Here is a 119,620-nt window from a genome sequence, read left to right as displayed (position 1 = left end):
TTTCTGTACAGACCTCCCTTCCAAGCCTTCACCTCCTATGACACGGGCCTCTCCTCCGTGGACATGACCTCTCTGCACGGTCAGTATCGGGGACACCCCCTCTGCTTCTCTCAGGTCCCTGAGTACAGCTGCGCACTGTGCCCCAGAATATCAGTGGGTAGTGAGTGGAGCTGAATTCCTGTCAAGTGACACTGGCCAGTCACAGATGTTTACAGCAGTTTTATTCATAACTACCAAAATTTAGAAGCAACCAAGATGTCCTTTAGTGAGTGAGTGGGTAAATGGTAACTCCAGACAATGAAATATTAGCACTAAAAAGAATAAACTATCAATCCCTGCAAAGATAGGGAGTAACTTTAATGCACATTACTAAGTGAAAGAAGCCAATCTAAAAAGGCTCCATGTGGTATGATTCCAACTACATGACACTCTGGAAAATGAAAAACTATGGAGACAGCAGAAAAGTCAGTGGTTGCCAGGGGCTTTATGGGGAACATGGGATATTTAGGGCATTAATATTTAGGGATATTATTCTCTTTGATAATATAATGGTGGATACCTGCCATTATACATTTCTCAGAACCAATAGGATATGCAAGACAAAGAGTGAAACAATGTAAACTATGGACTTCAGCTAATAATAAGGTATCATTATTGGCTCATCAATTATAACAAATGTATCACTAATTCAAGATATTTGTAACAGAGGAAACTATGTTGGGAAAGTGCAATGTGAGGAGTCCCTGTACTTCCCACTGAATTTTTCTGTACGACTAAAACTATTCTAAAAGAAAGCCTGTTAATTAAAAGACACTGGTGAAGATAAAACAGAATACTAAAAATTATTAAATTAACCCAAAGAAGGCAAGAAAGGGAAACAGAAGAATGACAACACTGAAAAAATGAATCAAGTATAAATGGGAGCTTGAAATTCAACACTGTAAATAATTACATTAAATGTAAATGAACTAAATATTCCAATTAAATGGCAGAGATTGTCAGACTGGATAAAAAAGCTGGACCCAAGTTGTGATTTTACAAGGGCCATACTTTAAATGAAGACACAGTAGGTTGAAATTAAAAGGATTAGTGTTACATGACTAAATATAAAAAAGTTGGAATGACAGTATTATCAGAGAAAAAAGTCTTCAAGACAAGTATTACTGGATAAAAAGAGCGATATTGCTTAATAATATAAAGCGACAATATCATGATTATCAATGTTTATGTTTCTAATAAGAGTTTTAAAATACATGAAGCAAAAAGTAACAGATCTTAAAAACACATAAATCCATGTGGATGGCAATTTTAGCAATCCTCTCTCAGGAACGGACAGAATAGGCAGACAAATCAGCAAGGGTACAGGTGTGACAACACCTGCCTTGATGCCGACAACTGCCTTAACCGAATGGTAGAGCTGGAAATATTTCAAGCTGACTGATAACAAAAATGCAGCACACGAAAATTTGTAAGTGCAGTGAAAACAAAACTTACAGGAACATGTATAGCTTTAAATATTTATACTAGAAAGGAAAAAAGACTTCAAATGATTCTAAGGTACGATTTTAAGAAGCTAGGAAAAAACCCCAAACAACAGAGCAAGTGCTGTTCACAACCACACCAAGTATTTGGGGGCCAGCAAGCAATGTGGGAACACTTTGAGTGCTAACAGGATAGTGTGTCACTTACATGCAGGCCTTTCATTATGTGTTAATTGCATTTTAGGAAACAGTTTGTAGGCTTGGAAATGGTACAGAATGCATTCTCATAGTTTTCTATTTAAAATAATGGGAAATAGATCCCCAGTTAGTGTTTTAGCATGAAACAATGCGTTTTTAGAATGGATTATTGATGTTAAGTGGGTGATAGCCTATAACTAGAAAAACAATTTTAGAGAGTGATAAAAACTTAAACACTTCTAAGTTAAATATTAAATATTTGTATGTTAAGAAACACTCTCCCACCAAAAAGACAAGAAATAAAAAAGGTATTGACAAGGATGTGCAGAGAGAGAAAATACTTGTGTTGTTGGTGGGAATGTAAATTGGTACAACCACTATGGAAAACAGTATGGTTTTCTTAAAAATCTAGAACCACCATCTGATCCAACAGTTCTACTTCTAGGTATTTATCTGAAGGAAACAAAAACACTAATTCAAAGACATATGCACTTCAAGTTCACTGCAGCATTATTCACAATAGCCGGGACACGGAAAGAACTTGAGTGCCTAAAAAAGTCAGCCATAAAAAAGGAAGCCCTGCTATTCGTAAAAACACGGACAAACCTGGAGGGCATCATGCTAAGTGAAATAAGGCAGAAAAAGACAAATCACTGCTGAAACAAAATCAACAACAAAAAATCGAGCTCATAGGTACAGAAAATAGACTGGGGATTGCTAGAGTCAGGGGTTGGGGGGTATGTGAAGTTTATCAAAAGTTATAAATTTTCGGTTATAAAATAATGTACAGCATGGTGACTATGGTCAACAATGCTGTTATATAAAAGTTGCTGAGAGCTTAAAAGTTCTCATAAGAAAAAAAGTAACTGTGATGATGGAATGTTAACTGGATTTGTTGTGATTATTTTGAAATATGTACAAATATCGAATCCTCATGTTGTATACCTGAAACTAATATATGTCAATTATATCTCAATAAAAAGAGAAAAAAATCCCTTTCCCCTAGAAACCTTTGGAATGGAGGGAAAAGCATTAGCTGCCTAGAAGCCAATGAAAGGGAAAGACAACAACCCAGGAAGAAAGAACGAACACACCAGTCAAGCAGGTCATGTACGGGGGGCGGGGGGTGGGTGGGAATGAATTTGGTTTAGATTATCTGCAGCCGCAGGTAACCGCAGAGTGATGCCTGCAGGTCCCGAGGGAGACACGGCTGCACAGGACCCCACACCAGACACTACCCAGATGCATACATTTACAAAGTCCACATCCATGAATCTTTTTTGCAAAAATTACTAGATCATAAAATCCATCCTGAAAATGGAGGAGAGAAAATAAGAATAAGCAGCGGGGAAGGGATTGGGCGTGAGGCATTAGTCACTTTTTACACAATCAAAACTCATTAGTTGTGTAAACTGCGGAACAAAATGTTACTTAATCATGATAATTCTTGAAGAAAATTTGGTAAGTGCGGGGGGGCAAGGAAGAATGTGTGATTTTATGTCATGTTTTACAGTAAGGAGTCCATAGACTACAATGGGAAGTAGTAAAGTTTAAAAAAAATCAGCAATACTCCAGCCTCAACATTTTAATATTTTTCTTAATTTTATAGGAATATTTTATGAACTAGTATTCCTTGTAATGGAAAATACTTGGCCACAGTGCAGCACTTTTTTTGGTTTGACTCCTTTTTTACTGTTGTCTCCAGGAAAAGCGCCTTTGCCATGGAACATCATTTTCACTTTAAAGAATAACAAACCAGTTGTTTGGGTTTGGGTCTGTGGCAGGCATTTCTTTGAAAGTAAAGTGAGACTGTCAGTCAGTTCAAGAAGAAAACACCCAGTATATTTTTTAAAAATAGCTTTTATTTTGAAATAGTTCAAATCTCACAAGAAGTTGCAAAAATAGTAGTGAGTGTTTCATGTACTGTTCACCCAACTTACCCCAGTGATAATCTTACATTGCGACGGTACTTGTCAAAACCAGGCAAATAATATCGGTACAATTCTGTCAACTCGGGTGAAGACATTAATAGGGTTTCAGGCATTTATTTTTTCTTCACATACCCTTTAGAAGCTATCAATTGTCTAGTTTTAGTACAGTATCAAAAAAGAATATCCACCATGATCAGAAAAAGGATATTAAAATACTCTGTTTTTCAACTACATATCTGTGTGACTAGTTCAACCAAACACACGTATAGCAACAGACTGAATGCAGGATCCAATCTTCTTGAATTAAACCAAAGATTAAAGAGATTTGCAAAAATGTAAAACAATTCCATTCTTGCTAAATATTTTTAGAAATCAATTGCTTTTCCTAATAACGTTGTAACATGCAATGGACTTGTATCTTTATTTCTAAATGACTAATATTTTTGAAATGTCTTAGTTTTAATTTCAAATGCCATAAATGCTGACAGACGTAACCCACATAAACCACATCTTCTTGGGACCCTCAGTGGTCTCCAGGGTGGTAAGGGGTCTGAGCTCTGCAAGGTAAATTCTGGCAGCAGACGGCCCCTCCCACAGCCCCTGGGCTCTCTGAAGTTCACACACATGACAGATCTGGAATCTTTTTATTCTAGTTAAACACGTATTTGGGTCATATCATAACTTACCCAGAGGAAATTAAAAGTTCAGAAGTTTCTAGGGTGATTGTCAACAGGGGAATATGACTCAAACTGAGTATTTTATTATTAAGTCACTTGCTATTTAATCTAAATTCAAGTAAAGAAACTTAAGCTATTCATTAACCTTATAGAATTCACATCTTTTTAAAAGAATGATCTTGCATTTAAACAGACTTTTTCATTACTCAAATCCATTTATAACATATTTTAAAAATATATTATTTTTTCAGTTTCTTAATAGTTTAGGTAAGAGTCTGTGTTGGTTTGATCCATGGCTGTGAAGAATACACAGAGAGCAGCTGTGATAAGTAGATGCATTCCCTCATAGAGAAGTTTCGGAGAAAACACACTCCATATAAATAAATGGTAACGCAGGGATGTCACCAAAACGATGTATGCAGAAACCGGAAAAGAACAGATCAGCGCATAACAGAAGCCAGCACGACTCAGTGCCGAACTGTTAATGAGAAGGGAACTGTATTAGCATATGCCACTTCCGTATCATGTAAGCCACAAGCTGTAAGTGACACTTTTATTTTGAAAACGACTATGCTGTCTTATTCATGCTTCCCCACCCCTCCCACATCTGGACCCGGTCAGCCTGGCAGGTAGGCCTGCATTTCCTGATGGCACTCAGGCCTGAGGGGACAACAGGCTGTAGGCGGGCACTCTCCGTCTCTCCAGTGCTACCACATCAGCAAACAGTTTCGAAAAATGCACCCCCAAATTCTGTGTAGTCATTTATAAAGTATATGCATCTACTGCTGCTCTAAAACATCACACATATTATAAAATGTACACAATGAAAGTAAGATCACACCAGCTGAGGTACAAGTTCTGGGCTCTTTGGGCTGTGCAGTGTCTGGCTCGTAGGGTCTGGGCTGGAGACACTGGCCCAAGAGTGTTTGCAAAGCAAATTAAGTGAAGAAAAGAGCCTTCCTGAAATAGGAGCAACTCCTCAAAGCTCATGAATGTCCTCTCTTTGTTGTCAAATCATATATCCAATCGTAACATAAATCTAACCTATTCTTTAAGGCAACTTCTTGACACTGTGGTTTTCTCAAAACAACCAGTTCCACCCTCTGGGCATCTTCCCCCTCGCTCACCCCAAGAACCCTTGCGGGTCGAGCTTCCTGGGCTCTGAGGCCACCCCTCAGACACTGACGATCTCCAGTGATGTGGCGTCTGTGTTCCGGCCACACCGCCCATCACCGCTGCCCACTGCTCCTCTGCCATGCATGCAGCCATCTTAAGATACTGACTGTGCATGTACTCATGTCCATGGCCACACGTAGGACGTGGACCTGGGGTCACTGGAGTTCCAGGCAGGAAGCAAGCACACCCACTGGAGTGAGGGGTGTGCCCAGGGAAGTCTTAGGGTGCCACGCTCATGCTGGAAGGGGTCTGGATGTGAACAGCAAGTGGTGTGGAGCTTAGCGTCGGGGCAGCAAGGCTCAGGGTGGAGCAGTGACTGTACGTGAGCGTGCATGGTGTACTTGCACACATGTGCTCTATGAGGGGCTCTGTTAGCCAGCCACCATTACCTGGGGCCACTCTAAAATGCTGACGTTGACTGCTGTCCAGCAGAGGGCCAGCAACAAAGCGTGCACCTGTGGAGGACACCCTTGTCCTCAGGAAGCCTAGAGCCAGCTGGGGAAATGAGATCCTCACACTGGAGATTCCCAAGGCAACCAAGGCAACCGAGAGAGCAGAGCGCAGGCTGGGTGCTACGTGGGGCCAGGTCTCCAGAGCAGGAAGCCTGCTCTCCACGGCTGGGCCCTTCACTGGGCTTTCCTGTGCTAAGGTCCGGCTTGACAGTCTCGCCAAGCTCACACCAGGCTCCCCTTCGCCCCTTACGTAAATGCAGAGTGAGATGGTGGGCTGTGGACATGAACTTGGGGACAGAAGCCGAGGGGGAGTGGACCTGGGGTGGTACCAGGGAAGGAAGCTAAAAAATGGGGAGTGCTGCTGGCTAGCCCTGGGCGTTTCTCCATGGTGCCAACAGTTGCCATAGTGAGGGTTGCATTTTTAAAGGGGGCAGAGAATTGGGGGTCCAGAGGGGCACAAGGACAGGAAGGGTCAACCTCCCCCTGGTGACACTGCAGGAGGACGGGATCCACAGCAGGACGTTCAGCAGAAATAGCGCCCCCTTGGGGCTCCCCTGATCGGCTGTGGTGGAGCCCAGAGTGGAGAGGGAAGGCCGTGCCCATGGGTCACAGGTGCAGCTGGGAGCAGCGAGTTGTAGCCGAGGGGCGGTGTGCAGGGAGCCCTGACAGAAGCCGCATGGCCTCTCCGCATGCAGTTCCCATGTGGGACCCCTCACCAACGCCCCAGGTGACAGGTGGGAAAGATGGACTCATCTGGGAGGTTCAGAACCAGGCAGCCCACACACCACTCGGGCTGCACTCTGCCAGGCTGGGCCCAGGTCCTGCAGCTGCTGTGGTGCAGAGACCATGACACCCCCTTTCCGAGGGGGGCAATGCACAAACACAAGTAAGTCTGGGGTGTGAGGAGGTGAGAAGGCTGAGAAAACTAGTGGGGACGGGAGTGTGAGGGGGAGGAGGGTGGGAGAGGGGCCTTCAGGGCTGGCCAGAGGGGCGCGGCCCCGCAGAGCTCGAGGGGCTCCTCAGCAGCAGGGTCCCACACAGACCTGAGCTTGCTCCCACCTCTGGCCAAGTGCCGCGGGCTATTCCCTCTCACGTAGGAAAAGAAAACCCGTGAGGACGGCATGGGCCCCCGGGGTCTGGATGGCCTGCCCTGGAACAAGGTACACTGCTCTTCCAAACCATCAACGTGCACCACGTTTTGTCCTGGAAGACAGAGGAGGAGCTTCACCTGCTGGTTTCTGAACTCAGGAACGTCACCAGGTGGCTGGCCCACAGCACAGGCCCCGTATATGTAGCAAATGCCGTCAGGAACATGGCTGGAATCTCCATGTAGGTGTCCAGGCCCACAAAGCCTGCTGAGATGTCCACTGTGGCGATATTATTGGAGTTTCCCTGGAACACAGGGAGAAACAGCCCTGACACAGCCAGTCTCGCATGGCCACCAGCAACTGCGAGAAACCACATCTGGCCATGGTCAAGGTGCCACGGGCACACAGGAGCCCCAGCCCCTGCCCCCTCCTGGCGCTGGGGCTGACCCTGGACAGGCTCCCTCGCCCTGCCTGCCTCACTCCTCGGAGGGGAGGAGCAAGTGAGGTATCTTTCACCTTGGAGAAGCTACACAAACCCCTACCTGCTGATGCACAGTGGCAGGTTCCAAACTCCCCCGATCAATGCATTTCAGACACTGGCCTCCCGCCTCAGGGACCCTGTCCAAGGGCTGCACACAGCCATGGGAGGCCAAGTGGCCAAGGGACATGCACTGGAAGCCGAAGGCGGTCTTCCACACGGCCCAGTCAATGGGTGGCTGCTGGGAGGACTCTGCCGCTTGGTGTCAGACCCAAGGTCTCGTTGGTTACCGCCCCAGACTGGCAGGTGACTCATGGCCACACAGCTTGTCCCTTGTCCTGCACCAGGGGTGGGGCCTTTGATCCATGAAGGGTCTCCTGAGACTCAGCCCCTCTCGCCACTTCAGTCTTTATTGATCTGGTGACCTTCCCCCAACTCGGGCCATGAACAAAAGTCCACTGCTGCCTAGCCCAGGCCCTTGCCCAGCACTGTTTCTCTGATGGCCCTGGACATGGCTCTGGCTGGGCGTTCACGGCTCCACAGGTGACGTCACAGCCTCCGACCTCCCAGGGACACGTGCACTGCTGTCCTTCCTCTGCTCCCACGGCCACCCTGACTGCAACTCACGGGGCGCTTGCCCTCATGCCCTCTGCCCACGGCTGCAGGGGCTCTCCCCGCTATGAGATTCCTGTTTAGAAGCCCCTCTCTGGTGACTGAGGATGACCCAGAGCCGCGGGAGCAGCAAGACGGGAAGGACACGCACTCCAGTGAGGGGCGGTGTGTGAGGATGGAAAACCGGTCTGACGCCTGGGAGGTCACGGCAGCTCAGACACGGGCCACCTGCCCTGGGGCCTCACTTGCATCAGCTCATTTCATCCTCAGGGTCTTGACATGGTGCTGCCTGGACCCTCAGTGTACAGGTGGGAAACAGAGGCAGAGACCCAGGGACCAAGAGGGCCAGCTGGTGCTAGCTGGGCACCAAGTTCCTGACCTCAGACCATCAGGGAGCTGCCATGATGAGGGAAGAAGGGGTAGGAAATCTGCCAGGGAGAGAAGCAGAGAGGCAACCAGAGGGGAGGCCGCAGGGGGCAAGGGGATGCGGGGGTGGGGGAGATGCCGTAGGGGGATGGGAGACCTGCTCTGCCCCCGCTAGGTGCTGCCTTTGCTCGTGATGGTCCCCTAGTGCGTATAACAGTGCCCACTGCAGGAACACCAGGCTGGGGACATGTGTGGTCTGACTGCCCTCATGTGGGGGCATAACTGGCTCTGTCAGTCTTTCTAACACCAAGGCCTCAGTGCAGGGCCCAGTGGCCTGCCCAGCAGCTGCCCTCTCTGTTCAGCTCGGCAGGAGCCTTCTGGACCTCACCGGCAGGGTCTGCCATGCTGTCAGTCTACAAACACCAGGTCACATCCAGGGACTGGCGACTGGGTGGGTGCTGCCAGGATCGCTCCCACGCAGAGCTATGGCTGTCCACGTGTCTCTGGGCAGCAGTGTCTCCACTCATCAGATGTGCTCCTCTCACGTGCAGCCTGAGGAGGCTGGAGATGGGAGAGGGATGTGGCAACTTTCCATGGTGACATGCTCCCATTCCCCAGCAAGCCACCATCGTCAGAGACCGAGTGACACTGTTAGGCCTCCGTGGGAGGCAAGCACCAGGCACGGGCCTGTGCACGACTTCCAGGTAAGGGGGAACAGACGCACGTGGGCCGTTTGGAAGTTTCTGAGGTGCTCTAGAGAACTCAGGTAGTCCTGTGGCTGTCCCTCGGACATGCCAGAGAAGGGCCTCCGCGGGCGCGCCGATTCACATGAGGCAAGGGTGAATCTCACACCGCAGACTGCCCATCCCTCCCGCCTCTCCGGGCCTCAAGGAGCCATGTTTACACGAGTTCCTCATTTTCTTCCCGTCCCCAGCTGGCGCCCGGGAATCCCTGGGCAACCCTGCTTCCACAGCGCCTTCACAGTTTTCCTGACGGGTATGAAACAGCTGAGGCCTCCGGCATACAGACGCTCGATCCCAGCAGGACACACGGAAAATGGAGACGTCACGAGGCCCTCTGAGGTCAGCTGTGCAGGCTCGGCGGACCGGTGCTCCCTTCCCCAGGCCGGGTGCCATCTCAGTGCGGCCCCCAGTCACCCGGCACCTTCTGTGATAGGCAGTGCCTCCTTGTCTGGCTCAGACTCCAGGACCCAGCTCTGCCTTCTCTGCTGGGTCCTGGTGAATCTGGCAGGTGCCAAGTGCTTACTACACCACAGGCCAGCTCCTGTTTCTCATGCCAATTTAATCCTTACAACTGAGGAAGAGGTGAACTGTTTATGACTCCATTTTACAGATGAGGAAACGGAGGCATGGCAGGGACCTTCCAGAGACCACCTAGCTTGGAGAAGCCAGATGCCAGCGTTGGGATGAAACCCCCTGCAGTTCTGCCGGGGCTGCCACTCTGGAAGCCACATAAGTGTACACACGGGATCCTATTGGGCACGGTGACAGCTGGAAGAAAGGAGGGCTGGAGGGTCAGGGGGCACGCACAGGGCTGGTCCTGGCCAATCCACAGCCCCCCATGACTCAAAGGTTTCTAGAACTTGACTCCCCAGCCCTCCTGGGCTTTAGGGAACAGGGAGAAAAGCACTGTGACCGTGAGCTGCTCTGTGGGAAAGGCTGGGCACAGCAGGAGCCAGGAGAGAGGCGGCACTGGGAAAGAAGCCCCAGACTGCACAGTTGGGACACAGAACCAGACAGATCGCTGGGACCTGAATGGAGGAAGAGGGAGGAGCCAGTGCTCTTGGAGGAAATACCTCACTGTCAAGATGGGAAAGCACGAGTGAGGCATTCAGTAGCTTGCGCAAAGTTCCTTAGCCAGGGAGTGCAGGGGCCAGAGGGGAATGCCAGCAAGCTGTGTCCCACCCTCGCCAGCAAGCTGTGTCCCACCCTCGCAAGTACCAGCCGGCAGCGACCAGGTTGAGGGCAGGGTTATCTGACCTGGGGTGGCAACACTGGGGTGGAGCCGGACCCTCTGCCCACCTGCCTAGGGGCTGTTCCAGGTATGCAAGTATATAATGAGGCCTGTCCTGGCGGGGGCTTGGAGGCAAGTCCCTCCAGCACTGGGGAGCAGGCAAGATAATGACCCAGCCCCAAGGGGTTAATAGCCAAGTGGGGACAGCCGTCTGTGCCCGGTGCTAAGAGCCAGGGGACGGACAGCGGTTCTTGTCCTCACCAGGTGGAATGGGAAGGTGTGCTTCCCGAGCTGCCTGTGGTGGGCAGATGCAGCACAGCTTCAAGCTCTCAGGGGTCCATGCCAAGGATGCCTGACTTAAGTGACTAATTGCATCTGATTTCATTGCGAGCTTCAGGCATGATTCACCACGCCATACTGCAAGCTCTTTCACTGAGCAAACACAACTTCCCAATTTACAGTCAAATTTTCTCAAAGAAAGACTAAGCGATAAATGACAAATAAAAAGTTAATACAGTCTTCTACACATGATGATAATGAAAACCTACCTGAAAATAAAAGAATGCTTGACCGAACCAGTAATGCATCACAGTGACCTCAGCCGCACCGTGCCGCAGGGGCTTCCAGATGAACTTCGTCATCGTGGTCTGGATCAAGAGGCTACACACTAAGACCGGAAGATTATGTGGCCTAAACAGCAGAGCGGCCAGAAGCACTAATCCACTGTGTACCTCCCAGGAACCCACAGTCTTGGCTGTGAAGCCTGCAGTGATGGCCTGGGATTTAAGCAAGTCCTTGGTGCCCAGGAACAGAATGCCAAGGACAAAAGCATGGACGAGACGAGCCTCAGTGACGCCCCTGGGAAAGCAGAAGAAGTTTAATTAGCATCATCTAGAAAAATTCAAATACATATTTTCCCAAGAAGACCATGTGTCTGCTTAGCTGACTAAACAAGCCACAGCACCTGCCTCGTAGCCCTGTGGACGTGGGCGTCTGCCTCTACCCAGCAGCCCCGCAAAGCTCCTGTGATATAATGGGTTACAATAAATACTTATTTGGTCATTCATACGACCAAATATATATTTCCCAGGTATATCTGGTCTTCATCACAGTTCCTGAAAACACTAGTCTTAAAGGTGAAATGGGTATTGTGTCACACTAGTGAGACTTTTGGACCCCCACCCAAGGGCAGGGGCTGGAAGCTGGATCAGACAATGGCAATACTTTAGTCAATCATGACTCTGCAATGACGCCCTCACGAAAACCCATGGGAAGAGCTTTCTGCTCACTCTCTGCTCGGCCTGCTCTGCTCGGTTGGATCCTGCTTCTTGGTCGGAGAGGGCTTCTACGCCTGGGGAACCAGAGCTCCCCCACGTGCCACCCGGGCCCCAGGCTCCATGAGGACAGAGACCCCTTCATCTGGGACCTTGCCCTGTCTCTCTTCATCTGGCTGTTAACGCGTATCCTTTATTCAACTGGTAAACGTAACGTGTTTTCCTGAGCTCTGTGAGCGGCTCTAGCAAATTAATCAAACCTAAGGAGGAGGTCGCGGGAACCTCCAATCTGTAGCCAGTAGGTCAGAAGCACAGGGAACTGCCTGGGGCTTGCGACTGGCAACTGGAGTCGGGGGTAGAGGGCAGTCCTGTAGGACGGAGCCCTTAGCCTGGGAATCTGGTGTTGTCTCCGGGCAGATAGCATCGGAATTGAGTTCTTGGACACCCTGCTGGGTGTTCAAGAATTGCTTGGTGTAAATATGTGTCGGGGAGACCCCCTCCCACATACTTACATACAATGGAATTGGGTCTGGGTACCCGAATGGAGTTACACTACTGTCACTGCTGTGTATGATGCTGTTACTGTTACACAGACATGCGGGGAGGAAATACATCATTGCATGTGGTGGCAGAGGTATGAGAGCTCCCTGCCCAGCAGCTCTGTGTGCACCTCATCGATGCAGCTGGATTGCAGGAAACCTTGCCCCTTTGCCTGAAGGATCACTTGGGTGCAAGACAGGAGCCATGACTTGTAGTATGTCTGAAAAGCTGTCCATCTGCTTTGCAGTTAATCTGAAACAAGCGCAGCCAAGCTCTGCCAGGAACTCCCATAAGTGCACAGATGTGAACATGCTAAGAACCAAGCAGATTTAAATACTTGCATACTCCCACACATGCAATGGTGCAGTCCATGCTGTGGGGTCTGGGGAAAGGCAGGGCCACGTTAGTCTTGGGCTCTGCCATTCACTAGCTCAGTTCTTGGGGAAGTTAATTAAGACTTCTGATGCTCAGCTTCGTTATTTGTAAAATGAGAAAAAATGGTACCTACACCTCATAAGGCTGTCCTGGGAATTAAACAAGAGAATGCACATAAAGTGTTTGGCACACAGGAAATAAGTACTATTATGAGTTATTTAAGTCCTTCATTTGCTGTCATCTGTAAAGTATGCAATTTATGACAAACCAAAGAATTTATGAAAACATATATTCTGAAAACATTTTAAATAAATTTCATAAATCAAATCTCTAGAAAAGCTGATCATTTAAAGTAATGCTAAGTAAATAAAGTTTTAAGTGAAATAATCACCATAATAATGTATGTTTTGAAAAGCTTCATTTTCCTGTCTCAGATTTTCTCAGGAAGGTTTGTAACTTTTAACAAAATTCATTCTTTTTAGTATGATCAGTGTAACTCAAACAGTCAGAGCAATGTGTGCTGTGTGCCTGACAGCGTGGGAAGGCCAACGACTGGCTCGAAGTCTGCCACAGGACCAGGAACTTGCCAAGGAGCCAGGGTCGGGTGTAACCCCGACCCACAGGCCAAGACGCGTCTTGACTGAGAGCTGGTGGTGGGCCCACAGGACTAAGGAGGAGAAGTCATCGGAGGCCTGAGCAAAGTTTCCAAGAAGGGCTCACTGCATAGAGCGACCAGGGCAGGCTGGATGGGGACGGGGAGGGGGCGCCCCCGCCGGGTGCGGTCGCTGCGCCTCCCTGCCCTCAGCAGTCAGTGCTGGCCTTCCACTCTGGTGAAGCCTGGGCTTCCGAGCGGAGAAGAAAGCCAGGAGTTAAATGTAAAGGAGGATTTTAGCAGCACCGGGCAGACTGAAAGAGCAGCAGTAGGGCGATCTAGCATTAAGGCAGCTCTGGAACCAGGGCGGGTCTAGAACCAGGATGGATCTGGAAACAGGACAGATGGGAGCAAGAAACGGAAGCACTTCACAGGAATAATGTGGACCAAGCGGTGCAGGTTCCTTAACAGATGAAACTTTGATTTATGAATAGAAGGTTCATGCTGTTGTATCCATGGAAATGAAGTACAAGGTCCAAGCCCTGAACTGGGCGATGGTGATATTAGGTTCATTGGCCTGAGAGGAATGGGGAATTTATTCACGTATCACATTTTGAGATTTAAACAAACATCCCTGTGTCAAACACCCTCCAATGTGACACCCAGCCTTGACAGCTGCCCAGAGTCTCAGAGGTCAAGGGGGGGCCTTCGAGGGGTCTCTACCCACCCCCTCCCCACCTGACCTCCCTGCTGTCACTCACCCTGACCCCCCACACCTGGTTGGTAGGCCTGCCACCAGGTGTGCCCCCCAACCCCCCTGGCCACCCACTAGGTGGCCTAGCTGGAGCCCTCAGCTTTCACTTCGACTTTTGGGAGAAGATTCTCTGATTAGAAGAAAAGCACTACAAAAATCAGTGAAAGTGAAGAACACAGTCCACTTATGATCCCTGGGTCTAAACATAATCACGGCTAATTTTATATTTAAATGTTTCATGTAAACATGAAAAGATATGTGCACACTTCCTAAGTTGGGCTCATGTGGCAGTTTTGCAGCCTATGGTCCACATCTTCCTATGTCCTGTGGAAACACACTGCTTACTTAGCTGTTCAGCGGATTCCAGTGCAGAGCTCTGGTGTAACTCCAAGGCTTATTTTACTACTGCTGGCCAGCTGGCTTGCTTTTCACTACGTGCAACTGCAAATAATGCTTCAGAGAGCGTGCCTGTATCCCAGTTTTGGGCCTCGCCTCTGGCTGTACTACTGTCGTAAAGTCTGTAGGAGGACGCCCGGGTCAGGGCGCTGGACGTGCTCCATGTCCTCCACACGCTTTCAAACTTCCTCCAGATGGTCTCTACTCACACCACCTCCATTCACCATCTAGTACAGAGGAGCTGCCACCCTGGCATGCAGAAAGGGCCATTCATGAATCAACCAGGACTCACCCGTCACAGGGGCTCACTGTAGATTATGGGATAGTTTCTCAGCTTGCTTCCTTCCCCACTGCTAGGATGACCCCGTTGTTATGCTCATGTTGAGTTACTTCTTGAGTGAGTACAACCAAATCCTTGAGATTCTTTAAAAGAATCCCTTATTAAAAGCTCAATGACCTTACTCCCAAGCTAGTCGTCTCTCTCCTACCAAAAAGAGGGGGCTAACAGAGTCAGCACATTGAGGCCCCAGTGACCGATGAAATCACAACCCACAAAAACCAACTCCAGTTGCACATCATTCTTAGCACAGAAAACAGTGTATTAGATCTAAAAACACATCCTCACGTCTGCCAGCACACTTACTTTGAAACGTCTTTGTTGTCTTGTTGCCATGGGAACAGCACATTTCCAATGGCCGCCCTGTAGCAATAGACGCCCAGCAGGCCAAGTGCCAAGGCTAATTTCGAAGTCAGGGAGCACCTCCTCTGAACCAATGCGAAGGTCGTGGCGAGGGACAGGGCGGCCAGGACAGAGAGCTCGGTTTTATGATCGGAGCTGAAATGAAACGGAAAATGCCAAAACCTCTAACAAGGACAACCGGTGACACTACTACAAAAAATAGCTGGTTTTTCTGAAAAGCAAAAAAAGAAGAGAAAATTGTTCGCTATTTCAATTTAAAGAAAGGTTCTCAAAATGTAGCGAATAAAGAACCGTTAACTTGAACTCTCATTTCTTATTCACAGGTGGTTCCCACCATCAGCTGCTCTGCACTAGCCTAGGCAGTGACCTATGTAACTCTGTCCATTGGCCCCCTGGGTGCCTCATTCTGGGACACCCCCTTTCCCAAGCCCAGGTGAAGAGGGTCCTGGCAAGCCTGCCAGCGTATATGCTCCGCTCAAGGGAGACAGGCTCATCCCAGTGGGATCCTTCTGCCCCCTCGTTCACGCAGGCTGAGGCTGACTCCGGAATGTCCGTCCCACTCCCAGGTGGGGAGACTGCAGAGTGCGAGCTGCGAGCACACAGCCGTCACAGGGCAGAGTAGGCCCCCTCTTCCTGCGTGGCACTGGCCCACCAGGCCCTGCTACCTCAGCGGGCACTTTTTTGGGAAGGAAGGGGCTCTTTTGTGCGTTATTCACCACAGGCTACACGCACAAAGCTAAGACACTCAGTAGTTGTTAAGTGGGTAACTGTTCTGCCAAGGTGTACATACGTGCAAAAACTACTTGAAAAGATGCGGCCAGTGTCAGGACGTGGGCCCCAGGAACGGCAGGTAGCAGTGGGGCCATGTGGGGGCCTGGCACTGCCGTGGCCCTTGCTCTGGGAGGTGGTCACGCGGGTGTCTATTCCGTTACTCTGTACATTGTACATACCCTCCTGCACTGTTAGCTGTCACAACTGACAGAGCCATAGAGTAGGCGACTGTGGGCGCCTCTCGGGGTGCTCTGCTGTGGAGGGGTGGGTGATGCTGTGGCTTCCTTACAAACCGACAGGAATAGCTGGGCAGTGCAGGCAAAACCTGAGATGCAGGAGGGGGGCACCCTGCGGTGGAAGGGGCTCGGTCCGGACCGAGAGGTGGGCACAGCTATGCCCTAGGTGGGAGCAGGGCCGGGGGGCATGCATCCGGGGGCAGAAACCAGCCAACTTCCCTGCAGTGCGCGTTTTCCAGAACAGTCAGAAGCGAGGCCGTGGTGCCAGCTCCCACGCGCTCTGGGCTCGGGCCTCACTTCCCTCCGCCTCCTCGCCCCACGCAGCACAGCCAGTGTCCTCTTCAGGCTCGTAGAGAAGAGAAAATGAGTGGGCCCAGAGCAGGCGCCCGAAAAATGCCACCTGTGGTCACTGTGGCTGTGAGGGTCTGCTGAAACAGTTAACACTTGGGAGAAATTTCTCACAAGAAGTACTGGCCAGAGAATAGACGATTTCATAGCCTTTGAAGTTATCCCTCGGCATCTTCCCAAAGGGGTATTCGGGGTGTGGAGGCAGGGCCCCGTGGCACCTGCCAACACGGGGTTTAATCCCTTCCTCTGTGTCTCAGTCCGGACCAGGCCCCTTCCACGGCAGGGTGCCCCCTCCTGCATCCCGGGTACAGAGACAACACCACCACGTGGCCCTCGGCGCCCCAGCCAGCAGGGGCGGGCATTTCCCATGCCTCCCGACGACTGTTCCTCTTCAGGAATGTGTCTGTTACTATCCTGAGCTCTGCTTCCTGCTGGCGGTTTTTACGGAAGTTCTTTACAGAGACCCGACCTCGGTTTACAGCACGCTTGGGAAACATGTTTCATTTGCTTTAGTTTCTAAGTCTTCACTGACAGAATTAAAATTCACAATGGAGCCAAATCTTGATGTCTGTTCTGGTTCTCTCTCTGCTGCAATCCTTTGTCTGCTACATTTCTAGCTAGGTTTTCCAGCCTCAGAAGAGGCTTCGGAGGTGTTGAAGTCTCACCCACAGAACTTCAGGGGTTAAAAGGGAGGACCTGGGAGAACAGAGGGTGCACCCGGGGCAGAACCACCCCAGAGAGCTCTTCCCAGGTCCCACCTGGCCCCGCCCTGTCTGCAAGGACAAAACTACATCTTTGCTGCAATTAACATTTTTAGACTCACAGGTTTTTCCATCTCTTCGGATCTCAAATACCATTTCTGTCCGGAATATGAAAAATAGGCCTAAACGTTGAAAATGCTCTGCATGTGGCCAGTCAGCTATGGAAGGTCTGGCCATAGGCCGCAGCCCATCTCTCACCTGGTGAGCCAGTGCCCCAGGTCCGGCCGGTGGGCCCACTGTACACCCGTCTGATTCAGTGACCGCAGCAGCCGGCAGCAGGCGAGTACCAACCACGGGCTCGCTATCACCATCCACTTTTCACCGCCTTGGAGCGTGCCAAGGGAGGAGGGGCGCTTAGTCACCCTGCCCAGCTCTGGCACGTCACAGCTGGCGTTCTTGTCCTGCAAGGTGGGGGCGGCGCCGTCAAATCCTTCTTCCACGTGTAAGCAATGCTGAGGCTCACAGTCGTCTCCCAGAAAGCAGTTTCTGCAGATTTCATGACACAGAGCTAGACACAGGGTGTTAACAAGGAAGTACCAGGTCTGGTGCTCCTCCTCAATGAAGCTGCTGGCACCCAGACTTAACACGTGGCCCGCAGTCCCCAAAAGGATAAGAAGATCTAACTCCGACCACCGTGAGTTGGAATGAGCTGGATTCTATAAAAATGTAAATATATTTTGTAAGTGAAAAATTTGAACATTACATATATCTTGCTGCATGTACTTAAAAGTTCTTGCTCACAGAACATAACTCACTATGACAGACACCTGCTGATCCTCATGCCCAACACCCACGCCCCTGGCTTTGGTGGGGTAACCTGCCCTCCTGGGGTGCAGCTAGGGGGTCACAGAAATAGCGCAGGCACTCCTCACCCGCCTTGTGCTGCGGGTCCTAAGCTGAGTGACAGAGATGCTGAAGATGTTTAGGCCCCAACCATCTCTGCAGGGTGCTCACCCATCAGATCCTGGACGCAGCCCTCCGCACACCCTGGCCCGCTCAGAGCCTGCGTTTTCAGGGGCCGTGGCCAGTTCCTGCTACTTGACACCACAGAGCTCCATGGTACTCCACCAAGCCAAACCTCTAATTTCTTTATGAGTTCTCTAGAAATCCAGAAAGTTTCCACTAAAATGGTCAATTTTATTGAAATGAATGAGGGCTCAATTACTCTCATTAGACAGTTCCTCGATATCTTTTCTGTCTGTGTGTGGCATACAAACGAAAGCCATCCCATGAACCGAACGAGGAGCTGGGGAATCACGTGGCTCTGGGGAAACCTCTGCTCTGATGGGGGATAGAAACGTGTCAGAAATGGCGACACGGGGGCTCCGCAGACACAGGTGCCCGGAGAAGGGCACGGAGTCACTGCGCTGGGCCCTTGGGCTCCGGGTGCTGACTGTGGCCGCACACCTCCTCCTCCTCGCAGCCCTGCCGTCATGACTGAGCACTGAATGAAGGTGTCAGAGGCCAAAGGCTCTAAGAATTCTAAAGGAAAAAGGCAGTCTTAAAAAGAAAACTGCCCCTTATGGGGCAGAACAGTTTCCTGAGGAGGGCAGGGTGAGGGCCCTCCCATAAGGTGTCTAAAGAGCTGACTCTTTCCTCCCTGCAATGTTCCTCCCTGGGCTGCAGCTCAAGCACCTGGGAGAAGGTCTGATTCACAGCCTTCTGCAGCAGCCAGCTGCCTGCTTGTCTGACCAGCATCTCTGCACAGTCCCCCATTAGTCTTTCCAACTAAGAAGTGAGGCATGTAGCCTGAGGGCAGAGGTCTGAGAATCTGAAGGCAAGATGCTCAGAGGCCTGGGAGACAGGCTGCTCTCTGCACTTCCTCGCCGGCCTCCCTGGAATGCAGGCTCCTTTCCTCAGCTCCCACGAGCCTCTGCCCACTCTCCATGCCAGGTCTAACCTGATGAATGCAGGGCTGGGGGAAATAACCGGAAACGGCCAGTCAGTCCTTGCCTTACCTTACTCAGAAGCTGCCCGCTGGCCACCGCCTCGGTAAGAGCAGACAGAACGGCACACAGCAGCGCGGAGATGAGCATCAGCACAGCGCCTGCTGCCGGCCAGGAGAGGCTGCATAGGTAGCAGGAGCCCTCAGCCGAGGTGCACACGGTGACGTGAAGGGCCCAGAGAATCAGGGACACCAAATAAAAGAGCAGAGAGAACACAGGCGGCGACAGAGTGACTTCCAGCTCGGCCTTGTGGCCCAGCGCCTGCGGGACACTGAGCAGGAGTAGGGCGAGAACCTGGAACAGCGGACGGACGTGCCCATGGCCTGGGTTTGGAGAAGCCACGAGAAAAATCCCACTTCCTGACCTGTGCCGGCCGCTCAAGAGACAGACTCAGAAGAAAACCCATTGAATACTATTCTAATGAACTGCTAAGATGACACCCACAGCAGTGTGGGGTGGAGCCGCCGACACCTCACGATACTTTGCATGTCAGGACTCACTTTGAAAGGTTAACACGAAAACTCGTATTTTTCCATTTTTAGAAACACGGCTATTATGTACACTTCGACCTATAATATTCTGGCTGAGTCACCAACTCAGTTTAACAGCTAAGCCATGACTCCCCATGAGCACCCATACCTCCAAAACCACGACGGCCCCTACCACCATGGAGTAGATGTCATACTGGGCTGCCTGTCTGCTCAGGGACAGCCCCAGGGTCCTCAAGGCATCCAAATACTGCCTGCGAACCTTGATTCCCAGGTTAGAAAGGACTTCTGAGTTATTTTCCTCCAAGTATAGTCTGATCCAGTTCCCATGCAACTTTTCTGACATTTTAAACTGCTGAAATCCAGGCTCTAAGAAGAAGAGGAAGAGGTTACATACACAGACCATGGACACGAACGCAAGTTAATAATTTCAAAGTGTTCGATCATTCACCACCTACGGCAAAGACTGATACCTAACAAGGAACTACCTCTTAAAGGGCAGCCAGTGACACCTTCGATGGAACTGTAACAGCTGGCCATGCCTGTGTGCTCTCGGACATCCTGCCTGCCTGCCAGCCTGCCGCGGCCCTCAGCACACGGCCGCGCACACACAGACGGGCGTGCCTGCACACCGCTCTGCCTCTCTCTCTACCCCTTGCACCTGGCCTTACCTCCTCCCCGCCCCTCCACTCTTCTTTTCTTTAACTGAGATATAAAACAACCCAGAAATGCATTACATTAATAGGTGTTGGCCGAGGCTCACGCATGGTGAGGACTGGGTGGGCAGCGGCCTGACGCCTCACCCACACACCCACTTCCCCAGTGCGGGCTGGTCGCTCTTGTCTTCCAGGCACTTCTGACTTGCTCTTCCGCACTCATCTGCTTTGGAAGGCAACGGTGGTCTAGCATGTCCTGCCGCATGGGAAGCCACATCTCCAGTGTGCAGTACCCAGCTGAAGGCCTTACCCCCATGCAAAGCCAGGTGACGGAACAGCTCCTGAAGTCCAGTCCCTCCTGCAGCTAGCACCCCCTTCTGGGTGGCAGTGGCGGCCTGCCTTCCTTAAGCAGCTGGACCACTCACTTGTGATTCACAAGCAAGGCAGGATTTCCTTTCTGAGATTCCTGGGATTTAACATGCTCTTCTGGTTTCCAGCAGAGCCATGGCAAGGCAGTCTAGGCTGTGTCTTTCAGGCACTGCCCTGCCCACCAGGAGTGTACTCACCCCAGTCTTCCCTTATCACAGCAGGGACAGAGACCGAGCCACCCATCTCACATGGCCCAGCATCCTTGCTGCACAATCCTGGAGCACGGGGCCAAACACCTGCAGCCCCACCACGGGTGCTGGAGTCAGTTGACTGGTGCCAAGTGCTGGTGGCTAGCACGAATCTAAGCCCCTGCGCGCTTGTCCTCTCCCCCCAGCCTCTGAGACAGGATGATTCTCATGCCCTCGCCAGAGAGGAGGTGGCCTGGACACCAGCTCATCTGGTGCATGAGAGCTGGGTCTGAACTCAGGCGGCCTGGACCCAGGCTGGTACTCTAACGTGCCACTCCCCACCACCTAGGGTCAGAGACAGGGGGGCACCCCACCACCCAGGGCCATGGAGACACGGGGGCTCCTGTGTGTGCATCCAAACAAATAGTGACTGAGCACCAGGTGCCTGTAAACAGCCTGGGCCTGATGTCCAGAGGGATGCTCACACTTGTGTGTAATTACACTATGGAGGGAGAGTCAAGGGAGTCATGAGACTTCTGGCAATGGAGAGGGAACTCACTTGAGACTGTGGTTGAGGGTCAGGGACAGGGAAGGTGTGACATTTAAGCTAGAATGCGAAGGATGCCAGGTGTTAACCAGGCGAACACTGGGGAAGAGTGCCCGGTCGGCAGGGAGAGGACATGCATATATCCTGAGGTGAGGACAACCTGTTCCCCTGGAACTGACAGTCAGCCAGCGATGGGCAGGTTGTATTACAGTGGGCTGGGCTGGACATCGTGGGAGGCCTTGAAATCTATTTAAGCACCAGACCCATACCCAGTTGTTTTTCTTCAGAAAACACAGTCACTGATGGTGTAGACAAAGGGCGCCCGATGTGTGTAAGACCCCACGGATGCTTTCTCATTCCAGGAACTGGCCCATGCTCATTTCACAGGCTCATTCTCAGCCACCCACCAAGTGCTCCGGTCTCCCTACACTGCTGTTCCTGAAATAAGCAAACAACCCCCTCTGGTGTTTTTACTGGCTGTTAGTATAAGAAAAAGGGTACACATTACCGGTAACAACAATGCAAAAGCTGCCAAGCTCATTCGGTTATTTCTGAAAAGAACAACAATAAAGTAACAGTTGTCCCTGGTCTGGACTGAAATGTGCGCTGTGACCGGCCCTCGCCTTTGACAAAGTTGCTCACTGGGGCTTCATGGGCAAAGAGCTGGTGCTCCCCAAGTCCCCCTGCCATCCGGGACATCTCTGCTTGACCACTCCCACTGGCCGTGCTTCCTCCACAAGCAACTCTAGGTCGGTTTGCATCTCAGCATCAACTCAGAGCATTCACCCAACTTGGTAGGACACCACCCTTTCCGGTAGAAAAAAACCTGCCAACACTGCATTAAATGCTGCCTCAGACTAGGATTCCCAGCCAAGTCCCAGCGAAGCGCCTGGCTGGGTCAGAGCAAACTAAAAATGTGGTCCCAGGGAGCTGCACTCCCCCATTCTGGATCATTCCTGCAGCATATAAACAACCCCTAATTTCTCCCAGTTTAAAAACAAAAGCAATATACCCTGTCCTGGCCCTCAGTCACCTAAGACAACAGTCTGTTTCCCTGCTCCTCTCAGCGCTGCCTGTCCGACGTCTCCAGCTCCCTGCCCGCACACACCCCGGCCTGGCCTCCCAGCACTCCACGTGAACTGCCCCCAACAAAGCTGCTGACAACCTCACTTACCAGATGAATGCTCAGTCCCCAACTGCTCATTTGATTTGACCTTGAGCCGCATTAACACAGCTGCTCACTGCCTCCTCCTTGAAACGCCTCATTTACGGTCCCCTCAGAGCCAACCGCTCCCCTGTGAACGCCGCATCCTGCGGGCCTGCTCTTCCTAGTCATCCCACCTCGGAATGGTCTCCCCGTGCTTTCGCTGTTCGGCTGAAAACCACGAGTCGTTCCTTACATCTGTCACAATAGCAGTTTGTGGGCTGTCAACATACATGCAGAAGGCAACCTTCCACCCTGATTCCTCCGCCACTGCCTGGGCCCTCACGTCCTCACCGACGTGCCGCAGCAGCCTCCTGACTCTCTGGTCCAGCCCGGGGCAGAAGCTTCCCCCCGGGCACCTGAAAGAGCCTCTGAAAACTCAAGTCGAAGATAGGCTCCACGTGAATCCCTGCAGCTCCTCCCATCTGACCCCGCGGAGAGCGAGGGCCCCGCCGGTGCCCTGGAGGCCCTCGCATACCCCTGACCTCATCTCCTCTGCCTCGCCTCAGTTCAGCCGCTCTGGCTCAGTTGAGCAAGTCACTTCTTGAATGTGCAGTCCTGTCCCCGCCACAGGGCCCTGCATCTGCTGCGGTGCCATCCCAGGGCTCCCAGGCCCGGCCTGCCCAACGGCCCTAACCCTCCTGCACTCCCCAGTTCTTCCTCTCCGAAGGCCCTCCCCACAGCTGACATGACTGCTACTTCCTCCTCTCTTCCCCTGGATGGTAAACTCCACTGGGGCAAAGCCTCGTACCACTGTGTCTCCAGGACTTTCAAAGGTCTCCAGCCCAACAGGAACTCAGTGAAAAAATTCAACACTTGTTGAATGAATAACTATGGAAGGATCTGGTTTAGATACCCGCCTCTGCAGGCATTGCTAATGGTGACAGTCAAGGTTCTAAGAAACAGGCACACATCTGCATCATTGAGGACTAAGTGCAGAACACACCCAGAAAGGGTGGGCGCAGTGCAGCCGTCTGAAGGAATTAGCAGCTGTTAACCGACTCACCTTTTTGATATGAGGGCACATTTTCTTTTAATAGTTTGCTAAGCTGTACTGTATTTAAATGTAAAAATCTCAGTTGTTCTCTCATCGGTTTTCTTTCCACAACTGGGAGTAACAGACTGCCCACACTGGTTTTTGGGATTGGCAGGCCAAGCCCTATCGCCAGAGTCGCAGCCAAGTCGGTCTGCTGAACACGCTGTGGGCGTCTGGTATCACCTAGAAAAGAGAGTGGCTTAAGCGACAGGTTTGAGGGTGAGCATTTGATGGCAGCCTTTCTTGAATTTGACTTTCTACAACTGGTGTGAGTCAAATTACCCACCACTTCACACTGTTCTGTGTGGATTCACTCAAAAAACACCTCACTGTTCCTTTACTTCAGTGAGGTCACCGAGCACCTCATCTGTGTGGAGCACCAGTCACACGTGACACAGGTGCAGGGAACTCAGCGCTGCGTGGAGTGAGCTTGGAGGCGGCAGGTGGCTTCACCAAGGTCACTTTTCCGAGGCCAACGGCCCATCCGAGGAAAGGCAAGGGGGGGGCTCTCCAGCAGCCCTGCCCCTCTAGACTGTGAGCAGCCTGCACAGCCCCATGGGGACACTGACGCAGCCGACTCACCCGGGCCGAGTTCCACATTGGACTCTGACAAGCAAGACATCGCCTACCAAGGGCCTGAGCACCGAAGGCGCTTCAAGCCTCACAGCTGTCGGCCACCCCATCAACTTTGCAAGAACAATGTCAGGACAGTTGGCTCAGGTCCCTGCTCTGCCACCATCCAGTGGGAGGGCTTGGACGAGAAACAGCTTGTTCTCTCATCTGTGAGGAGAGCGCCCAGCCCCCACACTACAGGAGCTACGACGCAAGTCTGCAGGGGGCTGAGGCCGCCAGGCACGTCCACCCAGCAGGGTCCATGTGGGGCTCTTAGATACTCTAGGGTGAGTCTGAAGAGGTTTTACTTTGCAGTAATTTTTACTTGTATAGAAGTTGTCTTTTTAATGTGACCAAATTTATCATTATTTCTTGACCAACCCTCTACTGATGGCTTCTGGGCTATACTAAGAAAGAACTTTTCTGCTCCAATGTTACTATGTGTTTTTTCCTCGTTTGTCCTGCATTAAGTGCTTTGATCTGAAACAAAACTCCCAACAAAAAGCCCATCTTAACCTGCTTTTGGCACAAACACTGGTGGCGAGACTGTTGTGCGTCATTGGGTGAACTCACATCTGGGGTTGCTGGCACCAGGATGCTGAGCTTGGGAGGAAGGCCATGTACGTGAGATCTAAGTTAATTTTACAGTACTGAACGTGAATGGCACCTATCAATAACCCTAATTCAGGATAAATTTTACCTTATAAAGATTCCGTTGCTTTGTCCATAAATGACCAGCCAGTAACCACAAGATCACTAGCTCTAACGCAGTGGTCCTCAAAGACCCCTTTCCACTGAAAGGAAACAGCATCTTGGAGAAGCAGCTGATTCCAGGTCCAGAGAAGGGACTGTTACATGAGAGCTGGGAACACCATCTCAGACCAGACAGCGAGAGAGCTTGCAGAGATACCGAGATAAATAAGTTTGAGAACTTACTTATGGTCAGGACTGAGGACCTAATCTGAAGATGCTCTTGCTCACCAAAGATGGCATAATTTGAATATTAAAAAGAATAGTATCTATAGTGAATGGAAACAAGTAAGATATGCTTAAGTCCATGAGTTCACAACATTACTTAAAAAAAAAAACTGGCCAGAGCTGAAGATGCTAGTGAAATCCTAGCGAACTCAATCACTGATTTAAAACTGGAAGTTTCAAGAAACTTAATTTGAAATTAAGTGGGATGAATAACCCATCATTTATCCTATGACTCTTGAATAAATGGGAGAGCTGGGAAACCAAAAAGTAGATGGGGGAAGAGTCTCTTTATAGAATTATTCTGGCTATTTAATGGGAAAAAGAATTATGGAATTGAAGTATAACTATATAACTATTTGCAACCTTTAGTTAATTACTGGCCCTTGTTGTTTGTCAATGGCTACTGACTTCACGATACCGCAGACAGACAGACTGTGTGCCTCCTGCTAGAAGGCAGGCTTCCTGCTGAACTTTCAGAGCCAACCAAATCCACGGGATCGGAACTGGCTCACATTACCGGGTTAGAAGGGAGTTACAGGACAGACAGAGGACATATTAGCAGACAATGCAGAGAGACTCCACAGGACAAAATGACCAGATTTCTTCAAAAAATAAATCGTAGTAAAATGAAAGAGGGTAGGGATGTGGACCTACAGATTATAAGAAATTTAAAGATACACAGTTTTTTTTGCCCCCTAACTCAAACTAAAGAGAAAGCGACAGAATTGTAAATTTGAACACTGACCACTGATACTAAGAATTCATGCTATATTTTAAATGTGATAATGTATCAAGATTGCATTCAAAAATAAAGAGAGCACATAGCTTTTGGAGTTGTTTCCAAGTAATAAAGGAGGAAGATGGTAAGGATGGTGGGCTGGGCATTTATTACACTACTTTGGCTACTTAAAAAAATTTTTTTATTAAGGTATCATTGATATACACTCATGAAGGTTTCACAAGAAAAACAATGTGATTATTACATTTACCCTTATTATCGAGTCCCTCCCCACCCATTGCAGTCACTGTCCACTAATGTAGTAAGATGCCACAGAGTCCCTGTTTGTCTTTTCTGAGCTACACTATATTCCCTGTGACCCCCCCCACACCATGTGTACCAATCATGATACCCCACAATCCCCTTCTCCCTCCTTCCCCACCCGCCCTCTCCCACCCCTCCCCTTTGGTAACCACTAGTCCCTTCTTGGAGACTGTGAGTCAGCTGCTATTTTGTTCCTTCAGTTTTGCTTCGTTGTTACAGTCCACAAGTGAGGGAAATCATTTGGTATTTGTCTTTCTCTGCCTGACTTATTTCACTGGGCACAATACCCTCCAGCTCCATCCATGTTGTTGCAAATGGTAGGATTTGTTTCTTTCTAATGGCTGAATAGTATTCCATTGTGTATACGTACCACCTCTTCTTTATTCATTCATCTACTGATAGACACTTAGGTTGCTTCCGTTTCTTGGCTATTGTAAATAGTGCTGTGATAAACATAGGGGTGCATATGTCTTTTTGAATCTGAGTTGTTTTCTTTGAGAAAATTCCCAGGAGTGGAATTCTGGGTCAAATGGTATTTCTATTTTTAGTTTTTTGAGGAGCCTCCATATTGCTTTCCACAGTGGTTGAACTAGTTTACATTCCCACCAGCAGTGTAGGAGGGTTCCTCTTTCTCCACAACCTTGCCAGCATTTGTCAGCATTTGTTGTTCCTTGTCTTTTCTATGTCGGCCATCCTAACTGGTGTGAGGTGACATCTCACTGTGGTTTTAATTTGCATTCCCCTGATAATTAGCGATGTGAAGCATCTTTTCATGTGCCTGTCGGCCATCTGAATTTCTTCTTTGGAGAAGTGTCTGTTCATATCCTCTGCCCATTTTTTAATTGGGTTATTTGCTTTTTGGGTGTTGAGGCAGTGAGATCTTGATGTATTTTGAATGTTAACCCCTTGTCGGATATGTCATTTATGAATATATTCTCCCATACTGTAGGATGCCTTTTTGTTCTACTGATGGTGTCCTTTGCTGTACAGAAGCTTTTTAGCTTGATGTAGTCCCATCTGTTCATTTTTTATTTTGTTTCCCTTGCCTGAGGAGATGTGTTCAGGAAAAAGTTGCTCATGTTTATATTCAAGAGATTTTTGCCTATGTTTTCTTCTAAGAGTTTTATGGTTTCATGACTTATATTCAGGTCTTTGATCCATTTTGAGTTTACTTTTTTGTACAGGGTTAGACAGTGATCCAGTTTCATTCTCTTGTATGTAGCTGTCCAGTTTTGCCAACACCAGCTGTGGAACAGGCTGTCATTTCTCCATTGTATATCAATGGCTCCTTTGTTGTATATTAATTGACCATATATGCTTGGGTTTGTATCTGGGCTCTCTGGTCTGTTCCAGTGGTCTATGGGTCTGTTCTTGTGCCCGTACCAAATTGTCTTGATTACTGTGGCTTTGTAGTAGAGCTTGAAGTTGGGGAGCATAATTCCCCCCTGCTTTGTTCTTCCTTCTCAGGATTGCTTTGGCTATTTGGGGTCTTTTGTGGTTCCATATGAATTTCAGAACACTTTAGCTATTTTTATATGTCTGAACATTTCCATAATAAAGAATCTTTAAAAAGAACAAAGTGTTCTGATCTGGGATTTTATATTGGCTTAAAGAATGAGCGAGCTAGTCTTAGCACTTTCCCCAGAAGGTCAGCCCGTGCCCACATCTCTTGTGAGTGCCTTGGCTGTCCTCCACTCATTTGAAACACCTGCTCTGCCACCAAATGCCTATATATACTGGGGTCCACCACTGGCCTCTCGATTTTGTCCCACTGATTACCATGACTAGTTCTTGCCAGCACTATTTTAAGAACTGTAATTTTGTAATACTGACAACACAGGGTAGGTCCAATCTCTACTTTTCTTTCTGTGAGATCAGGACTCTAGGGATGGGCAGCAGAAAGTGGGGGATATTAAAAATCAAATGGTACGCAATCCAAAACTACCTATACTTCAGAATAATAAACACCTTAATGTTTATTGTATTAAATTAAACAACAAAAATTTGCAGGATAAAGTAAGCCTTTAAAGAACTATCAGGAATGGTGGTTTGAGGAGCTCTGCGGACCTGCCCACCAGGGAAACAAGCATTAACTGGTAGAAAGACACAAACGTCCACCACAGAATGCATTCATAGACTCTGGAAACATCATCCAATGAAGAAGTCATTCAGTAACAGCTAATAACCACTTGGTAAGAGCAGAAGAGTCTGGCTGCTGGGGGAAGCGTGACTCAGTTTCCCCCTCCCTTTCCAGCTCAGTGGGACAGAAACTCCACGCTGAGTGGGTGCAGCTGAGACACAGGGCTCCCTCTGCCCCCAGATCCCTGTGGAGGTTTGTGCTTTCCCTAGGAGGGACACTGTTGTCCTCAGCTACGTGGGGAAACCCACCCCGGGACAGCAGCTGGGAGCCCCCATGTTCTGTCCAGCCCACACAGAGTCTCCACCCCAGGCAGAACAGGCCCAAAGTGCCAGGCCCACTCTTTCCCTTACCCAGTCTATTTGCAAGGTGGAGGCTGCCTGTGGGAGAGGCTAGCAGAGAAGACTAAAGGTGACAACACAGAGCCCTGTGTGTAAAGCAGTGTAACATTCCAAGAGAAGGGACCACCATGTCCCACCACTAGCAACTGTGGCTTAGACATTTTTGCGCAGATAGGCAGGCCACAGAACAAAGAAAAGCTCCCCCGCAAAAGTGCTGACCATATCTGAAACAATGGGAATTCAAGCCTAAGAATACTCTTCAAAACGAAGGAGATTTTGGACATATGCAACTAAGAAGAGGCTGGTAACTTCATGAGAGCAAAAAGCTAAACTACAGGCCAGCTAGAAGTTTACCAAAAAGGTAACTTCAGACTGTGGAGCACATTTATTATAAACTGTCAAAAGTAAACGAGCAATCAGCAGGCAGTGAGTGGAGCCTAACAGGTGGGTGTGGCAGCGATAAGAGGCGACAGTGCGGCAGAGCCATCAGGAGAGAGACAAGTGCAGAGCCCCACCAAGACTGTCACCCCAGGGCGGCTCTGCCCTCACAGCAGTAACAGCAAACCACACCGTGGGGGGGGAGACCTCACTGCAACAGTCCAACCAAGTCACTCAGCAAATAAACAAGTAAATGACAATGACAACAGGCCCCAAAGGGAAGGAATCAGTAATCCACAGTTGCAATATCATTTAAAATGTTCAGTTTTTATAAAGCACTATAGCAATTATGCAAAGAAACTGGAAAGTACAAATCAAACCGAAAAAGCAGGAAACAGAACCTCCCTATGAAGGGCCAATGGCAGTGGTAACAGACAAAGTCTTCCAATTAGCTGTTGTAAATGTGCTCAAAATACTACAGGAACTATGCATAAAGAAAGGGATGATGACAAGGTCCTGTCCAATAAATTATTAATAAAGCCATAGAAACTATTAAAAAAGAAACAAATGGGAACTCTGAAAATGAAAAATTTAGTAATTGAAATGAAAACCTTACTCAATAGCATATTTTGAACTGGCATAAGAATCAGCAAATTTAAAGACCGACTGATAAAACTTATACATCTGAAAAACAGAGAAGTTCCCAAATTTGATGAAAGGCTAATCTACACATTCAAGAAGCTCAATAAACTCCAAGTTGGATAAACTCAAAGTACACACACAGATTATAAGAAAACTGATGAAAGACAAAGACAATGAGAAGGGAACACCAATTAGACTTCTTATCAGCTGATTTCTCATCAGACACCATGGCAGTCAGAAGGAAGGAGGATAGCATATTCAAAGTGTTGAAGGAAAACAGCATAGTAAATCAAGAATCTTATACCCAGCAAAACTATCTTTCAAAAAATGAAGGTGAAACAGACACCCCCAGATTAAAAAAAAAAAATTGTTGCTAGAAAACCTGGCTCTGGCTTACAAGAAATACTAAAGGAAGTTATACAGGCTAACAGTAAGGGACTCCACCCAGATGGTAATCTGGATCCATGAAAAAAAGCAAAGAACATCAGTAAAAGTAATTACAGTTATAAAAGACAGCATAAAACATATTCTCTTCTTACCTAATTTGGACAGCAATTACAGAAAACCCACACCTACAAGTGTGTATAATGATACTGCCTGTCTATACGAGGAATGCAATGTATCAGCAGTAAAGCACACAGGGGGTTGGTGGGGCAAAGTTGTACTGGAGAAACTGAATGGCACTGTATGAAAGTACATGTCAACATAAAAACTTGTTCACAGGATTATTTGTAATAGCCAGAAGGTATGAACAACCCAAATATCTATCAGTTGATAAATGGATAAATGCAGTTTCTCCATACAATGGGATATTACTCAGCATATAAAGGAATGAAATGCTACATGCTACAACACGGATGAACCCTGAAATACTACACTAAGAGAAAGAAGCCAGTCACACAGGACCACACATTGCAGGGTACGCTTATATGAAATGTCTAGAAAAGGCAAATCTGTAGAGACAAAGATGCTCAGTGGTTGCTGAGGGTTGGGGGAATTACTGGGTTGGGGGTACAAGCGGGTGCTCATGAGGTGATGAGCTGTCCTAAAACCGATTATTGTGGTTGGCTGCCCAACTCTGAATGAACTAACAGGAGAGCAGTCCTGGACATAAAATGAACAGAATGGCAATACAGAATGTAACTACTTGTACAGCAAACAAGCACAACAACAAATACCCAGATCCCACTGTTGGCACTGGTCAGTTACCTGAGCAGCCCTTGCAAGAGTCTGCACATGTAATCACCCTGGCCTTTCCTGGGGTGCAGGCCACCCAGGGAGAAGATTCTTAAATACCCATTGTAGAGATGAAACATTAGCACTTCCGTCAGACAATAACCCTAATACTGTCATGATAAAAACCACCAGCTCAACTGTTTCTTTTCCTCTCCAGACTGCAAGGTCCCTGAAGGTGAAGGCTACCCATAGTCGAGCAAAGTGTCTGGCCTACGACAGGTGCTCAGTAGGCCTCTGTGGGCCGGGGGGATGGACGAAAGGGTGTTTCTGATGTGGCGCTCTCACTGGGGTAGGTGGGCCACAGGGGACCCGGCTTGGCTATGCAGTGTGGGTAGGCTGGGTGTAGAGACTACTGTTCTGATGGGTGCTGTGCACACTCACTGGAAGGCAGGCTCCAGCCAGGCACGTAGGAAAGGCTCTGGTCATGAGGTATCTTAGGGGGCCAGATGTCCAAGAGGAAGAGCTGTTAACAAGACAGAAGGAAATGGGTGGAGATTCTTCCCCAACCAACCCTTGCTAAGGGCAAGATTCATTCATTTAAGAAATATTTTTTGGCACCTGTCACACGCCAGGCAACGTTTAGGCCCAAGGCATATAGTGACGAAGAAACCAGACCCGGCCCTGCCCAACACTAGCTCAAGGTGGAGCGAGGAGGCAGGCTCTGCACAAGTCACGCAGGTAAGTGCGTAGCTACAACCGGCGCCAAGAATCATGGCAGGGGGCACAGGGTGCTGCGAAAGACCAGCCGGGGGAAGGCAGCTTGGCTTCGTGGCTGAGGATGACAGAGCTGGGGGACATGAGGAAGAGCCTGTCACGTGGTAGGACCTACAGGCAGGGCAGAGGCCAAGACGTGGGGAGCAGTGGGGCTGCGGCTCAAGACGAGGCTGCAAGGTGGGAAAGCCCCACGCAGGATTTTTACTTCATCTGAAGCTCAGGCACTGAAGTTTTAGTACGGGAGATCGGGAGATCGGGAGATCGGGGGGTGGGTGATCAAGGAGGCTGTCCAGGTTTCTGGCTTGAAGAGCTACACGATGGTGCCCTCTGCTGACAAGGAAGTAAGGGAGGACAGACTGGATGTGAAGTTGTCACGCTTGCTCCGTGTGTGGAAGATCCACACTTCAGGCAGTTGAGTAGATGGTCAGGAGGTTGGAGAAGAGACAGCTAGAGGGATAAATCTGACATGTGTGAGTGCACTTAAAACCACAGAAGTGATAAGATCATCTCAGGAATGAATAAAGACTGACATGAGCCACTCCAGACAAAAAGGCCAAGGCAAGGAAGCTAAGCCAGCAAAGAGGAGGCAGAAAAGTGAGAGGCAGGAGGAAAACCAGACAAAGGGGAGGGCCCAGACCTAGGGGTCAGCGTACCACTTGGCCAGCCAAACGGTACACGTCACAGAGCCCAACAGGGGAGCAACCAGGGAGAAAAGCGTGTTCCAAAGGGAGGGGACAGAGGCCAGGCTCCAATGGAAGGGGAGGCAGAGACGACGGGCAGATGGCCGGGAGGCTGGCAGGGATCAGGGGTGGTGGTGGTGGTGGTGTGTGTGTGTCTCTGGGGTGAAGAGTGAGGGTGTGTCTTGACACTGACAGATGGGCCTCAGTCCACCTGCTCTGACAGGTCCATGGTTCTTGCTGACATTGCTATTCAATATGTAGCTTCAAATGATTTAAAAAATGATTTTTAAAAGGGTTATTTATGTTTCTTTCAGTTCATATATGCAAATACCAACTCTAAACTATGACTATCCCTTGTCCCATTAACTGTCATTCTCACAACACTCAGGATGTTACAAACGTACACAAGCTTCCAAAAAATGGTTTTTAAAATTATAATCAGACTACAGAAAAAAGAGAAATGAAATAGTTTCAAAATGTTGAATATTCCTAAATTCTCACCTGGTTTCCTTTCAAATGCAGAACTGATTAAGATCAGAGGGGTGTTAACCTCCTCCATGGATGAGGCCCCGTGACTTCCTGTTTCAGACATGCCATGATCACTACAAAGAACCAGCAAACTGGGTAAAAGAGCCTCTCTCTCCTATAATGCAAAGGAAAAAAATTTCAATTGCATTCAGACTGAGAACACATGATCTTGTTAAGGAAGTAAATTTAGATTTTACTTTATAAATAGAAGCTCTTTCTAAAGGAGTAGATTTTTTAATCTATGAGCTTATAGGCCAGATCAAAAAGTCAAGGTCAAACAGTGTCATAAGACAATCAGAACTGCAGGCAGGTCAAAGAATAGGCAGGTTGAGTTTAGGGCCCCAGGGCAGGGCATTTGGGTTTGTTTTCTGTCTTTGCTGCTTCCAAAGTCTTCCAAGTGAGAGCCTCAGTCGTGACACCTGTGAAACGGAGCCACCCCTCTGCCTGTGGAGCTCCAGCCAGTGGCCTCCGCTGCCCCTGGCCATGTCTGGCAGGCTCTGCCTAGTCCTTGCTGCTTCTTTCCCGGGAAGGCACCTTTGAAGATGGCACAAACTGTTAAAATCATAGATCTGACGCTGTTCCTCCTCCTCCCCTACATGTTCCTATAGCACCAATCACTTTCTAGAGCACCTATTACTCATCATTTCCCATCTGTCCTCTTAGAGTATAAGCTCCACAAATGCCTGAAAAGAACAGTGTCCCAGAAGGCGCGCAGGAGGCATCGGCCGGGGCACAGGGGAGATGCTGAGCGCCATCGGTCTACATGGCCTCTGGGAGACCGAGTCCATGCGGGTAAGCACAGGACAGTGTGTGGCATGCCGTGCGCACTGCTCATGAAGGCTGCAACAGTGATGGCCCGTGGCATTCAGGTTTAGTCACCCGAACTCCCTTGACTTCTCGGGAACGCCAGCACCGTGGTGCTCCAGCACGCCACGATGCACCACAGCATGCCTCACCTCCGACAGCAGCGAGGTGTGGATCTTCCTTAGAACGCTGTCCATCTCGCTAAGCTTGCGCCCAATCAGGGGGCTGCTGGGCCCTGAAATATGGCCTATGTGGTCCAGCCCGAGGTAATGGAGGACCAGCACTTCCCAATCCCCTCTTCTTAACACTTTGTCCAAATGCCGTGTCACGTTATCATCCACCTTTAAAGGAAAGCACACATGAACAGTTCTCCTGATCTCCCTTTAGCTTTAACTCCCCAAGGAAAAGTGACCTCGTTATTTTTAAATCTAGGGGTTTATTATAGGTGACAGGAGTTGTGGGAGTTTGAAAAGATCAAACAAACAAACCTCAAATACGTGTCATAAAGAAAAATTAAGCAAACATTAGCACTGGATTAAACTTTCACTAACATTGTTTCTGTGTCTCTAGGTTACAGCCAGAATGTGTTTCACAGATAATTTAAATGAGGAAGAGCTGTTCTGGGGGTTCACTACTGGGGCTCAACTAAAGCTGAGCCGATGACCAAATTAAACAGGTACCAAGGGCAGTTAGTGAAGGCAGGGCAGTGCTGAGCTTGAGCAGCAGCGGAGGGAAGCTGAGGGCACTTATGGGTGCCCTGTTGGGGGCTGTTCTGGGAGGAAGGGACAGGGCACTCAGTGGCCATCAGCTGAGCAGCCCCCACCAGAGCGATCAGCCTGGCTGGCCCCAGCCTGCCCCCCACCGCAGAACTGTTTTGTGACACAGGATAGGGAAATGCAGGCATCAAGGGACAGGAACTGCTGCCTGCACAGGCCACCTTGGGTGAAGGTGTCAACAAAGCAGGTGCTCTCCCCAGCCCAGCACACGTGGGGAGGTGAGGGCAAGGCCACAGGTGCTCCTCTGCCCTGTGGGGCCCCCCACAGGGTCTCTGTGGGTCTAATCACTCCCTTTCCCTTGTTGGAGACCATCCTGCCAGCACGGGGACCCCTTAGGGTCCCTTGACCCCCAAGGACCAGGCTCTGCTCAGCTCATCTGCCCTTATGCCTCCCCACGTGGGATGCCACCCCACTCACAGGAGTGCCAAGAGCCTTGAGGGTACCAGGCAGCCCATGGAGTCCTCAGGCTCTGCCTCGTACAGATGCTGCTACCACATCATCCTCTCCACCACGGAGGCCCCCAGGCACCCATCAAAACTCAGCTTAAACGGCCCTGCTGGGAAGCCCTTCCTGACCCCCGTCATCCTGTCAACAGGTGCTCAGCTGTTCTAGGCTTTGGGTTTCAGTGACCTCTGCTCACATCTGCATCAGGGCTTATGTCCTTGTGCTGTAAATGATTATGTGAATGAATAATTTTTATAATCTCTCCATGGCACTCCCAGTATATTAATAAAAGCCACAAACAAAACAACATTCCTCTAAGTAAAAGGGCACTGGCTTTACCTAGGGTGACCTATTTTTCCTATATAAAAACTGACCTCTGTATAATCTGACACAAAAAAGGAAGTTGTTCCATCATACTCCACAAAATGGTTGGGGAATAATTTTATCCATGTTTCATCTCCATAAAAGATGATTCTCTTTCCAGAGGCTTTTGCCTGTGTGACCACATTGTCTTCCAGCAGTGCGGGAGAATTGAGGTTCCTGATGACATCGATGAAGCCGGGAAGGCTCCCTGTCACCAATGCCTGTGGGAGGAAACTCGAGAATTAGACCATGAGCTCCAAAGTGTAAAACGGGAAGGGGTGCTGAAGATCATTTTATGGATAGAAAAGGCAAGCATAAAACTGGGGTGTCCTCAATCCTGGAGAACAGGTCAGTGTTAGGACAAAGTGGGAAAAGTTACACAGATTTTGCAGAAAACCAGCAAACTCAGTAGGGAAGATCTGACCATACTTCAGGCAATAAGAGGACACAGAGGAGCTTGGGGGCCACACAGGCTGCTGGAAATGAGAAGTTAAGCAAATGGCAAAGTGTGGGATGCACTGAAAACACGAACCTATGCATTCACACCCTGCCAGGTCCTCCTCTAACCTTCCTATCTGCTCTGAGACAGGCAACTCCATAGACTGTTCTTACAACCCAGCAACTCTAATGCCTTTCTGATACAGAATTAAGTTTACAATATCCCTCATTGTAGCACTAGTCTAAGAGGCCATAATGATGGGTATGGGTCTCTGCAGTGTGGAGTTACTGACAGCCCATGACACTGGCATCCAGGGACTTGTGCAAGAGGATAAACAGGAACCTGGGCAATGCCAGCAGGTATGATTATTTTGCCAAGAACTGTGTTAACAGCAAATACACGCAATACATAAATCAAGAAAATTTCTGGAATGTCAGAATGAGGAGCTGGGCAAAACTCTTTCCTAAGAGCAATAGTAAAACTGGATAGAACTGTCAAAAACAACCACTTTAGGACTTTGAAAACTCACAAGGATATACAACAAATTGAGAAGCTCTTATGCAAGACGAAGTACTGACTCTCTAAGAGCTGTGCGTGCCCACGGTGTGAGCATGGGCTGCTCCCTATACCCCCAGCTCTGTGATGCAGTGGCCTGGGGCACTGGAGGGCCCATCTCATTTGGAGCTCCATGGAGAGTCCCGAGCCAGAGACATCAAAACAGGGAAGGACGATATCACAGTTGCCTGAGCTTCATTGCCAGCTGTGGTGAGACTAGCTCAACATTTAAAAGGGGGATTTGGGGAACGAGACAGCTGTAGAAGACTTCTGTAAGCTCCCACGTGTCCCTGGATTCTGGAAGGCTGTGTGTACACGCGAGGTGGAGTGCACCCAGGAGAGACCAGAGAGGGCCTAGTTACTGGTCTCTTCCAGCTGAACACGAGGCACTGGTCAAACAGAAAGGAAGAGTCAGGGCAGACTTAGAAACTGCCCGGACAACGAGTGTGTGGCCCCAGCCGCACAAACATCCCCTGCAAGGGTAGAAGCCATCGCTGGCTACCACTAAGCTCCGCTGACCGAGTGACCCTTAGGAAGACAGGCTCCCTCCCTCCTCCTCCCTGGGAAGGAGCTTGGGTTCCTGGGAACCTTCTCAGGAGGACATGTACTTCTTGGTATCCCCTTCATCACAGGAAGCATGTAGGCGATACCTGGGTTGCAGCTGGGAGTCCTAGGAAGTCTCCATGAGAGCTCAAGAGTGTCGCCTCCATGGAGGTTTTCTTGTGATTGCTGTGGCCTTGAGAACAGTTGTTTCCTCCTTTCTGAGAACTGAGGAGAGCCCTGCCGAGACTACTGAGAGAGGGTCTGACCTGATCACCCTGTTCTTCAGTCCTGCCATATAACATGGTGTGACATGGTCTGAGGCTTTGGAACCAGACCAACAAAGGCTCACGCTCAGTTTCTGATGCCAGCTATGTGATTTTACCATTTCAAGCCCATTTCCTCACCTGGAAAATGGAGACTATGGCAGTGCTCACCTCCCGGAGCCTAGCTCGTGGGCTGTTGTGAGAGTGCACGATGTGATGCCTGTATTGCATGCTCACTGCAGCCAGTGGTCAGTATGACAACTGTAAGTTCCCAGAAGAAAGGAAAGGCATTCAAAAATAAGTTACATAACTTCAGAAGACGCTACTACAGGATCTTAACATGTGAAAGTGCTACTGGAGACATTCGTCTTGAGATGTTAAGATCCATGTTTCACCACAACTGTGTCACCACCCAAGTCCCCTCCCTAACTGGAGGCAAGGCAGGGGACATACTCCTTAGGCAACACTACCCAATCCTACGAAACTCCAGAGCTGTGTAGCCTCGCCTCCAGTATGGACTTCCTGGCTTAGCTCCTCCCCGATGGGGAAGAGGAGCAAAAACTTGGAGAAGACGGAAAATTAAACAGAACAAAATGTGAAAAATGGGTTTTGTGAAATGAAACAAATGGGCTGGAGGTGGGAGGCCCTAAAAACCACATTAGTGAAAGTGCGGTGGGGCCTGGGCATGAGCCTCACTTCCACATTTTCCTATGAACCTGCCCAGATTCTTAATAACCCTTTCTTACCAGAACAGAGGAAGAACAGGTTCCTTTCACAATGCTGACAAAACAGAAAAAGAAACCAATGCTCCTGATGGTCTGAGTTGGAATGCTTTCCTTCAGCTTTCACAGGACTGGTGTCAGCAGGATGACCACTTCTCAGAGGTGGTCCCTGAGCACCCGGACTGTCCCCCTCCCCAGTCCCTATCATGATCTGTCATTTTCTCCTTGATTCTTTCCACAGAATTTATCACTTTCTGAAATTATATAGATTACTTATTTATACACCTACATATTTTATGTCCCCTCAATTAGAAAGTAAGCTCCATGAGGGCAGGACAGTTGCTGCCTTTATCTCCACTGAATCCCTCTTACAACAGTGTGTGGTACACAGTAGATGCTCAATAAATATTGCTCAACCAGGGATATAATGCATCCAAAAGTGGTAGACGGAGGGGAAAACTCAAGAAAAAGGTCAGTAAATCAATCCCAGATTGTTTTATTCATCCAATAAACATTCACTGAGTCCCTGTCCCCAACCTTTAAATCAAGAAGTGACTCCTCCTCAATAGATTTCACATGATCAGCCACAATGTAAGGTTCAGCTGGAGATTTTCATACTGTACTAGCATGCAACATATTCACAAAACGTTTAAGCTCCCCTGTCCCTTTCTGCACCCACAATTTACTCATCCTTCCAGTCTAAGCTTGAATCTAATTATCTCAAGCTTCTCCAACCCCCCAGTCTAAGCTGAGCCCCACCTAGCAGTGAGCATCACATCCTGTTCTTTTTTTATCATGAACTAATCACACTTTATAACTGCACACTTATTTCTATGTTCCTTTCTGTAATGGTTATATCTCTCATTAAAGACTAATAGTTCCATAAAGACAGATACTGTTTTCCCTCAACTGTATATGCATTACAGTATTAACATGTGGTAGTTGCTTAATAAATAGTTTGAGCCAATGAATAAAGTTTTACTCTTTTCTTTACCCACGGTTCTTGGATCAAGCACTATGTACTTCAAAGCCTGAAGGTGGTTAATAGTAAAAACAGAGATAACTAATGAGGCCACATCACGTTGTTTCGGTCACCACGCATACTCCAATTTTGAACACGTTACACTTCCCACGCAGCACGACCTTGAGCTACTTGACAAGGGGTGCAAATCTTGGATCTTAGTCCCATCCTACCTAGGGGTTCTTCCACACTCAGTTGCCCCAGCCAGGCTGACAGCGCCAAACTAACTCCCACTTAGTTAAAGTTGGGATTCCAAGTAAAATACTACAGCGAGCCCCTCTAAATCTCCAAAAGAGCTAAATTATTATTTATAAAATATTAAGTCAAACTGCTTACCTTGATTCGAGGCATAGTAACTGTAGGTGGCTTTGCTTCGGCCACAAAACTGTGAGATGATCCTTTTTCCACGAGGTAAGTTGTGTAGGGCATAAATTTCACACCCTTTGAGCCAAACACAAAATCGTCTCTTAAGGCATCGATTAGCATAATAACAACTTTCCTGAAGAGAGGTGGTGGGAGCTTGGTCCAGTTGGAACTGGCTCCTAGGAGTTTAAGAAAAAAAAGGAAATTGAATTTTAAATTTTATTTAGCGTGCGTACACATCATCATCTAGTTTCTGCCTACTTTTCCAGCACATAACCTGTTACATCTACATATCCCAACGTAAAGGAGGCGGCCTGATTTTGGGAGAAAGTTGGTGGGTGGAGGGGGGACGGGGCGGTGGCAATGCGTAAGTTCAGGGAGCCCTAGTATTTAGCGGCGAATTGCCTTTAGCATGGTGAAGAGTACAGGAACAGGGGAGTTCCTTTGTGAGGGTCCTGGAATGACACGTTTAGAGAAATTGATCTGAAACACAGCGCTGCAGGTAGGGGGTGGGCAAATATTTACAACCTGTGTTTACATGGTCAATGGCTGTTATTGTGTGAACCTGGTCCAAAAGGAGGCCTGAACTACTGGGAAATAACGGGTCTTGGAGACATGCCATGTAAGAAACTGCAAGGGTCAGCAGGAATCTTACCTGTTGTGCCTTACTGAGCAAAAATGGTGCCCAGAACAGGGAGCGACCCCAGCGGCCTGCTCAGAGAAAGGGGTGGGTGTGTCATTGGGTGAGTAGAGCTGGGGAAAGGAGGGAGCCCGGGTGTGGAGAGCTTACTTTGCGGTGAACCGGGAGGAGGGTCGAGGTAAGACTGGTAGTGGTGATTGCCACAACGTTGCAGAATACATTAAAAGTGGCTGGAGCTGTAGGAAGGAGGCTCCCGGGGGTGGAGACAAGAACGGAAGAAGAGACCACCCGGGAGCCCGGGAAGTGGCCCACAAGGCGGGGTTCGAAAGGAAGGACCTCTAGGTAGAGGAGGGCCCGGGAACAGAGACGTCCGGGGAAGGTCCGTACCAGCCGAGGGTTCAGCTGGGGGCTCTGCCTGGTGCTCCGTCCTGGAAGAGGAGCGAACGGGAGTCGGGAAGAATCCCCGAAGGAAGAGCGCGACTCCGAGCACCTCGATCACTATGCAGCAGGCGGCGAAGGTCCCAGAGCCCAGCCGCATCGTGCCCACCAGCCGGGATCCGGGGTCCCTGATCGCACTCCAAGTCTCGCCCAGCAGCAGGGGCAGCCCCTGGGCAAGTGCGAACTGGCGGGCCTGAGAGGGGCGGGCTCCCGGTGTCGTCACGTCCGCCGGCGCGCCGGAAATACGCACTGCGGAGCGGGCGCTTCTGCGAGCCGGATGACCTCGGAGTTCCGGGGCCCTTGTGCGTATTTCCGTCGCGCCCACCCGGACCGGGACCCACCCTTGCGGAGCCCCGCTCCCCGCGCCGTGGCACCCTAGCGAGGCCGTGCGTGTACCGCGTGGAGGCCCTGCTGCGTGAAGTGCTTCCCGCTCGGCGCTGTGGCGCAGGTGGCTTCCTTCCTCCCCAGTCGGCCGGCCGGGACGGGCCACCGGCCGCAGAACCTTCACGGTTCTTGGGCGGGTTGGTGCAGAGGACGCCGGCTCTGACCTGGCTTCAAGCTGGGCCGCAGCCATCACCGCTCCGTGCCTGTAGAAGGTCAGGCTGCCTGCCCGGGTCTGCGCGTCCGTGTGCGCCACTGACTGCCGACGTCGGCCGCTTCCAGACCCCTTTGCCGGCCGGTGCCCCTGGCCGACGGCTCACAGCCGCCCCCTCACAGAATCGCCCGTGGTTGCAGGTAACCCACCCGTGACACACACACCTGGAGCCGATGACTGACTGAGGTCGCAGTGTAAAGGCTCAAAGGGGGTGGACTCTGATGTCGGTGCTCGGAGCTCTCCTGGAGCTGAGCTGAAGCTAGCGCCAGCTGAGGCCACAGCCCTGCTGCCCTCCCGTTTCCCTCACACCCTCTCTCCCCGAGCCTGCCCTCCCCTGGACCTAGGTTCCAGCCCGGGGCTGGGGGGCATCTGAGCACCACCCTCCACCCCAGGCTCTGCTTCAGGAAACCTGGCCGAGGCAAACATCAAGGTGTGTCTTTAGTCCTTAAGTGTGCTGAGTCTCTAACACGTCTGTTGCCCCAAGTCCTGATGACCGTATTCTAGACTTCTGCCGCCTTTCACCAGTGCGTGCTCACCACAGTGTTGATAATAATGCTGAACAGCCGAGGTTTACCCACTCTGTCAGCTGCCAGGCACTAGCTCAAGCTCTTTAAATGAATTACTTTATTTAGTCATCACAACAACCCTTTGAAGTGGATAGTCTTATACTGTATAGCAGACAAGGAAACGATGTCAGAGAGTAAAACAGCGTGTCTAAAGTGACAGCTAACAGTTTTGGAGCCAAGATTCAGAGTCCTCAGTCTGACCCTGAGCCTGTGCTTTGAATCTCTGCATTTTGCTGACGTCTTAGAAAAACACCACCTTTTCCCTTCCAAGGACCCTGTTATGGGCTGAATTGTGTCTTCCCCAAAATTCATATGTTGAAGTTCTAACCCCCAGTACCTCAGAATATGATCGTATTTGGGAATAGGCCTTTTTAAGGACATGTTAAAATGAGGTCATTAGGGTAGGCCCTAATCCAGTTTGACTCGTGCCCATGAAAAGGAGATTAGGACACAGGCACAGAGGGAAGACCACGGGAAGGGAACGCAGCACGAAGGTGGCCATCCTTGAGCTACAGAGAGAGGCCTAAGGAGAGATCTTCAGGAATGAAAGAAAAAAAATTCCTGTAGCTGAGACTGTCCAGTCTGTGCTTTGTTATGCAGCCCTAGCAAGCAAATTGAGTTGTGTATTAGTTTTGCATTTCTTTATAACAAAATCCCAAACTTAGTGGCTTAAAACAATCCACATGTATGATCTCACAGTATCTGTGAGTCAGGGGTCTGACATGGCTCAGTGAGTCCTCTGCAGGGGTGAAATCAAGGTGCTGGCAGGGTTGGGTTCTCATCTGAGGCCTCAACAGGAAGGATCCAGTCCTCTCATCTTGTTGACAGAATTCATTTCCTTGCATTCAATTCTAGAGGCCCTGGCTTTCTCATAGCCACTAGTGGGAGGCTGCCCTCATCTCCTGACCGTGTAGGCCTTCCAACAGGGCTGCCCGCTTCTTGAAAGCCAGCAAGAGTCTAGAGAAAAGGCTGCTAGGAGGATGGGCTCTGATGTAACAACAATCATGGAAGTGACGTATCATCACCTGTGCCATATTCTGTTGCCTAGAAGCCGATCACAGAGCCCGCTGATCGGATCTGGGGGTCTTTGGCAGTCACCTTAGAGACTGCTTGCTGCAGCCCCTTCCCTTTGGTTACAATCACTGATGTCCCTCCTGCATGCATGTTACATTCATCCTTTCCCAAGGCTCCCAGAGTCTCATCCTGTTACAATCAGCTCAAGATCCAAACTCTTGCCGTCTGAGTCAGGTACAGGAGCAGATGAGGATAAAGCCAAGCTTCTGGGCACACCTCCTCTGCCCCCGGGCCCCTGTGAAACCAGGGACAGGTTCTCTTCCCTGCCACACCCAGCATACGGTAGTGGGATGGGTGTAGAATGCCAGCACATTTTTATTCAAAGGGGAAGATGGAGAACAAGGAATCCTCAATTCATGGTTCTGAAATCCCAGCAGGAAAATGTCGGGTTTTCCTTGAGTATGTTTCAAGGCCAGGCAATGATTCTTGGCTCTTGGCTCTGCACTCTGCACTCTTGATTCAAACTTTTGTCCCATCCTTTCTTTTCCATACAAGGTGGAACATGTTTCACTGACACCCTGGTATTCTCATCTTTCTGGAGGTTTTGGCAAAGTGCTGTGCTGTTATACTCTCCACTCCATGCTGTGCTGTCAGGCCGCTTGTTAACTTTAGCATCTTTTGCCATGTGGAGAAACAAACTTTTCAAAATCATTCAAGTCCTATTTTCTTTGGTTTGACAGTATTTCTCTCAATTCATCTTGGAACTCCAGATTTGCCAGAAGCACGTTCAGCACTTCATTTGGGAATCTCCTTGGCTAAATAACCAAGTCCATCATTTACAAATTCTGCCTTTCACGTAACTGCAGGGGATAATCTCATTAGGTTCTCTGACATCCCATCTCCATGTGGTTTCTAGTAACATGTTTCTGACTCCTCTGGAGCCCTCCCTGGCAGCACCCCAAATACCTGGAGTTTGACTGGTGGTTCAAGGCAGTCTAGGCTGCTTCTCATGCTCCTCCAGTTCGTCTGGCCATTGTGCACTGACTGGCTCTAAAGCCACCCCTACATTTTAGGTATCTGTCACAGCACCCCATTTTCTGGTATCAAAATCTGATCTGTACCATTCAGGGTTCATTCAGAGAAGCAGGGATGTCTCTGCATCTAATTATGGAGTCTAGGTCTACTGGCTGACACGAAGTGGCACTGCTCCCAGAAAACAGTGATGCCTGACAGTTCCCCGGTGTTTTTGCATGCCTAGAAATGGCTGGCCACATAGGACCTCTGTCCCCTTACATATTCCATGATGAGACCTGCCTCTTGTTGATGTCTCTGTAAAACCCCAGGTCCCCAATCTTTTTTTTTAACATTCCTATTAGTGAACATTCTTCCTGTTGCGATAGCCTCAATAAAATCATTTCCGTAATTGTCTTTCACAGAGGGAAGACCAGAAGCAGGCTGGAACCCAGGTCCGGTGGGCAGCAGTCAGGAAGGGGGCACTGCTTCATGACAAGGAGGCAGATAAGCAAATCAGCCACAATGTGTGCCCACCAGAGACTGCACTGGGTTAGGGTCACTTCTAGGTGTGAGTGAAGGTGAGGATGAGGGTGAGGGGTGAGGATTAGGGGTCAGGCGTAGGGTTAGGGTTAGGGATAAGGTGAGCATTAGGTGTAGGGTGAGGATGTGGTTATGGTTAGAGTTAGGTTTAGGGTAGAGTGCTAGGGTTAGGTTTAGGGATAGGGTCACCATTAGGTGTGAGTGAAGGCTGCTACCCCTTTCTACCCCAACTCCTGCTAGAGAATCACCCTCGTAACACACTGAAGCATAGTTCTGGTCACTGGAGTCCAGTCTAGCTAAGCTGATGCATCGCTAAGCCACGGGCAGCTCAAATGCAACAAGTTCACACTCTTGTGTCCCTGCCCCAGCCAGTGGCACCTCCACCCGCCCCTTCACACTCACCAGCAGCCTGGAGACGCCCTCCTTGCTCTAGATGATCTTCTCTCAAATAGTTCCTGTGGCTGTTGCCTGTATCCCATCCCTTTCCGGGTGTCCCTCTCCCAGTGCATCATTGTCTGGACAGAATCATAAAATGCTTAATACCACAAATGGCAGAAAACAAGTAAAATACAAAAAAAAAGGAACAAAGAACAATGGTACCAGATACAAAAAGTAACAAGTATGATAGGTATGATCTACTCTGTCAATAAATGATTCAAATGCCAGTGGTCTAAATACACCAATTAAAAGAGAGAGATTTGTCAGACGGGTTCGAAAAACAAGACCCACCCAACTAGATACAAGACATCTCCCTTAAATATGAAAATACACATGGATTAAAGTGATGGAGAAGGATATACCATGTTAATACTAGTCAAAAGACAGTTTGAGTAGCTATATTAATTTCAGGCAGAGCAGACTTCAGAGCAAGGAAAATTACCAAGTACAAAGAAGGTCAATACACAATGATAAAGGGGCCAGTTTGCCAAGAAGACATTATAATTGATAATGTGATGTGCCTACTAACAAAGCATCAAAATTCTTGAGCCAAAAGCCGATAGGACTGCAAGGAGAAAGGGATGAATCCACTATCACAACCAGAGATTTCTTTTTTTTATTTATTCATTTTTTATATGCTCATTTATTTTGGGATCATCAATATACAATTACATGAGCAACATTGTGTTTACTAGATTCCCCCCATTAGCAAGTCCCCACCACATATCACATTACAGTCACTGTCCATCAGCGTAGTAAGATGCCATAGAATCACTACTTGTCTTCTCTGGGCTCTACTGCATTATATGTTCTATTCATAATGCCCCTTTCTACCCCTTCTCCCTCCCTTCCCACCCATCCTCCCCTGTCCCTTTCCCTTTGATAACTGTGCCTCCTTTCTTAGATTCTGTGAGTCTGCTTCTGTTTTGTTTCTTCATTTTTTTCCTTGTTCTTATGTTCCACAGATGAGTGAAATCATTTGGTACTTGTCTTTCTCTGCCTGGCTTATTTCACTGAGCTCCGTCCATGTTGTTGCAAATGGTAGGATTTGTTTTCTTCTTATGGCTGAATAATACTCCATTGTGTATATGTACCACATCTTCTTTATCCATTCAGCTACTGATAAACACTTAGGTTGTTTCCATTTCTTGGCTATTGTAAATAGTGCTGCAATAAACATAGGGGTGCACATGTCTTTTTGAAACTGGGCTCCTGCATTCTTAGGGTCAATTCCTAGGAGTGGAATTCCTGGGTCAAATGGTATTTCTATTTTGAGTTTTTGGAACCTCCATACTGCTTTCCACAATGGTTGAACTGATTGACATTCCCACCCCTTTCTCCACATCCTCACCAATATTTGTTGTTATTTGTCTTTTGATGTTAGCCATCCTAACTGGTATGAGGTGATATCTCATTGTGGTTTTAATGTGCATTTCTCTGATAATTTGCAATGTGGAGCATCTTTTCATGTGCCTGTTGGCCATCTGAATTTCTTCTTTGAAGAAGTGTCTGTTCAGATCCTCTGCCCATTTTTCAATTGGATTACTTGCTTTTTGTTTGTTGAGGTATGTGAGCTCTTTATATATTTTGGATGTTAACCCATTGTCGGATCTGTCATTTACAAATATATTCTCCCATAGTGTAGGATGCCTTTTTGTTCTGCTGATGGTGTCCTTTGCTGTACAGAAGCTGTTTAGCATCATGTTGTCCCATTGGTTCATTTTTAATTTTGTTCCCCTTGCCCAAGGAGATGCATTCAGGAAAAAGTTGCTCGTGTTTATATTCAAGAGATTTTTGCCTATGTTGTCCTCTAAGAGTTTTACGGTTTCATGACTTACATTCAGGTCTTTGATCCATTTTGAGTTTACTTTTGTGTATGGGGTTAGACAAGAATCCAGTTTCATTCTCTTGCACGTAACTGTCCAGTTTTGCCAACACCGGCTGTTGAAGAGGCTGTCATTTCCCCATTGTATGTCCATGGCTCCTTTATCGTATATTAATTACCATATATGGTTGGGTTTATATCTGGGCTCTAGTCTATTCCATTAGTCTATGGATCTGTTCTTGTGGCAGTACCAAATTGTCTTGTGGCTTTGTAGTATAGCTTGAAGTTGGGCTAGTTGTACCTACTTCTGATTGTTTGCCTTTGGGAATATTGCAGTCCTTGGTGAATTAGATAAGTACTAAAATTATTAAAACTGGAGATCCCAATTTGTTATTGTGTCTATATTCATTCAGTTCATGTATTCCATATTTACTGACTGCCTCTACTATGCTAGGTATAGTGGTAAATAACATGGAAATGGTGTCTTCCCTCATGAAGCCTGATTTTAACAATTTATCGATTATCTTCAATAGAAAAACCATAGTGATAAAATAGGTTAGATTAATATTTGAGGAATTTACTGCAAAGATTGATTTTTTAAAACTTTTTCTCCTTTATAAAAATTTTAGTGGCAACATCAGTAAAATATGACAGATTAAATACATATACCATTGCTTGCTTACTAACCCTCACTACAAGTAAAAGTAAAGGAGTGAAATAGGCATGCATTCAGAGGGGAGAGAAGAAAATTGCAACCCGAGTTTGGAGATGGGCAGCAGAAATACTAGTTGTAACTGATGAAGCATCTCTGATCACAGCTGAATCCTAAGCCAGAGTAGTAAAGTGGGAAGTCTGAAAGTGGGCTGATTTGTACCTCTGGCCCCCAGAAAGGCTCAGGGACCAAGGCACAAATATCCTTCACAATAGGAGTGCAAGGGATACAGGACCCAGGCTGGAAATCTTTCTAAGAAACAGGTGAGCCCCACAGCCCATGTCTCCCTGTTCACTTGGACAACTGTGCCCTTCTTACCCTAGTGCAGACCGAAGAGGCTGAACAGAAAGCCTGTGGCTTGGGGGACAGCGGGCACAGCTGAGGGTGATGACACCACATGGGAACTAGTGGGTGACATGAAAACTGACTCACTGTGCTGGGAACTTCTCTGGCCTCTTCTGCCACTTCCCTCTGAGAACAGGGGCATCCTAGACAGGAATTTGAAGGATTCCTATCTGAGAAACTGAACAAAAAGCCTGCAGATGTTGTCATTTGGGGGTGTTGCCAGTGAATTGGCCCAGCCAGTCTTCCATACAGCGATGCCTGTGACTTGACAAGCCCAGCTTATGCCATAGAGGCATGTTTTATCTCAATATATTTTAATATAACTAGTTTCCTCTGTCTGTATTCAATATAATTAGTTTCCCCTGTCATACTGTGTATTTAAAAATACTCTTAGAACGGGTCTGTCAGCTTCAACAGACTGCCAAAGGGTCCTTGGCATGTAAGGGACCCCCTGCAGAGAGACTTGGTGATCACCTTTTCCTCTGTCCTTGGAACCATCTGGACATTTGCTCATTCACTCCCTAAGCATTTGTTGACAGTCTTCTATGTGCTTGATATTAGGCTAGGTTCTGGGAACACAACAATGAAAATAATCACATAGTGAATTCTTTATTTTTGGGCATGTGTAGCTGGTCATTTGGCAGACTTTGGCCCTGGGCAACTTCTAATTTGGTTATAAACCAAAACAAAAATAAACAAAAGTCAAACATGGATCTGAGTTGTTTGGAGTTAGTCAGAAATGCTGTTCTTCTAAGCCAGCTAGGTCACTCCTCACAAGAGACCTGTGTTTTCTAATAGCCATCGCTACTCTTCAACGGAGTGTATGGAGTTTTCAGTGGGTGCTGTGATTTTTGGGTTTTTTTGCAGGCAATGAGGGACATTTTATTTTTTGGTTACACCATTGACTGAGTTGCCCTGAAGCAGTACATGTAGGGAAGAAGATTAAAACAACGACAACAACAACAAAGCAAAAAGCTTCAGTAGTTTCAGAAGGGCAACTGGTGGAGAGAATATCCTTAGCTGGAGAGAAAGGAACATCTCTTGAAATAGCTTTAAACTCTGAGTCCTTGATGTACATAGCTCAGGGGTCTTAGCGACAGAAGACATATAGGAAAAGGTGGAAAGCAAGGTTCTAAAATATACAACTTTGTTCTTGGCATGAAACAATGGCAAATTCTGAAGAACTTAATAAGGAAACTAAATTAATTTTTATATACAGAGAGCAAATTTCATACAGGAAATACGAAATATTTTACTAACTTTAATTCTGGTGAGATATTGGGGAGATAAGAATTGTATTCACTAGGTTTACAAAAAGATATACCTAGCTTGAGATGATCATTTACTTTTTTTTTTTAGTATCATTAATCTACACTCACATGAGCAACATTATGGTTACTAGACTCCCCCCAATCATCAAGTCCCCACCCATACTCCATCAGAGCAGTAAGATGCTATAGAATCTCTATTTGTCTTCTCTGTATGGTACAGCCCTCCCTGTGCCCCCCCCCCCCATATTATGTCTGCTAATCGCAATGCCCCTTTTCCCCCCTTGTCCCTCCCTTCCTACCCACCCTCCCCAGTCCCTTTCCCTTTCATAACTGTTAGCCCATTCTTGGGTTCTGTGAGTCTGCTGCTGTTTTGTTCCTTCAGTTTTTTTCTTTGTTCTAATACTCCACATATGAGTGAAATCATTTGATACTTACCTTTTTCTGCCTGGCTCATTTCACTGAGCATAATACCTTCTAGCTCCATCCATGTTGTTGCAAATGGTAGGATTTATTTTCTTCTTATGGCTGAATGATATTCCATTGTGTATATGTACCACATCTTCTTTATCCATTTTCTGATAGACACTTAGGTTGCTTCCATTTCCTGGCTACTGTAAATAGTGCTGTGATAAACATAGGGGTGCATATGTCTTTTTCAAACTGGGCTGCTGTATTCTTAGGGTAAATTCCTACGAGTGGAATTCCTGGGTCAAATGGTATTTCTATTTTGAGCTTTTTGAGGAACCTCCATACTGCTTTCCACAATGGTTGAACTAGCTTACATTCCCACCAGCAGTGTAGGAGGATTCCCCTTTCTCCACATCCTCACCAGCATTTGTTGTTGTTTGTCCATTGGATGTTGGCCATCCTTACTGGTGTAAGGTGATAGCTTATTGTGGTTTTAATGTGCATTTATTGCTCTGATGATTAGTGATGTGGAGCATCTTTTCATGTGCCTCTTGGCCATCTGAATTTCTTCTTTGGAGAACTGTCTGTTCAGCTCCTCTGTCCATTTTTTAATTGGATTACTTCCTTTTTGTTTGTTGAGGTGTGTGAGCTCTTTATATATTTTGGATATCAACCCTTTATCGATTATGTCATTTATGAATATATTCCCCCACTCTGGAGGATGTCTTTTTGTTCTATTGATGTTGTCCTTTGCTGTACAGAAGCTTTTCAGCTTTATATAGTCCCACTTGTTCATTTTTGCTTTTGTTTCCCTGGCCTAGGGAGGTATGTTCATGAAGAAGTTGCTCATATTTATGTCCAAGAGATTTTTGCCTATGTTTTTTTCTAAGAGTTTTACAGTTTCATGACTTACATTCAGGTCTTTGATCCATTTTTAATTTACTTTTGTGTATGGGGTTAGACAATGATCCAGTTTCATTCTCTTACATGTAGCTGTCCAGTTGTGCCAACACCAGCTGTTGAAGAGGCTGTCATTTCCCCATTGTACATCCATGGCTCCTTTAGCATATATTAATTGACCATATATGGGTTAATCTCTGGACTCTCTATTCTGTTCCACTGGTCTGTGGTTCTGTTCTTGTGCCGGTACCAAATTGTCTTGATTACTGTGGCTTTGTAGTAGAGCTTAAAGTTGGGAAGTGAGATCCCCCTGCTTTATTCTTCCTCCTCAGGATTGCTTTGGCTATTCAGGGTCTTTTGTGGTTCCATATGTATTTTTAGAACTTTTTGTGGCAGTTCGTTGAAGAGTTCGTTGAAGAATGCTGTTTTTATTTTGATAGGGATTGTGTTGAATCTGTAGATTGCTTTAGGCAGGATGGCCATTTTGACAATGTTCTTCCTAGCCAAGAGCATGGGATGAGCTTCTATTTGTTAATGTCCTTTTTAACTTCTTTTAAGGGTGTCTTGTAGTTTTCAGGGTATAGGTCTTTCACTTCTTTGGTTAGGTTTATTCCTAGGTATTTTTTTATTTTTCATGCAGCTGTGAATGGAATTATTTTCCTGTTTTCTCTTTCTGCTAGTTCATCGTTAGTGTATAGGAAGGCAACAGATTTCTGTGTATTCATTTTCTATCCTGCAACTTTGCTAATTCAGATATTCTAGTAGTTTTGGAGTGGATTCTTTAGGGTTTTTTATGTACAATATCATGTCCTCTCCGAATAGTGACAGTTTGACTTCTTCTTTACCCATCTGGATGCCTTGTATTTTTTTGTTTTGTCTGATTGCCGTGGTTAGGACCTCCAGAACTATGTTGAACCAGGCATCCCTGTCTTGTTCCGGGGCTTTTATTTTTGAGACCAATGGCTGCCCGTCCCGGACTGATTGTCCTCGCGGCCAATGAGCGCGGGGCGCCGCGGAGCAGCCGGCTACTGGACCCGCGCGCAGAGCACGTAAGTCCGGCGGCTGCGTAGTAGCTGCAGGCGCCGCCGCCGCCGTATTCAACAGTCAATAGCGTCCCGAGCGCCACCGAGAGAAGCAGTTCCCGCCGCCCTGTTTGTGCTTCGGTCCGCCGGCCCGGCAAGGAGGGCCCCGCGCCGTGCTCGGCGGCACCGACCTCGCCCCTATCCTTGGATCGCCTCTTCGCGCCCGCTGGGCTCCCGGCGCCGCACTCGCCCCTTCTCGGCTCTCCCGCGAGGGCGGAGGGCGGCGATCGGCCCGGACTTGGAGCGCTGGCCCGGCCGCTCTTCAGAGACCTCGGCCTAGAAGCGGCTCCCGTTGCCGCGGAACTGTGGTGGAGGGTCCAGAGCGGGCCCCGCTTCAGGGGTGAAGGCGACAGCGACGGCTCTGCAGGCCGGAAGGTACGTGGCCGCGGGGCGCGGCGGACGGAGCGCGGCGACCCCTGCCTCCGCCTGAGGGCGCGGGGGAGCGCGACGTGGGCGCGGCCGTGCGAGTGGCTCGGCGGGCAGCGCGTGGCCCGCGGGGCCCCGCCGGGGGACGGGAGTCCACGCGCTCCGCCGGAGGGGCTGCCCGGGAAGGGAGGGAGCGGAGCGGGTGCGCCCGGAGCGGACGTCCGAGCGGCCGGCGAAGTTCGCCGGGGCTGGGTTCGAGGTCCCGGCCCGGGTGGTGAGCGCGGCTTTTCTCCGCCCCGCGGCTCGCGTCCGCCCGGCCCGGGGCCGCGCCGCTGACCTGCTCCGGCCGCCTGGGACGGGGCCGCAGACGGGGAGGCCGGTGGGCGTTGTGCCGTGTGTGGGTTTATTTCGGCGGGGGCCTCGAGGGCGAGGGCCGGGCCGCGGCGGGGCGGCGGGGGAGAGGCCGCCTGGAGGCAGCGCCTTTTAAAAAACATTTTTTCATGGGTACCTCTCGTATTTTTTATTTGGGAATGAAGTTTCTTTACTTTGATCTGGGAACTGACAGAGCATATTCTTGTATTTAGAAATTCACATCTTTCTGTCTTTTCGGTTTGTAATCTGCAGCTGAGTAATTCATAACTAGCCACAGAGATTCTGAGACAGGGACCGTGCGTGTAGTCAGAGTAGGGTGGGGGCCTCTGGTAAAAGACCCCTACCAAAACTCCCTATTAAACACTTCAGCAAAGTCAGTCACATTAATTCTCTAAAGTAGAATATCAAAGTGGGAGTATAAGCATTCTTCAGTGAAGATTAGTTAAAACTAAAAAACCAGGAGTAACCAGGCCGGGAATGTTTGAACCTCCCCCAGATAAGAACATACCTCAGCATAGCCCATGTCTGCATTGTGTCAATTGAATGAGGCTATTGTAAAATTTACTTTAGTCTAAAAGGCCCAGTTTATCTTTAACTTTGCCCAGATGCTGCTCTTCCTCCTCCAGCTCCTAATCAAGCCTGGGCAATTAATACGGCAATAAGCCCATCCCCAAACAATATAGTAAAAGGCAGAAAGGATCCCGCCTTAAAGATAAGATTGCATTTTAACACCAAGGACGTTAAGTAAGATTCTTAACTTACTCTTTAGCAAACAGACAAGACCTCAGCCCACCTTGGGAGAACCGTCCAGAGAGGTGGAGGAGGAGGGGGAGAGGGGTAGGTGGGGTGGGGGCTGAGCAGCGTTCAGAGGGGTCACGCGACCAGGGTTTGGAAGGCTGGGTGCTGTCTTTACAGGTGCCTCCTGCTAGGGCAGCCCGTGTGTGTGTCAGTCCCTCAGTCCCAGGACTGAGTCACCTCCTGTGTGCAACACCAGTTTTCAAACTGGAGTCTTTATTTTGTAAAAGAATCCCCTACAGGATCCCTGAGAATGGCGAGCTCCTCCCACCCCATTCCCCTCAGTAAGGGTTAAATAAGGTTGACAGGTTGTACACCCAAACACCCCGACTTAGAGCACCCACTGTACGCCCGTGAGAAGCCCCAGGAGGATGAAGTTCGCAGTTATGTAAGGCATTGGGAGCATGGGGGCAGTGTACGCGTGGGTGTCGGCCCTCAGGTGTCTGAGCCCTGCTGGATTCCCGACAGGCTGTGTGGCCTTAGCTCAGTCCCTTTTCTTCTTTGACTTAGTGATTAAGTTGGACTAGATGGTCCCTGCAGCCCCTGCCTGCCCTGACTCTTTCAGAAGTGTGTTTGATAGAAATTTCACAGAAGTGGTGAGGGCTTGCAGAAATTGGAATTGACATGAGGAAAGAGTTCAGTCTTCCTTGGGGCCCATGGTCTAGAAAAGGCCTAGACAGATCAAAGGGCATGTGTCTGTAAAGAAATGGGAGGCAGATCTAAGGCTGGGAATCAGCGCCCACCTCTGAGAGCCAGACAGATAGCAGGTGTGAATGTACTTGTGAGTGGTTGAGTGCTGTGCCAACATTACTGAAGCATTGTTGCTGTTGTGAAAGCCCCTCCCCCTCCCTACAATAATTTTACACCTTTCTTCCATCTGCCTCTCTGCTGTGCTGAGGCCCCCAGGAAGGAAACACGCACTGACCGGGGATGTGGAAGCTACAGGAGGGCTGGTGACACGTGTGAGCACATGAGCAGGTTTTGGCATAAGCTCCCCTGCACTCCTAGTACAGGCAAAGCCAGGCGGCAGGAGTTCTGTAGGGAACCCCTGGCTTCCAGTCCAATATGATGGAGACAACCTCTCCACCCACCCCATCCCAACAAAATACTGCAGACACCTCCTCCTCTCAGGGCCTGGAAGGCAGGCAGGAAATGGATGGGGCTTCTGGTTGGCTCTTTGGGCACTCAGACTGTGATCTGTAGAGCAGTTCTCACCTGTTAACTGACTCCTGGTCAATTTTGCAAAGTGCATACACGCTCCCTAGGGAAGAAAAACAGGAAGAGGAAGGAGGCACCTCGAATGCCCCTCAGGCCTGCGTTCCCACCTCCCGCATCATGCATCCAAGGCAAAGAGCGCTGCCCCCAAGTGCATCACCTCCCTGAAAGTTTTCAAATATCACCCTGTCTGGTCCCCAGTATAAAAATCCATACCTAACCTTCCCAGACTTGTGGAAACAATGTCCTCCTTAGACAAACCAAGGGTGACAATAACCGAACTTTAAAAGCGTGGTAACTGACACCTCACTTCAGGAGGCTGCCTCCAGAGCATTCTTAGGAATCTGGACTTCCCAGGAATCTGTTGGTACTCAGAATGTTCTAGGGCTCTTACCATCTCCCCTGCTGCTGCAGGCTTTCCTAGCATTCTTCCTTCACAGCTCTTGTCATGATGTGCCGTAACTCTTAACAGTTAGTTATTGGGCTGTGTGTTTGGTGTCCACCTGCCTGCCTGCCTGCAAGCTTCTGGAAGGCCGGGAGTGGATCTGTGTGGTCGCTCCTCTGGCCACATAGTAGAAGCTCACTAACAGCCGTTGGTTCAGTTAGTTAATTAGTAATGTGAAACTCACCTTATGGTTCCCCCCAAATTAATTAATTGCAATGTTTTTTAAAAAAGAATCTACTAAATCCTCACATCAGGACAGTTCTTTGTGACTTGCAATGGCCTTCTTAAAATTTGAATGAAGTGGTCATGTGGCTGAGGCACACAAGACCAAGTTATCTATCTAGATCATAAGTTGTCTCCCTGATAAATTACAGCAAACATCTTATAAATTAAAGCAAACACGAGTATATATGAATTAGAGTGCAAGATGCATATGTGTTTTTAAGATAAAACATGAGACTTCAAAAATCATTCCAGTAGACCTTTCTTGTCACACCCCTGTCCCCAGGTGGCTGTGTGCACTCTCTCCTGTTAGACTGTTGTCACGGAAGGAAGACTTAAGAAACACAGGTCTCATTGCAGCCCCATAACTACTGTGCAGGAAGTAGGACTGTCATGTCCTGGATACTGGGGAAGAAACTACGTTTCAGTATTAATAATATAACTGAAAATCATCAGGCTCTTACTGTGCACAAGGCACTACCCTCAGCTTTTTACATGGCCTTTCTTAGAACACAGGAGCAGACAGGGGCTATGAGCATGTATTATCATTAATCCCCACCTTGTAGAAAAAGCAGGCTTGGCAGGTTTATTAATCGTCTAGAGCTGCCATCACAAAATACCAGAGACTGGGTGGTTCAAACAACAGATTTATCTTCTCACTGTTCAGGAGGCTAGAAGGCCAAGATCAAAGTGCCATTCAGGTTGATTGTCAGTGAGGCCTGCCTCTCTTCTGGGCTTGTAAGTGGCTGCCTTCTCCCTATGTCTTCACATGACCTCTTCTCTGTGCCTGTATGGAGAGATAGATCTCTAATTTATCTTCCTCTTCTTAGAAAGGCATCAGTTATATTGGATGAGGCTTTATGCTTATAACCTCATTTAACCTAAGGACCTCCCTTTAGGCCCAAACTCCAGTTATAGTCACATTGGGGGTTAAGGCTTCAACTTATGAATTGGGGGGGATACAGTCCAGCCCATAGCAATGGGGTTGGGTTGCTGACATAAACTTGTACAGTCATTCACCATCTGTGAGGCAGAACTGACCATGAACCCAAGTCCTGATCTAATCTTGCTGCTGACTGTTTCCATGGTGGCAGGTGACCTGTCCAAGCCCGAGGGCAGGCCCTGTATGCCAAGTCTTCCTGCTCCAGATCCACTGTGCCTCAGCTGCACTGTTCAGATCCCCAGGAACAATCACAGCATAGAAGCTCAGCATCAAAGTCAACTGACTCAAGAATGAGAACAAACCTGGGAAGCAGGATTTCTCTTCTAATAGGATATGTGTCTCCCCACGAGTAAAGCAGGGTCCATATGATGCAGTAACAGACCCAGAAACCACTGTAATGAAATTCCTTCGTAGGATTTCACGATTCCTGAATATCACACAAAGAGAATCAGCCTTTGGTGAAGGTAACACTTTCACTTATAGTAATGACTATAGACCACCTTCTACAAGACAAGTTGATCAACTCTCTATCCTCATATGAGGATAAAATGTGGATATTAATAATACCTAGTTTTGGGGTTATTGTAAATATTCAATGCATGGAAAATAAACTTCAAACAATGCCTAGCATGTGGGACCCACTCAATAAATGATGGCTATTGTAATAATGACACTATCTTTTCATCAGACTCAACACAGTAAAATTGATTTATAGAATTTCACTTGGTTCTTCCACAAGCTGATCTGAACACTTTTTGAGTCCTTACTCTGTTTTAAGTACTGGAGAGACAATTTTGTATACAACTCAGAGCTAGGAATCATATCATATTCTTCTCTGTGTTCCAGAGCTCCCTCATGGTGCCTGGCCCTTGGGAATCCATCTCTGATCTTCAATAACTGGACCACTATACAACTGCCATTTCTGAGTGACTGATAAAATACTAATACATATGCCAACATGTCCATTTTCTCCTTATTCTGTTTATTTGTGCCTATTGATTGTGGTTGTGTCTTCACAATTTTGCTTTTGTGAAGTTTTTGGTCTACTCAAGCTGTCCTCTCTTTACAGTCTTTGATCTAAATCTTCTCTGCTTTTTAATATGCCTCCTTAATGTCCAGGTTTGTGTCTGATCTGCCTGGCTCATGTGAAGTAACTCATTTCTCCAAAGTTCCTTTCCTTCCACTTCACAACTAGTTCTTTTTTAAGTAGCTGAATTCAGCCCAAGATGGGATTTTCTTTTTGCCGTCTGTATTGTTTGGGAGATCGTATTATCTACTGGGAAACTCAAGAAATAATCTGAAGCTCTGCTATTTAAGTACATGAGATTTTTACTGCTCAGGAGATGGTAGAAGAAACTATTCTGTCTTGCCTCTATTAGACCAGCTTTGAGATCCATGTTAGGAAAGCCACATCTTCCCTTTCCACAGTGTTCCAGGGCCAGGAACCTGTAACCTGTAGCTTCTCCTATGATGAGCTCCTGTCCAGTGACTCACCACCCAACCTCTGTCCCCAAGGCTATGAATCCCCACTCAGATACACCTCTCCCCAGACATCCCCAGTTCGCTCTCTACTGCCGCTGTTGGGTACTGACTCTCAGAAAGGAATTCTTACTGATATTCATCTTTTCCATCCAGATGTGTTCCCTGAGGTCACCTCTGCCAGCCTGAAGGCTCAGTAGGGCTGATGGTTCAGGAAATGGACAAACTTGGTTTGAGTTTCAACTGCACTTTCTGGTTGTGTGAAGCTGTATGAATTGAGTAAATTAACTTAATTTCTCTGAACTTCAGTTTCATTTCATTTGAATGCCATGTGGAAAGGTGATACATGTAGGCTTACACTTAGGAAACATTCAGTAGTAATAGATGTTGTATTTATCAAATACGGTTATTTGAGTTTTGGCCATTCTCTGTGATAGCCATCACAGAGTCATATGGGGCCATGAGATTTACCCCTACTCTCTCCTGTAGAGGCTTCCAGGCTGCTTCACTGGCCGTGCTTCCATTTCCTTATCTCTTCAGTCTCCACAGCATTTGGCTCCTCTTTTTCAGTCAAGGTTTTTCCTGCCTCTCCCTCAAATATCAGTTTCAAACCTGCCTTTCTCACCTGGGTGAGCGCCCTGCCAAACAAGTTCCTCCCTCCTCACCCTCTGCCAGGAGCCTGTGATCATTCCATTCTGATCTTTGATCAGGAAAACAATCCTGTTTTTGGATACTATCAATTTCTCATACCCTTCTTACTCTTCCAAAGAAACTTATACAACTGAACAAAAAAGTAAAGCCCCCACCACACACCCACTGCCCCTAAGCATTTTCCTCCTTTCTTTCCTGGCCACTCTTCTCAAGCACATGATCGGTGCTTTCAGGCTCTTGTCCCTTCCCGCATGCCCCCCGCCCGTCTCATTCCCAGTCACATGGTCTGCAGAAGCCCACCTTCAGGGTCACAGTGGCTCCATTCTGTCTGATTTTTTGCCTCTTCCGGGCCCCATCTCTTGGACCTCTTTGTAGTTCTGTGCTCTGCTGACCTCCTCCTCCTTTCTAGACATATTCTAATTTGCGGGGCTAGAGAAAGCATGGATTTGGGAATCAAGTCAGTGCAGGGTAGACGACCTCTGCTCCATCCCCCCAGGAAGCCTTTCTGCCCCTCCTTGGCCCCCAGCCCCACTGTTACAGATGGTCATAGCCGCCGGGCTTCTCCTGCCCTAAGACAAGTCACCCAGCCGAGTCTTGTCCCCTCTGTCTGTAAAGCAGGAGGAATGACACCCAGAGATGGGAGACGGGAATGAGGTAGCGTTTGCCTGGTGCCCAGTGCCTGGCGTCTCGTAGATATTTACTGTTATTTCCCATCGTCCCCCCGCCCCCGGCTCACTTGCTTTTTCTTCTTTGATGGTTCTTGCCCCTCTCCTCACCACCACAGCCCTCTTTCTACACTCACTCCTATAGTAAGTATATCAAGCCCTCTGTAAGGGTAACTGCCAATGTCCATCTTCAGGGTGAGTTGGGCTCCACTCCTGCACTGCCTCCTGCTGGGGTACGTTTCCATTTGGAGGTCAACTCAACCTCCGAGTGACTGAATTTTGAACTCATCTTATTCACCACTAAATCAGATCATCACCCTTCCTGTTTCCCTTTTTCTGCTAACAGCAACCATGTGAGGAGCTATGGTAGGAAATGGGGCTGTTTGTGAACAAGAGTGAATTTAAAAGGGGGACATGGGATCAGTCCTGTAGAAGAGGTAATAGAAAAACTCTCCAGAAGGCTGCACAAGAGGTTAAACAGAGGCCAATTTGGGCTTGATCTAGGCAAAGCATACGAATGAAAAGAGCTATTCAATAATAGAAGTGTAGTTCCCAAGGATATAATGAAGCAGAAGTTGAATGTCTGCACATAGGGAAGCCACAGAATTGCTCCTTTGGGGACCACAATAATATAAACATGAAGAACAACTGTCGCTTAATATTCAAGAGGTTTCCATAGGCATGACTTATGCAAACTACAGAAACCAGGACTTCTAGGAGTGTATATTTCAACCAAAGCATTTATCTTTTATTTAAACGTACACTCATAAATCATAACTTTTAATGGGCCTTAGGAATTGTCTGTGCTTAAGGATAGAATTGGGAAAGAAGAGGTCCTGATGCAGTTAAAGCCAGTAACTTAAAAGTATAGATCTGATCATACCACCTCCCCCTTAAATCCTTTTGGTTACGCTAGACATCAAATTCTGGGCATATTTGGCAAAATCCTTAAGCTACAGCACTTGTTGCTGAGAATAAAGCAAGTTAATGTCGTGTATTGTACTAAGACAGTTTGAAAGCAGCCACAGGCAGAAAAGACCATCATGTTTGGAACCACCCAGAGCAGTGCCTGAGTCCCTGCCACTTCCTGTGTCCTTAGCCAGATCCGTCACCACTTTGAACCTTAGTTTCCTCATCTTAGAACGGAGAGTTAAAGACTTACCTGGTCTGGGTTGTGAGGAGGATCAAAGGAGCTAATGAATCCCAGGACTGGGCACAGAGCCTGATGCTTTAGTAGGCAAGCCGTTCATTCTATTCATTCATTCATTCATTCATTCCATAAATAATGAGTACTTGCTATGTGCTAGTTACCATTTTGGGCACTGGGGATATACCAGTGAACAAAACAGAACTGATAAACATCCCCTCCTTAGGAAGCACACATTCCAGTGGGGAAGGGGCAGGGAGACAGATAAATCAAATCGAATTAGATTTACAGGATGTGAGATAGTGGTTAGTGGAGCAAAGGAATAAAGAGGGGAGGAGAGACAGTGCTTTGGGAGTGTGGTGGTGTGGGGGTACAGGACTACTGGTTTAAATAGGGTGGCCAGGTAGGGCCTCACTAGGAGGGCAGCATCTGAGGAAGTAACACCTTAGGTGATGGAGAAGTGTGTTCCAGGGAGGGGGCCTCAAGGGCAGAGGCCTGATGAGGGCAGAGGGGTGGCAGGGCCAGATCACGTGGGGCCTCAAAGGTCATGGTCAAGTCTTTGGCTCTTCTGTGAGTGAGGTGGGAGCCATGGGAGGGTTCTGAGCAGAGGAAGCACTCAGTCCCCATGCTGCTGCCTGCCGTGGGCCTCCCCCTCAGCAACCTTTGGTTCCTACGGGAAGGGAGTCTGGCAGCTTCTCCCCACGAGGGCTCTAAATAGCGGACACTCTCAGAGCGTGCTGCTCCAGCCTGACTCCTCGGAGATAAGCAGGTTTAGACAGTTTTGCCAAGAGGTGAACAAGGAAGAAAAGGGCAAATGCCAAGCTGAAAACAGAACCCAGAAATGCCTTCTCAGCCTCAAACCTCCCCATGGTCACCACTTTAATCACTTCATCTCAGAAAAACAAAATGAGTGGCAGCTTTATGCCAGGCCCTGATGAGTTCCAGCAAGAGTGTCATCACACAAGTTAAGGGGGGGGGGGTGGGAAATCTTAAAACGATTTCTGGATGTACCTTATAGTCTTCCCTCAAGACTAGGTCCCAGCTGCCCTCTTTCCCCAGAATGTCACCCTCCAGCCTCCCAATGGCGAGATTCGTTGCCCTTTGAGAAGCTGTATTACTTTATTTGGACCCTGCCTGTAGCTTGGCTGGGTGACCTTGAGCCTGTCACTTGACCCGTCAGAGCCTGTGTTTCCACGTGGGTACCATAGGGTTAGTAATCCTCTTCCTCTAGGGTGGCTGTGAGGATGCAATGGGTTGATAATAGGTAAACCTTGGTACATGCAAATACTGGCGTTCACTTCCTTCCACTGACTCGCCGTAACCCCAGGCAAGGCAGGCCAAGTCCTGGATGTCACCTGGCTGGGAGGAGGACCTGGCTAGAAGTGACACACCTGAACTCAGGCCTCCCCCATCCTTCAGTAACAGAAGCAGGCATCTTGGAGGCCCAAGCCAGCCCTGACAGCCAGCCGCTCCCTTCTGAGGCAGTGTCTGCTTCTCTTTGCCTTTGCCCATCTGTTAATCTTCTTACAGGAGCTCAGTTAGTGAGCTCACTGAGAGCAACTAGGCCCCAAATGGTAGTTTGTCCTTTAAGGGATCATTGCCCTTCTGATTAGGTATGATTATGAGACCCTTTAGTAACCTCTTGGTGATGGGTAGGTGGGGAAATGGTGCCTGGAACAAAGAATATTTCTAGGGCAAAGTTTGGTTACAAAATGCATTTACATCATTGAGTGGGAGTTAAGTTCTTGCATTTGCAAATAGCTGATATTCCCTAAGGCATTGTTGCCAGCTCTGGGGCTTCTCCTCCTGGGGGCAGGCTGGGCTCCTGGACCACTCTCTGGTCTCACTAAGGCCTCTGGAGCCTTCCCAAAGAGGGTAGAGTTAATGGTGGACTGGGGGGCTGCCCACTGGCCTGAAGGGGCTTCTTTGGAAACAGCCTGAGAGTCTGCAGGGCTGAGAAGGTGGCACTGTTGTTTAGAATGGCTTCTAGACATTCCTGGACTGCTACAGACTCCTGGGAGTCATACTGCCCCCAGTGAGACCTTGGTGACCCTCCATTCTGGCCTACCCAGGGCAGCTGTCCTGCTCTTACTCTGTCCTGTTGTCCTCTGAAGGACGTCTTTGTGGCAGACCATATGGTCTGATTTTTGGAATCGCAAGATTCACTTATTTGACAATAGCATATTGATGGGCTAAGCTTTGGGGCTCTTGGTTGCTATAGTGAGAACAGAAGGACTGTGAATTTGTGGTTGTACACAGTGGGGCCGGGACTGCCCAGCTTGTCCCCTGGCCTCCTGTTTGGAGGAATTCCAGGCTCTTGGTGTCATCCCTAGGGGGACTGTGTGGGGCCCTGCCCTCCTGGGCTGAGTGGCTGATGTATTGCTATTTGGGCTGACTGAATGCCTGTGACCTTCTCTCCCCATGTCTTTTGTGCACTGCGAGGTGGACCCTTGTTGAGCGGCCTTTCCCAGGGGCGTTCTGGGCCTCCTATGTTCTGCTGGCCACTCCTGTCCTGCTCTCCTCACATATGGGTGGCTCAGCCGCTTTGCTGTGCGGCCTGCTCCCTGAGACCTGCCCTTGCTGGCCCTCGCAGGATCCAGCCTAACAGGAAGCACTGTTTTCTGTCAGGGCAGCTGGGTGTCGGGGGACCCTCCAGCTCAGTAAGGTGACAGTGCTGGTGGTGCCAAGCCAGGGGTCTACAGTAAATACCACTCCCTTCCTGTTGTCCACTGGGCCAAGGGAGTCCGCTCTTGGGCTTGGAGGCCTCTGAAAGTGGGTCCCTCAGTCCCTTCACAGCTGCCCACATCCTATGGTAGCCTCCACCCCTTCCCCACCACCCACACCACTTGTGTCCAGGCTCCCTTCTGCCTGGAGTCTCACTTGGAGAAATTCCTTAAGCCCGGCTCAGACCTCACTTCCTTCTGACACCCTTCTGAGTCTCCTGGTGGCCTGTCCACACCACCAGGCCAGGACTTGTTGAGACTTCTCTCCCTGTAGATCGTACTTTCTGAGGGCAGGGACTGAACCGGGGTTTGGAGTCTTCAAGAGATGCTTGCTGACTCGTGTGGGTGTCTGTTTGCCTTTTCTGAGAGGAGCTGGCTTCCTGAGAGAGCTGTTCCCACGCCTTCTGAGGTGGCTTGATGACATCCCCCCGCCCTGTCGGAGCCACGTCCTGCCTTGCTGAGCTCTGGGGACGGGCCAAACCAACTCCAAGCCAACGGCGTTTAAGTTACCTTTCCTTTTCGTTGACTAGGTTTTCGTAGGGGAAGCGAAGTGTGTGTGTGTCCAGAATACTTGTCTATTCCGCCAGCTCAGTGTGAGTACTGTCCTCTGTTCCCGTATTTTACCCTCCCACCCTGTCCTTCCAGCTTCTCCATGTGTATAGACATGGTGAGGAGGCTTTGGCATGAAGCCTGGACTCCAGCTACCAAGATTTTCCCAGAATATTGTTTCTGCTAAGTTAGTTTGAGCTCCTAAATTTTTGTTATATGCTCTATTTTTTAATTTTGGTATCATTAATCTACAATTAGATGAGGAACATTGTTTACTAGACTACCCGCATCACCAAGTCCCCCCACATACCCCATTACAGTCACTGTCCATCGGCATCGTAAGATACTATAGAATCACTACTTGTCTTCTGTGTTGTACAGCCCTCCCTGTGCCCCACCCACATTATGTCTGCTAATAGTAATGCCCCCCCCTTTTTTTCCCTTATCCCTCCCTTCCCACCCGTCCTCCCCAGTCCCTTTCCCTTTGGTAACTGGTAGTCCATTCTTGGGTTCTGTGAGTACCATCTTTTATTTTACATGGATGCTGTGCAGAAACAGGTGTGTGGGATTGATGCGCGCGCACTCTGCCGTTGGTGGCAGTGCCCGAGGGGGCCAGGTCAGCCCGCAACCGACGCCGGGCACGCTTGTCCACCGGCCAGCACCGCCCACTTCCGGTGCCTGCAGCGCCTGATCGCCCCGCCGGCGCCGCCTACTTCCGGTGCCCGCCAGGTGTTTTTTTAACTGCGCAGTTACCCGCCGCAGAGAAGGAAGCTTCCTGCCTGAGCCCCGCACCCCCCTCCGCTGTATCGCATGTGCCTCCCGCTCACACCGTCCCCGCTGGCTGCTGATGTCGCGGTCGCCCGCCAAAGCCCTGCGCCGCCGGCCGGAGCCCTCCAACAGCAGCCACCTCCCGCCGGCTCCAGGGGCCCACCTCGCCAGGGACCCTGCGCCCTCTTCTTCACGCAGGCCTGTCCTCGCAGCAGCAGCTCACCTCACCGTAAGCAGCCACCCCCAGGGGGCAGGCCGCGTCGTCTTGGGGAGGGATCGGGCGGAGGAGTCTGCTGCGGGGAGCTGCGGGCTGGGGGGCCTCGGCGGCGGGTCTGTGTTTGGGGGCGGAGTCCAGCCTGCCGTCTGCGGGTGCGCCGTGAGAGGCGGCAGAGGCAGTGGCGGGCGGCGGGGAGCGCAGTCTGCAGTGGGCGGCAGCGTGTATGGGCTGCGCTCCATGGTGGGCCGTGGCGTCCGCAGTGGCGGGAGGCGCGGGTGTCTGCCCGAGGCGGACCTCCGAGGCTTCCGTCGGCAGGTGCACAGCCAGAGGCGAGGGCAAGGCGGTGGCAGCGGTGGCGTTCGCAGTGGGAGGGCAGCCTCCATGGCTGGTGATGGCGTCGGTTGAGGGCCGCAACTGGTGGTGGTGAGCGACAGTTGGCAGCGGCTGGCTGTGTCGGTTGGTGTCGGTTGGTGTCGGTTGCGGGGACGGAGGGGCAGCAGCGTAAGGGGCTGGACTCTGCCTGCAGCCGACGCCCAGCATGCTCCCCCCACCAGGCAAAGCCAACGGCCTCCGACGCCCTTGCTTTCCACCAAAGCACAGCCACTTGACCGGAGCCTGCCTCTCTCCTGTCCCTGCCCGCCGCTGCCTCCCACTGACACCTGCCCAAGACGCCGGCCACCACCGCCGCCCTCCAGTGCCTTCTCCCGCTGATGCCGACGTCGCTGCCTTCGCCAATGCTCATGGCCCTCGACTGCCAGATGCCATCTGACTCATACCACCGCCAACAAGGACCCCCTTGCCAGGGACCCCCTTGCCAGGGACCCACCAGCTCCCTTGTTCCCACACAGGCCTCGCCACCTTGCAGCAGCCTCAGGCATAGTAAGTAGCCGCCTCCTTTCCTCCACTGGGAAGCCCAGGGGGTCAGGTGAAATTTTTGTTTTTCCTGTAAGGTCTCCAGGAAACAACTTCATCTCTCTGAAGTCATCTCATGAAAGTTCTACTTGATCCATTTCTGCAAACATCTGTTCCCTACCTCCAGGGTCACATGAGGCAGGTAGGTAATGCCTTTTAGCATCCTTAGCAAGCCACCATTCAGTGCCCTTCCCCATCCCGTAGCGTGACAGACGGCACAGCTGTTCTCTGAGAAACCTCCCTCCTGCTTCGCACGGTGGCTGCACCAACTAGGAGCCGTTGTCCCACCAGCATTCCGTTGTCTTCACATCCTTGCCGACACCTGTCATTTTTTTGTCTCTTGGATTTTGGACATTCTGACTAATGTGACGTGACATCTCATAGGGTTCAGTCTTGCATTTCCCTGATGATGAAAGATATTGAGCATCTTTCTATGTCTTTTGGCCGTCTGTATGCCTCCTTGGCAAAAATGTCTTTGAAGTAGGTGAGGGGTGAGAAAATGAGAATATTTCATATCTTGGTCTAGGCAATGGGTATGTGTGTACATATGTCAGAATTCATTCAGCTTTACGATTTGTGCATTTTATTGTATGTATTTTAGTGTAAAGTTTTTTTCTTATATTGTTAATGTACAATTACTTGAACATTATGGTTACTAGACTCCCCCTATTATCAAGTCTCCCCCCCCACCACGTACCCCATTACAGTCACTGTCCATCAGCATAGTAAGATGCTATAGAATCATGACTTATCTTCTCTGTGTATACTGCCTTTCCCGTGCCCCCCACCCCTGCTACATTATATGTGCTAATTGTATTGCCCCCTTTTCCCCCTTATCCCTCCCTTCCCACCCATCCTCCCCGGTCCTTTTCCCTTTGGTAATGTTAGTCCATTCTTGGGTGAGTCTGCTGCTGTTTTGTTCCTTCAGTGTTATCTTTGTTGTTATGCTCCATAGATGAGTGAAATCATTTGGTATTTGTCTTTCTCCACCTGACTTATTTCACTGAGCATAATATCCTCCAGCTCCATCCATGTTGTTGCAAATGGGAGGGTTTGTTTTCTTCTTATGGCTGAATAATACTCCATTGTGTATATGTACCACCTCTTCTTTATCCATCCGTCTACTGATAGACACTTAGGTTGCTTCCATTTCTTGGCTCTTGTAAATAGTGCTGCGATAAACAGGGGTTCATATGTCTCTTTCAAACTGGGCTCCTGCATTCTTAAGGTAAATTCCTAGGAGTGGAATTCCTGGGTCAAATGGTATTTCTATTTTGAGTTTTTTTTGGAACCTCCATACTGCTTTCCACAATGGTTGAACTGATTGACATTCCCACCAGCAATGACATACAAAGAACTGTTTCAGGACTGTTAATCTGTCAGCCTTCTGGCTCCACCAAGGTTGGAGTCTGTGTGCTCATTGTCAGGAGATGGCATGTCTGGTGGGGCCTAAATTCCTGCAAAACAAGTCAAGGATACATGAGTCAAGAGTCTGTCTGTGGCCTTGAGGGGGAAATCAGAGTCCTGGGCCATTTTAGTTTGCTTTACCTTGGTTTGCAAACTCCCATTTTCTTTAATCTCGATTTATGCATTCTGTTCCCAGATTGTGGGTCATAATTGATGGACCCAGTCTTCTGTATCAGTGAGATGTCTGAGGGCCTTTATCAGACAGGGAATGCCTGTGCAGTTACAAAACATCTTTAGGACTGAAATCACCATAATGCTTAAGAGGCAGAACATTGGCTGCTTTTTCTAAATGAGATGCATTTATGGAAAACAGATTTTCTCAAGTTCCAAGTAGAAAATCTGAAGGTACTTTAATTTTGTGTGTCTCGGTTTCTGAGATGACAGTGAGATGTTTCTAATTTCCTTCCTTTTTTATGTGCTTCTTTCTTGCAATAATGCAAAATTCAAGTTTCTCTTTAGCATGCTCATTCCTTTACTTTTTTGGTCTATTTTGAGCTTCAGAAAAAAATGTACATAAACCTTGCTTTAGCGTTATGTTCCTCTAATATATTTTCTATCTAATATTCTTCATTGGAAGCTAGGCGACAGGCATTCTAATAAGCATGAGGAATTGCATATTGTCCTGGTTTTTCACTAGAGCTGTTTTTTAACCGTTTTCTTATGATTCATATGATCATCTCATCATGATCAGTTGCATTAAATTTGAGAGTCTGTGCCAGTGTGCTTCTGAGTTTAGCACTGTGTCTTTTATGTGTTGCAACTCCTGAGAAAGTTTTCTTAATTAGTTAAGGAATCTAAAATTTTCTGGACTTATTAACATGTGTTTTGTTTTAGTTTCTCATTAACTATTGTATAGAATCTTATTTTACAAGGGTGTCTATTTTGGTGAAGAAATAGCATGCTGTAGGTTTTACTTCTGAATTGTTTCCATGAAGGAAGCCCGACACAGATTTACACATAGGGGAAGTAGGTGTACATTCAGGGGATTGTCTGCTTGAATTGTGGACAGTATCTGACTGTGGAATTCAGATGCTTTTTACCAGTGCTTCTATTAATTCTCATAATGGTTGATATCCTATGACATTGGAATAATTGAAATTCTCTTAAATATTTAAAGAGTGGATGTATTATATCTCACAATGTAATTTTCAAGTTTACATATTTGTACTAAAGCCAGATACATTTCCAATTTACTGTTTTTGATTTTCAAATTCATAAAGTATATCCATGTGCCTTATTAAAGTTTTACATTCATACAACATACTTCTAAATTTATATCCTCTCATTGTTTTTTAAAAATGAGTGAACTAATAATCATACTGCTTGATTAAATTTTCAGTTTTCAGCAGAGTCTTAAAATTGTCAGGAGAGACCTTAAATTTATTTCCAGTCACTCAAAATATCATTCGATGGTGCTAATTTGCATACAATTCTATATATATATAATGATTTTTTATCAAGATTTGAATTCAGCATAGTGTATATTTTCCTTTGATATTCCATATATTAACTTTTGAGTCATGTTAACCTGTGTCAAAGTGCACTGATTACATGTAGTCCCCTACGGCAGCACAAAGGGGATAGTCTTCATCCCATAGCCCACGTACCTCTGCACCATAAATTCCCCGCAAGGTCACGTCGCTCCTTCCTGCCGCTTACCCGGTAATTTGTCCTAAGAGAATCCCACCTGAACAGAGCCAGAGTGGTGATCATTCTCTCTCTCCAGTCCCCTCTCTTCATGTTGCAGGGTCATACCTTTAGGGACAGACTCAGAGCAGCACCACGCAAGAGGCCAAGTGACAGCTGAGACCCCAGCTTCTGTCCTCTGTCAGCCTCGTGGAGAGGACAGGGTGCAGTGGTTCGGGGGGTGGGGCACGGGCCTTAATGGGAGGAGCGGTGGTAAGAGGGAATGCCCTTGTCCCTTTCCTGTGCCCTGTGGCCAGGGTTAGAGAGTGTTCATAGTAGCCAGGCGAGGAAAGGCATCATGAAAGAAAAAGGGATTTAAAGTTCTGTATTTCCTCAGGCTCCACAAATTATCCATCACACTGGAGGTACAGTAACGTTAATACAGTGCTCATGTACTGCCTTGTAAATGTTCAGCTTCTTACAGGGTTGACTAGCTTTAGCTTTACAGCTTGTTTCATCTGGGGTAAGTCAAGCTCTTCTTCGTCTAACATTTTGTGGTCAGATTGGCTTAATGGCATAGTATGAACACAGTCATTTAGAAGAGTGTTTTCAGATAATTTCAGACTTACAGAAAACCTGCAATATCCCTGATATTCCTTCATTCAGATTTTCCAGTGGTCAGTGCACCACTACAGTTGCTCCATGATAGAAAATTGTCCACTGTATTTTTCCAATTAGAGGCACAATTTACCACAGAAATACTACATGACCCACATTAGGAAACTAAAATTGTTGATAATTCTTACCTGCAGACCAGCTTTAAATATCAGCAAGTGCATCAACTATGAGAAAAACATGTCTGCATTCTGGGCCATAGACTTCCTGTCATTTTCATGACCTCAGTTGGGTTAGAGTCCAAAGTTCTCCAACATCATTATGTGCAGGCTCAAGAGTCCTTGTCTTCTTGACCTTAGAGGGGAAGCTTTCAACGTTTCACCGCTGAGTATAATGTTAACTATAGGTTTGTTATATATGGACATTACCATGCTGAAGATGTTCCTTCTCTGCTCCGTTTCTTGCGGGTTTTTATGGTAAAAGTATATTGTATTTTGTAACATGCTTTTTATGACTCTACTGAGATGATAATATGATTTTTTTTCATTTATTTCTACTAATCTTGTATGATTTGCATATTGAACAATCCTTGCCTCTTTGGGATAAGTGTAGCTGGTTATGTGGGAAATCCCTTTAATGTGACCTTGTATTTGGTTTACTAATATTTTTAGAAAATCCACATTTATTTTTATTTTTTTTATTAAGGTATCATTAATATATAATCTTATGAATGTTTCACATGAGCAACAGTGTGGCTACTACATTACCCCTTATTATAAGTCCCCAACACATACCCCATTACAGGCACTGTCCATCAGCATAGTAAGAATTTTGCATCTATTTTCAACAAAAATATTAGTCTGCAGTTGTGTATTCTCATGGAGTCCTTATCCAGATTGATAACAGGGTAATGGCCTCATAGAGTGAGCTTGAAAGTGTTCTGTACTCTTCAATATTTTGGAAGATTTTGAGAAAGGTTGACATTAATTCTTCTTTAAGAGTTTGGTAAAATTCTCCAGTGAAGCTGTCCGATTCTGGAATCACTTGTACAGCAAGTGTTCTCTGTCTGTTTTTTTTTCATTCATCAAACATACATACATACATTTATTTATGTATGTATGTATGTATGTATTTATTAATATAAATCACATGAGTAAGATTGTGCGTACTAGATTTCCCCCCATTATCACGTCCCCATTACAGTCACTGTCCATCACCGTAGTAAGATGCTATAGAGTCACTACTTTTCTTCTCTGTGCTATACTGTCTTCCCCGTTCCCCCTCCTACGTTTTGTGTGCTGATCGTAATGCCCCTTTTCCCTTGTTCCCTCCCTTCCCACCCACCCTCTCCAGTCCTTTTCCCTTTGGTAACTGTTAGTCCATTCTTGGGTTCTGTGATTCTGCTGCTGTTTTGTTCCTTCAATTTTTGCTTGGTTGGTATGCTCCACAGGTGAGTGAAATCATTTGGTACTTGTCTTTCTCCACCTGGCTTATTTCACTGAGCATAATACCCTCTAGCTCCATCCATGTTGTTGCAAATGGTAGGATCTGTTTTTTTCTTATGGCTGAATAATATTCCATTGTGTATATGTACCACCTCTTCTTTATCCATTCATCTGCTGATGGACACTTAGGTTGCTTCCATTTCTTGGCTATAGTAAATAGTGCTACAATAAACATGGGGGTGTGTGCAATATGTCTTTTTAAACCTGAGAATTTGTTTTCTTTGGGTAAATTCCCACATCAAAATGGTATTTCTATTATGAGTTTTTTGAGGAACCTCCATACTACTTTCCAAAATGGTTGAACTAATTTATATTCCCATCAGCAGTGTAGGAGGGTTCCCCTACTCCCCATCCTCGCCAGCATTTGTTCCTAATATTTTTGATGTTGGCCATCCTAAATGGTGTGAGATGATACTTCACTGTGGTTTTAATTTGCATTTCCCTGATAATTAGCAATGTGGAGCATCTCTTCATGTGTCTATTGGCCATCTGAATTTCTTCTTTGGAGAAGTGTCTGTTCATATCCTCCACCTATTTTTTAAAAGGGTTATTTGCTTTTTGGGTGTTGAGGTGTGTGAGTTCTTTATATATTTTGGATGTTAACCCCTTGTCAGATAATGTCATTTACAAATATATTCTCCCATAATGTAGGATGCCTTTTTGTTCTGCTGATGGTGTCCTTTGCTGTACAGAAGCTGTTTAGCATCATGTTGTCCCATTGGTTCATTTTTTATTTTGTTTCCTATGCCCAAGGAGATGTGTTCAGGAAAAAGTTGCTCGTGTTTATATTCAAGAGATTTTTGCCTGTGTTTTCTTCTAAGAGTTTTATGGTTTCATAACTTACTTCAGGTCTTTGATCCTTTTTGAGTTCATTTTGTGTGGGGTTACACGGTAATCCAGTTTCATTCTCTTGCATGTAGCTGTCCAGTTTTGCCAACACCAGTTGTTGAAGAGGCTGTCATTTCCCCATTGTATTTCCATGGCTCTTTTATCATATATTAATTGACCATATATGCTTGGGTTTATATCAGGGCTCTCTGGTCTGTTCCATTGGTCTGTGGGTCTGTTCTTGTGCCAGTACCACATTCTCTTGATTACTGTGGCTTTGTAGTAGAGCTTAAAGTTGTGGAGCATAATCTCCCCAGCTTTATTCTTCCTTCTTAGGATTGCTTAGACTATTCGGGGTCTTTTGTGGTTCCATATGAATTTTATAATTATTTTCTCTAATTTGTTGAAGAATGCTGCTGGTATTTTGACAGGGATTGCATTGAATCTGTAGATTGCTTTAGTCAGGGTGGCCATTTTGACAGTATTAGTTCTTCCTATCCATGAGCACAGGATGTGTTTCCATTTATTGGTATCTTCTTAAATTTCTCTGAGTGCCCTGGAGTTTTCAGAGCATATGTCTTTTACTTCCTTGGCTAGGTTTATTCCTAGGTATTTTATTCTTTTTGATATAATTGTGAATGGAATTCTTTTCCTGATTTTTATTTCTGCCAGTTTATCATTAGTGTATAGGAATGCAACAGATTTCTGTGTATTAATTTTGTATCCTGCAACTTTGCTGAATTCAGATATTAGATCCAGCAGTTTTGGAGTGGATTATATAGGATCTTTTATGTACAATGTCATGTCATCTGCAAACAGTGAGAGTTTAACTTATTCCTTACCAATCTGGATGCCCTTTATTTCTTTGTGTTGTCTGATTGCTGTGGCTAGGACCTCCACAAGTATGTTGAATAAAAGTGGGGAGAGTGGAAATCCTTGTCTTGTTCCCAATTTTAAAAGGAAAAGCTTTCAGCTTCTCGCTGTAAAGTATGATGTTGGCTGTGGGTTTTCGTATATGGCCTTTATTATGTTGAGGTACTTGCCCTCTCTACCCATTTTGTTGAGACTTTTTATCATGAATGGATGCTGAATTTTGTCATACTTTATCAGCATCTTATGGACATTATCATGTAATTTTTGTCCTTTTTGTTGTAGATGATGTTGATGGATTTTCTAATATTGTACCATCCTTGCCTCCCTGGAATAAGACCTACTTGATCATGGTGGATGATCTTTTTGATATAGTTTTGAATTCGGTTTGCTAATATTTTCTTAAGTATTTTTGCATCTGTGTTCATCAGGGATATTGGTGTGTAATAATTTCTTTTTTTGTGGTGTCTTTGCTTATTAGAGTGATGCTGGACTCAGACTGAGCTTGGAAGTATTCCCTCGTCTTCTACAAAATTTGGGAAAACTTTAAGGAGGACAGGTGTTAGGTTTTCTCTAAATATTTGATAGAATTCAGTGGATTAGGCATCCGATCTGGGTGTTTTGTTCTTAGGTAATTTTTTGATTACCAATTTAATTTTATTGCTGGTAATTGGTCTGTTCAGGTTTTCTGTTTTTTCTTGAGTCAGTCTTGGAAGGTTGTGTTTTTCTGGAAAGTTGTCCAATTCTTCTAGGTTATCTCATTTGTTAGCATATAATTTTTCATAGTATTCTCTAATAATTCTTTGTATTTCTGTGGTGTCCATAGTGATTTTTCATTTCTCATTTCTGATTCTGTTTTTTGTGTGTAGACTCTTCTTTTTATCTTGTTAAGTCTGGCTAGGGGCTTATCTATTTTGTATATTGTTCTCTAAGCACAGCTCCTGCTTTCATTGATTCTGTTGTTCATCTCGATTTTATTTGTGCTCTAATCTTATGTTCCTCCTTCTGCTGAATTTGGGCCTCATTTGTTCTTCTTTTTCTAGTTTCACTGTGAGTTTAGACTGTTTATATGGGATTGTTCCTCTTTCCTGAGGTAGGCCTTTATTGCAGTATGCTTGCCTCTTAGGATGGCCTTGGCTGCGTCCCACAGATTTTTGCGGTGTTGAGTCGTTGTCATTTGTGTCCATGTATTGCTTGATCTCTTGTCTTTATTTGGTCATTGATCCTTTGAATATTTAGGAGCATGTTATTAAGCCTCCATGTGTTTGTAGGCTTTTTTTGTTTTCTTTGTGTAATTTATTTCTAATTTCATACCTTTGTGATCTGAGAAGCTGGTTGGTAAAATTTCAGTCTTTTTGAATTTACTGAGGATCTTTTTGTGGGCTAGTACATGATCTGTTGAAAACATTCCATTTACACACAGAGAGACGCCTCTATGATTTGCATTTGTAGCTACTGTAGGGTGGGCCATCCTCTCGCTGGCCAGGCGCAAAGGTGGGAGCATTGAGTTTGCACACTGGTGTCTGGGGGGAGGAAGGTGCAGCAGGTTGTGTATCATGGTGGGGAGCCTCAGAGTTGGGTAGCCAGCCAGGGGGGTGGATCACCTGAAGCTCCTAAAAGTTCCCTATCTGCTGAGCAGAGTGCACCTAGACAATTTTGTCCACCTTTCCTTTCTCCAGAGAAGCAAGGTGTGTGCAATCATTGCTCCTTTAGCAGCTCTCTCGCTGTTAGGGAGTCTCTCTCAGACTGCCCACCTTTCTTTTGTTGCAGAGCAGCCGTATGTGAATCCCTGTGTTCCGCATGTGGCTGGAATCTCAGTCTTCCGAAGTATTAACGCCTGTCTTAGCTTTCCCACTCCACTGATCTCCAGAGCACCAGGTAAAGTAGGTTCGTGCTCCCAGAGCATATCTCCTGGGTTGGGTGTTCAGTAGTCCCTAGTTCTCCAGCTCCTTCCCAGTCCGGTGAGCTCGGGTGGGGGAAGGGCTCAGGTCCCCCTGGATCACGACTTTGGTACATCAGTCACCCTTCTCCTTGAGGTCTGCTGGTCTCCCCAAGTGTAGACAGTCTGCCGAAGCTTTCTTTCCTATTGCTCTTCCAGGATTTGGTGTAGTTGTTATATTTTCATATTATATGTATGTGGTTTAGGGAGAGGTTTCTGCCTCACCTCTCATACCGCCATCTTTAATCCCATCAAACCATCTTTTCTTTTTTCAGTTTCACTTGTGTAGGATAACTTTTCCCATACCCCTTCAACTTGTAGTTTGTTTCTGTCCTTGTATCTCAAGTGAGTCTCTTGTAGGGAGTATGTAGATGGTCTTGAGTTTTCATCCATTCATTCATCCTGTGTCTTTTGATTGGAGCATTTTAAGTCTTTGCATTTACTGTGATAATTGATAGCTGTGTCCTTATTGCACTTTTTAAACTTGATTTCTTCCTCCTTTTTGTTTGTAGTTCCTCTCTGTGCTTTCATCGTTGCTCTCCTGGTTATGAGCGATAGCTTTGTTTACTGTTAGGCTTTCCTCTTTATGTTTTTGTGTGTATCCATCAAGATTTTTGGTTTGTGGTTATCATGAGGTTAACTTCTAATATCCTAAGTGTACAGTGGTCTATAAGAAATGAATGACCATCCAAGTTCCATACATTCTAATGGCACTAATGGTTGCAGCCTCTCGCCATGTTTTCTGCATTCGACTGCATGCTTTTCAGGATGATTCCCTTGCCAATTTGTTACACAACATGGATTTCCTAGTTTTGTCTTTGAACCTTTCTAGTAGTAAGTTTTTCCTGTCGAGGAAACGATTCATCTGTTCTTCAACTCTGGGTAAGCTTGCTGGGTAGAGGGTTCTTGACTGGAGCTCCTTTGCTCCCAGGACTGTGAATATATCCTTCTGCTGCCTTCTGGCCCATAGAGGTTTTTGCTGAACAGTCATCTTGACAGAATGATGCGGTTTCTCCAGCATTGTTCCTTTGCTGTCTTTACGGTTCTCTATCTTGAGCCTTGCAAATACTCAACGTTAATGGGTCTTGGTGTGGTCTCCTTGGTTTCCTCCTGTTTGGAGTTCTTTGTGACTCCTGGGCTCAGGTATCTGTTTTGTTTCAAGGATTGGGAAAGTTTCAAGCTATTCCTTCTCCAGATGAGTTTACACAAAATTCTGTCCCTTCTCCTTCCAGGGCTCCTGTCGTGCAAATGTCTGTGTGCTTGATGTTCTGGTAGACGTCGCTTAGACCATCCTCATGCTTGACAAGTACTCTTTCTGTTTGCTGTCAGCTAGGGTGTCCCCGTCAGCCCGTCGTCCGGGCGATGGGTCCATTCTGCATCCTCTCATCTGACATGGGATCCCATGAGGGTATTTTTCTTTTCAGTTGTTCTGTACTTAAGCTTGCTTTGATTGGTCTTTTGTTACGGTTCCTCTCCCTCTGTTGATGTCCTCACCATGTTCACCTGTTCTTTCTCTCAGGTTTGGTGAGTACATGTGTAACCATAATCTTGAACTGCATATCAAGGTAGATTCCTTTACTCAATTTCATCTGCTCTTTTACTCAGTTTTGTCACTAAGCGCACATTCATTCCTCTGTCCTTCTCAGTCTTGATTCCTTGTGTCTGTTACTGTGAGTTAGCTGTGTGTTTGGGTCCTGAGAGGAGTGGCTTTGGGTGGGAACATCTCCTGGGTAGGTGGCATGCGTCTGCTGGGTATGGATGGTGTAGTTGGCGGGCTGGACTCTTGAACCTGTGTGGGTTGGTGCCCTCTGGCTGCTCTGCCCAGGGGCCGGTCCTGCTGGGGCGGCTGCGTGAGCTGCGGGGTGTATCCGAGGCCCCATGCAGGGAGCACCCTGGCTGGCCTGCGGGGGGCTGAGGCAGGTGCATGCCCAGTAGTAGGTCTTTGTGCCTGTGCGCCAATGTCACCTTGGTGGCCCATCTCCAGAGAGCATGCGTGTAGTCACTGGTTAAGGGAACTACCTTTTGGTGACACGCGGGGCTGTTGTGGGCCGGTGGCCCGTGGGCTTGCTGAGGCGGCAGGCCAGCTAGCTTGTGGGGAAACTGCTCCCCTCTGCTGTCAAGGTGGAGGTGGAGTTTAAGTGCATTTAGGCATTTAGATGTGAGTGAGGTCTATCTGAAATGGAATAGTAGCGTTGAGAGCTATGTTTAATGTTCGTATGAAAAGGGTGCTGAGCATAAAGAGTTGGTTGGGTGATGGTGGCAGGAATTCTAGGAATGTTTATGTCCCTGCATTTATTTATTTTCTGTTAAGGGAAGTGATTCTGAAGTAACTTTCTAGTCACGGATGAAGGTGGTTCATAAGGTCATCCCACGTCAGCCATGGTGAGATGAAGTGATGTAGTAGAATTAAAGCCTGTACACCTTGGCCTGATACATAGGAGACACACCGTGGGTGCTCTTTGCTGCTCTCCTGTCTTGGCTTATTTAACTAACTTGATGGTTCAGAGTGGTCCCAGCAACATTTCCAGCAAAATCTTTCTAAAATTACATAGAAATACTTGGCAAAGATATCCCCAGAGGCTAGTGGAAAATTTTACTCTTTCTGGTCACAGTTTGCAAGATGTTTGCTCTACCCTGCGTTCCTTAGTTACTTTTGCATCTCCTGTGATTGTAGACCGATAGGGACAGTGGTGTACACACACGCACACACAGACACAGACACACACACAGAGACACACACACACACACAGACTCATACACACACACATGGCTGAGACTTAACAGAGACCCCAGTTATCAGCAACTGCAGCACACACTTCAAAAAAAAAACGTGCGTAAGTTGTGCTCCTGGTGTTCCCCCATAGGGAGTGGACTTCAAATTGCAGAGGTGGATGGGCACAGATACCTATGCAGGCACCTAAGCACAAATATGTATGCGTAGGCTCTCTCCATCCATCGTCTAAGTGCTTCTCTGTTTACCTACATATCTGTGTTCGTCTACTCAAGCTGATAACCAGCCTGTCATTGAATGGGGGCTGAATCCATAGACACCGATTTCTCGCCATTCTGGAAGCAGAAGTCTAAGACCAAGGCAGGTTCAGGTCCTGGTGAGGTCTCTTCCTCTCGCTTGCATACGGCTGCATCCCTGCTGTGTCCTCACAGGGTCGAGGGAGAAAGCTCGGTCCTCTGTTCCTCTACTAGCACTGATTGCGTAATGGCAGCTCCACTCACACCCTCATATCTTCCAAACCTAATTACCTCCAAAGGCCCCACCTCCCAATACCATGACAGCAGGGGTTAGGGCTTCAACCCTGACTCAATTCAAATATGAATTTGTGTGTGTGTGTGTGTGTGGTGGGGGGTTAGGAGGAGTGGGAGATGGTGAGGTGAGGGCCCAAAAATTCAGTCCATAACTGTATCATCTATGTAATCTATTAATATCTATCATCTATCTATCTAATCTGTATCATCTATCTGTATCATCTATCCTATCTAGTCTATCATCTGTCATCTATAAATATCTATCATATCTGTAAATCTTTATCTAATCTATGAATATCTAGCATCTATCTAATGTATCTATATCTAATCTATCACCTGTCATCTATCTATCATCATCTTTTTGTCTACCCATCTATCCTTATGTACAGAACAGTTAACATGGCTATCTATCTATCATCTGTTCTGTCTATACCTATCATCTATCCATCTATCTATCTATCTATCTATCAGTCAATCATCATCTTTTTGTCTGCCCATCTATCCTTCTGTACAGAACAGTTAACAAGATGGCTTATATGTCACTTCCCTACTTAGGTTTCCAAAAACTTGCAAGGTAAATAGCTGTAGAGGCAGCACTGGGTTCACTGAGACATTTGCACATGACATTTGCACGTCGAGTTAACAGCGTGTGATTACAAAACTAGTAAATGGTGGTGCAGGGACTTCAACCCATATCTCTGTCCCCGGTCTTCTCCTTGCTGACAGTATTCTAGCCGCATTCATTGACTAACTGCTCCCTGAAGACCACAAGTTTCCTTCCTCTGGGCTTTTTCAGTATTTTATCCCATTGTATGGAATGCTTTTCCCTCAGATACCTGGTTCAGTCACCTCCTTCTAGACTGTTCACGTCCCACCTCCCTGGCGAGGCTTACCCTGTCCACTGTTCATTTTGAAAGCCCTGCTTTTCTCTGCCTATAATCTCAGTCCTCCATATCCTGCTTTTTATTCTTCATAGTGTTTGTTACCGGCTAAGCTACCGGAAAACTTACAGATATGTTCATTGTCTCTTTCCTCCCCTCCAACTAGAATGTGGTCTCCACAAGTTAGGAATTCTGCGTGTATTAAGTCTGGTGGAGACCCTGCAGACTCTAGGGTCAGCGAGAAGCGGGCACAGTTGTAACTCAATGTGGTTTGACATTTTAGCAGTTTAGGTTAGAGTCAGGCCAGCCAGTCATTAAAGAGGGCATTTTCTGATATTACTACGCTACTTGATAAATTCTAAGTAAGCTTAAATTTTCAGTAATCATACAGCAGGCAGAAGCGCTTCCTTCTGTTGTTCCTCCAGCCTCGAGGACCTGGATGCCAAATCCGTTCTCTCGTGGGGAAGAGGGAATGTGTGAGGATGATCGGCCAAAGTCTTAAGTTACACGGGACACACACATACAGAATTACACACATATAAAAACCAAAGTGAGAAGAGTGGTTTCCTGTGTCACAGCAGGGATTCCCTAGCCTCCGGTGAGCTCAGGGCAGTGGGAGAGGAGACGGAAGGGGCCACACAAGCCAACCCGGTCTCCTTCCTCTGGACTGCCTCCCCCTGGGTAGTCATCCATTAAACGCTCAGCCTGCAGACCTTGTGGTGAGCACGCACAGTCATAAAACGCGGCTATTTCCACATCCCAGTCAGTCACTGGGGCGTGGAACATGTTGCATAGTTAAGTGTGGCTCAGAACATTATCACTCATGTATGTGTGTTCTTCCTGTCACTGAGTCAAAAGAGTAAACAGCAAAGGCATACTAGCAAGAACAGGGTTTAGTATGAATATATAATATACACACATTCTGGGAAAGATTTTGTTACATGGATAGGGGGATGTGAAGCCCCTATAAATGGACATAGGCCTTGTCTGGAGCTGTGGGAGACGTGTGGGTGCTGTTGGCGAGCCCTGTGGCGTGTCCGCCGGCTCGGAGTCAGAGTTAGGGGGAGGGCCAAGGCCGTCGGCTGTGCCTCTGATGGCATCGTATGGGGCCAGGGAGACCAGATGATGACCACCCGCGCGGTGGGCATCTGAGGTGCACAGGAGGCCCACGGTGGTGCCGCCCATGGCCTCGTGTGTGGCTGTGAGGACCGGAAGATGGCGGCCAGCGATGGTGGTGTCATGTCCATCGGCTCGTCTTGAGCGTCAGCGTCGGCTTTTGGTCTGGTGCTTGTGCTGCCCACGGCCTTGTCTGGGGCTTGGGGAAGTTGTAGCTGTCTTTCCCAAGGGCAGTGGTGTGCCCATTGGGTCCTAGTCCGATTTGCGGGTAGGTCCAAGGCCGTTGTCTGTGCCTCCCATGGCGTCATGTGGGGCCAGGGGCGACAGGACGATGACCGCCCGTGAGGTGGGTGTCTGAGGTGTGCATGAGGCCAGCAGTGGTGCTGCCCACGGCCTCGCGTGGGGCCCAGTGGGGACTGGAAGATGATGGCCAGCGACGGTGGTGTTTCCATCGGCTCATCTTGAGCATCAGAGTGACCCTTCGGGCTGGCGCTTGTTCTCCACACGGCGTCGTCTGGGGCCCAGGGAGCAGTTGTAGTTGCCTTTCTCTAGGGCTATGGCATGCCCATCGGGTTCTAGTCCCACTTGCGTGTAGGTCCGAGGCCGTTGTCTGTGCCTCCCGTGGCGTCATGTGGGGCCAGGGGCGACAGGACAATGACCGCCCGTGTGGTGGGTGTCTGAGGTGTGCATAAGGCCAGCGGGGGTGCTGCCCATGGCCTCGTGTGGGACCCAGGGGAACTCATAGGTGCCCTTCCCGAGGGCGGTGTCGTGCCCATCAGGTTCCAGGCCTACTTGTGCGGGTAGGGCCGAGGCCGTTGTCTGTGCCTCCCACGGCATCATGTGGGTCCAGGGGAGACAGGACGATGACTGCCCGCGCGGTGGGTGTCTGAGGTGTGGAGGAGGCCGGCGGTGGTGCTGCCCATGGCCTTGCGTGGGGCCCGGTGGGGACTGAAAGATGATGTCCAGCGATGGTGGCGTGTCCATCGGCTCATCTTGAGGGTCAGAGTGAGCTTTCGGGCTGGCGCTTGTGCTGCCCACGGCATCGTCTGGGTCCCGGGGGGCAGTTGTAGGTGCCTTTCCCGAAGGCAGTTGTGTGTCCATCAGGTCCCAGGCCTACTTGTGCGTAGGGCCGAGGCCGTTGTCTGTGCCTCCCACGGCATCGTGTGGGTCCAGGGGAGACCAGACGATGACGGCCCGCGCGGTGGGTGTCTGAGGTGCGCAGGAAGCCGGTGGTGGTGCTGCCCACGGCCTCGTGTACGGGTGGGGGGTCCGGAAGATGGCGGCCAGCGATGGTGGTGTCGTGTCCATCGGCTCGTCTTTAGCGTCAGCATCAGCTTTCAGTCCAGTGCTTGTGCTGCCCACGGCCTTGTCTGGGGCTTGGGGAAGTTGTAGGTGTCTTTCCCAAGGGCGGTGGCATGCCCATCGGGTTCTAGTCCGACTTGCGGGTAGGTCCAAGGCCGTTGTCTGTGCCTCCTACAGCATCATGTGGGGCCAGGGGCGACAGGACGATGACCACCCGTGAGGTGGGTGTCTGAGGTGTGCATGAGGCCAGCGGTGGTGCCGCCCATGGCCTCGCGTGGGGCCCGGTGGGGACTGGAAGATGATGGCCAGCGACAGTGGTGTGTCCATCGGCTCATCTTGAGCGTCAGAGTGAGCCTTCGGGCCGGTGCTTGTGCTCCGCACGGCGTCGTCTGGGGCCCAGGGAACAGTTGTAGTTGCCTTTCTCTAGGGCTGTGGCATGCCCATCGGGTTCTAGTCCCACTTGCGTGTAGGTCCGAGGCCGTTCTCTGTGCCTCCCGTGGCGTCATGTGGGGCCAGGGGCGACAGGACGATGACCGCCCGCGCAGTGGGTGTCTGAGGTGTGTATGAGGTCAGCGGTGGTGCTGCCCACGGCCTCGTGTGGTGCCCAGTGGGGACTGGAAGATGATGGCCAGTGACGGTGGTGTGTCCATCGGCTCATCTTGAGCGTCAGAGTGAGCCTTCAGGCCGGCGCTTGTGCTCCGCACGGCGTCGTCTGGGGCCCGGGGAGCAGTTGTAGTTGCCTTTCCCTAGGGCAGTGGTGTGCCCATCGGGTCCTAGTCCGACTTGCGGGTAGGTCTGAGGCCGTTGTCTGTGCCTTCCACAGCATCGTGTGGGTCCAGGGGAGACAGGACGATGACCACCCGCGCGGTGGGTGTCTGAGGTGTGCAGGAGACCGGCGGTGGTGCTGCTCACGGCCTTGTGTGGGGCTGAGGGGGACCAGAAGATGACGGCTAGCAACGGTGGTGTCATGTCCGTTGGCTTGTCTTGAGTGTCGTCAGCCTTCGGGCTGGTGGTGCTGCTGCCCTCAGCCTTGTCTGGGGCTGGGGGGCAGTTGTAGGTGCCTTTCCCGAGGGCGGTGGCGTGCCCATCGGGTCCTAGGCCGAGTTGCGGGTAGGGCCGAGGCCTTCGTCTGTGTCTCTCACGGCATTGTATGGGTCCAGGGGAGACCAGACTATGACCGCCTGCGCGGTGGGTGTCTGAGGTGCGCTGGAGGCCAGAGGTGGTGCTGCCCACAGCCTCGTGTGGGACGGCGGGGGCCCGGAAGATGACAGCCAGCAAGGGTGGTGTCGTGTCCATCAGCTCATCTTGAGCATCAGAGTCAGTCTTCGGGCTGGTGCTTGTGCTGCCCATGACCTCGTGTGGGGCCTGGGGGGTACCGGAAGATTACGGCCAGCCAGGGTGGCATCGTGTCCATCGGCTCGTCCTCAGCGTCAGTGTCGGCTTTCAGTCTGGTGCTTGTGCTGCCCACGGCCTTGTCTGGGGCCGGGGAGCAGTTGTAGGTGGCTTTCCCAAGGGCAGTGGTGTGCCCATTGGGTCGTCGTCCGACTTGGGGGTAGGGCCGAGGCCGTCGTCTGTGCCTCCTACAGCATCATGTGGGTCCAGGGGAGACAGGACAATGCCTGCCTGCGTGGTGGGTGTCTGAGGTGCGGAGGAGGCCGGCGGTGGTGCTGCCCACGGCCTCGCATGGGGCCCGGTGGGGACTGGAAGATGATGGCCAGCGACGGTGGTGTGTCCATCGGCTCATCTTGAGCATCAGAGTGAGCCTTCGGGCCGGTGCTTGTGCTCCGCACGGCGTCGTCTGGAGCCCAGGGAACAGCTGTAGTTGCCTTTCTCTAGGGCTGTGGCGTGCCCATCGGGTTCTAGTCCCACTTGCGGGTAGGTCCGAGGCCGTTGTCTGTGCCTTCCACAGCATCGTGTGGGTCCAGGGGAGACAGGACGATGACCACCCGCGCGGTGGGTGTCTGAGGTGCGCAGGAGGCCGGCAGTGGTGCTGCTCACGGCCTTGTGTGGGGCTGAGGGGGACCAGAAGATGACGGCTAGCAACGGTGGTGTCATGTCCGTTGGCTTGTCTTGAGTGTCGTCAGCCTTCGGGCCGGCGGTGCTGCTGCCCTCAGCCTTGTCTGGGGTTGGGGGACAGTTGTAGGTGCCTTTTCCGAGGGCGGTGGCGTGCCCATCGGGTCCTAGGCCGAGTTGCGGGTAGGGCCGAGGCCTTCGTCTGTGTCTCTCACGGTATTGTATGGGTCCAGGGGAGACCAGACTATGACCGCCTGCGCGGTGGGTGTCTGAGGTGCGCAGGAGGCCGGCGGTGGTGCTGCTCATGGCCTTGTGTGGGGCTGAGGGGGACCAGAAGATGACGGCTAGCAACGGTGGTGTCATGTCCGTTGGCTTGTCTTGAGTGTCGTCAGCCTTCGGGCCGGCGGTGCTGCTGCCCTCAGCCTTGTCTGGGGCTGGGGGACAGTTGTAGGTGCCTTTCCCGAGGGCGGTGGCGTGCCCATCGGGTCCTAGGCCGAGTTGCGGGTAGGGCCGAGGCCTTCGTCTGTGTCTCTCATGGCATTGTATGGGTCCAGGGGAGACCAGACTATGACCGCCTGCGCGGTGGGTGTCTGAGGTGCGCTGGAGGCCAGAGGTGGTGCTGCCCACAGCCTCGTGTGGGACGGCGGGGGCCCGGAAGATGACAGCCAGCAAGGGTGGTGTCGTGTCCATCAGCTCATCTTGAGCATCAGAGTCAGTCTTCGGGCTGGTGCTTGTGCTGCCCATGACCTCGTGTGGGGCCTGGGGGGTACCGGAAGATTACGGCCAGCCAGGGTGGCATCGTGTCCATCGGCTCGTCCTCAGCGTCAGTGTCGGCTTTCAGTCTGGTGCTTGTGCTGCCCACGGCCTTGTCTGGGGCCGGGGAGCAGTTGTAGGTGGCTTTCCCAAGGGCAGTGGTGTGCCCATTGGGTCGTCGTCCGACTTGGGGGTAGGGCCGAGGCCGTCGTCTGTGCCTCCTACAGCATCATGTGGGTCCAGGGGAGACAGGACAATGCCTGCCTGCGTGGTGGGTGTCTGAGGTGCGGAGGAGGCCGGCGGTGGTGCTGCCCACGGCCTCGCATGGGGCCCGGTGGGGACTGGAAGATGACGTCCAGTGATGGTGGCGTATCCATCGGTTCGTCTTGAGAGTCAGAGTGAGCTTTCGGGCCGCCGCTTGTGCTGCCCACAGCATCGTCTGGGGCCCGGGGGGAAGGTGTAGATGCCTTTCCCGAGGGCAGTGGCGTGTCCATCGGGTCATAGGCCGACTTGCGGGTAGGTCCGAGGCCGTTGTCTGTGCCTCCCACGGCATTGTGTGGGGCCAGGGGCGACAGGACGATGACCGCCCATGTGGTGGGTGTCTGAGATGTGCATGAGGCCAGCGGTGGTGCTGCCCACGGCGTTGTCTGGGGCCCGAGGGGCAGTTGTAGGGTGCCTTTCCTGAGGGCGGTGGCGTGCCCATCGGGTCCCAGGCCTACTTGTGTGGGTAGGGCCGAGGCCGTTGTCTGTGCCTCCCATGGCATCGTGTGGGTCCAGGGGAGATCAGATGATGACCGCCCACGCGGTGGGTGTCTGAGGTGCGCAGGAGGCCGGCGGTGGTGGTGCCCACGGCCTCGTGTAGGGCTGGGGAGGACCGGAAGATGGTGGCCAGCGACGGTGATGTCGTGTCCATCGGCTCATCTTGAGCGTCAGAGTCAACCTTCGGGCCGGTGGTGGTGCTGCCCACGCCTCGTGTGGGGCCCAGGGGGGACTGGAAGATGACGGCCAGCCAGGGTGGCATCGTGTCCATTTTTTCATCTTTGGATTCGGAGTCGGAGTCAGCATTCAGGCTGGCGGTTGTGCTGCCCACGGCCTTGTCTGTGGCCAGGGGAGACTTGTAGGTGCAGTCCGCAAGGACAATGAAATGTCCATCAGATTGAAGTCCAAGTTTGGTGTAGGGCCGAGGCCATTTGTGCCTAACACGGCATTGTATAGGGTCAAGGGGCTGCGTGGTGGCTGTCTGAGGTTCTGACTCAGAGTCCGTCTTCAGGCCGGTGTTTGTGCTGCCCACGGCTTTGTCTGGGACTTTGGCGGACCGGAAGATGACAGCCAGCGAGGGTGGCGTCATGTCCATTGGTTCGGAGTCGGAGTTAGCCTTCAGGCCGGAGGCTGTGCTGCCCATGGTTTTGTCTGGGGCCAGGGGTGCCGGGAGATGATGGCCGGGGAGGTTGGCGGCGTATCCATTGGTTCAGAGTCGGAGTCATCCTTCAGTCCTGCGGTTGTGCTGCCCATGGCTTTGTCTCGGGCGGGAGGGACTGGGAGATGACGGCCAGCGAGGGTGTCGTTGTGTCCATTGGTTTGTTTGTTTTCATAGATGGAGTCGGAGTCAATCTTCAGGTCGGCGGTTGTGCAGCCCACAGCTTTGTCTGGGGCCAGGTGGGGCCAGGAGACATCGTCGAGGGTGGTGTTGTGTCCATTGTTTCGGAGTCGGAGTCAGCCTTCAGGGCGGAGGTTGTGCTGCCCATGTCCTTGTCTGCGGCCAGGTGATACTTGTAGGTGCTGTCTGTGAGTGCAGTGGCACGTCCATTGTGTCCTAGTCCGACTTGGGTGTAGGGCTGAGGCCGTTTGACCCTCCCACGGCATCGTATGGGGTCAGGGGAGACCAGACGATGATGGCCCGCATGGTGGGCGGCTGAGGTGCGCAGGAGGCTGGCAGTTGTGCAGCCCAGGGCTTTGTCTGGCACCTGGGGGTACCGGGAGATGACGGCCAGCGAAGGTGGTGACGTGTCTATTGGTTCGGAGTCGGTGTCAGCCTTCAGGCCGGAGGTTGTGCTGCCCACGGCTTCGTCTGGGGCAGTGGGGGACCAGGAGATGATGGCCAGTGAGGGTGGCGTCATGTCCATTGTTTATTCTTCTGGATTGGAGTCAGCCTTCACGCCGAAGGTTGTGGTGCCCTTGCCTTTGTCTGGGCCTGTGGGGTCTGTGAGATGATGGCCAGTGAGGGTGGCGTTGTATCCATTGGTTTGTCTTCAGAGTCGGACTAGGAGTCAGCATTCAGGTCGGCGGTTGTGCTGCCCACGACCTTGTCTGTGGCCAGGGGAGACTTGTAGGTGCCGTCCGTGAGGGCAGTGGCATGTCCGTCGGGTCGTAGTCCGAGTTGCATGTAGGTCCGAGGCCGTTTGTGCCTCCCACAGCATCATATGTGGCCAGGGGAGACTGGACGTTGACGGCCCGCGCGGTGGGTGTCTGAGCAAGAGGCCTGTGGTTGTGTCTGAGTCAGCCTGAAGGCTGGCAGTTGTGCTGCCCATGGCCTCATGTGGGACTGGTGGGATTAGAGGCCTGGCAGACAGGCCATCCATGTTGGCATCGGTAGCAGGTATCTTTAAGTTGTGACCGGTCGAGTTCAGGGAGCCTGCATCCTCCGGGGCAGGTGGAGAGAAGGAAGCAGCCGGTTGAGGAGCCCTTCCGTCGGCCATGACCTCCTGGGCGGTATTTCTCCATCAGAGTTAGTGCTGTCCTTCCCGGTGCCCGGGTCTTTGGCAGCGGCTAGGCAGGCACATTTCCAAGGCAGGGGGCAGCTCGCCGTGATCCCACGGTGCTCGAGGTGGCCATGGCAATGGCAGCGTCGGAGGCATGGGTGTTTTCCTTTTGCGGGGCCTCCCCTGGGTAGGTCCCGGTGAGGGGCTCCTTGGGGTATCAGAAGTCTCTGTGCCCTGCATCCTCTTCCCAGGCACTGGTGGGTCTGCAGCACTTGGCCTATGACCTTCACGCTGCCCGCACTCTGTTGACCTTGACCTCCCTGGCAGCCGGAAGCAGCTTGGAGTTGGGTTAGAGGCACTGCTGCCTCTGGATGGCAGTTTTGCGAGGCAGGCTGTTGTGGTGCCTGTGTGCCCTGCAGAGGAGGAGCTTGTCTGGGTGGTCTCTCTTGAGCCCTCTGCAGGGAGCCTAGGATAGTCCAGATGCCCAGGACTGCTCTCCAGGGAAGTGGGAACTCTGCTGGTGTCTAGGGGCTTAGATGTTGATTATGTTCCCCAACTGCCGCAGGGGCCCCTGGTCTCACCATGCTGCCTTTTGGTCTCCATGTGATCATCCTCCTCCTCCACCCATTTGGGACCTCTGCTCCCGGGCATAGAAGTGGCAGGTCCCTAGCTTGTGCTGACCTCTTAGCCTTGATTGACTACCTGCTCGGTTGGTAGAGCACGTTTTCGCCCCGAAGGAGCTGTTTGTGTGGTTCTCAGGTGTCCAGACATCTAGAATTAGGTCAAATCGCGTCCCCCCCCCCCCCGCCAGAGACTGTTAGGAGGCATGGGGAGTCCAGGACAACTCAGAGCACTACGTCAGTTTGGGTAGGGGATTCCCGATGGGTGTGGCTATGGAGGCGACTGCGTGCCGCGTGGAGCATCTGATGGTTGTGACTCCTGGTGGCAGTGACCTCGTGAGGCTGTGACTCCTTAAGTAATTCGTGGTTGCAGTGATTCCTGGTTGCAGTAACCCCTGTAGGAAATTATTCCTGGTGGCAGTGACCCTTGGAGCTGGTAACTCCTGAGGTGGTGACCCCACGATGTATTGACCCCGTGAGGTGTGGTGATCCCCGTGGCACTGACCTGTTGGCAGCATTCCTAAGACCCCTGCAGAGGGCCATCAGCCGACCGTCTTCTGTTCGCCATTTTCAGTGGAACAGCTGCTGGGGTCTGGCTCGGTCCCTGGGTTTTGATGGGGAAGAGGGAGGCCCTAAAACTAATCCACAGGAGGGAATCCTCTTAGGGTGCCAGAGAGGCTGGGGCTCGTCCTCTAGGTGGCATATACCCGTCGGTCAGGGACCAGTGTCTGCTCTCTCAGAGTGTGGAATCATGGGCTAGGGGCAGAAGGGCCCACTTGTGACGCCCAAGCATGCGCCCCTGCCTGGGCCGCTCAGCTCTTACCTGCCACCACATTGCACACCTCCTCACCAAGACATGGCATTTACCCACACTTCAGGCCCTTCTCCACCCTGGCTTCCCCACACTTCTGCTTGTCAAAGGCCTGTGTCACATAGGACCCTGCAGCCGAGAAGACTACTGTTGTGGCTGGAGTTTGGAGTCATGACGAAGTCCAAACCCAAGTTTTGCCCCAGCTGGCTGTATGCAGTGTCAGGCCAGACATTGTCTCTGTAGAACAGTTGCGTGTGGACAGGTCCAAAGTGGTCTCTGCAGGAGCACCTGATATTGCAAGGGCTAGAAAGAGGCTACCCAGGAAAACCTGTATGCCTACAGGCTACAAGTGGTCTCTGGGGGAAGACACGAATGCAAGTGCCAGAAAAGGTCTTATCCATAAAAATCTGTATGCTGATAGGCTAGAAATGTCCTGTGCAGAAACACATGCACAGATGGTCAAGGAGAGGCCTATGTAGGAGCAACTCTATGCAGACACTGCTTTTCTTTACTTCGTGTCAGAATGGCAGCCACCCCATTGCAGTGTTCTGAAGGTCACTTAAGACAGTTGCCAGTCAAGACGTGCCATGAGGAGAAGGCGGAGGTTGTGTGACATGGGAGACTGCATCATGCGGTGCATCACCATCAGCCAGCACAGCCAGCACATTTATTCAAAACTCTTGTAGATTAAGAACTCCTATTCCCACTGACCCTAGGTGACGAACGTTCTGCCCCAGTTCCCCTTCTCTGTCCTGCAGGGGGCAGGGTCTGCAGGGAACATCCCCCCTTCCAAGGGAAGAGACGTTTCCCGGGTGGCAAAAGCTTCCAGAAATCCCTGTACTTCACTGTAGAAGATCTCCATTGTGTATATTTGGGTGTTCTGCCGGCACAACTGCTTGGCTTCTTCCTGTAAGGCCGTCACCTCCTACTCCAGGTGGGAATTCCTGTCCTGAAATGAACAAGGTGGAACTCGGCCAGGGACCCCTGTGTGCTCAGGGCTGGGGTCTCCTCTGGAGCCAGCTGGCAGCCCCCTTCCTCCTCTGCAGCATCTAGCGAGGCCTGGGCCTCAGGTGAATTCTTCCATTCATGTCCTTTACAGGACACCAAGTTTAGAAAGATTTTTCGTACTTCAGTTTTGTCCTTCAGATGTCATGAGCAAATCCTTCAGCTCAAAGAGAACTTAATTTTCTCCACTTCTATTAAAGTTTGTTTTCATTAAGGTAGCCTTTCCCTCTAATTGGGCTTAAGCTTTGTCTGGGACTGTCCTTGCCAGAGACAGCTTTTCAACCTCAAACTCATGTCTATTTTGGAGGCCTGGCATCCTTTTCTACCTTTGAAGAGATGCTCCCAGAAGACGAAAGCTCCCCAGATCAAATGCCCCCAGAATATTTGACTGAAGCTTATCCCAAACCAGAAATCTTCAGGCCGTGGGCCTGGCAGCATTTTGGCACAGTGATCCATCAGGGTTATGGCTCTCCAAATGGCTCCCAGCACTGGCCAGACCTTGGCATGAACTATGACACAGTGACATTTTGGAGCATGGTTGGGACAGAGGTGGCAAACTCTGCCTTCACAGACACTCCCAAGCCTGGCCCCTCCTTGGGAAGATGGAGGTCACCCTGGGCTGGCATCTTCACTCTTGTATCTGGGACAAGATGGTCCATGTTGGGTTCATGTTGGTCTTCCTGCCCCGTCTCCTGGTCTTCTGCATTTCTTACAGAGTCGCTGGATCCTGGTAGGGCAGAAGGGGTCCCCGGGGCCAGTGTATCACTTTCCGTCTGTTGCAGGCACCACCTGAGCCCAGAGTTGAGACTGGAATCTAGACTGCTGGGTGGTGACATGTCTCTGAGACCACTGTCCCCATTCTCTGCATCTGTCAGACTCATTGATTTGGAAGGTACCTTGGTGACAGGACTCATGAGGGCAGGTGTGAGGAACTTCTCCTCTACCAGGTAGCAGCCTCTTCCAGCCACTTCCCCTAGGCCTGGCAGAGGACCTGATGGCCACAGGCAGATGAGAACTTGAGTATCAGCAGAAAATGAAGCAAAGGGCTCCAGTGTGCACGAGTAAGGGGTCCAGAGGGAGATAGATGGGGATGGGGACTTCCCATGTGCCTGGTGTCCTGGGGACTCAATGGTCCTGTGGTGCCCTGGGCCAGGGGCTTCTGGTTCCCCAATTAATCTGGGAACCCACTGTCTCTCTAGTGTCCTCAGCTGGGGGGGCTTCTGGAAGGCAAGGTGTTCTGGTGTCCTCCAGATCACTGTCCCTTTTGTGCGTTTGGTTGGGTGGCTTCTGGTCAGCCTACTGTTCAGGTACTTGATGGCCCTCTGATGCCTTGGGTTAGGAGGCTTCTGGTCACCCTGGTGTCCTGGGGACTCAATGGCCCTATGGTGCCTGGGTCAGAGGGCTCCTGGTCAGCCTGGTGTCCTAGGGATCTGTTTGGCTTGCAGTGACCTGGGATGGGGTGCGTCCTGTTGCCTGGTGTCCTGGGGACTCAATGGTCCTGTGGTGCCCTGTGTCAGGGGCCTTCTGTTCGGCCTGGTGTCCCAGGATTTGTTCCCCTGTGGTGCCCCAGGTCGTGGGACTTCCAGTTGGCCTGTTGTCCTGGATACTTGTTGTTCCTGTGGTGCCCTGAGTTGGATAACTTCTGTTCGACCCAGTATCCTGGGGAATTGTGCCACCTGTGGTGCTGTGGTGTGGTGGCTTCTGGTCAGTCAGTGTCCTGGGGACTTGCTCCCCCTGTGGTGCCCTGTGTCAGTGGGCTTGTGGGTAGACCTGGTATCCTGGAGGTTTGTTTGCCCTTTGGTTCGCCCAGAGGTAGGCTGGGTATCTGGGGAACTGGCTGGCCACGTGGGGAGTTGGGAGAGTGGGCTCCAGTCTGACCCCTGGTTCAGGGTCCTTAGCAGGTTGGGTGGGCTCCTCTTGAGCCCGAGATGGGCGGCGCCCTCTGTGTGCACCCTGCCTGGCCCAGTGCTGGACTGCGGCAGGGTGCCGCGGGTCTGGCAGGTAACTGGCAGTTCATCAGGTAGCACCAGTTCACCCCAGGGCTCTCTCCCCACTCACCGACATTCCACTCAAGGGGTCTCCCCAGTGGTGAGGGGGTCCAGTGTGCTCTGATTCCTAGCCACCCACCTCCAGCTGCGGATCGCGGATATGAGATTAAGTGACTTGACTGGAGGACCCAGACCCAGGAGTTGCTGGGTGTGGGTGCACAGGCTGATGGGGCTGCAAAGAGGCGTGATGGTGGATGCCAATGTAACCTTGTTGTGTAGGGTGTGGACAAGGGGCCCCGGGCAGGCGTAATGGGGCATTGGCATGAGCGTCATTTTGGGATGCACCGCAGAGTGCAGTGAGCAACATGAGGAATAGTGAGAATGCTACGCCTCTCCTTGGGCTGGCTCTTGGCATTTGGTTTTTATATCCACCTGGTGTGTTGCAAAGCCTCTTTGTGACGTCACCTCCAGGCTCTGGCCAATCAGCTGGTGGCTCTTATCTTAGTCTGCCCATTCAGCCAATAGCTGGGCTGCTCTCACTGTGGCCTAAGGTCACTTCTGGTGGCCTTCACGCATCCCCACTGACGTCACCTGTTCCCCTGCCAGTGCCTGCTTGCATCAGGGAGCCTTGGTTTCACAGGGGACACCATTGATCCTCCACCCATGGGAACCTGAGAGTTGGCAGGTGGCTAGAAGTTCATCAGGTGGCACTGATCCACTCTGGGGTCCTTATGAGCATTACACCCAAGGGTTTCCATGGTGATTCTAAGCGGGGTGGGGGTGGTAGGGGGGTGGGAGGTAGGAGGGGTTGGGGGGATATGGGGGGGAGGTAGCCAGGATGCTGACCCTGCATCTACTTCCTTTGCTGCCCCAGTGGCTCCCATGTCATAGCCGGTTCTGAGGGCCGAATGTTAGGGAAAGGGGAATGGAGTGTGGGGTGGGCTGCAGGTGGCCTGGGCGATCACAGATGAGGCGATACTTCAGAAGGAAGGGTCTTCACACCGCGGGTCCCGGACAACAGAGGGCTGCTCATCCGAGCAAGTGGAGGTACCGCTCCTAGGCAGCACCCCTCACCCCTCCCGTGCAGTAGGCTGCCCCTTCCCCGTTGCTGCCTCCTCAGCAAAGCCTTTAGCCCCATTGGCTGCTGACCAATCAGTATGCCCTGGTGGGCATATTCAGTGACCTCTGCATTCACAGTGATAGTCCATCCCACACATGGCCTCTGGGTCCCTGTCCTCCTTTTAGTTATTTAAACACCTTTAAGACCACTGTTTTAAAGTTTCTGTCTAGAAGATATCCATCTTAGGTCTTTTTTTCATTCAGTTTCTGTTTATTTTCTTTTTCCCTTAGAAAGGACCATATTTTCCTGTGTGTATGTTTGCCTTGCGATATTTTGTTACCTGACGTGGGTAAAATTATAACATTTCCAGATTATCTCGCCTGGCTTTAGTGCATTTGCATATCCTCAAAGAGTTCATAGGGGAGAGTTCATCTCCATGTCAGTTGGTAAACCTGGGCAGCCAATGGCCTGTCTGCACCTGAGAGTTTAAGGGGAGGGGCTGCTTGCTTCCTTCTGGAGCAGAGAAGAGAGAGAGCCCCGGACTGCAGTCTGTAAGCAATAAACAGGTTTTAAGCTTTATTTCTCCCTTCGACTGATATCAGTTTTTAGAGGTATTTTGCTGCAGGATTTCCTCTCCCCGGACTTATATCTGGCGTAGTCAGCAGGATGCCTCTGAACCTGAAATCTGTCATAATGGGTATGACCTTTGGGAGGGCTGCTCCTGTGGATGGTGGGGAGGCCCCAAAGGCTGCAGCAGCAGAGGGTGCTCATTCACCTGTTACCCCCCAGCTGTGGGACTTCCAAGTTGGGAACCCCTAGTGGGGAAGTGGTCTAGGGTAAAGTACCTCTTAGAGGGGTGGGGCCTTACCCAGAACTGGGGAAGGGTGGAAACACCGGAAGCTGCAGAATTAGTCCTCTGTGAGTTAGAAGACTGATTGGAGACCTTAGGGGGTTGTGTAGCGACTGGTACTGTAGGGTCTCTTTTCATCCAGATAGTGGGAAATGTTATATAGGAGAAAGGATTATTGAGCCGGTTAGTGATGAGAGAGAGGGACTTCAACATCACTTCAAGGAGCTGGGCGATAAATCTATGGGATGCTGTTAAAGAAGAGAGACAGTTACTGGAAAGACAGGTCACCCTCCTAGAAGATTCCTTAGCGGCAAGAGGGGAGGCAGCAGAAAAAGCCATGTTGCAGGAGGCCGTAGGGGATGGGGAGGAAAGAGTGGTGCCTTCAGCCCTGAAAATGGTGGAGGAGGAGCCATTGGTGGAGGGAGAAGCCTGAGGGAGAAGAGGAGGAGGCGGGGCCATTGGCGGTTCCACTACCCAGGCCACCGCCCAGAGGTACCATCTTTTCCTGTTTCAGAGACCTGCCCAGCTGTAATTAAGAAAATTACAAAACAACCGCGGGCTCCTCGGGGAGGAGCAGCCCCCTCCCCAGGTTGTGGAGCCCTCCATGCTCCGCCCCTACACCCATGATGAGCTGGTGGACATGAATGTCCGGTATAGGCAGAGGCCATTGGAATCTCTGCCTACATGGCTTTTACGTCTCTGGGATATGGGGGTGGAAAACGTTGTTGTGTCAGGTACTGAGATGAGTAGAACGACTTCCCTGATGACTCACTGTTCCCTCTGGCAGCAGTTCCAAAATGCCCATCACTCCTGGAATGGCTGACAGCTGCTATCAGGATAGTTTGGCCTAATCAGGGTGATTTAACATTCTCCCAGTAGTTGAAAAACGTATGCAGAGCTCCAACAGGTACTGTGGGAATTGGGCATGAAAAACATCATCTATAATATGGACCCCCAGGACCCTGATGAGGAGGTGTTCTCTATAGGAATGAGAAACCTGGTGCTGCATACAGCTCCCCCATCTCTCTTTGGGTCCCTAGTGAATACTCTTGTCCCCCACCTGGGGCAACCTTAAGTGAGGGTACTCATACTTTAGCAGATCCAGGTTGAAATAATAAGGGCACGGAGGGAAGTATGCGCCACAACTGAGAGGAGACTTGCAAAAGGCCCCCCATGGAGGTCTCCAGGACTCAGATGTGGGTTGATTTGATAAAGGCCTGGGTAGTAAAAGAAAACCTCGATGGGCAGCCCAATAGAATATTGTCAGAACTGTGGCACCAATTAAAGCCAGAGCTGCAGTTCCAACCACTGAGGTCCAGGACACAGAAACCAGAGTCAAGGCCTCATGCCCGGCCTATGTCCCTTCAAAACTTCATGGGAGACAGTACTCAGGATTCTCCTGGCCCTCACCCCCACAGGAGGATGATTGGGCATTGCGGTTCGACTGAGGGGAGGGTCAAAGTCCCCATCTTGGGGGACATGGTGGGGACGGGAGGCCACATGTAGAATTAGCAATTCATTGGTCCTCTGTTAATGTACATGTCCTGAGGCTGGTGGACACAGGCGCTGAATATTCTCTGATTCATGCCAACCCTGAGTGTTTTCCTGGGCCCCCTGCTGTGATAGGTGGCTATGGGGGAAAGGCAGTTAGAGTGAAGAAAGCCCAGATCCCATTGGGGATAGGGCGTTTACCCCCAAAGGCGTATACCATGTACATTTTTCCCATCTCTGAATATATTTTGGGGGTAGATATCCTGCAGAGCCTGTGGTTATAGACCACTGCAGGTGAGTTCAGACTGAGGGTATGTGTGGTAAAGGCAGTTCTGAGGGGACATGCTAAGTACCCACCTATAGCTCTGCCTGTACCTCGGTGGGTGACAAATAATAAGCAGTATAAATTGCCTGGGGGTCACAAGGAAACTGGAGAAACTCTCCAGGAGTTGGAGAGGGTGGGCATCATAAAGCCCGCTCATAGTCCCTTTAATTCCCCAGTGTGGCCAGTGAGAAAGCCAGACGGCTCCTGGCGTATGACTGTAGAGTACAGGGAATTGAATAAAGTCACACCCCCTTTGCACGCTGCCGTCCCCTCTACAGCAGACATTCTGGACACCCTCAGCCATGAGCTGGGAGCGTATCATTATGTAGTAGGCCTCGCTAATGCTTTCTTCTCCATTGACATAGCACAGGAAAGCCAGGAACAGTTTGCTTTCACGTGGGAAGGCCGGCAGTGGACATTCACTGTCCTTCCACAGGGACATCTCCACGATCCCACCATCTGTCATGGACTTGCAGCCCAGGACTTGGCCACGTGGAAGAAACCGCAAACAGTGCTGTCTTATCACTACATTGATGATATTTTGCTCACATGTGATTCTCTTTCAGATTTAGAAGGGGCAGTTCCTAGACTGCTGCAACATCTACAGGAAAAAGGACGGGCTGTGAACAGCACCAAGCTTCAGGGACCCTGTTTGTCTGTGAAATTCTTGGGGGTTGTCTGGTCGGGTAAAACTAAAGTTCCTGAAACAGTCATAGACAAGGTCCAGGCTTTCCCCACCCCTACCACTGTGGCAGTATTACAAGAGTTTTGGGTCTTTTGGGGTACTGGAGAGTGTTTATCCTGCACTTGGCACAAATTCTGAAGCCCTTATACCGGTTGGTACGAAAGGGCATCAGGTGGGACTGGGATGAGACATGTGCAGCTGCCTTTACTGCTGCCAAGTGGACAAAGCTATCTAGGCCTTGAATGTAATGGATTCATCAAGGCCCTGTAAACATACGTTCACATAACTGAAGATAGTTACAGATGGGGCCGTTGGCAGTGGCTTGAATGGACACAGCAACCTCCTGGTTTCTGGTCACAACTATGGAAAGGAGCAGAGATCCGGTACACCTTGATAGAGAAGCAACTGGCTGCTGTGTACCAGGCCTTGCTGGCTATGGAGCCCATCACAGGAACAGCTCCGACCAAGGTAATAACCACCTATCCCATCACGGGGTGGGTGCGCGACTGGACCCAAAGGCCATGGAGTGCCGTGGCACAGACACCTACACTGGCCAAATGGGGCACATATTTACAGCAGCACAGTGCCTTCTCTACTAGCCCCTTAAGTGGAGGACTCCAGTGCTTATTGGGGCCGGTGACCTACACCAGTGGAAAGCAGGAAGAACTTGCTTTTCAGCCCTTGGTAGCCGAGACTCCTTATCAGGACAGAAAAGCCCCTATACCTGAAGATGCTTGGTACACAGACAGCTCCAGTCATGGGCAGCCCCAAAGTTGAGGGCTCTTGCTCTGCATCCTAAGACTGAGACAGTATAGAAGTTGGATGGAGAGGGGAAGAGCAGTCAGTGGGCTGAGTTGCGGGCAGTATGGCTCATGATCACACAGGAGCCTTCCCACATAACTGCACTAACAGCTGGGCATTCTATTGGGCTTGACCGTGTGGCTACCGACATGGTATCATGCCAACTGATGGTTGGTCACTGGCCCCTTTAGGGGCAAGAGTTGTGGCAAGACCTATGGGCCTCTGGTCAGACTTAAGACAGTTACTGTATATCATGTGACTGGCCATTTGCCTTTGGCGTCCCCAGGGAGTGAAGAGGCAGACACGTTGGCCCAGGTGCGCTGGGTAGAAGGAAAGCCTGCCTCTGAGGTGGCCCAGGGGCTACACCAGCGTTTGTTGCACGTTGCATAAAAGACAACGTGGGCTTTAGTCCTTAGATGTGGCTTGCCATTGACCTTTGAAGAAGTCAGCAGAACCTGGAAGGGGAGTGCCTTGTGCGCTCTAAGAGGGACTTACACTGAGTCCCACAGCAACATGGGACAATAGGAAGGCCAATACCCCTTGTCAGCTGGCAAATAGACTATATTGGGCCTCTGCCCATATCAGAAGTATGTCTGTATGCCATACCTTGTGTGAACATGTCTACTGGAGTAGTGGATCAGCAAACCACCAAGAGGGGCCTGGAGCGTCTCTGTACAGCATATGGCCGGCCACAGGTGATTGAAAGCCATCAAGGCACCCACTTTACTGGACATGGGTTACAAGAATGGGTGCAGCAGTTAGGAATAAAATGGAAATTTCATGTACCATATAATCCTACTGGGGCAGGCATGATAGAGAGGTACAGCGGTTTGTTGAAATCTGGCCTGAAGTCGGACACCAATAGTCTACGGGGTTGGTCAGGTCGCCTGTGGACACTGCTGTGGCATTCGAATGAGAAGCCCCGTGAAGGAGCTCCGAGCCCTGTGGATGCGCTCACGCACCGGGCCGCCTCTCCCGTACAGCTGTACGTCCAAACCAAACAAGAGCTAGTGAAGCCAGGATACGGCCAGCAGAGCAACATCCTGCTGCCAGCCCCAACTGCATTAAGCCCTGGAGACACTGTTGAGTGGACCTGGCCGTGGACATTTCGATACACAGAGCAGTGATGGCTGGCCCTTCTGGCACCTTGGGGGAAAGGCCTGGAAGCTGGCCTCCTGTGTATTCCTGGAATATCAGCTGAATGGCCCCCAAAGGTCACGGCCTCCTGTGTATTCCTGGAATATCAGCTGAATGGCCCCCAAAGGTCACGGTAGTGTATCCGAAACGTCCAGGAGGTCAGAGCATCTTGCGGGGAAGTTTTGTTTTATCTTTACAGCCAGTGCATGCACCTCCCGTAGCCCTGTGTATCGACCCATCTGTAACTCCCACGGGGAGGGGGGTGAAAGTCTGGTAACTAGGCCAGGACGAGATCCCGTTCCTGCCACTGTCCTATCACAGGACCCCTCTCCTGCATGTATCCTACCTGATGGACAAGATTTGCCTATGCTGGTGTCTTTAAAACATGTATCTTATCACTGTAAGATAAATAGTAGCCAAAATAAGCACGCGACGAGAGGCAACAAAGGGCCAGGCAGTTTATTTAAGCGCAATTCCCCGGGTGATTTTCCCAGGTCTGGCTATCACAGGCCGGGGAAGTCACGCCCAGGAGGGGAGGTGGGGATTTTTTAAGAGAACAGGGAAGGGGGGAAGTGGGCTGTGCTAGGGGTAGGTGGGGAATTTTTATTGGCTCGGGGTTGGGTGATGGACAGCCGGAAGTCTCCTTCCAGATGGAGGGGATCTGCATCCAGGGTTTGTGGCAAGTCATGGGACTGGCATCCAGGAAGAACTGTTCGTTCCTTCCCCATACGGCTCAGAGCTACTTGGCGCTGTCTCTGCTCTGCCTGCACGGTCTTCACCCTCTCCTCCAGTGCCTCCGGCCTTACAGTCGCCCTTAAGGTTATTTTCCCCTACAGTCCTTGTGGCCTGAATGCGCCCCCAGGCTGCAGCTGCTGTGTGATGATTGCTCTGCACCCTCAGCCACTGCCTGTGTATGGAGTAGACGGGCTATGGACTGAATCTGCATAAGTCTTTGAATCTAGCTGAATCATCTGGTTTGAGGATTGTCATAAATTTATTGCTGTTGCTATTGTTATGTCATTAGTCTGGACACAGTTCTCCAGTTTTCTCACCCAGGGACCATTGCGGAAGAAGGGAACGAGTAGATTGTAAAGCGAGATTTCCGGAGGGGTGGCCTGTGGATAAAATTGTAACATTTCCAGATTATTTTGCCTGGCCTCTGTGCATTTGTGTATCCTTAAGGGTGGTGAGAGGTTCATCTCCATGTCAATGGGTGATACCTGAGCAACAGAGGGTGTGTCTGAACCTAAGAGTTAAAGGGGAGGGGCTGGCTTTCTTCCTTAGGTAGCAGAGGAGACAGATGGCCCTGGACTGCAGTCTGTAAGCAGTAAGTGGGTTTTAAACTTTATTTCTCCCTTTGACTGATCTCTGTTTTTAGAGGTATTTTGCCCCGGGGTTTCCTCTCCCTGGAGTTACACCTGGACATTTGGATCTGATTATGTGGGAACTCTGGAAACCAGATGCTCCCTCTTCTCAGGGTTTGCTGTTCTTGTGTGTGAACTGGTTTTGTTTTCCTGTGCTTGTTGGAGGCTGTCTCTGGGCAAGGATCAGCCTCACGTGGAATGTAAAGTCTTTTCAAGTCTGTCTGAGTCAGAGCCCCTCCCTGGGCATGTGTGAGGGAGTTGTAAATTCTCCCTTGGATGTAGCTGCCTTTGAGTGTCCTATTTTGAATGTCCTAGTCTTTAATGTCTAGCTCCCAAAACGGGAAAAAGAGAGCAGGAGAGGAAGAGCACCAGCCCTGAATGTCACTCTAGCTGGAGGGGGGTGTCTTGCAACAGTAGGGGACAACAATGGCTGCCACCTCTGTGTCTGCACCTTTGTGATCTGCAGCAGCAATCTGCAAAGTGCACATCCCCGATATTTGGATGGGGGTCTTTTGTGCCCACCTTGGCTCCTGAAAACTGAGTGCAAGTTCCTCCAGGACACGTGCCTGCTGCGTGGCTGGGGGTGGGTAGCTGCTGCTGTGCTAGGAGCTGAAACTGAATGAAATACCCCCCAGTTTTCTGCCCAGTGCTTCCTCCTGGAAGTTGTTATGGAAAATCCCGAAAAAAAGCCTGGACTGGATCACCGACGGAAAAACCAAGCAGCACTCAGAGGTCTCAGAGTGTTGAGGCTTTATTTCACACCAGCGGGCTCAGAGGGAGTCATCTCCCAGAAAGTCTGAGCCCCAAACGAAGGCAAAGGGAGCATATATATCTTTCTGCTTCCTTATCTGTAACATTCCTAAGTGCCCAGCAGGTGAGCAGGCAAGGGGGAGGAAGTTTAGGAGTGAACGTGGGGAACCGGTGCTCTGCGGGAACCAAGGGAGTGTTTTTTGTTTGTGTTGAGGATGGCGAGGCAGAGGGGAGCCAGCTCGTAAATTACTGTCCTTGTAGTGTTCATCCAACATGGTTACATCAGTCAGATTTGCCACTCACCTGTTGCCCAGATGGGGAGACTGGATCTCCCTTCACAGTGCTTACTATTCAGCCATCTTCCTAGAATCCCCTCTACAAAAAAGTGTTTCTTTTAAACACCCTGTAGATAAAGTGACTACCCACTAAAATGCGGGATAGTTCAACTCTATCAGTGTGGTGTATCTTTTTGTTAAAGCAGAGCTTATAGGAACTTACTGATCATACAGTAGTAACAAGAATACCAGACAATGATATACACAGTCTCAATAAGTGTGAAAATATACATATTAAAAGCTAGACATGTGGACAGATGAATGCAGTAGAAGGAGTAGGTGCTGGGAGATTGGGGATCGAGAGACCATGTGCAATCACAAGGTGCAAGACAATGACTTAAAAGAAACACATATTTGGTCATTCAGATGACAAAATATATATTTCCCAGGTATATTTGCTCTTCATCCTCAGTTCCTGAAAACACTTCAGAGCCTTTAAGGTGAAATGGGTGTCTTGTCATGTTCATGAGGCTCTTGGACCCCACCCCAAGGGCAGGGACTGGAGGTTAAATCAGCCAGTGGCCAATGACTATGCCTTGAAGCCCTCACAAAACCCCATGTGGAGCATACAGGTTTCTTGCATCTTGCTTCTCTGGGAAGGAGCTTCCACCTTGGGAAACCTTAAAGTTTCTACATGCCATGGAGCCAGGCCCCCGGGTCCATGAGGATAGAAGCTCCTTTATTTGGGACCTTGCCCTATGGATCTCTTCATCTTGTATCCTTTACAGTATCCTTTAGTAAACTGGTAAGTATTAAGTGTTTTCCTGAGTTCTGTGAGCCACTCTAGCAAATTAATTGAACCTAAGGGAAGATTGTGGGATGGGAACCTCCAATCTGTAGCCGGTAGGTCAGAAGCACAGGGTAACTGCCTGGGGGTCTTGCGACCTCTGGGTCTGGAGGTTGGAGGGCAGTCTTGGAGGATGGAGCCCTCGGGAATCGGGCTGTGTCGGAGACCCTTCCAGTGTTACAGAATTGCTTGGTGTTGTGTGTGGGAAGACCCCCTGTCATGCACACGCACATTGGAGTCAGGTCTGGAATCCCAAAGGTGTACAGTTGCTGTGTGTAAGAAAACACACACATGGCTTTTGCCCTCCATTCCAGTAAATAACCTCCACTAACACAGGTATCCCACACACATCTAAATGTGTAGGCGTAAATTGTGACCTCTACACAGACGGTCCAAGGTGGTCTCACTGTGACCTTTCTGTGACAATGAATAGCAAACCCATGAAGGTGGCAGTATCCATTGTCCTAGTTAACCCTTGAAGATGTTCCATTTGACATTAATACCTGTAAAGAGCCTATGTCTCCTTTTTCTAGACTCCCTGCATGATTGACATGCTCTTCCAGGGTGGGGAATATTGAAGGTGGTTTGATCTAATAGTGATTCCTGAAATGCTCTTACAAACACAATTACTTGAACATATTTTAGCTGCACAGCATAAAACGTGGCTCACCTGTCACTTTAGGACAGCTGTGGAGGGAGTGGACCTGGATGTCAGCCCCTTGGTCTCAGCATTCTGTGGTTCCCACCACTGTCCCAAGGAACGAGATGGACACAACGCCTTGTGTCCCTATCCCAGCCGGCACCTGTGTGAGCTCTTTTAGCAGAGAAAGTCCAAAACAGAAGATGTCACTGATCATTTCTCAGGGCCTTCTAACAAATTAGACCAAAAATAATTTATAATTTCAGGCAGTGGTATTTTTCAGCATGTGTCAGTCTAGAGAACAAGGCCAACCAAGAACGTCTTTCCCTCTGAGGGTGTTTGGGTTCTCTTCTCTCAGAAATGGGGTCTTGGGCAGCAGGGCAGTTTTCTTACACACCCCCACTCACCCTTTTTGCCAGTTATTGCGGCTGGTACATTTTGGGGGTCATGTGCAACAACTTAGGGTTAAAGATCCTCTTATGGAGAGTCCTGTAGTTGAGAAGAATCTTCCTACTAAAAAAGTGGACATGATTTGAAGCTATATTATGCTATAGTGATTCAAACAGTATGGTACTGCACAAAAATAGAGACATGGGCCAGTGGAACAGAATAGAGAGTCCAGAATTAAACCCCTACATACAGGGTCAAGTAATAATTGATAAGGGAGTCAGGAACATCCATTGGGGAAAGGACAGTCTCTTCAACAAATGGTGCCGGGAAAACTGGATCACCACACACAGGAAAATGAAATTGCACCCTTCTCTTACACCACTCATAAAAATCAAGATGTATTAGACTTAAACATAAGACCTAAAACCCTAAAATTCCTAGAAGAAAACAGGGAAGAAGCTGGTTGACATTGATATCTTGGCTTGTTTTTTATTTGTTTTTGGATATGACACAAAAAAAAATGAGTGGGATTAAATCAGATTTAATTAAAAGCTTATGCACAAAAAAATCAAATTGAATGACAGAAACAAAGAGAATGGCAACCTACAGAATGGTAGAAAAACTTTGCAAGCCATATGTTGGATAAGGAGTTAATAACCAAAAATCTATAAAGAATTCATACAGTAACAACAACAAAAAAAACCCAAACCAAACAATCTGATTTAAAAATGTGCATAGAAACTAAAAAGGCATTATTCCAGAGAAGACATTCTAATGATCAACAGGCATTGACAAGGAGCTCAGCATCACTCTACCAGGGAGATGCAAATCAAGGGCATGACAAGATGTCGTGTCACCTGTCAGGATGGCTGTCAACAAGGATACGAGATAAGTGCTGGGAGAATGTGGAGGAAAGGGAAGCCTCGTGCACTGCTGGTGGGAAGGCACATGGGTCACCCACTATGGAAACCAGTATGGAGGGTTCTCAGCACAGTGAAGATGAGAAATGCCACATGACCAGCAATCCTACTTGTGAGTGTACATCCGAAGGAAATGAGGACAGAGGACCAACATGATCTGCACTCCCTCGTTTACTGCAGAATGATTCACGAGAGGCAAGATATGGAAACAACCTAAGTGTCCATGGGTAAATGGATATAGATGTGGCATAGATAGATATGTAGACATTAGAATACTATTCAGCCATGAGAATAAAAAGGTTGTCATTTGCAACAACATGGATGGAACTTGAGGTCATTATACTTAGTGATAAAAAAAGTTAGAGAAAGACAACTAGTGTATGATATCTCATATGGAATATAAGAAACTGGAATCATAAAAGCAGAGTATAATGGTTGTTACCAGTGGCTGGGGGTGGGGTGCAGGAAGAATGAGGGGGATGTCTAAGGGCACATACTTGCGGCTAGTAGATAAGTAAGTCTGAGACCTAATACCCAGCACAGTGATTAAAGACAACTAAGTTGTTATGAACATTAAACTTACTGAGTGACTAGACCTTAATTGTTCCTGACACTAGAAGTGATGATTATGTTTCTGACCCTACAGAGGTGTTAGCTAATGCTACAAGGGTAATCATACTCTTGTATAAACAAACATATCAAAATCGTACACTGCACACCTTAAACTCACTTGAGGTGTTGGCTGTCCAATATATCTTAATTTTTTTGAAAGAGTTGGAAGGTTCTGTGAACCTAGAGGAGGAGACTTAACCTTTCCCTGAATACAAGTTCCTATTGGGAAAAAAGCACTAAAATAGAGAATCTATTTGATTGACAACTTGGAATGCAACCTATTTCACTTTTAAACTTATAAATTTGGAAACAGGACAGCTTTGTTAAATAATACAGTTTTCCAAAGCTGCAGGTGCTCACTGCAAACTTAGTTTTTCTCCTTGAAATACAAAAACAACTTTCTAGACCTCCGAGACGGGAACACTACTGTCCTGATGATTTGTGATGAGCAGAAATGACCAATCTTGGTAACTTTTTCTTATTGGTAAGGGTTTTTAAAATTCTAGAACAGAATTTTTCTAGTCCAACATTGGGGATTTCACACCAAATGTCTCCTGAGAGGTGGATGCTGCACCCAGGAACCCACCCTCATGCATCTCACTGTACACACTTCAGAGACAGGTGTGGACACTCTCAGGGTGCTGTGTCCACTCACCATGGGAAGAAGGTTTGATTGGCCTTCTGATGACCTGAATGAAATCGCTCCTGTGGACGTGATCGGATGCAAGGAGCTTGGTTTTGCCCAGGACAGGAAGCTGCGTCTAACCCTTGTGCGGTTATCCCAGGTATTTTGCTAGGATGCTGCACAGCGCGGGAGGCCTGGGCAGAGGGTCCTGGCAGCTCCTACTTAGGCAACAGTGGCTTCCCTGTCTTGCCTTATGTATGTATTTTCCTAAACACTAAACATTTTCTTAAATACTGAAAAAAATATAAAATGTGAAACGAGATGCTTTCATCTGTAAGTCTTCTAATTACTTTCATTTCTATTTTAAAATGGGAAAAAGTCTAGTTCCATATGAAAGGGTAAGAATGGGACATAGTTGAAATGGAGCTAGAGCAGCACTGGAGGCCAGGACCAAGGGCAAAGAGGGCGCCCGGTCCCTGGCCACGGTTGGGGAGCTTCCCTTCTGTGGATTAGTTTCAAGCCATTCCCTCCCCCACACCCCCACCCCTTGCGCTTTGAAACCCAAGGCTCCCGCCAAACCCCAGCAGCTCCTCTGAAGTGGGCCAAAGGCAGGCAGTGAGCTGACGGCACGTGGCCTGCGGGGGTCTGGGAGACGCTGCCACGGGAAATCGCTGCTTCACGGGGTCACTGCCTGGAGTCACTGTCACCGGGGGTCGCTGGTGGGAGGGATTGCTACCATGAGGGGCCACCCGAAGACGGACCACTGCCTCCAAGTGCTCCCGCCCGACAGCCACACCCGCAATGTTCCCCACCCACATCCCCACCGCCACCTCTGGGCGGCCCATGCCTCGTAACAGTTTATTTGGGGACCCGAAGGCAACTGGGGAAAGGCCTCGCCGCCCAGCGGGCTTCCCACTGGTTGGCTGAACGGGAGAAAGGCCGGCGGTAATTGGTCTGGCCGGACGCCTCGGGAGCGCACGCCTCGCGCCCAGCCTTTCCGCCAGGGGCCGGTGGGTCGACACGATTGGTGCAGACGCGTAGGCCCGCCGCTGACGGCGCCGTGGCGTCGTGCCCGGCCCGGCCCGCGTTGCTTCCTCTCCCCACGTGATGTTCTGGCCTGAGTCAAGATGGCGGTGCAGAAGTCCGCCAACCAGCTGCCCATGACCCTGGAGGTGCAGGAGTACCCGACACTTAAGGTGGGGTCTGCGGGGCAGGGCCGCAGTGCCTGGCGGCGCTCGCCAGCCTCGGGTACCCGGGACACCGGAAGAGGAGGGGCAGCGTGGGAGCTGGAGCGCGGCCTGGGGGTCCGGACAGGGTTGGGCGTTCGTCCCGCTCTGCCGCTGGTTCTCCTGGGCACGTCGGCTGCCCCTGTCCGCCCCCGTCACCCCGCTCCGGGCTTGTGGTCACCCTTAGGGGCACACAGTGGCACTCCACGCACGACCCTCAGTGATGTGTGTCAGCTTCCTGAGCAGCAGCCAGGTGGCGGCCGGTCCAGGCAGCCGCACCGTTGCCCTCTCCCCCTGCCCTGGACACTGCCCGCCTGGTGTCTGGGCCGGGCTCCCAAGCTGCGCGTCAGCCTCCAGCCAGCTCACGGCCTGCAATCCGCACCGGCTCAGTTTGCTAAGCTGTAAATAGGGGTAATTTCTGCCTGCCAGGATTTCTACCAGCGTTCCATGAGGTCAGGGAATGTCAACCGCCCTCTGAAGTCCCCATCTAACAAAAGTCTCCTTGGCTGCCCCCACGTTGCACCATCACTGCATGATCTGAGGCGTCACGCTGCTCTGACTCCTACAGGCAGAGGAGAGAGTGGTTGCTGCTCTGGGCGTCCACTATCTACACCCTTCTTGTGTGGGTAGGCCACTGCCTTAGGAAGCCGTGCTCACCTCCCACGGTAGCAATGGGGTAGGAGGTGCTGGGTACTGGTTTCACAGACCCCTTACGGCCAGGGCGCGGGCTGATGACCTGGATTCTGCCGGTCCCGTGCACTACCTTGGACTTGGACTAAGAAGACAGCAAGGTAACAAACCTCACTGGGGATAGGGATAGGGCCGGGGGTGGAGGTTGGGGGAGGCGAGGTTTCCCAGTGGTGGAGGCCCCGTAGTCCGCACTGTGGATTTAGTTGGTGCTTTCCCTTCCCAACCTCAGAGGTGCAGAGGTCGGGGTCCTAAAGTGGTGTGTCTGCAAGCAAAGTGGTATGATTACTGGACCTGCATTTGTGTTCTCAAAGGAACAGCAAGGGGGCCGTAGCCCCCAAGAGCTCGGGGACCCATAATGTGTTTCTCCTGCTATCAGAATTCCAGGACCAAGGACAGCAGCTGCCTTGCACCATCGCGCCCTCTGGTGGCCACTATTGGAAAGAGCAAGACATTGTCTGGGGCCCTTCCAGCTGGTGAGCCGGGTCTTAGCAAAGGGTGGGCTCCAAAGGAAGATTGGGAGAGAAGGGCAGCGAAGGAGAGGTGCGTGTGGCAGTGGCAAAGACCCCAACCTAGACAGAAACGCTCACTCCGAATGTTCCCAACTGCCTCAGTTTACTTGATTGCGTGACAGGTGGTGGGCCCAGCATCATGTGGAACCGTATTTACTCACTCAAACCAGGGGGTCACTGGGATTCAACACGATCCATATTTCACCACACTGACGTCACCCCTTCCCTTTTCCTCTTGCTCATATTCCTTTCCTGGAGATTTTACGTTGAAATATCCCTTTCATCACAGCGTGCATCGTCCCTACACACAGTATCTTGTTCTCATCAGCAAAGCAACAGTAACTCCTTGGACTCATCTGGCAGCGTCCCCGATCGAATGTCCCCTCACTCTGCAGCCCCTTCCCCTACCTTACCTCATAGCCTACCTCCACCCGGATGTGATCCTGTACGCTTGTGTGTGTCCCTCCATCCCTGCCACCCGTGGGGTGCTCAGGGTTGGTTGAATGGATGCTTTGGTCCTCGTCCGCATCTCCTCAGCTCCGCCCCGGTCTAGCCGCCGAAGTTGTCTGTCCTCACCCCAACACCATAAATTCTTGACTCATCGCCTGTCGTGCAGCTAGTGGCTGGAGCTTGGACTGGGTAACGAATTTGGTGAGCCAGCCAGGAGCTGCTGCTCATAGTCTCTAGCAGCTGCCAGGACTGTTTGTTCTGGGCTCTCCTCTGATCCGCCTGAACAGGCCCCAGCACCTGCCTAATGGAGCAAGGGGTCAAGACTCGACATTTCAAGTAGGGTTAGTCGCTCTTGTGTGTATGACTGGAAACCCCCTTCCCTCCATTGGGGCTTTTTTTTCCTGTAGAAAAGTTGTTTTGTGTTTGATGGGGTGACCCATTGGAGAAGGGAACAGTTGTTAGAATTGTAGGGGAATTGTGAACCGGTTCATTTGCATTTGTTTTTGGCTATTGGCATTTGTTTTGGGCCCATTTGCATTTATTTCTGGTTTTTTAAACATTTCTTTCTGGTTTATCTGTATTGCTGATTTCTGTGTTCTCTGTACTGTTACTTTCAAGAATGGGGAATGCACCTTCTGTCCCCATGGGAAGCCCATTAGGACATATTGAATAGAAAGTCAGATAACAGCTTGAACATATAATTAAGAAGGGGTTATCTTATTGTAACACTCCACATTCCTAATACATATTTGAATCAGGAGAATGATGGCCTTTAAACAGCTCACTAAACTACTGTACTGTTTTATAATTGGAATTGTTTTGTGTGAAAACAGGGAAAGATGATAAAATTCCTTATATACAGGTGCTCATAGTGTTGCAGCATGATAAAAGGAAATGGGATGATTGCCACCTTATAGTGTAAACACCTGTGAAGCAACCACAGAAAAAGCCTGTTTTGCAGGGGGGAGAAACGGGGGACAGAGAGGAGGGAGCATTAGCCCAAACTCTGAGTCCACCCCCAGTTTGCCATGGTATCCTTGCCTTTACTGCCCCCCCACCTCCATACTAGGGCCACCGTCAGTGCCTCCGCCACCACCACTGCTGCCCCGACACTTAGGATCGGGGAGCAAGAAGCATCCACAAAAAGGCAGGAGCCTCCCGGGTGGTAGAAAGGGAGTAAAATTCACAGGGCATATGAAGGGGTTCAGGAGCTCCCCTGGATTAAGATATGTGACTCAAATTTCCCCACAGGAGCCCCAGGGAAAATTTACAGTGGGGAACAGATGATTGACTTTTTAGCATATGCCCCCCCAAACAGGAAAAGCTTCTGAAATGGCTAAAGCCCTTCTGAAAAGCAAAGGCTTTAAAATGCCTTTCTATGCTTTAAAATGTCTATTCTAAAACTTTCCAAAATGTGAAAACTAACCCAAATGTTTTTCAAGTTCATGTGATCTCGGAAAATGTTTAAAAAAAGTATTAAAGCTAATGTTTATTGGCTTATTTAAAATAGACATGCCTTTAGAGTTAGTAGCAGTAGAATGAAAATCTTATTCTGCCTGGGTTTACTTAAAAGGCATATAAGTTGCTGTTATCTGCTAAATATTAAAAAAAGGAGTTTGGGAGAATGGTTGACTTTGTCTCATGAAGTTTTTATGGATAACACATAATTATTAAGAACAAGTAAATTAAGTGTGAGTGAAGTTTTAGGTGAACTTTTTAATAATTATGTGTTATAATATGCATACCTGAAATAGCTTGAAAATCTTTTTGGTAGCCTGAAACCTTAAAGTTTCTGTAAGCTAATTAAATTAAGCCAAGACAAAATAATGAAACATTAAGTACTGAACTTATATAAGGCTTATATACTTTTGGCTTCCTTGTTACAGAGAAACGAAAGATAAATTTTGGTCTGCTAACAAATATGTTTTATACTTTATTGGAAGATTGTACTATGAAGAAGCACATGTTCTAAAAATTATGAAATGTCTTCATAAATTTGCCAATCTAAAGAGTGCTGCTGTGATAGTTCACAATTACTTAGTTTTAACTAGGAATAAAGTTTCCAAGGATTAACTGTTCAATAAGAAGACATCACCGTGTGCAAGAAAAAGGATTGTATTGTCAGTAAAAGAAGATGTAAGAAATGGAGATGCCTTTTTGTTAAATGAGAGAAAGAACTTTTAATATAAAAAATTAGAATTTGGTTTTCTTCTTGTTAAAAGGATCAAGTTTTCTGGAACTACTGGTCTGCTCTTGATGTTAGGAGATTATGAAAGGTTTTTCTTTGCCTTAAAGTAATTGTTGTAGCAGAATAATTTCTTGTGCTTCATGTTGTCTTAATCAGGTCTTTGATCACTTAAGGAAGCTGAATCTTCTCAATACTAAGAGCTAATTCTGCTAGCAACTATGTAACCTGCATTTGCCTTTAAAATATTTTATTGTCATGTTGATTAAAATGAGTGGCTAGATTTTGTTTCATAATTGTCTGTGATCCCATTTGAACAAACTTAAAACTTATTTCAGAGTTTTCAGCAAATTTCCCAGGGTCAGTTCTGAATGGAGTGCCTTACCTCTGGGTGGCTCTGAAATCTTTTTCAGAGAACACTGGGACATGTCAGGATTTTCTCCTCATGGAAGGGTGATACTAAACTGATAAAACTTACCTATTGAGTACATTGATTTATATGACGAACATTGTTAGGTAAGTAATGCTAAGCCTTTTTTGATTAAAATCATATAAAATATGTTGTTAAAAGAAATGTTCTGGAAGTTATATAAAACTCATAGAAATCTGGTATGTCCTGATGTTATCACTTGTAATTATAGTTATTGAGATGTTATACATCACAAAGATAGCCACATTTCTTTGTCGGCTGCATTATAATGAACTTCCGTCAGATGCGTAATTGTGGCCATTTTTCAGTCTTTTTACAGGCAGTGGTTGTTTTACTAAGATGCTCCTACAAAAGGGTCCCCACAAAGGAGCTTCATCTTCGAGGAGATTCATGAAAAGGGCTTTTGAAAAATATGGGTTTCTGATAACCTTAAGATAATAAAAATGAATGGGGTAAGTGTTTCCAGAACTAATGGAAAAACTGGACTGAAACAGGACAAAAAATTAACAATGGGACTGAATGAATTGAGGGAAGTGACTATGATTGTTGTGGCTCTTGCTTAAAACATTGCTGGCTTTCTAATGTTTGCTTTTTCAGACTGAAGAAAACTGTTTCTCAAGCCTTATATGATTTACCACAATTTGGGAAATTATTCACTTGTAAACAAAACGTGAAATGTTTTTCTTCCTGAACCCTCCAGAATTCCGAAGCTCTCAGTGGGTATCCTAACTTTTATGGCCTATACCCACCCTGCCACCAGGGGCTGACCGGTCTGCCAGCATGGTGCGCCATTCCCAAGGCCACTGTCGTTCCCTGGTGTTGCGGACCCGGCCCTCAGCCGTGGCAGTGGCCAGCTCGGCCCTGGTGAGTTGAAGTCCACATTTTGGGCCCCTATCTCCATCTCTGTTGCCTGTGTGTGGGGCCCAGGAGCAGCTCGGTGGTGGCTGGAGAAGAGGATGATGGGGATCCTAGGCAGGGGTCACATCTGTCCGATGGCTGAGCCCTCTGGGCAGGGAGGGCAGCAAGGGAGGCCGCAGAGCTCCAGCCCCTGAGCACCCAGTGCGTGACTGCCAGACCCAGGACTGGAGTTAGTTTTTCTAGAAGCAACCAAGCTGGTGGCATTTGCTTATAGGCAAATGAAAAAACAATCTGTGTATCTGCTGGCACAGTGAGCTCCAAGCCCTCAGTGAGCAGCTGTGGAGCAGTGACACTGACTGCACGCTTTGGAGCAGGAGGAAGGCAATCTGCCATTTGCTTGCTGTTTGACTCAGGCAGGTCACTTAACCTCTCTGTGCCTCAGTAAAAAGCAGGCTACAGGAGCACCTATTTCATGGGATGCTGGGATGACAGCAGTTAATGCAGGGAGAGCCCTTGGAGAGCACCTGCCCCACCCCGCCCCAGCCAGTGCCTCCATACAGCCGGGGTTCTGCAGACTGGTGCCACTGCTTGGTTCAGATGAGCACCTGCACTTACCCCCTTGGGAAGGAAATGGCCTGGGGCTGCACCTGCTCAAGGGTCAGGCTGGTGCAGCCCCAGGGGGCCCAGGCTCAGAGGCAGCCTGTGCTTGGGGTTAAGCGCTCTGAGTCAGACTTGGACTTTCTAATCATTTTATCCTTGTGTTTTGTACGGAAGTCTAATAGAACAACTGAGCGCATGCCGGGGGCTTGGAGCCTTGCCTCGTGTGGCCCGACTCCGGTTCTCAGCTGCCTCCACCCCCGTTGGCCCCAGGCACCCGGGGCCCCGCCTTCCCTTGTCCACTTGGCTTTTTGTCTCAGTGACCCCGACCATGGCCACTGTCCACCCCTGGTGGGGCCTGGGAATGGGGGCGGGGGCTGGGAGAGTTGAGGTGGCCTCATGCACCCCAGGGCACCTTGTAGTGGGGCCCGGCAGTGGCCACCCCGGCCTGGGCGGGCAGCACCCCAGCAGGCTTCTCATCTGGGAAACCCATGTGTGCTGTTGGGTGGCAGTACCTGTGGTGGCCTCTCTGCTGTGGAAGGGGAGATGCCTGGTACCTTCCCTAGTCCTGGCTGGGCACAGCAGCCTGCTGGCAGGAGGGAGGGACACTGGCAGCTTGTATCCACAGAGGCCTCCAGCTGCCGGGAGAGTCTGCCCACCCCATGCCATTATCTCTGTGCCCAGGGGAACAGAACATTAAATAGCAAGTAAGACACCATGAGGTCAGAAGTGATAGCATGGAAGTGAGGGAGCTTTATGTTGCGGATTTTCAACCTCACATTCCCTGATTTTGAGCAGAGAGCTCTGGGTCTTACACTGAGCCCCCAAATTATGTAGCTGGTCCTGGGTTGGAAGAAGGTAGGAGAGGACTTAGACCTTTCACTCCAACTGTTTTCATATGGCATAGTGTTTTTCCAACATGCTGCAGGCATGTATTCATCACACACACACCCCCTGGGGTTTGGAGCCCAGTGTCTGACTCCCAGGCCAGCCACCTGTCAGGAGCCGTCCTGAAGCTGGCCTGCCCCCCTTTTAAGGAGTGCCCAGCAGGACAGCGGTCCACCTGTCCTTTCACTCACTCACACACCCAGTCAAAGAAATTCACCAGCAGTTCCACTTGGACATTACAGCCAGTGCCTCCATACAGCCGGGGTCACGCAGACGGGAGGGGTGATGGGCCACAAGGCTTTCTCAAGGTAGGGGCACTGACACTGAGCAGGGGAGGCAGCGTCCCAGGTGGGAGGAGTCCCCCACACCACGGCAGAGATGAGAGTCAGGCACACAGGTCAGGGACCGGGACGGGGTGCTGAGTGAGCAGGACGGGATCGGCGGCATGGGACGCTGAGGCTGGGGGCGCAGCAGGCCGGTCTGGGCTCTGAAGGGCAGCCTCAGGTGCCCACCCGGGCTGCGCCAAGCCCTGCTCTCTGCAACACTTGGCCCCACCTTGCTGGCTGCGTCCCGAGCAACACATGAGCAGAGGAGGCCTGTCCTGGGAGGAGCCCGGCCCCGGGGCTCTGCCGTGGACAGCTGTGGCCTCGGGCAGTGTCTTGCCAATGGGCAAGCCCCGGGCAAGTTCGCTAGGGATTCAATGTGACCAAAGAAATTGATAGCAAAACGTTCTTGGGGTGAAAGAGTTATACCCAACTTTATTTCCAGGTGGCAGGTCAGTCACTAGAATCCGGTTCACTCAGAGCGAGTCTGCATGTAGCAAGCCGGGCTTTGCCTCTGGGCCCCTCTTTCTGCACAGCCGTCACACACAGCCGTCCTCTGGGCCTCTGTCATAGGCGCTGCCACTGCTCCAGCCTCTGCTCTGCTCTCCTGCAGCCTTGCAGCCCTGCCACCGTGTCGCGCCCAGAGCGCTGGGAGGAGCTCTTTATATAGAGTCAACAGCCATGTACTGCCCACAGGTGTGCAGGGAGCTAGCCGACCAGGGCCAGGTGAGAATCCTGGCCACAGGAACCCTCACTTTATCCACACTCCACCCCTCCAGGATCCTCTCCTCTCCATCTATGTGCCCTCAGTCCTCTGCAATGGTCCCTGTGCAAGGAAGCTGGAACATTGTTCTCCAGCCTCTCCAGCAAAAAGTCTGGCAGACACACAGGCCGGACTCGTGGCTCTGTCTCTGGCCTCTGCCTCTTTGGTCTTCATCGCTGGAACTGCTGCTCTGGTTTCAGTTGTTGCCACAGCTCCAGTAAGATCCTATTTGGCTTCCTGTCTAATTTCCTTCCATCTGCTCCTGCCCCTATCAAATCAACCCACATCTGGGTCCTCATAACCCTCACGAGCCCCCTCAAATTCCTCCTGTGAGTAACAGGTCTCATTTCTTTCCGGGTTCTCATTGCTCCAGCTACCATAAGTGTCACCTCGCATTTTGTAATCGCTGCCTCAAGGCAGCTGCACTGTCAGGGAAGACAGCGTTCCCACCTCTGATCCCCACAGAACAATTCCATCCGCCCCTAAGTCCCACAGCCCCCGGCTCAGCCTGAGGACAGGGGCGGAGCATAGGGTGCTCCATGGCCTGGGGAGGGGCTGCTCCTCTCCTTGGGGAACTTCCAGCTGCTGGTCTGTATTTGCTTTACAAGCATGGGACATGCTTTCAATACAGGAGGCGTCAGTGCCTCTGGCACCACCCCTTCATCCTTCCCCAGCACCTCCATTTCCGGGGCTGATGGCACCTCTCTCTTCCCTCCCCCAAGTGCTTCCTCTGCTACAACCTTTACCTTTTCTACTGTGCCTCACAGCAATGCCAGCTCAGTCTTGAGAAGCTCTCTTACCTTCAGCTCAATGCTGCACAGCTGACGTTCTCATGCCACCTCCACCTGTGCTTCCATCAGGAGTTCGTCCTTTTCCTTGATGGCCTCTTCCTCCTCCAGAGTGCCTGGCAGCGCTGCGGTCTCGTCTCCAATGGCACCTTGCTGCCAGCACTCTCTGCTGCCTCCTCCCGCATCAAGGCCATCTACCTCAGGGCATCCACAGAGGTTTGCAGCTCGTATTCTCGTGCCGCCATTTCTCGGGTCTCCTCTGTGGACCTGTTTAAGACTGTGAGAAGCAGCCAGCCCACAGCCCCCGCTGCCTCCCGGGCGCTCTGCTTCTCAGAGGATCTGCTCACTGTATCAAGGGCCACCCCTGCGGCCTCAGGTGCCACCTCCACTTGCCTCCAGTCCTGGGGTGGGGCCTCTAGGAGGCAAGCCACCTCGGACCACATACCCACTGGGGGACGATCCACTGTCTCCCCATTCATGGGGGCAGCCGGCTGAAGCACCCCTCCCGTAAGGGCAGCCTGTCTTTCCTTGGTCAACAATGAACCCTGCCGACTCATGCCAGTTATCTTGCCGATGGGTTTCAGTCTCGGGCAAGTTCTCTACGGATTCAGTGTGACCAAAGAAATTGACAGCAAAACGTTCTTGGGGTGAAAGGGTTATACCCAAGTTTATTTCCAGGTGGCCTGTCAGTCACTGGAATCCCATTCACTCAGAGTGAGTCTGCAGGCAGCAAGCCAGTCTCTGCCTCCGGGCCCCTCTGTCCGCACAGCTGTTTTCTGGGCCCCTCTGCACAGCTGTCCCGCACAGCCATCCTCTGGGCCTCTCTGCCTGCACAGTCGTCCCACACAGCCGTCCTCTGGGTCTCTGTCCTCGGCGCTGCCACCACTCCAGCCTCTGCTCTGCTCTCCTGCAGCCTTGCAGCCCTGCCACCGTGTTGCGCCCAGAGCACTGGGTGGAACTCTTTTATATGGAGTCAACAGCCATGTACTGCCCACAGATGTGCAGTGAGCTAGCCGACCAGGGCCAAGTGAGAATCCTGGCCACAGGAACTCTTATTCTATCCACAGGCAGCTACTTACCTTCCTAGTGCCTCAGTTTCTTCTTCTGTGAAGGGATCACCAATAGCAGGTATGGGGAGCGGCTGAACACACAAGACGCTGCCTCGTGGTTGCTCCTTACGGTGACAGAGCCTCCCCCCACCTCTGCCCTGTCCCTGCGTCCTCTGTACTCGGGCACCACCTCACTAGGCCACCTGAGAGAGGAGGATGGGAGAGCAGGGGTAAGATCCCTGGCACTCACCATGGGCCTGGCGGGGGAGCCTTCCATCTGGGCAGTGCTGCCCCGCTGAGCAGGATGACCAGAGGCCTGGAGTGGCGGGCCTAAGGCCACGTGGCCAGTCAGGGAACACGCAGGATTCAGTCTCGCCGCTGCTCCTGTTCCAGCCAGAAAGAGACCCATCAGCGGCTCAAACCGCACAGAGGCCCTGGTCCAGGGGAACCTGAGCAGAAAAGCCGTGCCTGGGCTCACGGCCCCAGACACCCGAGGCAGGAAGTGCAGATCCAACTGCCCATCGCTCCACTGGGTGCTCCTGCAGGCCCCTCGTGTGTGGCACTGTCACAAGGCTGTCACTTGGCAGCGTGGCTTCTCCCAGGAGGGGCAGCGGCAGATCTGACCCCGGCCCCTCACAGCTGGCCTTCTGCAGGAGGCCGGTCAGGGAGCCCACCTGCACTAGTTCACCTCATTAGCTTCCAGCCGTAGCTGCACCTGGCACCAGCACCCGCAGTCAAGCAGAGGCGGGCCCCCGTGCCTGTTTCGGGATGAGACACGCTCAGAGATGGGGAGGGATTTACCCAGGTTCTCAGAGAGGCCAGGGTCCCACCTGGTTCACTGAGGTCACTCCAGATTCTTTATTTCTGAACCCGGCAGATAAGCCTGAGGCTTGTCTGCCTGAGGCCTTGCACAGGCCTCGCCCTGCTCTCGGAGTCCTGCTTCTGGCCTGCGTAAATGTGCCCTCCCTTCCTGTGGCCTGCCTACACCCAGGGCTCTCTGCAGAACAGATGTAGCCTGGAGGCTCGAGGGGCTGAGGGGTGAGCACAGGGTGGGGCCGGGCTGGGCACCCTGTAGCCCAGCACTGACCTTCAGGAGTGTGGAGGCTGGTGGGCCCACTGTGTGCACATAGGCACCAGGTGGCTCTGTCTGGGGTGGGGAGAGCAGGGCAGAGACGGCTGGGTTACGGTGGCGGGCTAGGGCATGGCGATCCAGGGACCCCACTTTCTGAGGCTGCCTGGAGACGATAGGCACCGGGCCTGGCAGCCGCCCCTTCCTGCCCCTACATGCTGCTGCTGGGCTACCTACGGGCAGGCGGAGCAGCAGCTCTTAGGAGAGGGTATGGGCGCACGTGGGGCACGGGGTGCAGACATGGTGAGGGTGCTGTGTGCGGGGTGTACGGGGCAGGGTTCAGGTGCTGAGATGAGGCCTGCAAGGGCTGCCCTGCCCTGCTCTGCTGCACCCTCCCCACAGTTACCTGCTCTGTGCCCAGTCCCCAGTGGGGACCCCTGCCTTGTGTATCCCACGATACTGAGAAGAAACCAGGGCTTGCAGAGCGGAAGCGTTTGAGGCAGAGAGCTCAGCCACACTGGGACTCAAACTCGACTGTTGGACGCTGGCCTGACACCATTCTGTGTCCTGCTATTTTATTCCCCAAACCCTGCCTGCCGGGAGCTGAGGCCGCTGCTCTCCCCTGCCCACAGGAGCCTGGACATCCTGTGGGTGACACTAGAAGCCAGTCCTAAGGAGGGAGGGCAGAGGGTGCCCCCGGGAGTGAGTCTGTTGGACGGCCCGCCTGGAGGGCCAACCCTCTCTGGGTCCGGCTGCCTCACTAGAGGTGGGCAAAAGCTGCCCCCCCAGGACGCCACTGTTCCTGAGGCGCAGTGGGGGTAAGTGTGGCTAAGCCCTGCCCTCCTCCCAGCCGCCCCAGGACAGGCGGCAGATGGGGTGACCTGGGCCGGGGGCCACTAGCGGGGGGGGTGAAGGGAGAGTGGGGGACTCTGCGGCAGCTGCTGTGCTGGCCCTCCCACCGCACCGTGGCCCTGGCCCGGGTGGCCTGCCAGCCGTCTCCCAGCACGCTGGCCCCTTCCACACCCTCCCAGGACCCTGCACAATTCTGTTACCCCCAAGCCAGGCCACTGACCCTCCCTATTCCTGGCGTTCGAGTTCCAGCTCCTTCACCCCCTCCTCCAGGAAAGTCTCCCAGGAGCTCTCAGAGCCCCACAGAGCTCTCCCGTGAGCCGTCCCCGCCAGGGCCATGGCCTGTCTGCACGAGAGCATGCCAGGAGTAGTGCCGGGAGCAGTACCTGCTCCCCGTGGGCTCAGGGTATCCCCAGGCCCGCACAGGGAGCTGCGGAAAGACCAGGCCGACTGAGGTCAGGCCATGGCCGCACACCCTCGCCCCACCTACCCGGCCTGGGCAGAAAGAGAGGAGGGCCCCTTGGGAGCACCGTACAGAGTGGATGTGGTGGGTCAAGTCAACTCCTTGGCTCCCGGGTCTGGTCACTAGATGATCAGCAGGGATGGGCAGGCCCCAAGCGTGTCTGGGCTTCTGCTCCCTGGGAACAATTACAGAAAGTCACACACTGCCCAGGGTGCTCTGTTCAGGAACCTGCCCAGCCTGGGAAGCAGGGTAGGCTGGGCACAGGGACCCAGTGGGAGGGCTGTGCAGCAGGAGGGGGCCTTGAGTGGGGCCAGGAGTTACAGGCCCACAGTGCGTTAGGAGAGACTCGGAGGCTTGGAAATCACACCTCTTTGTTCATAAACTCACTTGCCCCATTCGTCCCAGACTGTTCCCTGCCCCCCAGGTTGGCTCAGGGACCATGCTGCCCCATGGGGAGGGCAGGCCCCAGGAAGTGAGAGCGGCCACTGTCGCAGATGGTGGCGGGCTGTTTACACCCTGCTCTACCATAACCAGCCTCAGCCTCCTCACCAGTACTGTACAGTGGCAGCCCCTCCTGCCCCACTGGCACGTGGTGCTGCCCAGGGACTGTTGGCTGCCCTGTGGCTGCGGGCTGTGGCGGGAGAACGGGCGATGCTGCAGGGGAAGGACATTAATAACAGCAACGGCTGGTCCTGAGGGAGTGTGTACCTCGGGCCAGGTCCGATTAAAGTGCTTCGTGTCTGTGAAGTCAGATAAACTCAGGCAGAGGTGGGGAATCTCGAGGGCTACGGCTCGGTCGGGTTCCGCAGACAGAAGCAGTGCCGCCCCCCTAGTTTCTTCTCCCTCCGACTTCCTGGTGACGGAGACCAGCCACAGACTCTCGGAATCTCAGTGTCCACACTTGCAAAATGGGGATGGTTTACACTCAGACACTGACCATAATAACAGCCCCTAACGGGTAGGGAGCTTCTGTCCCACATCAACTTCATATGATCCCTGAGCAGTAGTTACTCATACTTGCCATTTGACAGAGGAGAGAGAGATGGCTGGGGAGGCTAAGGAATCCCTCTGGGCTTGCCCAGCTGCCGAGTTGCCAGCCTGGCTTCGGATCCCCATGGTTTGCTCTAGGGCTCCTGTTGGGGCGAGGTCAGATGAGTTTCGTTCTCACACGGTGCCTGCCGCACAGGGCAGGTGCCTGGCAGTGGTCCTTGCGGGCAGGCTGCCCTGGGAAAGGTCAGTCCTGCCACTGACCCAGAGGCCCCACCCACCTGACAGGTGAGCTACCTGTATGGCCTTAGAGGGAGGAGGGCAGGTATCCACATCGGGTCTCTGTCCTGCCACCAGGGACGGTGGGGTGGTGATGGCCACATGCCGTTATTTCTGGGAGTGGGGGTGAGGGCGCTGGTGGGATGCCAACTGCAGCAGGTCCTTTTAAAGAAAATTGTGCCTTATCTACAAGAGCCCCTGACATGTACTGACTTCCTGGTGCTTCTGGGACACTAGGTAAGTAGCACCCTGCCCATGCACGGCTTGCCTGACCAGTGGAAGAGAGTTTGGGGCCAGCTAGGGCAGGATTTCATGAACCAGAGAGATCTCCCCACAGAAACTCAAGGGCCAGCATGGTTGCCAGCTGTTTGCTTTGCAAAGAAAGGAGTTCTAAAAACAGGATCACTCTATCACCATCATGTCCTAAAAGAAGTACTGAGTTAATGCCAAAAAAAGAGAACAATCTCAGAAAGAAAAGTAGGCTGGTAAATCGAATACCTTTTTCTTTAATGGAAAAGTCACAGCAAGGTCCCTGCTCTCCTAATTCTTCCAGAGTCTTATGAAAACAGCGATGAACAGGGCCTAGCAATGGGGACATCTAGAGCCTGAGGTTCTGAGGTGCTGCCCACACTTTGGGGGAGGTGGACAGACAGACGGACTGGGATCAGGAGGCTGGGCATTGTGCTGGGTCCTGCAGATTCAGGATGAAAAGGACAACCAGCCCCTCTTTGAGACGTAGCTTGCTTATCTGCAAATAGGGGTCACCTCCTTCCAGGGTGGCACTCAGCATAAAATGGGGCAGCAGATATGAATGTGCTGCAGCTCTGCTGCCCATACAAGAAGTCCTAGTTGTCATCTTCTTTGCAGGCTGTGCTGCCTGGATGGTCCTACAGCCTGGAGCCCCTGGGGCTGGATTATGGGGATGTGTTGGGGGTGGTGGGCAGCTGGGAGCACAGTGAGCCTCGTGGGAGGGTCCTGAGGACACCTGCCAGAAGAACCAAAATGCAAGCTGTGTCCCCCCAGAATATACGTTGAAGGCTTAACCCCCAGGACTTCACTGCTTTGAAATAGTCATTCAGATGTAATTAAGGTAGTCATACTGGATTCGGGTGGGCGCTAAATGCCAGGAGCGTCACCCCTGCAGGAAGAGATCCCCAGATCAGTGCCATGTGACGACAGAGGCAAGCTGAAGTGCTGAAGCCACAGATCACCAGCAAGTACCAGCTGGGGAGGTAAGGCGGGCGCCCCCTGTGGGTGTCAGGGAGCATGACCCTCCTGACACCTTGATCTCAGACTTCTGGCCTCCACGAATGTGAGATGATACGACTTGTTTTGAATCCCCAGTTCGCAGCACTCTCACGCAGCCCCAGGAAACGAATGCACACCCAGCTTTGCCACAAACTGACCTGCACTGATCCCGCTGTAACGTTCTTCCGGCATATTCTAGAACTCAACCAACTGAACTGCCCCAGTGTAATAGTTGAGATGCCTTGAAAGTTCTCCCCTGCAGGTTACATCTGTGTACGCAGGGCAGACGGGGGCCGTTCTGGGGAAATCCGGGGCTCTCCAGTCAGCCTGTTGTGAGGTAAGTGCTCTTCTGTGTCACCAGTGCCGAGACCTTGGCCCAATCAGGCAACACTTTTGGCCCCAAATAGTTTCTTCCATGAACGTGGCCACAACTGTACTGCCTGAAGAGATGTGCGGATTTGGTGGACAGCACAAGCACCTGGGCAGTACCTGATAACGTCAATAAATGCTTGAACTAAATAAAAATAACAAATCCCCCAGTTGGTTGGTTCATTCAGTAAATGAAATCATATTTCTGTCAGTATCATAGGTTCACATCACTGAAGAGATTATTTATTTGCATCTGTTATTTAGATATGTAGGGAGAGAATAACTCAGTTACACCAGGTTTTGTACTTTCTGGAGAGAAAAAGTCAAAGGGATGTAAGTTATTTTTTTCTTATGTAAAATTAATTTGGTGCTCATGAACATGATTCTACTTTTGTATTCTTTAGCTTCGTAAATGTAAGAGGCCCAATTTATACACCCCATCTGTATTTGGACGTTTTTAGACTGCCTCAAAATTAGTGTTGATTTCATTTATTTTCACCACAGATTTGCAAAATATTTTCCTAAGTTATTTTGAGCTGTAGATGATTCATTAAGGGAGAGAATGAGTTGTCGGCAGAGTGGGTGCTTCCCCACGTAGACAGCTGAGCCAGGCCGGGAAGGGTGAGGGCTTGCAGGGGACCTTCCCTAGCCTTCCCCCCAGCTGCTCCACTCCCACCCCTTCCGGGGTGTTCTGTGTGCAGCCTTTTTCTGGGAGTCTGCACTGCTGGAAGAAGGAAGCTGAAGCCTCTCATCTTGATTCAGAGCCCTTTCTGGACTGGCCTGGCCTTTCCCACCCTCACACCTGCGCCTGAGCCTTCACCCTTGTCTCTCTCACTCAGAGATCCCTCCAGCTCCTCATGGAGAGGGACAGAGCGCGTGAAGAGGCGTAGGCTGCATGGCCAGGCTGGTTGTCATAGGCCTCTGGTCAGATTCCTGCAAGCTTCTCACTTCCTAGGAAGCCTCTTTTGCTCCCTACAAACCCTCCTTCCCACCCCAGCGGGGACCCTCCACTGGGTGCCCCTCAACCTCCTTGCCCCCTGCCTGCACACCAGCTACACGAAGGTAAAACTCACTTCT

General features: G+C 50.0%; 1 protein-coding gene and 1 long non-coding RNA gene across 22 annotated transcripts; one reads left to right on the top strand and one right to left on the bottom strand.

The window, feature by feature from the left end:
- Positions 1–3,521: 3,521 nt before the first annotated feature.
- On the bottom strand, positions 3,522–40,498 carry PIGG (phosphatidylinositol glycan anchor biosynthesis class G (EMM blood group)). Of its 14 annotated transcripts, XM_073237873.1 has the most exons (15): positions 40,223–40,375; positions 39,851–39,906; positions 39,169–39,374; positions 37,231–37,350; positions 35,301–35,510; positions 33,859–34,047; positions 32,876–33,017; positions 23,585–23,797; positions 19,766–19,983; positions 19,139–19,420; positions 17,379–17,836; positions 15,008–15,199; positions 10,982–11,291; positions 7,144–7,307; positions 3,522–4,765 (listed from the first exon to the last, which is right to left on the bottom strand). In XM_073237873.1, exons 4-15 carry the CDS (start codon positions 37,318–37,320, stop codon positions 4,543–4,545), a joined length of 2,691 nt encoding a protein of 896 aa, XP_073093974.1. In that variant the 5' UTR covers positions 37,321–37,350; positions 39,169–39,374; positions 39,851–39,906; positions 40,223–40,375; the 3' UTR covers positions 3,522–4,542. The 14 variants fall into 14 exon arrangements, 11 of the variants coding, with proteins under 11 accessions (XP_073093974.1, XP_073093972.1, XP_073093971.1 ...); XM_073237871.1 differs by lacking the exon at positions 37,231–37,350; XM_073237870.1 differs by lacking the exons at positions 37,231–37,350; positions 39,851–39,906 and having other exon boundaries at positions 40,223–40,498.
- A 93-nt stretch (positions 40,499–40,591) lies between these two features.
- Positions 40,592–118,732, top strand: LOC140849672 (uncharacterized). 8 transcript variants are annotated; one of them, XR_012131843.1, is made up of 10 exons: positions 41,316–44,040; positions 45,406–51,358; positions 62,537–62,599; positions 63,108–63,552; positions 64,095–64,419; positions 64,491–64,594; positions 73,134–73,241; positions 93,914–104,540; positions 104,669–118,158; positions 118,271–118,732. It is a non-coding gene; the product is annotated as an uncharacterized lncRNA (long non-coding RNA). The 8 variants fall into 8 exon arrangements; XR_012131842.1 differs by lacking the exon at positions 118,271–118,732 and having other exon boundaries at positions 41,323–44,040; positions 93,914–103,719; positions 104,470–104,540; positions 104,816–107,866; XR_012131845.1 differs by lacking the exon at positions 118,271–118,732 and having other exon boundaries at positions 41,323–44,040; positions 104,816–104,912; positions 105,238–107,866.
- Positions 118,733–119,620: the final 888 nt, after the last annotated feature.

This window comes from Manis javanica, chromosome 5, assembly GCF_040802235.1.
Source record: "Manis javanica isolate MJ-LG chromosome 5, MJ_LKY, whole genome shotgun sequence".
NCBI lineage: Eukaryota > Metazoa > Chordata > Mammalia > Pholidota > Manidae > Manis > Manis javanica.
The sequence above is the reverse complement of the archived record's forward strand: the minus strand, read 5'-3'. Positions and strand labels throughout refer to the sequence as shown.

Bases quoted from the DNA above. Each gene is read 5' to 3' on its own strand.
- PIGG (XM_073237870.1), bottom strand. From the start codon at position 40,373: ATGCGGCTGGGCTCTGGGACCTTCGCCGCCTGCTGCATAGTGATCGAG. The intron at 39,375-40,222 runs GTACGGACCTTC...TTAAACTCCTAG, and splicing joins CCCAGCTGAACCCTCGGCTG to GAGCCAGTTCCAACTGGACC. The intron at 11,292-15,007 runs GTAAGTGTGCTG...CTGCTTTCCCAG, and splicing joins GACAACAAAGACGTTTCAAA to GGGCGTCACTGAGGCTCGTC.